Source organism: Lathyrus oleraceus, chromosome 6 (genome assembly GCF_024323335.1).
Source record: "Lathyrus oleraceus cultivar Zhongwan6 chromosome 6, CAAS_Psat_ZW6_1.0, whole genome shotgun sequence".
NCBI classification, from domain to species: Eukaryota; Viridiplantae; Streptophyta; class Magnoliopsida; order Fabales; family Fabaceae; genus Lathyrus; species Lathyrus oleraceus.
The window spans coordinates 322,680,448-322,824,626 of record NC_066584.1 but is presented as its reverse complement, the minus strand read 5'-3'; the positions used below and the strand labels follow the sequence as shown (position 1 = coordinate 322,824,626).

The 144,179-nt window shown below is 38.0% G+C and overlaps 1 protein-coding gene across 1 annotated transcript; it reads left to right on the top strand.

The window, feature by feature from the left end:
• Nucleotides 1-137,375: 137,375 nt before the first annotated feature.
• LOC127096734 (putative F-box protein At3g16210) lies at nucleotides 137,376-138,691 on the top strand. The gene has a single exon (XM_051035284.1). The coding sequence runs from the start codon at nucleotides 137,449-137,451 to the stop codon at nucleotides 138,667-138,669; it is 1,221 nt and encodes a 406-aa protein (XP_050891241.1). The 5' UTR covers nucleotides 137,376-137,448; the 3' UTR covers nucleotides 138,670-138,691.
• Nucleotides 138,692-144,179: the final 5,488 nt, after the last annotated feature.

The following is a 144,179-nucleotide window of genomic DNA, read 5'->3' as shown; positions in this document are numbered from 1 at the left end:
TAATGTTTTGCATTATCACATGTATTTAATTTAGGATTATGAAATTTTGTCCAACATAACATTTGAATCAGACATCTCAAGATTTCCAATTCCTTTGGTCGCACCTCAAAATCATAAAAATTAGGGAGGTTATGCCCTTGGCAAATTGACCCAAAATTAGGGTTTCAGTCAAAATGACCTATAATGTTTTGAAATGAATGATGACCTTCCAAGTTTCAAATGGATTTTTGATGAACATGAAAGTTGTTTATATGGTCCTTAGGAACATGTTTTAGTTTGGGGTCATCTTCATTTGACAAACACATCAAAAATTATTTCTTATTGAACCTCAACTTAGTCAGATGACTTGACTAGTCAACTTTTCAAAGTCAAACTTCCAATTTTGATGAATAAATGATTGAGGGGCCTCAAATAGGCTCATATATGCATAAAATGATAAATGAAATAACTTACCTTAATTAAATTTGATCATAGGTTGAGATTGCTTCATGGGCAAGGCATAGTCAAAGCACAGTGAAATTAGGGCTTCCTTGGGAAACAATCTTCAAGCCCTTTGGGTTATCTTGATCAAATTGGAAAATTGAGATATTTGGGAGACATATATGATGATTAGGAACCTTTTGGACCATTGTCATGCTTTTTCTCATCTTCATTTAGCCATTGCATTGGGCTTAGGAGCCTCCTAGGAGCATTATGGAGCACATGATCACTTAAGCTTCAAAACAAAAAGAGTTAGTGACATATTTTTGTGCTTTTGGTTAGTAATCAAAGAAGAAAAGCAATAACATGCAATACAAGCATGCTTGGTGATCTCAAAACACTTAAACAAGTCCCAACCCTAGGGTTAAGGAGCCCCACATGCTATGATCCTTGAGGCAATGCACTTGTGCAATAACATGATGCCATGAAGGATCTTAGGGTCAAAATTAGGGTCTTACAGATGCCCCTATTTAAGGTCATTCTATCCGGAGATATGAAGGTTAAAATCTTCGTCTCGACGAGATAGAATGGGCTTAAATAATAGCAAAGATACGAATTTTGGTCCCTAAGAGACCTCATGATGCAAATGTATGCATGCAAAATAAAATATTCATGGTGAATAATTGCCACAAAGGAAAAGAAATCGGGAGGAACTGAAGATCCATAGGAGTAACACACTCACTAGGGAGACAGAGACTCTGGGGGTAATAAGGTAAAAAAATGTGTGAGCAGGTCACGACTTGAAAACTTGCTGGGAGACACGAAGGGATTCCACGAACATAAATCGATGGAAAGACTCGAGATGACGCAAAGATGCATGTATTGGAGAATATGCCAATACTGCAAAACTATCCACAAAGGATACATCGGATAAAAAAATCCGGACTCAGACGGGGACGTCCATAAACGACTCAGCTGAGGAAGAAACAACGAGATATTACCGGTTACTGGGTAATAAACTCAAAGAGAGACATGTTATCAAAACACCGGTTACTGGGTGAGAGAACAACACTCTCAGGGAGAAAAAATATCCAAGACCGGTATAAGGGTGAAAGATATCAATCGTCTGAAACATCTGAGGAGGACCCAAAAGGCACATCTCAATTCAGGAAAATCTGACTCCACAGGGGACAAAAGGTCATAATAGGGAGCAGAAGGAAGGAACACCAGAGATACCGGTTACTGGGTATATAATAGGTGACCAACCAGGCGTTAATTGGGAACATATCCAAGACACTCATCATCCGAAAAGAGGGCTGAAAGAGAAAACTCAACTTACATGATGGACACTCGATTCCACAAGGAAACACGAATCTTACTCGACTGGGGAAGAAAAAGACTTCAAATGAAGAGGGCATGAGATATATCATCTACTACCATTATATGGGTAAAAACATAGATAACATACTCGTATGGAAGATTATCCACAACCGGTTACTGGGTTAATAAAGGATAAATCAACCGAAAAGAAAGGACATTGGGATACCGGTTACTGGGTATAAAATGATGACCAATCAGAAGGAGAAACAATCATCACCAAACAAGGGTAAATGAAAGATGACTCGCTAGGGATAAATTTCCTGACAAAAGCAATTATCCAAGAGATATATCACCGGTTACTGGGTGGTATACTCAAAAACGAAGGAATATCAATACCGAATACTGGGTAAAGATAACCAACAAAGAGGGGATTACATCTACCGGTTACTGGGTAGAAAACCACAGAAATAGGACTTACAACTACCGGTTACTGGGTAGAAGGCCACAAAATTCGCTGGGGAAAGGATGAACAATTACTGGTTAATGAGCAATTGAACAACTAAACCACAGGGAACTGCATGGAATACCAAGAAAGGAAATTAATCTAGGAACAAACTAGAAAGACACAATCAAACAAGACTTAACCCGATGAGGATATAACTCAGTGGGGAAGAAAGAAGAAAAGATAGACACTTTCTGCCTATGGGGCTGACTCTATATGGAGAGATCAGACACAAACATCTGCTTGGGGAAGAACCTTTCACCAATAGCAGGAGATAACAAGCAAAGATATATGGAAAAGAGTGCATCATGAATATCTGAATGCTATGATTATGCATGTATATGCATGATTTGTGTCTGATTAATGCTGACAAACAGACATATCTAACACAAACAAGTCCAAGAATCACGAACAGACACTCGGCAAACGTCTCGAAAAGAAGGGCGAAGCCTACTGGAGAACTCAAATTGGGAATAACCCGAGAAGGATGAAAATAAATCATCGGGGATATCAAACCCTATCCCAAAGCTGCAGTCGCTGAGGATACAAAGAAGATGTATTCAAGAGAAGCAAAAGAAGATGATCAAAACAGAAAGCTCAACTCTGATGGGGGATCATCTTTGGAATAAGAGTAAACAAGGGAAAACTTTAACCACAGCTGGGGATAGGTCGAGTCAAAGCTTCCAACTGTAGGAGGTAACACTCTGCACAGGAGAGGTCTTCCAGGAGCAAACAATCCTGACATAAGGAAGATGCATAAAATCTATCGGGGAGTTTCCATCAACTCTCTTGGGGACAGGGGCTTAAATAACAATAATATTCGCCGGAGAAGAAGCTCTATTGGGGAATCTTATTAAGGAATGATGTGGAACTCCATGGGGAACAATCACTAACCAGATGTACATCAATCAAAATACTCTCTTCTATCTGCTAGAGAGGAAACTCTGTAAAGGGTAATAATAGCATTTTGCTCCACTAGGGAAGGAAATAAACATTTTCACCACCAACTCTTAATGCTAGAAGAAGTCTTCATACTCGGAGGAGATACAGACATCAAACTCTGATCTGGAAACCCTACTGTGGACAAGCTACAAATGCTCTTGAGGAAACTACCCTGGCTGGAGAAGTTGGAAATGAATCCTTCATCAACAAGTGACATACTGGGGATACTCCTTTTCAAAATAAATGAAGAGGGAGGCAAGCCCCTCAACAATTGCACTAGGAAACTTCCTACTGAGGAAATAATTATCTAGAAAGATAGCTCTGCAGGGAACACATGCTTACTCCACTGGGGATTCTTACTCATGCTAGGGAAAACAACCTTCCTCGTGAGTAGAAAGTCAGGATAGTGAGGCAAGGAATATTCTCAACTTAAAGCATATCAACTTTTATCAATCTATAAGGGATTTTAGGTCAGTCCATACAAGGGATGACAACCCTACAAATGATAAAACACAAATGCCAGTGCCTGATAAAGAGGGGTACACATCTCTAAAATATCGAGGCAAAAATTGGAAAAGAAGGGATCATTCACATATCAACCATATACCAATCATGGATGGCTAAAACTCCGCGGGAGAAACAAGTATGTATACACAAACAAACTACCAGGGAATGTATTGGATGAACATCCAAAAATCCTGCTAGGGGAAGGCAATCCAATTAAGACAGATCAATCCACTACAATGAAGGAGAGCTTCTCATACCAAACTCTCTAAGAAGCTGATGAAGAGGATATAAGAATGCCAACAAATGTCTTACCCTTTGGTGATTGTACTATCCTTGGGAAAGCACTGAGGACATTCCACTTATCCTTTCAGTCATTGTGAATGTTCACTTTGTTTAAAACAGTTTATTCGTGAAAATTTTATTTGTTTAAAAAAATGATATTCATCAATTAAAACATGCAAACATTTGTCAAACAGAAACAAATAAGAGTGCAAAGAATTGGATAAAGGCTCAAATTTATTTAAGAGAATGGTAGTCCACAAATGGCGAGACTCCATGGATCTTTACAAATTTGAAATTGGTGATATATATGGAAAAGGGCTACATTGAACATAATGACCGTTTCTCCACCCACTCTGAATCCACTGTATTCGAAACTTCAGCTGATGACGACTGAGCGAGAATCTTTGACAAATGACAGTTGTAGAACAAAGTCTTGTCAGGATGCAGTTACTTGCCAAATCCCTAATTTTTTCCTAGATTGCCCCAGTGTGAGGTACTCAATCTAGAGGGATATATATATTCATTTTTTTTCATGTCTCTAACTTTTGCCTGGATCGCCCTTTCGGGTTTTCAATCCACCGAGACGCTCATTTTTGCCCAAGTCGCCCTTTCGGGTTTTCAACTTAGCGAGCTATTCTGTTTTTATTTTTAGGCGAAGTATTTCTTGACTGCATCTGAATTCATAGGACGAGTGAAATCCTCTCCATCCATAGTTGTGAGCAACAAAGCACCACCTGAAAAGGCTCTCTTAACAACGTATGGACCTTCATAGTTTGGAGTCCACTTGCCCCTAAAATCGGGCGCGAAAGACAAGACTTTCTTGAGCACGAGGTCACCTTATCGGAACACACGAGGCTTTAACTTCTTATCAAAAGCTTTCTTCATCCTTTGTTGATATAACTGACCATGGCACATGGCAATTAATCTCTTCTCTTCAATCAAATTCAGTTGGTCATAACGACTCTGAACCAATTCAGCCTCAGTCAACTTGGCTTCCATCAAGACTCTAATTGATGGGATCTCGACCTCTACGGGGAGCACACCATACCATATACAAGGGAGAAAGGGGTTGCCCTTGTTGAAGTACGGACAAATGTACGATAGCCATGCAAAGCAAATGGCATCATCTCATGCCAATCTTTGTACGTAACAACCATCTTCTGGATAATCTTCTTGATGTTCTTGTTAGCAGCTTCAACAGCCCCATTCATCTTGGGTCTAAAGGGAGAAGAATTATGATGTGCAATCTTGAACTCACTACACAGCTCTTTCATCATCTTATTGTTCAAGTTAGATCTATTATTAATAATGATCTTGTCTGCCATACCATATCGGCATATGAGTTGATTCTTGATAAACCTCATAACCATCTGCCTGGTCACATTTGCATATGATGCCGCTTCAACCCACTTGGTGAAGTAATCAATGGCTACGAGAATAAAACAGTGACCGTTTGACGCCTTAGGCTCAACCATGCCAATCATGTCAATTCCCCACATGGAAAAAGGCCATGGTGAGGAAATAACATTCAGAAGTGTCGGGGGAATATGAATCTTGTCCGCATAAATCTGACACTTGTGGCATTTCTTTACGTATTTGCAGCAGTCAGACTCCATTGTCAGCCAATAGTAGCCTGCTCTCAACATCTTTTTTGCCATGGAATGTCCATTGGAATGGGTACCAAATGAACCCTCATGGACTTCAGTAATCAACAGGTCTGCTTCGTGTCTATCCACGCATCTAAGCAGAACCATATAAAAATTTCCTCTTGTAAATCACATCACCATGAAGGTAGAAACTGCCAGATAATCTCCTCAAAGTCTTCTTATCTTTAACAGATGCCCCAGGCGGGTAAGTTTGACTTTGGAGAAAGCACTTGATATCATAATACCATGGCTTATCGTCTTTCAGCTCCTCAACTGCAAACACGTGAGCTGGTCTATCCAAGCGCATCACGGTAATATTTAGGACTTCATTCCAATAATTGATAGCAATCATTGAAGCAAGCGTAGCGAGAGCATCTGCCATCCGATTCTCATCTCGAGGAATATGATGGAAGTCAACTTTAGTAAAGAAAGTTGAAATCCTCCTCGCATAATCTCTATATGGGATGAGGCCAGGCTCATTCGTCTCCCATTCACCCTTAATCTGATTAATAACAAGGGCCGAATCGCCATAAACATCAAGATGTTTGATCCTAAGATCAACACATTCTTCCAAACCCATAATACATGCCTCATACTCCGCCATATTATTCGTGCATTTAAAAGTTAGCCTTGCTATAAAAGGAAAATGTGTGACTTGAGGAGTAATAATCACTGCCCCAATACCATTTCCATACTAATTGACAGCGCCATCGAACATCATACCCCATCGGGAACCAGGCTCTGGCCCTTCATCGAGCGTGGGCTCATCATAATCTTTCATTTTCAAATACAGAATCTCCTCATCAGGGAAGTCATATTGCACAGAATGATAATCTTCAATTGGTTGATTCGCCAAATGGTCAGCCAAGATACTACCTTTAATGGCTTTTTGAGCTCGATACTCAATATCATACTCAGATAGCAGCATCTGCCAATGGGCAATTCTCCCAGTTAAAGCAGGCTTCTCAAAGATTGAGTACCGAGCCAAAGCACAACATGTCTTCTCAAGCATTGAGTACCGAGACTCACAGTCGGTGAACTTCTTACTCAAGTAGTATATTGCATACTCTTTCTTTCCTGATTCATCTTGCTGACCAAGGACACAACCCATGGAATCATCAAGCACAGTCAAGTACATAATCAATGGTCTCCCTTCAACAGACGGAGACAGGATCGGATGTTCGAACAGATACTCTTTGATACTGTCAAAGGCCTTTTGGCAATCCTCGGTCCAATCATGACGCTGATCTTTCTGGAGGAGCTTGAATATAGGCGCACATGTGGTAGTCAGGTGGGATATAAATCTCGAAATGTAATTCAAGCGGCTAAGAAAACCTCGGACTTGCTTCTCAGTTTTGGGCGCAGACATCTCTTGTATTGCTTTGACCTTGGCAGGATCAACTTCAATACCTCTCTCACTGACAATAAATCCCAATAACTTGCCGGAACGGACTCCAAATGTACACTTGTTCGGATTCAAACGGAGTTTGTACTTCCTCAAACGTTGGAAAAACTTCAATAAGTGTTCTACATGTTCAACTTCCGTTTTCGAATTTGCAATCATATCTTCGACATACACCTCGATCTCCTTGTGCATCATGTCATGAAACAAGGTAGTCATATCACGTTGATACGTGGCTCCGGCGTTCTTCAAACCAAAGAGTATCACTCGATAACAAAATGGTCCCCAAGGTGTGATGAATGTTGTCTTCTCCATATCCTCGGGTGCCATTTTAATCTGATTATAACCGGAAAATCCATCCATAAATGAAAAGGCATTGAATTTAGCCGTATTGTCTACCAACATATCAATGTGTGGTAGAGGAAAATCATCTTTTGGGCTAGCCTTATTCAAGTCAAGGTAATCCACACACATTCAGACTTTTCCGTCTTTCTTAGGTACATGCACAATATTGGCCATCCATTGATGATATGTAGAACTCACCAGAAACCCCGCATCAAATTGCTTATGTACTTCTTCTTTAATCTTCACTGCCATATCAGGATGAGTTCTTCTGAGCTTTTGCTTCACATGCACACACTCAGGCTTCAACGGCAAGAAATGTTGCACGATATCAGTATCTAGACCAGGCATGTCTTCATACGACCAGGCAAAGACGTCGACATATTCTCGTAGCAACTCAATCAACCCCTTCTTAACGGACTCTTCAAGGAGTGCCCCAATCTTCACTTCACGAATGCAATCTTCAGACCGCAAGTTGACTGTTTCCAGATTCTTAAGATGCGGCTGAATGATCTTCTCCTTGTACTCAAGAAGATGGGTAATCTCATCAGGAATCTCTTCAACATCATCATCTTCTGCCTCAAATATAGGGAACTCAAAGTTGGGAGATGGTGTTGGATCATTATGTTCAATGGGTTTGGTCAACCTGCATAATGATTTTGAGTATAAAAGAGATTTCAGAATTCAAACAAGGCAAATCGTTATGCAGATGAAAAAAATTGATTTTATTCTCTTTATTAGGGTTTTATGGTGATCACCAATTTCATGCGAAAAGCAAAAAATGATTTTTTTTTGGAAAACAAACATTTAACATGCGATTATTGAATGAATATCATTGTACTAATCAATTATGCCAACAATGTCTTCACTTCTCCTTTTGGCATGGGAGAAGGGTTTTTAAACAAGAATGAACATATTACATTGACTTATGGATAACTGTTAACATCAACAACGACCCAATTATTGCAGATCCCGCCAGGTATGACAAAGTTGCTGAGGTCTTCCTCTTTATCTTCTTCAATGATGGCAGCAGCTTCTCAATCTTCATTGGTATGGATGAAACCTCCATTCTGAAACAGCCCAAGATCATTAGAAACACCGGAAGAATACCCTATACTAGCCCGAGATTTATTATCTTCCACCTTTATCATTTTCTCCAAACCATTAGTTGCGCCATGCTCGATGGCCAACTTCGCATCATTGTAGAAGACAAATGAAGGAAGTCCTTTCCTAGAAGGCTCAGCAATATATAAGGCTTGGAATGGCGTTCAAACCTCATCCTCAACATCAATATAGGAAAAGGAAGATAAATGGCTGACCAAGAGAGCCTTCTCCCCCTATCACCACCAACTTCTTGTTCTTGACGAACTTCAACTTTTGGTGTAAGGTGGATGTCATGGCGCCTGCCTCGTGAATCCATGGTCTACCAAGTAAACAGCTGTATGACGGATGTATGTCCATAACTTGGAAAGTGATATGGAAATCACTAGGTCCAATCATGATCGGGAGGTCTAATTCACCGATCACGGTCTTGCGCGATCCATCAAAAGCTTTTACTACCACTCCACTCTGCCTCATGGGAGGCCCCTGATATAAAAGTTTGGCAAGAGTGGACTTCGGCAATACATTAAGTGATGACCCTGTGTCCACCAACACATTGGACAGGGCATCGTCTTTACAGTTCATAGAGATATGTAAGGCCAAATTATGGTCTTTTCCCTCCTCAGGAAGATCATCGTCGCAGAAGCTCGAATTGTTGTAGGTAGTTATATTTGCAACAATGTTATCAAACTATTCAATCGTGACATCGTGATCCACATATGCCACGTCTAACACCCTTTGCAACGCTTCACGGTGTGGCTTTGAATTCATCAACAAAAATAGGACATATATCTTTGATGGAGTTTGAAGCAACTGCTCCACAACATTGTACTCGCTTCTCTTGATGAGCCTCAACATCTCATCACCATCCTCTCTCAATATGCCAGACTGGCCAACCAGGATAGGAGCTTTATCAGCTTTGACAACAATAGGGTCAACACCCTTCACAAAAGGAATAGAATGATTTGAAGAAGAAGTCCCCACGGGACAGGCAGGACTGACAACATCTCTTTTCACGACGTTTTCATGGGATTTCGGCTAAGCCGAGAAAACACGACCATTACGAGTCACTCCACTAACATCAGATATGCTTACAACAGAGGTTGAGGGAAACGGCACCTCCTTTCCATCTTCCAGCATAACAACATTATAACGGTATGGGACCGCTTTATCTGACACATACGGGATAGGGCCCGCTGGCTTTATCACAAGAGTTGGCACCACCTTCCTTTTGCTGCCATCATACTTAATGACAATAGGATCAGGAATATTGAACACAGGAGTGATAACATCAACTTCATCCTCATTACGATTTTGAAGTATCTCGATCATCCCTTGGTCTAGCATCTCTTGGATGTCCCTTCTTATCTTGCGGCATCCTCTTTCATTGACATTGCACACATGGCACCTATCGTGATCGTGCTCATAGTGAATGTGTTCACACAACAGCCCATGCCTTTCCACCAGGGACTGCCTTATATTATTCACACAAAGGACCTTATATTTGCCAGGGCAATCCTGGACCATGTTGATAGCCGCCTTCCCATGCTTGGGCAATTGGTTCTTCTTAACATTAGGGCCTACATCTTCAAAGAATAGTATCCCACTCTTCACAAGGTCTTGCACCTTGGTCTTCAAAGGAAAATAGTTCTCCACATCATGTCCGGGAGCACCGGAATGATACACACAATGAAGTTCAGGTTTGTACCACCATTGAGGATTGGCTAGCACAGCAGGAGGATCACGTGGAGTTATCCACTTCCTATCAATCAAGGAAGGATATCGTTCAGCATTGTAAGACCCTAATTTTGACCCTAAGATCCCTCATGGCATCATGTTATTGCACAAATGCATTGTCTCAAGGATCATAGCATGTTTAGACCTTAACCCTAGGGTTGGGACTTGTTTGAGTGTTTTGAGACCACCAAGCATGCTTGTATTGTATATTGTTGCTTTTCTTATTTGATTACTAACCAAAAGCACAAAAATATGTCACTAACTCTTGTTGGTTTGAAGCTCAAGTGATCATGTGCTCCACAATGCTCCTAGGAGGCTCATGAGCCCAATGAAATGGCTAGATGAAGATGAGAAAAAGCATGGCAATGGTACAAAAAGCTCCTAATCATCATATATGTCTCCCAAGTATCTCAATTTGCCAATTTGATCAAGATAACCCAAAGGGCTTGAGGATTGTTTCCCAAGGAAACCCTAATTTCATTATGCTTTGAATGTGCCTTGCCCATGAAGCAACCTCAACCTATGATCAAATTTAATCAAGGGAAGTTCTTTTGTTCATCATTTTATGCATATGTGAGCCTATTTGAGAATCCTCAATCATTTATTCATCAAGATTGGAAGTTTGGCCTTGAAAAGTTGACCAGTCAAGTCATCTGACTAAGCTGAGAATCCATGAAATATAACATTTGATGTGTTTGTAAAATGAAGATGACCCCAAGAGAAGAAATGTTCTTAAGAACCATATGAACCACTTTCATGTTCATCAAAAATCCATTTGAAACTTGGAAGGTCATCATTCATTTCAAAACATTATAGGTCATTTTGACTGAAACCCTAATTTTTGGTCAACTTACCAAGGGCATAACTTCTTTAATTTTTATGATTTTGAGGTGAGACCAAATGAATTGGAAATCTTGAGATGTCTAATTCAAATGTTATGTTGGAAAAAATTTCATAAACCTAAAAGAAATACATGTGATAATGCAAAACATTATAGATCATCTTGGACCTAATTCATTGAATTTGAAAAAGTACCAAACTTAAAATGCCCATAACTTTGTCATAGAAAATCCAAATGATGCAAACTTTGAGTCTAGATTGACTATCTTTAAAGGATATAAAACTTTTGTGTTGGAAGGTTTTCCATTTGAAGCTTGTATCATAAGGACAGAGGGGTTTGATTAAGGTTGTTTTTGGTGAAAATTTTCAAAGTGATTTGAACATGTTTTGTACTTGGATTTTCCAGGCCAGTTTTCATCAATTTTCAAATGCCAAATTATTTTTTGCCCAACTTGACTTTTGTTCCTTATTTCAAGGTCTTTCCAACCATTAATCATAGTAGTCCATGGCGTTTACCATTTATGACTTTCGAATTTATTTCCATTGAGGTGCATTTTGGATATTGTATGCTAAAACTTGATATGCAAGCTTTCTCCATTCAAAGTGCATGTCCAAATGACTTTCATGTGGTATCAACAAGTTGTTTCAGCCATCATTGGGCCTTTCACATGCTTGCACAGGCCCATGCAATTCAAATTCCATTTGCCATGCACATGAGTAAAGCATGATCAGCTGATGCATTCACCTATAAATAGAGGCGCCATGAGCTTCATTCATAAAATCTCTTGGAGATCCCAAGTGTTGCATAAGTGAAACTGAAATTCTGGTATCAGATATGAGATTTCGAAGGTAATGTCACGACACTAATATCTGAACAATACAAACAGGATAAAAGATAAAGAACAGTAATGCAAGAGACACAAGCAATTATTAACCCAGCTCCGTGCAAACTCACCTACGTCTGGGGGCTACCAAGCCAGGACGGAAATCCACTAAACAAAATCAGTTCAAAGACTCTCAGTAAACAACTTCAAGTTACAGTCATTTCACCTAATCTCTACCCGTGTGACTTCTACCTAAGAACTCTTAGATATGAGATCCTACCCACTCCCCCTCAATCACAGCAGTGATATAAAACAAGAATTACAATGAAAAGAAGACACTCTTCAAAGACACATACTAGATCTTACTTAAAAGCTTCAATCAAGTAAACACACACTCATGCTTCAAAGCTTAGAGTGGACAAATTACAACTCAATAATCAGTCCAATTCAATCATCTATGGATGAATGAATGGCTTACAATACACACGACCACACAAGACTCAAACCCTTATTCTCTCTCAATATTTCGTTCGTTATTTCTTGTGTATAAAACCAGGTTTTCCATGTCCTTTATATAGAAGCATTTGGCTGGGCTTGGACATCATAAAACCCTAAAACTATTTTCCATTCATATCTTCTCATGACAACTGATTATATCTCCTTGGAAAATAAGTCAATCTAGTTGTAATTACTGATTGATAATGCGTTCAATCATCTCATCAATCATACATAGATTAGCATTAAAAACACAATCACATAATACATAACATTCAGACTGAATGTTCTATATACAGATGTCATGACATCGAGTCTGACATCTCAGTAAAAACCCTGCATAATTACATTTTAAATATCCTGTAGGTACATGTTATCTTATGTCAAGACAACACTTGTGACAACTTATGAACATTCTAGGTTTTACCAAAATTGCTGCCAACACATAGAACCAACAAACTCTCCCTTTGGCAAATTTTGGCTAAAACATATATCAATCCATTTGTTCACAAGAGTAAAAAATATATTAGCAGTTAAGCAGCAGCAGAAGTAATAAACCACACATTTACTAGCTATAATAGCAACTAGTAAACACACATTAAACACATATGTGCTTCTTCTCCCCCTAAGTCTGTTCAACACATACATCTCCTTCAACAACACCTGTAACATCCATCACCCCATCTGACATCTCCTTCAACATCACATGTACTCCACAAAACATCATTCTGTTCAGCATCAACTGTCATCTGTTTATAGCCTAGCTACTTCATAGCACATATGAACTGTAGCTCTCCACATATTAACTACAATTCTCCTTTAGCTACTTCTCCCCGTTTTTAGTCAAAATAAACCAAAGAGACCAATGAGGCAAAATAAATGTCTATTAGTCCAACAGAGAATGTCACATAGAATGTTAAAATATATAGAATGTTAGAACATATTGTCAGGTGTTACAGAACCACACTTATACACAGCTATATAAGCTGAAATAAAAATAAATCCAGAGAAATCACAAAGAGAACCCAAAAATTACATCAAGGCATCAAAATAAGACTGCCAAAAAAACATCAAACATCAAACATCAAACAACAAGGCATCCAGAACAACACATCATTATAACAGGGGAACTGTAGCTGGGTATTCGTTACCTTTAGGTTTATTGACTAAACCAAAAGTAAACATATAATTCGAGTCGCCACCGCACTTTTATTTTTCCAAAGGAAAGGCTAAAAAGCGAATAAAAGCCAAGTAAGAAGTTTTATCAAATAAAAAACTAATAAAAATGTCAGAGATCTAGGTAAGGGAGTTGGTTATGAGATGGGAAGGTTTTACGCACCCAAAACATCCTTGGTACTCTAAGGGAACCTCTTTTTGCAAATATGTGTTGTAGGTTAGTATTTGTGAAAATATGTGCAAAAGATTGAGGGGATGAGAAGAGAATAGATTATATTTACAATTTTGTGGTTTGAATGGATGAACCCATTGCCTACGTACCATCACAAAGGTAGGATCAAAACCTCGTAGTTCAGGGTAAAAATCTCAAAGATTGGTGAATTGATTTGATCAAAAGCCTTAAGGTCTTTTGTTATCAAAGGGAGAAAACTCAACCTAAACCAACAATCCACCATGTGAGGAGAGCTTCAACATACTAGTGAGGGGTTAACCCTATAATAAGTATGGAAGACTTATAGTCCAATCACTAAGGATAAGGTGAGGTTTACATCAACCACTATGATAACTCAAACCTATGACTAATGTTTATGAAAAGGTTTTAACAAAGGTGGCCATTGGAACCACAAAATCAACTTGAAGTGAGTTGTATTTACAAGTTAGATTTATTTACAAAATGAAGTCAAAGTTGAATTAAGGTTCATTCACAATGAGTATTAATGAAAAGATTTTGAAAAGTCAAAGGCATAACGCCTAGGTTTCTAATTTGAAAACAAAGTCAAAGTTTGCACAAAAAGAGTTTGGTTTGGGTTAGAGTGAGGAGAAGAAGAGAAGGGCTAGTCCTAAAGCATACAAAGATAAGATAAGAGATAAAACCCTTGGAGTTCCTTTTCTTGAAATCATAGAGATGATTCAAGATGCTCCTTTCATTTGGACTTAGCAAACAACAAGCAATCACACAATTATAGATTCAAGCTCCTAAGATCTCCATTTGGCTTGTCTCTCTTAACTTGGCTACTCATGACAATGGTCCTTCTTACTATCTCAAGATGGAACCCCTATCACACAAGAACAAACATCAAAAAGTTCACAACACAATAAGGGAAATGGACAAAGAAAGAGTTTTGGAAAGGAAGTCCTTTGAAGTCAACTTTGAGATTTAGCATTCTAAAGGCATGAGGCCTAGTTGCTCTTCAATAAATTTAGCATTCTAAAGGCATGAGGCCTAGTTGATCTTGAACTCCTTTAAGCATAGGTAAGTCATAATTCTAAGTCCTTTCTCCTTTTTGCATTGGGTTCACACAAACAAAAACAAAACAAACACAAATCAAATATATATTTATATACAATAATAAGCTCAAATGAGCAAAAGGAAAATGACATAAACATAAAATATGTGCTCAAGTGAGCAAAGGGAAAAGCAATGTGAATAAATGAGCAAGAAAGTAAATTGCATTAAAGTAAATTGCAAGAAATTAAATGCTTGAATTTAAAGTTAGTAATTAGTGAAGTTATGTTAGTTTGTCATAAGACAATTTAGCGCTATGTTAAGCAATCGTAAATGGACTAATGTAGTAGTCACACCTATCTGAGGCCGGTCAATAAAACTATAGGCAAATAAACACAAGTTAGAGATCATGACTAGTAAGCCAAGCTCCAAAAACTTTTCATGCCAAAAGAAAAGAGGAAAGGCCTTGTATGGACTTTAGGTTTTTTGCTTGACCAAGAAGCAACCTATCTTGGACACAAAGTAACTCACTTGATCATGGATCAAGTTGAGTTTGATTTGGATCAAAGAAGGCTAAACCTCTCATATGTCAAGACCAACCATAAGACATTAACTCATTGGCAAAAAAAAAAGATGAAGATGAAATGAATGGAAAAAGAAATAAAGTGTCAAACACAATTGGTCAAAAGTGAATCAAATCATCATCAACCAATGCTAAACAGAAGAGAAATGAAGATTAGAAGTCAACAAGTCAAACATATTTTTTTGGTAGTTTTTTGAATTAAAAAAAATGTAAAATAAAATGGAAAAAATATGGTCAAACCTAAAATTCAATTAAAATCAACTTGAACAAGTCCAATTAAATTCTCATAGGTTCAACATGGTCAAACAAGCTTTGACAAATTTTTCCAATAATTTTTGAAATCAGAAACTATTTTAAAACAATTAAAAACAATGAAAAATAACACAAATAAATTAAAATCTCAAATAAATCTCAAATCAATTAAGAAATTGATGAGACTATTTTTCATTGACTTATCATGATCCATATGTGTTAAGAAAATATTTTGGGATTTCTCAAATATCAAAAAGTATTTAAAATGAATTAAAACTACTAAAAACCAAATAATTCACAAAAAATATTAAATGAAGTCACAAAATTAATTAAAAATCAAAATATGAAACTAGATTTTTAAAGAATTTTTTTGGCATTGGTCTCATATTTTTGTGACTTCAAATAAAATATTTATGGATTTTTGAAAATAAAAGGAAATAAATGAAATTAAAACAGAAAATAGAAAATAGGAAAAAACCAATGCGCTTGGATCATTCATTAAATGACATGGCCATGATCTGAGGGCTTAGAAGCGCTGATGCACGATACTCCTTGGTCAAGCGCGCAACATAAGGATTTAAAATAGGTCAACACAATCAATGGTCGGGATTATAACATTTCAACCAGATCTGATGGACCAGAAGCTCCCACGTGGGGATGGTGGTGGAAATCACCATCTTCTCCGGCACGACAACCAACTCCGGCCACCACGCGAAGGGATTTAAAACTTAATAAAAATAAACAAGCAAGGTATCAAAGTGAAGCTGGGGTGATGTACATCACCCCTGTAACCATGGATTCTCCTCAATTTCCTATTTAAAGAGAAACATGAGCTTGAAGATTATGATACACAAACTAAAATGGCACGATTCATGAAATTAAGACCACCACTGGCTTGCCTCATGCATGAGGACTTCAGAAAACAGTTCAACCCAAAGCAATTCACATTGTATAGCAAGATCCAGATCAAAGTAGTTTGGTGATATACCTGTGAAATGGAGCTTCAAACAACACGAATTGTCCAAGCTCTTGATCCAATTTTGATCTGGAAATGTAATGATGATGCAAGGCTAAGGAATTAAGACTTGAAGATCAACTAATAATGTTGAAATTCAAGCTTGAAATTGAAAATGAAAAACTGAAATTCCTTTGAGTGAGGGTTTGGTTTTGAATTCTGCAGTGTTTCAGATCTCCTTCAGGTTGTGGAATGAAGCTCAAGGCACTTCTATTTATAGCTGAACTTGATGCAATGTGGTGTAATGCTCGTGTGCATGAATTTTGGATCCTTCATGCATGGGCCTGTACAGGCGCATGTGAGGCCCAAAAGTGAATGGAAATGCATGCTGATATCAAGTATGAGTGAATTGGATGTGCACAAGGCCTGACATTTGCTTGCATATGAAGTTATGATGTGAATTGCAAAATTGAACATAAGCATTAAGCCCTTCAAAACTCCCACATGGAAAATCCAAAAATGGTAATGTGAGTAATGGTTGGAAAACTCTTGGAATAAGGAACAAAAGTTATGTTGGGAAAAAATTCATTTGGAGTTTGGAAATTTATGAAAACTAGCTGTGAAGTTTGGGGTACAAAACATGTCTAGGTTCCCTTTGAAAAGTTTTGCCAAAAGTAAGCAACTTCAAGCCCTTATGTTTCAATGATGCAAGGATCAAATGGAAAAACCTCCAACATCAAAGTTATATATCTTTTCAAGATGATCAATTTGGACTTAAATTTTGCATCATTTGGATTTTTAATGAGAAAGTTATGGGCACCTGAAGTTGGACATTTTTCAAATTCAATGGCTTTGGTCCAAAGTGACCTATAATGTTTTGTATTATCACATGTTTATGAAATTTTGTCCAACATAAAATTTTAAGTAGACATCTTAAGCTTTCAAATTCATTTGGTCTCACCTCAAAATCATAAAAAATAAGGAAGTTAGGTCCTTGGGAAGTTGACCCAAAATTAGGGTTTCAGTCAAAATAACCTATAATGTTTTGAAATGAATGATGACCTTCCAAGTATCAAATGGATTTTTGATGAACATGAAAGTTTTTAATATGGTTCTTAAGAACATTGTTTCTCTTGGGGTCATCTTCATTTGAAAAACACATCAAAAGTTATATCTCAGTGATCCTCAGTTTAGTTAGATGACTTAACTGGTCAACTTCTCAAGGCCAAACTTCAAATCTTGATGAATGAATGATTGAGGATACTCACATAGGCTTATATATGCATAAAATATTTAATGAAATAACTTCCCTTGATTGAATTTGATCATAGGTTGAGGTTGCTTCATGAGCAAGGCACAGTCAATGTACAATTGATTTAGGGTTTCCTTGGGAAACAATCCTCAAGCCCTTTGGGTTATCTTGATAAAATTGGAAAATTGAGATACTTGGGATACATATATGATGATTAGGAAGTTTGTGGACCATTGTCATGCCTTTTTCATCTTCACCTAGCCACTTCATTGAGCTTAGGAGCCTCCTAGGAGCATAGGAGCACACATGATCACTTGAGCTTCAAAACAAAAGAGTTAGTGACATATTTTTGTGCTTTTGGTTAGTAAACAAAATAAGAAAAGAAATAATATACAATACAAGCATTCTTTGTGGTCTCCAACCAACTCACACAAGTCCCACCCTAGGGTTAAGGAGCCAAACAAACTATGATCCTTGAGGCAATGCATTAAGCAATGATATGATGACATGAGGGATATTAGGGCCAAAATTAGGGTCTTACAGATGCCCCTATTTAAGGTCATTCTAGCCAGAGATATGAAGGTTAAATATTCGTCTCAGCGAGGTAGAATAGGCTTAAATAATAACAAAGAGACGAATTTTGGTCTCTACGAGACCTCATGATGCAAATGTATGCATGCAAAATAAAATCTTCATGGTGAATAATTGCCAGGATGGAAAAGAAAATCCGAAGAAACTGAAAAATCCATATGAGTAACACGCTCACTAGGGAGACAGAGACTCTGGGGAAAATAAGATGAAAATGCGTGAGCAAGTCACGACTTGAAAACTTCCTGGGAGACACAATGGGATTCCACGAAAATAAATCGATGGAAAGACACGTGCTGATGCAAAGATGCATGTATTGGGGAATATGCCAATACAACGAAGTTATCCACAAAGGATACATCGGATAAAAATCCGGAATCAGACGGGGATGTCCATAAAGGAACCAGCTGGGGTAGAAACAACGAGATATTACCAGTTATTGGGTAATAAACTCAAAGGGAGACATGTTATCGAAACACCGGTTACTGGGTGAGAAAATGACATGCTCAGGGAGAAAGAATATCTAAGACCGGTATAAGGGTGAGAGATATCAATCACCCGAAACATTTGAGGAGGACCCAAAAGGCACATCTCGACTCAGGAAAATCTGACTCCACAGGGGACAAAAAGTCATAATAGGGAGTAGAAGGAAGGAACACCAGGGGTACCAGTTACTGGGCATATAATAGGTGACCAACCAAGCGTGAATTGGGAACAAATCCAAAACACTCATCATCCGAAAGGAGGGCTGAAAAAGCAAACTCGACTTATAGGATGGGTATTCGATTCCATAGGGAAATACAAATCTTACTCAACTGGGGAAGAAAAAGACTTCGACTGAAGAGTGCAGGAGATATATTATCTATTACCGTCAGAACATAGATGACATACTCACATGGAAGACCATCCACAACCAGTTACTGGGTTAATAAAGGATAAATCGACCGAAAAGAAAGGACATTGGGATACCGGATACTGGGTATAAAATGATGACCAATCAAAAGGAGAAACAATCATTACCAAACAAGGGTAAATGAAAGATCACTCGCAAGGGGATAAATTGCTTGATAAGAGCATTTATCCAAGAGATATATCACCGGTTACTGGGTGGTATACTCAAAAACGAAGGAATATCAATACCGAATATTGGATAAAGATAACCAACAAAGAGGGGATTACATCTACCGGTTACTGGGCAGAAAACCACAGAAAAAGGACTTATAACTACTGGTTACTGGGTAGAAATCCACAAGGTCCATTAGGGAAAGGATGGACAATTACTGGTTACTGAGCAATTGAACAACGGATCCACAGGGAACTGCAGGGAAATAACAAGAAAGGAGTCAATCTAGGAACAAACTAGAAAGACACAATCAAACAAGACTCAATCCGACGAGGATATAACTCAGGGGAGTAATTCCATCCCGATACGAAACTAGGGAGGAAACTGAAACAAAATCATCCACGAGGACATAACTCAGTGGGGAATAAAGAAGGAAAGCTAGACACTTTCTGCTTATGAGGCTGACTCTAAATGGAGAGATTAGACACAAACATCTTCTCGGGGAAGAACATTTCACCCATAACAGGAGATAATAAGCAAAGATATATGGCAAAGAATGCATCATGAATATCTGAATGCTATAATTATGCATGCATATGCGTGATTTATGTATGATTAATGCTGACAAACAGGCATATCTAACACAAATAGGCTCAAGAGCCACGAACAGACATCCGGTATAACATCTCAAAAGAGAAAGGCCAGGCCCACATGAGCAAACTGTTATGATGGGGATGATCTAATATCAGGAGACATCAATCACCGCTGGTGATAGGCAAAGTCACAGCTTCCAACTGCCGGGGGTATTCCAACAATTCTAGGGAACAGGTGACGGGATATCAATAAGATCGGTCGTAGAAGAACTCTACTGGGGATCTTATCAAGGGATGATGTGGAATTCTATGGGGAACAACCACCAAACAGATACACATCAATCAAGCAACTTCCCTTCTAACTGCTGGAGAGACATGTTTACTAAGGGGAGAAAGAACAATTTTCTCTACTGAGGAAGGAAACGACACATCTTCCTCAACACCGTCCAATATTGGAAGAGATCTTCAATCACGGAGGGGATACAAATTGTCAAGCTCGGACTAGGCAGTTCCACCGGGGATGGACTGTAAGCGACCATACTGGGGATAAACTACCGACAACCCTACTAGGGATGACCTACAAGCATTCCCGGAGGAACTGTCCTGGCTGCGGGAATCGGAAAATAATCCTTAGTTAATACGTGCCATGCTGGGGATGAAAAGGGAAACAAGCCCTTCTCCAACTGCCCTAGGCAACTTCCTGCTGAGGAAACAACTTATCCGGAAAGGTAGCTATGTAGGGAACATATGCTTACTCTGTAGAGGACTTCTACTCATACTGGGGAAAGACAAAATTCGTCGTGAATAGATAGCATATCAACTTTTATCAATCTATAAGGGACTTTAGGTCAGTCCACACAAGGGACGACAACCATATAATTGATAAAACACAAATGCTAGTGCCTGATATAGAGGTATACACATCTCTAAAAGATCGAGGCAAAAACTCCATACTCTCTGGGGAGTTGATAATGCTTTGTTCATTCTGCGCTCGCTAGGGAGACAACCTGAAAGCTGATGAAGAGGATATATACATGTCAGAAGTATGAACAAATGTCTTACCTTTTGGAGATCGTACTATCCTTGGGAGAGCACTGAAGACGTTCCAACTATCTTTTCAGTCTTTATGAATGTTCACTTTGTTTAAAAACAGTTTTACAAAAACTTTATTTGTTTAAAACAATGATAGTTATCAATCCAAACATGCAAACATTTGTCAAACAAAAACAAATAAGAGTGCAAAGAATTGGGTAAAGGCTCAAATTTATTTGATAGAATGGTAGTCCGCAAATGGCGAGACTCCATGGATCTTTACAAAATTTGAAATTGGTGATATATATTGGAAAAAGGCTACATTGAACATAATGACCATTTCTCCACCAACTCTGAGTCTAATGTATCTGAAGCTTCAGTTGACGATGACTGAGCGAGAATCTTTGATAGAAGACAGTTGAAGAACAAAGTCTTGTCAGGATGCATTTACTTGCCAAATCCCTAATTTTTGCCTAGATTGCCCCAGGGTGAGGTACTCAATCTAGCGGGATATATATATTCATTTTTTTTTCTGCCTCTAACTTTTTCCTGGACCGCCCTTTCGGGTTTTCAATCCACCAAGACGCTCATTTTTGCCTAAGTCTCCCTTTCAGGTTTTTAACTTAGCGAGCTATTCTGTTTTTATTTTTAGGCGAAGTATTTCTTGACTGCATCTGAATTCACAGGACGAGTGAAATCCTCCCCATCCATAGTTGTAAGCATCAAAGCACCGCCTGAAAAGGCTCTCTTAACAACATATGGACCTTCATAGTTTGGAGTCCATTTGCCGCTGGAATCGGGTGCGAAAGACAAGACTTTCTTGAGCACGAGGTCACCTTCCCGGAACACACGAGGCTTAACCTTCTTATCAAAATCTTTCTTCATTCTTTGCTGATATAACTGACCATGACACATGGCAGTTAATCTCTTCTCTCCTATCAAGTTCAACTGGTCATAACGACTTTGAACCCATTCAGCCTTAGTCAACTTGGCTTCCATCAAGACTCTCATTGATGGGATCTCAACCTCCACGGGGAGAACAACTTCCATGCCATACACAAGAGAGAAAGGGGTTGCCCCTGTTGAAGTGCGGACAGATGTACGATAGCCATGCAAAGCAAATGGCAGCATCTCATGCCAATCTTTGTACGTAACAACCATCTTCTGAATAATCTTCTTAATGTTCTTGTTAGCAGCTTCAACAACCCCATTCATCTTGGGTCTGTAGGGAGAAGAATTATGATGTGCAATCTTGAACTCGCTACACAGCTCTTTCATCATCTTATTGTTCAAGTTAGATCCATCATCAGTAATGATCTTGTCTGGCACACCATATCGGCGTATGAGTTGATTCTTGATAAACTTCATGACCACCTGCCTGGTCACATTCGCATATGATGTCGCTTCAACCTACTTGGTGAAGTAATCAATAGCTACGAGAATAAAACGGTGACCGTTTGACGCCTTTGGCTCTATCATGCCAATCATGTCAATTCCCCACATGAAGAAAGGTCATGGTGAGGAAATAACATTCAGAAGTGTCGGGGGAATATGAATCTTGTCCGCATAAATCTGACACTTGTGGCATTTCTTCACATATTTGCAGCAGTCAGACTCCATTGTCAGCCAATAGTAGCCTGCTCTCAACATCTTCTTTTCCATATCATGTCCATTGGAATGAGTACCAAATGAACCTTCATGGACTTCAGTCATCAACAGGTCTGCTTCGTGTCTATCCACGCATCTGAGCAGAACCATGTCAAAATTCCTCTTGTAAAGCACATCACCATTGAGGTAGAAACTGCCAGATAATCTCCTCAAAGTCTTCTTATCTTTAACAAATGCCCCAGGCGGGTACGTCTGACTTTGGAGAAAGCACTTGATATCATAATACCATGGCTTATCATCTTTCACTTCTTCAACTGCAAACACATGAGCTAGTCTATCCAGGCGCATCACAGTAATATTGGGAACTTCATTCCAATATTTCACCACAATCATTGAAGCAAGCGTAGCAAGAGCACCTGCCATCTGATTCTCATCTCAAGGAATATGATGGAAGTCAACCTCAGTAAAGAAAGTTGAAATCCTCCTCGCATAATCTCTGTATGGGATGAGGCCAGGCTGATTCGTCTCCCATTCACCCTTAATCTGATTAACAACAAGGGCCAAATCCCCATAAACATCAAGATGTTTGATCCTAAGATCAATACACTCTTCCAATCCCATAATGCAGGCCTCATATTCTGCCATATTATTCTTGCATTTGAAAGTTAGCCTTGTTGTAAAAGGAAAATGTGTGCCTTGAGGAGTAATAATCACTTCCCTAATACCATTTCCATATTGATTAACAACACCATTGAACACCATGCTCCATCGGGAACCAGGCTTTGGCCCTTCATCAAGCGTAGGCTCATCACAGTCTTTCATCTTCAAATACAGAATCTCCTCATCAGGGAAGTCGTATTGAACATACTGATAATCCCCAATTGGTTGATGTGCCAAATGGTCAGCCAAGATACTACCTTTAATAGCTTTTTGAACTCGATACTCAATATCATACTCAGATAACAACATCTGCCAACGGGAAATCCTCCCAGTTAAAGTAGGTTTCTCAAAGATATACTTGATTGGATCCATTTTGGATATCAACCAAGTCGTATGATTTAACATATATTGGCGTAAACGCTTAGCGGCCCAAGCCAAAGCACATCATGTCTTCTCAAGCGTCGAGTACCGAGACTCACAGTCAATAAACTTCTTACTCAGGTAATATATCGCATATTCTTTCTTTCCTGATTCGTCTTGCTGACCAAGGACACAACCCATGGAATCATCAAGCACGATCAAATACATAATCAATGGTCTCCCTTCAACAGGTAGAGATAGAATCGAAGGCTCAGACAGATACTCCTTGATACTATCAAAAGCTTTCTGGAAATCCTCGGTCCAATCATGACGCTGATCTTTCCGGAGGAGCTTGAATATAGGCGCACATGTGGCAGTCATGTGGGATATAAATCTCGAAATGTAATTCAAGCGGCCAAGAAAACCTCGGACTTGCTTCTCAGTTTTGGGCGCATGCATCTCTTGTATTTCTTTGACCTTGGCAGGATCAACTTCAATACCTCTTTCACTGACAATAAAGCCCAATAACTTGCCGGATCGGACTCCAAATGTACACTTGCGCGGATTCAAGCGGAGTTTGTACTTCCTCAAACGCTGGAAAAGCTTCAACAGGTGTCCTACATGTTCAACTTCCATTTTTGACTTTGCAATCATATCATCAACATACACCTCAATCTCCTTGTGCATCATATCATGAAACAAGGTAGTCATAGCACGTTGATACGTGGCTCCGACGTTCTTCAAACCGAAGGGCATCACTCGATAACAGAATGTTCCCTAAGGTGTGATGAATGTTGTCTTCTCCATATCCTCGGGTGCCATTTTAATCTGGTTGTAACCGGAAAATCCGTCCATAAATGAGAAGACATTGAATTTAGCTGTATTGTCTACCAACATATCAATGTGTGGTAGAGGAAAATCATCTTTCGGACTAGCTTTATTCAAGTCACGGTAGTCCATGCACATTCGGACTTTTCCATCTTTCTTAGGCACAGGCACAATATTGGCCACCCATTGAGGATATGTAGAAGTCACCAGAAACCCCGCATCAATTTGCTTATGAACTTCTTCTTTAATCTTCACTGCCATATCAGGATGAGTTCTTCTGAGGTTCTGCTTCACAGGCACACACTCAGGCTTCAATGGCAAGAAATGTTGCACAATATCAGTATCTAGACCAGGCATGTCTTCATACGACCAGGAAAATACGTCGACATATTCTCATAGCAACTCAATCAACCCCTTCTTCACAGACTCTTCAAGGAGTGCCCCAATCTGCACTTCACGGGCGCAGTCTTCAGACCCCAAGTTGACTGTTTCCAGATTCTCAAGATGTGGCTGAATGATCTTCTCCTCGTGCTCAAGCAGACAGGTAATCTCATCAGGAATCTCTTCAACATCATCTTCTTCGGCCTCAATTACAAGGAACTCAAAGTTGGGAGATGGCGTTGGATCATTATGTTCAATGGGTTTGATTAACCTGCATAATGATTTTGAGTATAAAAGAGATTTCATAATCCAAGCAACGCAAATTATTATGCAGATGAAAATATTGATTTTAATCTCTTTTTAGGGTTTTATGGTGATCACCAATTTCATGCAAAAAGCAAAAAAGCAAAAATAATTTGGAAAAACAAACATTTAACGTGTGATTATTGAATGAATATCATTGTATTAATCAAAATGTGCCAACAATGTCATCACTTCTCCTTTTGGCATGAGAGAAGGGTTTTCAAACAAAATGAACATATTACGCTGACTTATGGATAACTGTTGGAACATCAACAGCGACCCAATTATTGTAGATTCCGCCAGGGATGACAAAGTTGCCAAGGTCTTCCTCTTCATCATCTTCCACAATGGCAGCAGCTTCCTGATCTTCAACAGTGTGGATGAAACCTCCACTCTGGAACAACCCAAGCTTATTGGAAACACCGGAAGAATACCCTATGCCAGCTCGGGATTTATTATCTTCTAATTTGATCATTTTCCCCAAACCAGTAGTTGCACCATGCTCAACGGCCAACTTTGCATCGTTGTAGGAGACAAATGAAGAAAGTCCTTTCCTTGAAGGCTCAACAATAGATAAGGCTTGGAACAGAGTCCCAACCTCATCCTCAACATCAATATAGGAGAAGGAAGATAAATGACTGACCAAGAGATCCTTATCTCCCCCTATCACCACCAACTTCTTGTTTTTCACAAACTTCAACTTTTGGTGTAAGGTGGATGTCACGGTGTCTGCCTCGTGAATCCATGGTCTGCCAAGCAAACAGCTGTAAGACGGATGAATGTCCATGACCTGGAAAGTGATATGGAAATCACTAGGTCCAATCTTGATCGGGAGATCTAATTCGCCGATCACGGTTTTACGCGATCCATCAAACGCCTTAACAACCACTCCACTCTGCCTCATGGGAGGCCCCTGGTAAGAAAGTTTAGCCAGAGTGGATTTTGGAAACACATTAAGCGATGATCCTGTGTCCACCAACACATTGGACAAGGCATCATCCTTACAGTTCATTGAAATGTGTAAGGCCAAATTGTGGTTTTTTCCCTCCTCGAGAAGATCAACATCACAGAAGCTCATATTGTTGCAAGCGGTTATATTTGCAACAATGCTATCAAACTGTTCTATAGTGACATCGTGGTCCACGTATGCCACGTCCAACACCCTCTGCAAAGCTTCGTAGTGTGACTCAAAATTCTTCAACAAATATAGCACATATATCTTTGATGGAGTTTGTAGCAGCTGATCAACAACATTATATTCACTCCTTTTGATGAGCCTCAACATCTCATCACCATCCTCTTTCAATATGCCAGACTGGCTAACCAGGATATGAGTACTAATATTCTTGACAACAACAGGGTTAACGCCCTTCACAACAGGATTATTTGAAGAAGAAGTCCCCACGAGACCGACAGGATTAGCAACTGTTCTCCTCACGACATCTTCATGGGGTTTCGGCTGTGCCGAGAAAACACGACCACTACGGGTCACACCACTGACGTCTGAGATGCTCACAACAGAGGTTGAGGGCAACAACACCTCCTTCCCATCTTCTAACATCACAACATTGTACCTGTAGGGAACAACCTTGTCAGATGAATACGGGACAGGGCTGTAGCGGGGTATTCGTTACCTTTAGATTTATTGACTAAATCAAAAGTAAATCATACAATTCGAGTCGCCACCACACTTCTATTTATCCAAAGGAAAGGTTAGAAAGCGAACAAAAACCGAGAAGTTTTATCAAATCAAAAACTAATAAAAATGTCAGAGATCCGGGTAAGGGGGTTGGTTATGCAATGGGAAGGTTTTAAGCACCCAAAACATCCTTAGTACTCTAAGGGAGCCCTTTTTACAAATATTGTAAGGTAGGTTGGTATTTGTGAAAATTATTTGTGCAAACATGATTGGGGAGATGAGAGAAGAATATACAAATTATTTACAATTTTTGTGTTTGAATGGATAAACCCATTGCCTACGTACCATCTTAAAAAAGATTAGGATCAAAACCTCGTAGTTCGGGGTAAAAATCTCAAAAGAAGTTGGTGAATTGATTGGTCAAAAGCCTTAAGGTTTTTTGTTATCAAAGGGAGAAAACTCAACCTAAAACCACAAATCCACCATGTGAGGAGAGCTTCAACATGCTAGTGAGGGGTTAACCCTATAATAAGCCTGGAAGACTTATAGTCCATCACTAAGGATATAGGTGAGTATTATATCAACCTCTAAGATAACTCGAACCTAAAAGCTAATGTTTATGAAAAGCTTTAACATAAATGGTCATTGGAACCACAAAAACAATTGAGTGAAGTTATATTTACAAATGAAGAGTATTCACAAAGTAAGGTCAAAGTTGACTTAAGGATTCAATTCAAAATAAGTGTTATGAAAAGAGTTTGAAAAATCCAAGGCATAGTGCCTAGGTTTCTAATTTTAAAACAATGTTAAATATTTGCACAAAAGTTTTGGCTTGGGTTAGAGTGGAGAGAAGAAGAGAATGGCTAGGTCCTAAACATGCAAAGATGAGGGAAGAGAAATAAAACCACATTGGAGTTCCCTTCTTGAGATCATAAAGATGATCCAAGTTGCTCCTATCCTTTGGAATTAGCAAGAAATAAGCAAATAACTCAAGCAATCAAGCAAACAATCACTCAAGCTCCTAGGAATCGTCCAATTGACTTTGTATCTCTTATCTTGAAATGTCTATGACAATGGTTCTTCTACTTGGCAAGTTTAGGATCCCTAGCGCACAAGAACACACAGATCAAAAAGTTCCACAATGCAATAGAAAGAAATGGCAAGAGTGAGTTTAGAATCAGGATCCTTTCAATGTCTTCTTCAAGATTAAGCATTCTAAAGGCCTGAGGTCTAGTTGCTCTTTGACAATTTATAGTATTCTAAAGGCATGAGGCCTAGTTGCTCTTCAAACTCCATTAGCATAGGTAAGGTCCTAAAATCTAAGTCCTTTGTCCATTTGCATTGGGTTCACACAAACAAAACAAACACAAAAGTATATACACAATAATGTGCTCAAGTGAGCAAAAGGAAAATTGCATTACCATAAACATGAGGTCAAGTGAGCAAAGGGCAAAGGCAAATGAATTAATGTGCAAGAAATTAAATTTCATAAAAGTAAATTGCAAAAATTAAATGCTTGAATTAAAAATTAGTGATTAGTAGTCAGTGTTAGTGTGCCATAAGGAAATTTAGCGTTATGTTAAGCAATCGTAAGTGGACTAATGTAGTAGTCACACCTATTGAGGTCGGTCAATAAAACTATAGGCAACAAACACAAGTTAGAGACCATGACTAGTAAGCCAAACTCCTACAACTTGCCATGCCAAAAGAAAAGAAGGATGATCTTGTATGGACTTAGGTTTTTTTGCTTGACCAAGAAGCAACCTATCTCTAATGCAAAGCAATTCAGTTGATCTTTGATCAAGATGAATTTGATTTGAATCAAAGAAGGTTAAGCCCCTCATATGTCAAGGCTAACCACCAATCATTAACTCATTGATCAAAAAGAAAAAAAAGAAGAAGAAGAAGAAATGGAATGTACATAAATGGAATTCAAATGACATAAGCAAAACACATTGACCAAATATGAAATGAATCAACATCAATCAATGGTAAACAGAAGTGAGATGAAGCTTAGAAGTCAAGAAACAATAAAAATATTTTTGGTATTTTTTTGGAATTAAAATAATACTTGAATTAAAATAAACAAATAAAGGTCAAACTTCAAATCCATTTCAAATCAACTTGGAAAAGTCCAAATGGATCATCCTAAGTTCAACATGGTCAAACAAGGTTTGACAAAATTTTCCATCATTTTTAGAAACCAGAAACTAATTTTAAACAATTAAAAATGAAGAAAATATAACATAATTGAACTAAAATCTCAAATAAATCTCAAATCAATTAAGAAATTGATGAGAATATTTTTTATAGATTCATCATCATTCAAAGATGTTAAGAATTTTTTTTTTGGCATTTTTGAATGTTGGAAACTATTTTAAATGAATTAAAAATAACCAGAAAAGAGAAAATTCACAAAAAATATTAAATAAACTCATAAAAAATATTAAAAATCATTTTCAGAAACTAGAATTAAAAAGGGAAATAATGCAATTGGTCCCATATTTTTTGGATAAAAAACGAAGAAGTTATGGATTTTTGAAATAAAATGAAATAAAAGAAAATAGAATGGAAAATCAGAAATTGAGAAAAATCAGGAGGCGTTGGATCACATTCATTAATTGACGTGGACAATCCTAAGGTTCTCAAGCGCGCGCTCATGGTGTGGATCCAGTCAAAGCGAAACACAAAGCATTTAATAAAGTCATAACATCCAAAGGCTGGGATTAAATTTGGAAATGAGATCCAATGGTCCAGAGCTCATCCACGTGGGGACGGTGGTGAAAACCACCGTTTTCTCCGGCGAGACTCACCGCTCTGGCCAAGATTTGCATGTTTTGAAAACTTAACCAAAATGCACGATCCTTATATCATTGGCAAGCTGGGGTGATGTACACCACTCCTGTGCCATTGGTTTCCACTCAAGATCACTATATGAAGAGAAATTTGAGATGGAAATTTATGGAGTTCAAACTAAACTTGATCAATTCATGAAATTAAATGCACATATCAATTACCTCTTACATGAGGACTTTAGAGGTACCAACAACCACAAGAAATAAGCAATATCCAAGCAGTTTCGAATCAAAAAAAGTTTGAACAACAACCTTTGAAGTGCAACTTTCAATGGCAAGATCCAATCCATTTCTTTGGTGCATTGTGTTCTTGAGATGGCAAAGTAGCTAGGCTAAGGAATTGAAGCTCAATGATCAACCAATGAAGTTGAAAATTGAACTTGAAAATTGAAAGAGAAAAGCAAAATTCCTTTGAGTGAAGGGTAGGGATTCAGTTTTGTAGCAATTCAGGCGCCTTGAGGTTGGTCTTTTATGAAGCCATGCATGTGTATTTATAGCAAGAGATGATGCAAGCAATGGAATTCTCATGTGTGCATGAGCTTGGGTCCTCCATGCATGGGCCTGTACAGGCGCATGGGAGGCCCAAACTTGATTGCAAATGCAAGCTGAAGTGTAATTGAAGTGTTTTGGACGTGCAGATTGGAATGAGTTGGCTTGTGCACAAAGTTTCAAGATGTTATGCATAAATGAACATAAATCTTCACCTCTTTGAAAATGCCCTTTGCCAAATTGAAACTGAAATTCTGGTATAGTCAGAGTTCAGATGTTCTACACGAAGTCATGACATCTGATCCAACACTGTTACTAATATAGTAAGACAGTTATAGCAATTAAAAACCAGTACTGATATGCACTCAGTCACAGATGTCTAGACATCTGATAATAAACCATCATGGAAATAAGAACATCCAGTTTTGTCCATCTAGTACACACACGCAGAAGAAATCAACCATAGCCCTTATGATTATTGATCCTGTCCAGTTCTAAGCAGGATGTCTCAACATTGTTTTGAACATCATCTGTCACAACATTACAGATGGATAAACTGTAACAGACTAACCAGTCTATCCGTAACAGCAGTCAATAATGAATGTCATAACATTCTGTTTTGCAATCAGACTGTAGGCTATGTGTCAAGTCTGTTCTTCCCTTCATAAACAGACTAGAAACATACTGAATAATAACAGATAAATTACAGAGTGTAGAAGGTAAAAACACCAGTAATTGTTAACCCAGTTCGGTACAACTTTACCTACTCTGGGGGCATACCAAGCCAGGAAGAAGATCCACTATTAGCAGTATTAATTCAGAGTTAAACTCCCCCGTTTACAACTCCTCACTTAATCCCTACCCAGTGCAATCTATACCTAGGCACTCCTAGATAGAAACCTCCAATTTCCATTCCTATCATTACAAGTCCCATGTAATGTTTAAACAACTTGAACTTGCTTCACAGCTTCGTTCAAGAACATAACCACTCTTGCCTACAGGCTTTGAGTTACAAATAATCTCATGCTTTCAAGCACTGAGAAAACACTTGGTAACCTTCCCACAGGTTGGGAGGTTTACCTCACAAATACCCCTAATTTTTACATTGTTTGAGGCTTACAAAACCTAGGTTACAATCTACTATTTATAACCTAGCCACCCAACTGGATTTGGGCCTTCAGAAATTGCAGTAAATCTTTCCTCTTTGCTGTTACAGAGCTGGCAGAATCCTTCTGCTACAATCATGGTCTTCAATCTTTTATTTCCTAAAAGATCTCCTAATTAATCACAAACCAAACCAGAATTAACTGATTCAGTTTGATACACATGTGAGATGTCACAGTCCCGATATAGTGACATCTTACATGACATGTTGGTCCAGATGTTGAACTTCTACAACCCAACATATTAAAACAACAGAGGTGATTACATTATTTGTTAGCTAAAATTAATTCCAATCCTAAGGTATTAACAATCTCCCCATTTGGCAAATTTTAGCTAAAACAAATAAGCCTCTGTCATTATCTCCACCACCACAAACACCAAAGTTGGTGTACATGAGGAAGTAGAGGTACAAGACGCAACTGCATCACAACCCTTCCCCTCAACAGGAGGGCTTCCTGAAGAATATGTAATGTTGAGTACATAGATAATGTAACTCAGATCACAAGACACAATTGTCTTCTTAACTCAGATCACAAGACACAACTGATATACCCAGTTAGTGACTTTTGTGTCTGAATCCATCTTCTCCTTGCTACCAGATATTGCTTGCTTCTGGTGCATCCTCAGGACAATGTTTCTCTCCCCCTTTTTAGCTAAACATTTAACAATGACACCTTCACAACACCAGATCCAGGAGCAGTATGCCCAGATCTTAACAAACCCCATTGTTTAGTGGGAAAGAAATGTAGCTCTTGTGAGAAGAAGAGTGCTGATACATCCTTTAAATAGGCCAGACCATGCTTAGGAATTAACGGTAGGAGTAAATGCTTGGTCAAGATTCATAAATATTTGCTGAGAAACAGTCAGAGAATCACCACCAATATCCCAGACAATCTTTGAACATCTTTTATAGCTCTTGACTGTTTCCAGAAACAACAGTTCCAAGAGTATTCCATAAATGTTGTCAGACACGTTACAAGCTATGTCTTAACATTTGATACTGCTTTTCTCTGCATTCTCCATATACTCTCCCAGTCACCATTCCCTAAGACCACTTTCTCACCTCCAGTGGTAGCTTGACACCTAGCACCACATATCCATATTTCCTTAAATAATTTCCAGCAGGATCATAAGATATCTTATGTTAAGACATCACATATGACATCTTGTGAACACTCTGTCCTTTTTGTTCACAAGGCAAACTATCAACAGTTAAACCACTTAACAGTAGTTTAATTAGCAGTAGAAGCAATACAACCGTTACTAGCTATGGCTACTAGTAATACACATATGCACAGGGGTACTTCTACTCCCCCTAAAACTGTGCAACAATCAACAGAATTACTAGTTATGGATGCAACTAGTAAGACACACAAATGCACAATGCACCAGGGTACTTCTTCTCCCCCTAAATCTGTGCATTCACCAAAATCACAGCTATTGTAACTCCAGCACCTGTACTAGCCAGAATGTCATACTGACATCTGCTTCCATATTTCCTTATGACTGTAAGTTTCAAAAGGAAATAACAGTTTTGTCCAAGGCAATGTCATGACATCCGGTCAGACATTCTTCTGCTCACTCAGCCTTGACACACACCACATCATCCCACTAACTGACAAGGTGCCATACCTTGTTATCTGAGAACACATAGACCACAAGCTTGATGATTACTTGCAGTGCAAAGACAAAACTCCCCCTGTCATGAGCAACCAACTCTCCTCTTGAAACTTGGAGAAGAACATATCCAACACCCCAAGGTTGGACCTTTACAAACTTCCTGATTCAAGGAGAACCCAGACCACTTAATGAATGGAAAACATAAGACGCATCTTCATGTCTTCAAGAGCACGCCCTCTGTTCAACCTTCTTGGATGAACACATCCACACTCTATGACAATCTCTCTTCTAACCAGAATAGAAAACAACATAACACCATCTGATATTCTTCAGATATTACTGAATCACAAGCTTGATCCACAAGAAACCAGACACAACCCTAGCTCTCTCTCTAAAATTCGCTCAGTCTTGGTTGTGCTTTCAAACAGATTTTCTAAGTCCCCTTTTATAGAGGCATTGGACATCTTGAAAACCCTCAATATATTTTCCAATTAAATCTTTTCATATCAGCTGTAAAGATCTCCTTGGAAAATAAACAAATCTGGTTGATATCCCTGATAGATTGCGCCAGTTAGCCATATCTTCAATCAACCAATGATTGCCACCAATTGTGCAATCACAAAACACCAGACATTCATACTGAATGTTCTGTGTACAGGATGTCATGACATCGGGTCTGACATCTGGAAAAATCCTGCATAATCCAGTTTCCTTTTATAGCAGGTACAACCATATCAGTTACCATGACAATGAATATGTCAACTGAAACAATCCTGCAGCATATGTCTTCCAATTTAGCTCCAGCAGGTACATCCAATATCAGAAGCCTTGTCTTTGTATGTGGCATTCTGAAACAATCTTGCTTGCATATCTTCTTTAACTCCAGCAACAAGCTCCAGGAGATGAAAAGGAAGCACCTCATTATGTCTTCAACTTACTACTTTACTGCTCAAAGTAGTTTGTCTCAGACCTTCCTCAATAATAATCAGCTGCCATAAGCTGATTGTCTTGATCCTACGAACTCACTTCTGAGATAGACCAATTGCCACTGGTTGATTACCTCATTCATGAATCCTCATATGGAAAAAGTCAAATTCCATTCTTTGACCTCTCCACGTTTATCAGACTTCTCCCAAAGATATTCTGACCTTCCAAGTGAGACTATACCTTCAAGCTTCTTGAAGTATCCCATCTACAACCCAGTAGATCCTTCTATCTCAAGTTGATGTGCCACTTCACCAACTAAGATTCTGATGTTGAACCAAATGTCATAACCTTGTGTTTTGACATCTAGCTGTTGAATTCAGCTCCTTCTTCTGCCACTTGAAAGAACTTCCTCCCTTCACAGAACAAGAGTTCAATGTTCTCATAGACTTGATTGTGGAACCAAGTTTGAGTAAACAATCTCCATCCTGCATGTTTGCAGTTAAGTTATCCAAGCTCACACCTTGATGAATCCCTGCTTCTTCTCCAAAGACCTCAGACACTCTGATGCATGAGTCTTCAGAAGGACCAGTTAGAAACTGTCCCTTCAGCTATACCAAGGATTCCACTTCCTAAGGCAAAGTTGTTTCCATGATGTCAAGAATGCTGCCACTTATTCTTAACTCCACAGTGTGCGTAAGCCAATGCACTTCCATACCTAGATCAGAAGTAAACTGATCCAAGTAACCACCCTCAGGATTATGATGTTTTCTTTTTCTTGTACACGTCAAGGCTGAACATGTTTCTTGCCAGGAAACCTTTTCAGAGATCATATGCTTTTGCTGCCACCAAAGTGATAGATCATAAAATGGTGTACTATCCTTCCTGTGATTCTGCACAGGATCTTGAAGATGAGATGTTCCAACATCTTTTAAAACATCAGTTATCTTGAGCTCCAAGGATAATCAATTAAATACTTGTACTTGACACAAGTAGACATTGATCTTAAATCCTTTCCCAATATTCCTTTCAGATACTTCTACCATGAGAATACTTTGAAAATACTCTTCTAGTGTCAACATCTTCTGCTTGCAAGTACCTCAACAGTTTTGACAATCTTCCCAGATTAAATTCACCCTTAGGAATGAGAGAGATGAATTCTTCCTTGCAGATGTGTCACACAACCACCAGAACCCTTGTGACACAGGTCAACAGCCAACCAGACCCTAGGCTGACCAATACGTGAGGAGGTTAACTAAAACCCCTTCAAATTAAAAATCATGGAAACTTCACACCAATATCCATGCATTGTACCCAACTGTCTCAACATGACATACATCACCCTTATTGGTGGCAACTAACTCTCTGAGTTGAACCTCTACATACTCCAATCACACCAATCAGACTCCAGTTGACCATAAGTACTGGTGAAGGACAACAATACTCGTCAATAGTAGATATGCATTTCCAGAGCATACTATATCAACCAATCTCTGAATCTTAATATTCTCACTCCTTGAAAGAACTGCCACTTCTGAGCGTGGTGTTTGAATTACAAGATTCATGGTCCTAATCCTCTTAAATGATATAGCAATCAGGTTGCCCCATCATTGACTTCTATCATCCAGGGGACATGTCTTCCAACACAACATGGTACTTCCAGGAGCAACTATCCAAGACAGACAACATAAGGTTGCATAATGTCACATTTCAACCAGCTCCACTTCTAGAGATCAAACTTCTAAAAGTGACCTTCTTGAGCATCCTCATAGTTGACCCTACCCTTGTCAACTTAGCTCCCACAGATGTCTCCTCTTCCAGGTCAGGAGTAGGTTCCAAACACAAGTATCCCTTTGTTTGACACCTAAAAACATCTGCTTTTCAACCAGTAGATGCATACTTGTTGAACAACATGTTCTAACATCGCATAGAACATTAGTTCCACCTCATTGGAACAAACCCTCCTTGAAAGTCTTCAAGGTCTTCATATACACTACCCAAGAGAGTAAAAGAATCAGTGATCAGGTGATTCTTACAATCCTGAAGTGAGAACGTCATCATGAGTGGACTTGAGGAAACTCAAGTATCTTTGACATCTTCAGTGGATTATGATGAAATCTTGAATACAACAGCCTTTCATCCACATGAGGGGAAACTACATCAGAGTTTGAGTTTTGCCAGGTATTATACAGCGAAAATCATAATACAACTCAACCTATGACCACACACTTCACCAGATCAGCCTCCAAGAACATACCAAGTTTGAATATGTTTCAATACTAGCACAACTGTTCCACATAAAGGCCAATTGCCAACATCCAGAGGCAGGTACACCTAGTTCCTGTCATGAATAGTCCAACCACCTACTTCAAGGGACCATTCATGGGAAACACAGAACTTTCCACAGGTTCTAACAACAGTACTTTCATAACTCCTTGCAAGATACCAGAAAGTATCACCCATGGATCTCATCCAGGAACAGAACAGGATGCCTGCTCTGATACCATTTGAAATTCTGGTATAGTCAGAGTTCAGATGTTCTACACGAAGTCATGACATCTGATCCAACACTGTTACTAATACAGCAAGACAGTTATAACAATTAAAAACCAGTACTGATATGCACTCAGTCACAGATGTCTAGACATCTGATAATAAACCATCATGGAAATAAGAACATCCAGTTTTGTCCATCTAGTGCACACACACAGAAGAAATCAACCATAGCCCTTATGATTATTGATCCTGTCCAGTTCTAAGCATGATGTCTCAACATTGTTTTGAACATCATCTGTCACAACATTACAGATGGATAAACTGTAACAGACTAACCAGTCTATCAGTAACAGCAGTCAATAATAAATGTCATAACATTCTGTTTTGCAATCAGACTGCAGACTATGTGTCAAGTCTGTTCTTCCCTTCATAAACAAACTAGAAACATACTGAATAATAACAGATAAATTACAGAGTACAGAAGGTAAAAACACCAGTAATTATTAACCCAGTTCGGTACAACTTTACCTACTCTGGGGGCATACCAAGCCAGGAAGAAGATCCACTATTAGCAGTATTAATTCAGAGTTAAACTCCCCCATTTACAACTCCTCACTTAATCCCTACCCAATGCAATCTATACCTAGGCACTCCTAGATAGAAACCTCCAGTTTCCATTCCTATCATTACAAGTCCCATGTAATGTTTAAACAACTTGAACTTGCTTCACAGCTTCGTTCAAGAACATAACCACTCTTGCCTACAAGCTTTGAGTTACAAATAATCTCATGCTTTCAAGCACTGAGAAAACACTTGGTAACCTTCCTACAGGTTGAGAGGTTTACCTCACAAATACCCCTAATTTTTACATTGTTTGAGGCTTATAAAACCTAGGTTACAATCTACTATTTATAACCTAGCCACCCAACTGGATTTGGGCCTTCAGAAATCGCAGCAAATCTTTCCTCTTTGCTGTTATAGAGCTGGCAGAATCCTTCTGCTACAATCATGGTCTTCAATCTTTTATTTCCTAAAAGATCTCCATATTTGGGAACTGTATCTTCACCAAATATATTCACCAAATCTTCTGATTCTGATTGTATCTTCAAGATCTTCATATAAGAGATAGGATATCCACCAGATCTCCTAATTAATCACAAACCAAACCAGAATTAACTGATTCAGTTTGATACACATGTGAGATGTCACAGTCCCGATGTCGTGACATCTTACATGACATGTTGGTCCAGATGTTGAACTTCTTCAACCCAACATATTAAAACAACAGAGGTGATTACATTATTTGTTAGCTAAAATTAATGCCAATCCTAAGGTATTAATAGAAACATGGTCATGTGGGTAATGGTTGGAAAGATCTTGACATGAGGAACAAATGTTATGTTGAACAAAAATCCATTTGGTGTTGGGAAATTAATGAAAACTGATCATGAAGTTCAAGGTGCAAAACATGTGTATGAGAATTTTGTCAAAATGGACCAACTTCAAGCCCTTCTGTTTCAATGATGCAAGTCTCAAATGACAAAACCTTAAACATAAAAGTTATATATCTTTTCCAGACAATCAATTTGGACTTAAATGTTGCATCATTTGGATTTTTGATGAGAAAGTTATGAGCACTTGAAGTTGGACTTTTTCACATTTCAATGACTTTGGTCCAAAGTGACCTACAATGTTTTGTATTATCACATGTGTTTCTTTTAGGATTATGAAATTTTGTCTAACATAACAAATGAATTAGACATCTTAAAATTTCCAATGCATTTGATTCCACCTCAAAATCATAAAAAATGAGTGAGTTAGGTCTTTGGGAAGTTGACCCAAAATTAGGGTTTCAGACAAAATGACGTATAATGTTTTGAAATGAATGATGACCTTCCAAGTTTCAAATTAAATTTTGATAAACATGAAAGTTGTTCATATGGTTCTTAATAACATTTTTCATCTTTGGGTCATCATCATTTGACAAACACATCAAACGTTAGGTCTTAGTGGATTTCAAAATAGTCAGATGAATTGACTGATCAACTTCTCAAGTCCAAACTTCAAATCTTAATGAATTAATGATTGAGAATACTCACATAAGCTCCAATATGCATAAAATTTTGGATGAAAGAACTTACCTTGGTTGTATTTGATCATGGGTTGAGGTTGCTTCATGAGCAAGGCACAGTCAATGCACAACTGAATTAGGGTTTCCTTGGGAAACAATCCTCAAGCCCTTTGGTTTATCTTGATCAAATTGACAAATTGAAACACTTGGGAGGCATATATGATGATTGAGAGCTTTGTGAACCATTGTCATGCTTGCTTTCAACTTCATCTGGCCATATCAATGAGCATAGGGGCCTCCTAGGAGCCTTGGATCACATGATTGCTCAAGCTACAAAACAAAAGATGTTAGTGACATATTTTTGTGCTTTTGGTTAGTAAACAAAATAATAAAAGCAATAATATACAATACAAGCATGCTTGGTGGTCTCAAACCAACTCAGACAAGTCCCAACCCTAGGGTTAAGGAGCCAAGATGCTATGATCCTTGAAGCAAATGCAATGTGCAATGATATGATGCCATGAGGGATCTTAGGGTCAAAATTAGGGTCTTACAAGGACCCGATGGCTTGATTACAAGAGATGGTGACACCTTCTTCTTGCTGCCATCATACTTGACGACAACAGGCTTAGGAAGTTTAAACACCGAGGTAATTACATCAACTTCATCCTCATTACGATTCTGAAGTATCTCGATCATTCCATGATCCAGCATCTCTTGGATGTCCTTTCTAACTTGTCGGCATCCTCTCTCACTAATAGTACACACCTGGCACCTATCATGGTCATGCTCATAGTGGATGTGTTCACACAACAACTTATGCATCTTGACCAAAGATTGCCTTATATCATTGACATACAGGACTTTATATTTGCCAGGGCATCCCTGGACCATGTTCACAACGGCTTTCCCATGCTCGGGCAATGGGTTCTTCTTAACATTAGAACCTACGTCCTCGAAAAACAATATACCGCTTCTCACAAGGTCTTACACCTTGGTCTTCAACGGGTAACAATTTTCCACATCATGTCCGGGAGCACCGGAATGATATACACAATGTAGTTCAGGCTTGTACGACCACTGAGGATTGGTTGGTACAGTAGGAGGGTCTCGTGGAGTGATCAATTTTCTATCGATCAGAGAAGGATATAGCTCAGCGTACGTCATCGGAATTGGATCAAAAGTGACCCTCTTCCCCTCGTAGCTGGTGCTGGTGTTATTGTTGTTTCGAGGTTTGTAGGCCTGTTGTTGTTGACGATGTTGCTGTTGTTGTTGTTGTTGTTGTTGTTGTTGTTATTGATGATGAACTTCTCGAAAAGCAGTTGCTATATGAGCCACCTGGTGTTGGTTAACGGCAGGACGCACGTTCTTCCTCTTCAAAGAGGGCCTTCTTTTATTGTGAGAGGACACATCATGTGTATCTCCCTCCTTCTTCTTAGAAAAGCCCCCATATCTCTTTGTTGAAGAGCTGTCTTCTCTAAACAAACGTCCTTCATGGACCCCTTCTTCCAGTCTCATTCCCATATTCACCATTTTGGGGAAGTCTGAGGGAGCACTGGCACTATCTGAGCTGCCAATTCTCGCCATCTCTGGGCGTACTCTTTGAAGGTCTCCTTGTCCTTCTGCGTCATCGCCCTCAACTGGTCCCTATCAGGAGCCATATCCATATTATATTTGTACTGCTTGACGAAGGCCTCGCCAATATCGTTGAAAGAGCGGATGCTAGCACTCTCCAGCCCCATATACCACCGGAGCACAACACCAGACAGGCTGTCCTGAAAGTAGTGGATAAGCAGCTGGTCATTATCTGTTTGTGTTGACATCTTACAAGCGTACATCACAAGATGGTTGAGCGGGCATGTGTTTCCCTTGTACTTCTCAAAGTCAGATACTTTGAACTTAACAAGGATCTTCACGTTGGGCACTAGGCATAACTCAACAGCACTCTTACCAAAGAGGTCCTTACCCCTTAGAGTCTTCAGTTCCTTGCGTAGCTCAAGGAATTGGTCTTTCATCTCGTCCATCTTTTCATAAACATCCGGACCCTCATACGACTCGGAATGATAGATGGTGTCTTCAACTCGAGGTAAGGTGTGCACAACGGGAGGTGGCACAGAAAGGACTGGGCTAGATGCCGGTAGAGAAGCGAGAGTAAGAGCAAAACCCTCGGGCACAAAATTAGCAGGCATTCCCCAGGGGAACCCGACTGGCATAGAAGGAGCAAAATGGGTTGTTGCAGCAGGCACAGTCGAGGTAGCAACCTCAGAAATGACAGTCCTCTAGGGAGGAGTTACGGGAGTCGGTAAAGCTTGGCTCTGAGCGGCAAGCACTGACTCCATTATGGCAGTCAGCCTAGCAATCTCTTCTTTCAGATCCCGGTTCTCTTGGTCTAAATGCTCCATTATCCTTGGATGATTGGCCCTTGTATTATACCGGTGCGTCAGCTTGTCTTCAAAATAAATGAAGAGCAAAGAGTTAGACCACTGATCAAGAGCTCGGAACAAAACCTGCTTATGCATATGATGCATGCAATGTTTTTGGCATATGGTTTATTTTTTAATTAGAGGAACTTTATAGAGATCTATTTGCAAATATTTGGAAATATTAATCTTTTAAGACATATATGGAATGCACATAGCAATAATATTAATCTTGAAAATCTTCTAAGATATATGGTTTGTTTCAATGATTCAAGCCTCAAATGGAAAAGTCTCCAACATTAAAGTTGTATATCTTTTCAAGATGATCAATTTCGAATTAAATTTTGCATCATTTGGATTTTTAATGAGAAAGTTATGGGCACTTGAAGTTGGACATTTTTCAAATTCAATGGCTTTAGTCCAAAGTGATCTATAATGTTTTGTATTATCACATGTGTTTATTTTAGTATTATGAAATTTTATCCAACATAAAATTTGAAGTACACATCTTAATATTTCCAATGCATTTGGTCTCACCTCAAAATCATAAAAAAGAAGGAAGTTAGGTCCTTGGGAAGTTGACCCAAAATTAGGGTTTCAGTTAAAATGACCTATAATGTTTTGAAATGAATGATGACCTTCCAATTTTCAAATGGATTTTTGATGAACATGAAAGTTGTCCATATGGTTCTTAAGAACATATTTTATATTGGGGTAATCTTCATTTGACAAACACATCAAAAGTTATATCTCAGTGATCCTCGGTTTAGTCAAATGACTTGAGTGGTCAACTTCTCAAGGCCAAACTTCAAATCTTGATGAATGAATGATTGAGGATACTTAAATAGGCTCATATATGCATAAAATAATGAATGAAAGAACTTCCCTTGATTTAATTTGATCATAGGTTGAGGTTTCTTCATGAGCAAGGCACAATCAATGTATAGTTGATTTAGGGTTTCCTTGGGAGACAATCCTCAAGCCCTTTGGGTTATCTTGATCAAATTGGCAAATTGAGATACTTGGGGGACATATATGATGATTAGGAACTTTTTGGACCATTGTCATGCTTTTTCATCTTCACCTAGCCACTTCATTGATCTTAGGAGCCTCCTAGGAGCATAGGAGCACACATGATCACTTGAGCTTCAAAACAAAAGAGTTAGTGACATATTTTTGTGCTTTTGGTTAGTAAACAAAATAAGAAAAGCAATAATATACAATACAAGCATGCTTGGTGGTCTCCAACCAACTCACACAAGTCCCACCCTAGGGTTCAGGAGCCAAACAAGCTATGATCCTTGAGGCAATGCATTGACCAATGATATGATGCCATGAGGGATCTTAGGGTAAAAATTAGGGTCTTACAGGAACCATCTTCACCACCACTCAATCAAAGGAGCTAGCATCTTCATCAGCTTCAGATCCAGAACTGCCACTTGATTTATCTTGAGATTCAGACGTCTCACTTGAGGTGTGGGCATCTGTGTCCTTGGCTTGACCAACATTATCCATATATCCTTGCTCCAAGCTATTAATCAGAACCTCTAGAGCTTCTTTCCTAGCTTTAGACACGCTTATCCCAGTCTCCAATTCCTTATAGGTCTCTTTCAGTTCAGCAATCAGGCCATCTTAAGAGGTTGGCTTCTTTACAACAGATGTCATGACAGTGTCATTGACATGACTGCCTTCAAATAATTTGTAATGAACTGACAATGGAGGTTTTCTTCTACTAGGGATATCACTTGTGCTCAGCATTCCAGGTTGCTGGCTTAGGATTATCCCACAAATTATTGAGGGAAAAGCAATGGGCAGCTTCACTGCATTTGTAGAAGCATGTTTGACAATTTGTTCAAACATGAATCTTCCATAATCAAAGTTAAGCTTGGTTCCAATAGAAAATATGAGCCTTCCAAGAGAATTTGAGATTCTAGAGATGTGATTTGTTGGTACCCAGTTTGCTGACCCTATCTTGTGCAAGATAGCATATTTCACAGTTAATTTTCCAACAGAGAGATGCTTTTTGCTTGGCCACTCCTTGACCTGTCCAACAGTTATTTTCGTACAGACTTCATTGTTTGTGGCCTCTAGTTCAACAACACCTTTTGTTCCTCTTCCTAGGAACTTATTGATAACAGTTGGAGAAAACTTTACACACTTTCCTCTAATAAACACCTTACAAAACTCTTTGTTGTTCTTGTCAGCAATGTCCTCAGGGATGTTCACCTCAAACTCTTTAACAAGACCTTCAAAACATTGAGATAACCCACTAACTGTTTTCATTAAACCAGCAGACTTAATCAGGTCCATGGCCTCCTCAACTTCCACAACATCCTTTCTCAGTTCTCTTTCCACAACCACTCTCCTTTGGATTACAAATTTCCACTTGGCTGCACCATCTTCAAGATGGAAGGAAATGTTATCCAGGTGCACAGCAACAACCTTTGTAGGAGATTTTCTAACGTTTGACCTTTTGACAGAAGAGATGTCTGGGACATCATCTTCAACATCTTCCTCTGAATCAGGAACTTTCTCTTACCTTTCTCTTCTTTACCTCCACTTTACTCCAAGACTTTGAAGGGCCTACAGTAGTAGCCTTCTTACCAGTTTTGGCTGTCATCATCTCAGCCGCATACCTCCCCTTTCTGGTCTTCATTCTCTTTGCAACACTTGGCTTCAAGTGATGAAGCAAGCTGTCATCTTCATCATCTGAGCTTTCTTCTTCCAAGTCAATCACCTTCTTACCAGAGTCATGCTTCTTAGACTGAGAAGCATCTACAGATTTCTTACTAGGCAAGGTTTGCCCTAAAGAACACAGTCCTTCTGCAGCAATATCTTTCTCAGACCTAGATGAATCATCATCTTTCTCATTGTGAGGTTCAACCTCGGGAGAAGGGTCCCTTCTAGACAGAGGAGTAGAAACTCCCTTAACAGAGTGTCCTTCATTTAGGATCCTCAGATTTCTAATGACACGATCAGTATGATGCATGTCATCTTTAGAGGTAGGGTTATCAGAATTGTTACCTTTAGTATGTCCAGCAGTGGAGGATGGACCAAAAGCGTCGCTTGGGATGACTGATAAGGGAATCACTTCCAAAATGTCCTCATTAAGAAAATCCATGGAGGGTGTTCTAGCTTTGTGCGCTGGTTTGGTGTTTTTAGAACCAGAAGATGAAGGATGTTGTGACATCTTGTTGAGCTTGTGAAAGAATTTTTTTTGCCCTAACAGAGAAGTTCGATGAAGTTTAAGGAAGGTGAAAATGGTTGAGTTGAGGTTGCGTGTGAATATGCTATAGATGGTAGTTCCAATACTAGATAATGATTTACCATAAGTGGGGCACTTTCTTTTAAGTGGGCAGACAATATTTTTATTACCTTTTCCACTCCAAATTAATTGCTATAAATTCTCATGGATACAAATCCCTAATTTCCCTCTTAAACATTCAAATTGATTAGCATCCAAAGCCTTTATATATATGTCAGGTAATTTCATTTCAGTAGTAACATGCTCCAGGGCTATGATTTTCTCTTCCACCAGTTCTCTAATAAAGTGATGACGAATATCAATGTGTTTTGTCCTGCTGTGCTGAATAGGATTCTTAGAAATATTTATAGCACTCAGGTTGTCACAGTACAATGTCATGACATCTTGCGTGGCATTGTATTCAGTCAACATCTGTTCCATCCAAACTAGTTGAGAACAACTACTTCCAGTTGCTATGTATTCAACTTCAGCAGTGGAAAGGGACACACAATTTTGTTTCTTACTAAACCATGATATTAAGTTGTTCCCCAAGAAGAAACAACCTCCTGATGTGCTTTTCCTATCATCAGCACTTCCAGCCTAATCAGCATTACAGTATCCAGTCAACATAGATCCAGAACCATGAGTATACAACATCCCATAGTCATTGGTGCCATTGACATATTTCAGTATCCTCTTCACTTGGTTTATGTGACTGACTTTTGGTTCAGCTTGATATCTAGCACAAACACCTACAGCAAAAGCAATGTCAGGTCTGCTTGCTGTGAGATATAGTAGACTTCCTATCATGCTTCTATATAGACTTTGATCTACACTAACACCATTTTCATCTTTGGAGACTTTCAGATGTGTAGGAGCAGGTGTCCTTTTATGACTTGCATTCTCCATGCCAAACTTCTTAACAATGTTTTTGGCATATTTGCTTTGAGATAGAAAGATAGAATCTTCCATCTGCTTGACTTATAGCCCAAGAAAATAGGTCAGCTCTCCAACAAGGCTCATCTCAAATTCAGACTGCATTTGTTTAAGAAAATGTTCGACCATCTGATATGACATCCCACCAAACACAATATCATCCACATATATTTGAGCCACCATGAGTTTTCCTTCTTCATTCTTACCAAATAGGGTCTTGTCAATACCTCCCTTGTTGATTTTGTCAGCTTCAGGTTCAGCTTGAGGAGGTTCACTCTCATTATTTTTGTCTGGGAAATCAGCTGGGGAATCATTTAGAGATGTCTCAACATCGTCTGTGACATTCGTCTGTTGATCATCAACCACAACATTAATAGATTCCATCATTACTTTTGTTCTGGAATTAAAGACTCTATATGCTTTGCTGTTTGTTGAATAGCCCAAAAATATTCCTTCATCACTCTTGGGATCCATCTTCCTTCTTTGTTCACGATCAGTCAAGATATAACATTTTCTACCAAACACATGGAAGTATTTGACTGTAGGTCTTCTTCCTTTCTAGACTTCATACAAAGTAGTAGGAGTCCCTTTCTTCAAGGTTACTCTGTTGTGAACATAGCAGGCTGTGTTCATAGCTTCAACCCATAAGTGGTAGGGCAATTTCTTAGCATGAATCATAGCTCTGGCTGATTCTTGGAGAGTTATATTTTTCCTTTCTACAACACCATTTTGATGAGGAGTAATGGGAGATGAGAACTCATGACTAATTCCTTCTGATGCACAGAATCCAGCAAATTTGCTGTTTTCAAATTCCATCCCATGATCACTTCTGATTTTGATGACCTGACTTTCTTTTTCTCTTTGAAGCCTTAGACAAAGATCTTTGAAGATTTCAAATACATCAGATTTTTCTCTTATAAAATTGACCCAAGTGTATTTGGAGAAGTCATCCACCACTATATAAGCATACTTCTTCCCACCAAGACTTTCCACCTGCATGGGACCCATCAAATCCATATGGAGAAGTTCCAGCACTCTGGAAGTGGTGTCATGTCTGAGCTTCTGATGTGACATCTTTGTCTGTTTTCCAATCTGACATTCCCCACAAACTCTTCCTTCATCAATCTTCAAGTTGGAAATTCCTCTAACAGCTTCAACAAATATAATCCTCTTCATTCCTTTAAGATGCAGATGGCCCAATCTTTGATGCCATATCTTCACTTCTTCTTCTTTGGCTAGAGTACACATTGATGAATAACCAGTTTCCTGAGAACTCCACATGTAGTAGTTGTCCTTAGACCCGACTCCTTTCATGATCACTTCATTTTCTTTATTAGTAATCAGACATTCAGTTTTTATGAAGTTTACAGTTAGACCTTGGTCACACAGTTGACTGATGCTTATTAGGTTTGCAGTCAGTCCCTTAACAAGTAGGACATTATCAAGGTTAGGGACTCCAGGGTAGTTAAGCTTACCAATCCCCTTGATTTCACCCTTTTCTCCATCACCAAAGGTTACATAGCTGGTGGCATGAGGATGAAGGCCAGTTAGCAGGTTTTTGTTTCCAATCATGTGTCTGGAGCACCCACTGTCAAAATATCAGTGTTCTTTGGCTGAAACTCTGAAGAAAGTGTGAGCTATCAGGTTTGTAACACCAGTCCTAGGAACCCATTGTTTTCTGTTGACAGGTATATGATGTTTGGGTCTAGTTTGATGATTAGAAGGACTAGGATAGCCATATAACTTATAGCAAAATGGTTTTATGTGGCCAAATTTTCCACAGTAATGACATCTCCATCTTTGATGTTTCCCTTTCTGCTGTCTTCCTTTATGATGTTGTGACATCTTTGGTTTGCTGCCAGTGTGACTGCACTCAGGTTTGGATTTTGGTTTGCTACCAGTGTGACTGCACTCAGGTTTGGATTCATTGAACCCAATGCCATACTTGTCTCCTGTCATTTGTCTAGTCTGGAGAATTTTGTCTAAGGTGTCAGATCCATTGTTTAGCATTCTGACATACTTTGTCATCTCATCCAGTTTGGAATTCAAGAACATTACTTCAGTCTTTAACTTAAAGATGGTTTCCAAGTGTTCTACCTTCTCATTCTCCAGTTGTGTTATCACTTTCTTCTGACTTTTAACTTGTTGACACACTTCTTCACTTCTGTGACACAACTTTCTGTAGGTAGTGGCTAACTCATCAAAGGTTACTTCATCATCACTTGAGTCTTCTTAAGAACCCCATCTTCCAATCAATGCAGTCACAAGATTTGCAGACTCTTCTGTCTCACTTTCATCAGACCAAGTAGCAGCAAGACTCTTCTTCTGTTTCTTGAGGTAGGTTCCACATTCAGCTCTAATGTGTCCATACCAATCACATTCATGGCACTAAACTCCTTTTCCTTCTTTGGTCTTTTCATCGGATCTTGTTCTCCTTCCAGCATTATTGGACTTACTGATGTCAGATGAGATGTTCTTGACATTAGACTTAGACCTTACATCCATATTTTTGAGAAGTCTGTTGAACTGTCTTCCTAATAATGCTACATCATTTTCCAGATCTTCATCAGTATCTTGATCACTTTCTTCCTCTTTCTCTTTAGTGTTTGACATGAAGGCTATGCTTTTGACTTTCTTTTCAGATCCATCACACATTCCTATCTCAAATATTTGGAGGGATCCAATTATCTCATCAACTCTCATATTGGAAATGTCTTGAGACTCTTATATGGTTGTCACTTTCATGGCAAATCTCTTAGGAAGTGACCTGAGTATTTTCCTCACTAGTTTTTCATCTGACATCTTCTCACCCAGGGCTCTTGAGGCATTAGCAATTTCAAGGATAATCATATGAAATTCATGAATATTTTCATCTTCTTTCATCCTTAAATTTTCAAACTTGGTAGTGAGCAGCTGCAGTCTAGACATCTTCACTCTAGAGGTGCCTTCATGAGTGGTTTTGAGAATGTTCCAAGCATCTTTAGCCACCTCACAGTTGTTTACCAATCTGAAGATATTCTTATCTACTCCATTGAATATAGCACTCAATGCTTTAGAATTCCCAAGGGCTAGATCCTCCTCCTCCTTGGTCCATTGTTCCTTAGCCTTCTTATCAGTTGTAGCTTCTCCATTCTTAGTAATAACTAGATGTTCCCAGCCTGTTAAAACAACCTTCCAAGCCTTATTATCCAAAGACTTTAGGAAGGCTACCATTCGAGGTTTCCAGTAGTCATAGTTGGATCCATCCAGAATAGGTGGTCTGTGAACAGATCCTCCGTCTCTATCCATAGTACCAGAAAGTAACATCCCTAGATCTCACCCAGAACTAGAGCAGGATGCCTTCTCTGATACCAATTGAAATTCTGGTATCAGATATGAGATGTCAAAGGTAATGTCACGACACTAATATCTGAACAATACAAACAGGATAAAAGATAAAGAACAGTAATGCAAGAGACACAAGTAATTGTTAACCCAGTTCGGTGCAAACTCACCTACGTCTGGGGGCTACCAAGCCAGGAAGGAAATCCACTAAACAGAATTAGTTCAAAGACTCTCATTAAACAACTTCAAGTTACAGTATTTTCACCTAATCTCTACCCGTGTGACTTCTACCTAAGAACTCTTAGATATGAGATCCTACTCACTCCCCCTCAATCACGACAGTGATATAAAACAAGAATTACAATGAAAAGAAGACACTCTTCAAAGATACATACTTGATCTTACTTAAAAGCTTCAATCAAGTAAACACACACTCATGCTTCAAAGCATAAATTGGACAAATTACAACTCAAAAATTAGTCCAATTCAATCATCTATGGATGAATGAATGGCTTACAATACACACGACCACACAAGAATCAAACCCTTATTCTCTCTCAATATTTTGTTTGTTATTTCTTGTGTATAAAACCAGGTTTTCCATGTCCTTTATATAGAAGCATTTGGCTGGGCTGGGACATAATAAAACCCTAAAACTATTTTCCATTCATATCTTCTCATGACAGCTGATTATATCTCCTTGGAAAATAAGTTAATCTAGTTGTAATTACTGATTGATAGCGCGTTCAATCATCTCATCAATCATACATAGATTAGCATTAAAAATGCAATCACATAATACATAACATTCAGAATGAATGTTCTGTATACATATGTCATGACATCGGGTCTGACATCTCAGTAAAAATCCTGCATAATTACATTTTAAACATCTTGTAGGTACATGTTATCTTATGTCAAGACAACACTTGTGACAAATTGTGAACATTCTAAGTTTTACCAAAATTGCTGCCAACACATAGAACCAACAGAAACCATAGCCATTACCAAAGGAATCACCCAAAAAATTTCATACTTTCGAGCTTGAAATTCAGCCATTAACTGAGTTTTAAAGCCTGATTCCTTAGCCAATCACTTCCATTACATTCATAGATCAAGAAGGAGCAATGATCTTGGAGAATTCATGGCCAGAAGTGCATCAATTCAAAGGTTTATTCTCAAACTTTTGTGGATCTGAATCTCTTAATTCAATGTAGCATTCTTGTGTTTCTGTGGTTTTCTGAAGTCCTCACACCTGAGGCAAGCTTGTAATGCATTTAATTCTTCATTTCATGAACATTTAGTATGAACACCAATGGTACAGTGATGATCTCCATCACACGAGCTTCATTTCCATGTCCTTGTTTTCCATTTTCATTAAAATTTATTTCTCTGCAACTGGTGGCCGGAAGTTGTTGTCTCGCTGGAGAAGATGGTGGTTTCCACCACCATCACCACATGTGTACTTCTGTGGCCCTTGGATTTGGTTTCCACAATCTAATCTCACACGTCCATTTTAATTACTTCATTTAATGCATGTTGTTGCGCGTTTGACTCAAGCCCAACGTGTGTCCTCAGATCTGGACCATCCATAAGCGCCACGTCAATTAATGAAATCCATCATGTGGTTGTCCATTTTTCGTTTATTCCATTTTCCATTTATTTTCTGTTAATTCCTTTTATTTTCAAAAATTCATAAAAAAATTCGTTTGAAGTCATAAAAATATGAGACCAACTCCAAAACATTTCTTGAAAAATATAGTTTCATATTATCATTTTTAATTATTTTTGTGACTTCATTTGATATTTTTTATGAATTACTTGTTTTTTAATGGTTTTAATTCATTTTTAAATACTTTCTGACTTAAAAAAAATCCAATCATATTTTCATAGTATCTATGGATCATGATAAGTCAATGAAAAATAGTCTCAACAATTTCTTAATTGTTTTGAGATTATTAGAGATTTTAATTCATATTATTCTATTTTTAATTGTTTTTAATTGTTTTTAAATACTTTCGGATTTCAAAAATTTGTGAGAAAATTAGTCAAAGCTTGTTTGACTATGTTGAACCCATGAAAATTTAATTGGACTCATTGAAGTTGCTTTGAATTGAATTTGATGTTCCTTTTGGTTTGTTTATCTTTTATTTGCATTTTATTTTAATTCAAAAAATACCAAAAAAAATTATTGACTTCTTGACTTGTTATCTTTATTTCTTTTCTGTTTGGTGTGGATTGAGGTTGATTTGGTTCAACTTTGATCAATTGGAATTGGTTGTTATTTTCTTTTCCCCTCCCTTTCTTCTTCATCCCTTTCTTTCCATCAATGGCCAATGAGTTAAAGTCTTGAGGTTGGTCTTGACAAATGAGAAGTTTAAACATCTTTGATCCAAACCAAACTCAACTTGATCCATGATCAAGTGAGTTGTTTTGTGTCCAAGATAGGTTGCTTCTTGGTCAAGCAAATAACCAAAAGTCAATACAAGGCCCTTCCCCTTTTGTTTGGCATGGCAAGTTTATGGAGCTTGGCTTACTAGTCATGATCTCTAACTTGTGTTCTTTGCCTATATTCTTATTGACCGGCCTCAGATAGGCGTGACTACTACATTAGTCCACTTACGATTTCTTAACATAGTGCTACATTGTCTTATGACAAGCTAACATAACTTTACTAATTACTAACTTTAATTTGAGCTTTTAATTTCTTGTCATTTACTTCTAATGTCATTTATTTCTTTCTCATTATTCATATTGATTTTCATTTTGCTCACTTGAGATCATATTTTATGTTTATGTCATTTTTCTTTTGCTCATTTGAGCCCATTATTGTATATAAATATGTTGCTATTTTGTGTTGTGACCAAAAATGAAAAAGTAGAAAGGACTTAGAATTAGGATTTACTCATGCTTAAAGGAGTTCAAGAGCAACTAGGCCTCATGCCTTTAGAATGCAAAATTTGTGGAAGAGCAACTAGGTCTCATGCCTTTAGAATGCTAAAACTCAAAGTTGATCTCAAAGGACTTTTCCTCCAAACTTATTCTTTGTCCCTTCCCTTTATTTTGTTGTGAACTTTTTGATGCTTTCTTTTGTGTGATAGGGATGCCATCTTAAGATTGTGAAAAGAGGACCATTGTCATGAATAGCCAAGTTAAGAGCCAAGCCAAATGGAGATCCTAGGAGCTTGAATTCAATTATTGATTGCTTATTTGTATGCTAAGTCCAAAGGAAAGGAGCATCTTGAGTCATCTCTATATGACTTCAAGAAAAGGAACTCCAAGGGTTTTTCTTTCCCCTCTTATTTTTGTTTGCTTTAGGAATAGCCCTTCTCTTCTTCTCCTCACTCTAACCAAGCCAAAAATCATTTTCAAAACTTTGACTTTGTTTCAAATTAGAAACCTAGGCCTTAAGCCTTTGACTTTTCAAAACTATTTTCTTAAATACTCATTGTAAATAAATTTTAATCCAACTTTGACTTCATTTTTGTAAACAAATCTAACTTGTAAATATAACCCATTTCAAGTTGTTTTGTGGTTCCAATGGCCACTTGTTAAAACCTTTTCAAAACATTAGTCATAGGTTTGAGTTATCATAGTGGTTGATGTAAATCTCACGTCATCCTTAGTGATTGGATTATAACTCTTCCATGCTTATTATAGGGTTAACCCCTCACTAGTATGTTGAAGCCTTCCTCACATGGTGGATTGTTGGTTTAGGTTGAGTTTGCTCCCTTTGATAACAAAAGACCTTAAGCCTTTTGATAAAATCAATTCACCAATCTTTGAGATTTTTACCCCGAACTACGAGGTTTTGATCCTCCTTTGTGATGGTACGTAGGCAATGGGTTCATCCATTCAAACAACAAAATTTGTAAATATAATTTATTCTCTTCTCATCCCTCCAATATTTTGCACAAACCTTTTCACAAATACCAACCTACAACACATATTTGTAAAAAGGGTTCCCTTAGAGTACTAAGGGTGTTTTGGGTGCGTAAAACCTTCCCATTTCATAACTAACCCCCTTACCCAGATCTCTGACATTTTTATTAGTTTTTGATTTGAAAAACTTCTTACTTGGCTTTTGTTTGCTTTTTAGCCTTTCCTTTGGACAAATAAAAGTGCGGTGGTGACTCGAATTGTATGTTGACTTTTGGTTTAGTCAATAAACCTAAAGATAACGAAAACCCCGCTACAGAAAAGTGGCGACTCTGCTGGGGAAACCTCTAGTTTCTTTAGTGGGTTTAGCCTACTTTTTGCTTGTATGTGTTGTATGTTTATATTTATTTGTGACATATTTTTTATGCAAATTTGGGATGAATGTATTGTTTATAGTGTATGAATTGCTTGATATATCAATTGCTTGTGTGCTTGGTGGATTCTTGTGAGATGAGTTCTATACCCGAACTCGAGTGCACTTATGATAGGAGAATGGCATAGTCTTGTTGACTTGTGTGGAGTTATTCCTTAATAAGTTAACTTGCAAGCCCATTCACTTGGTGGAGGTCTTATTGGGGTCAATAATGTCACACGAGTAGTCGTGGTTAGGCATTACTCTTTCCAATAGGAACCCTAGAAGCCAAGGACCTTAGATACCTAGCCCATATTGGCCTATTTTAGGACGTAGTGCGATGGTCGTTCAAGTGTAAGACTTGATACGATTGTTACACGATACTACACTCATAAGAGTCCCTCTTGAGAATATTTTTGGAGGACAAGTAGTCGTCTTATCCGATAATATCCAAAAGATGTGATGATGACTATGGGAACCTTTTAGAACATGATTGTCAGGTTTAACCATAGTACACTCCCATTGGGTGGTTCTTAACCAAGACTCCATGCTCGTGACTTACAACAAACCTGTGATTCGCGGTCGACCCGTTCTCGTATATCCTCAATATCAATGGAACTTGGGTGTTGATAAGGTGTAAACCATAATCCACCAAAATGGATGATTGATATTGACGATGACTTAAGCCATCCAGTGACCTTTGTATGGTGTGACTTGCTTGATCCTTGAGTGTGTTTGTTGCATCCAAGCATTCATGCATTCATTCGCATTCATGACATCCACAATAAAGATTTTACAAGGAAATTAAGAGGTCTATTTGCAAATTTTCAAACATGGATAAGCAAAGAAGAAATACGAAGAAGTACAGTTTCAGACAACCTGACTTGAAAGAGTTAAGGCGTCTGACATCTTATGTATTAGAGCCCTTGGAGTTCAAAGCTCGCCATGGGAAGCTTCTGTCTATTCTTTCTACCAAGGTGGATGAGGGTCTGATGAGTGTGTTGGTACAGTTCTACGATCCTCTGTATCGGTGCTTCACTTTTCCGGATTTCCAGCTTTTGCCTATATTGGAGGAGTACGCTTATCATGTGGGTATACCTATTCTTGACCAGTTGTCGTTCAGTGGATTGGAGAAGATTCTGTCTTCTCAAAAGATTGCTGACGTGCTTCATGTGGAGGTATTTGACATTGTTGCCAGTATGACTACCAAGGGTGGAATTCAAGGTCTCTCGTCTTATTTTCTGATCGCCAAAGCTACCTTGTTTGGGAAGGCCATGAGTAAGGAAGCTTTTCAAGCCATATTTGTACTCCTCATCTTTGGGCTAGTGTTATTTCCCAACATCGACAACTTCGTGAATGTGAACGCTATTAGGATTTTCTCTTCTCTTAATCTCGTTCTGACTCTATTGGGTGACACTTATTTCTCTTTGCATAAGAGGAATGCAAAGGGTGGTGGTTCCATTGTGTGTTGTCTGCCTCTGTTGTACAAGTGGTTTATTTCGCACTAGCCTCAGACGCTTGCCTTCAAGGAGAACAAGGGATGTCTACGGTGGTCCACGAGACTTATGTCTCTCACTAATGATGATATCTCTTGGTATAATCGTGTTTATAATGGCGTTCAGATTATTGACTCTTGTGGTGAGTTCTCCAATGTACCTCTTCTTGGTACATGTGGTGGAATTAACTACAACCCTGCTTTGGCTTGCCGTCAGCTTGGGTTCCCCTTAAAGGATAAACCTAACAACATTTCATTGGAAGGCTTATTCTTTCAAGAGGGTAAAGATCCCCAAAACTTGAAGGATAGGATGGTCCGCGCCTGGCGCAAAGTTCATAGGAAAGGGAGGAATAAGCTTGGTCTGAAGAACTGTGTTGCTTTGGAGCCTTACACTTCTTGGGTAAGGAAGAGAGCCCTCGAGTACCGCATACCGTATGAGTATCCGAGACCTACCCCTATGATTATGGTTGGGCCTTCAACCCTCCCTAATCAAGGAGTAGAGCAGTTGAGAGACAAAGACCGTTCGCGTGCTTGGGTTCGTGAGGGTGAGGAGCTTCTTCAGCGGCTCAAGGATAAGGATACAATGATAGAGTTTCTAGAGCATCAGGTCATTGATGAACCTGATGACATGGTTACTTCTCTCCTACCTCACTCATCTAGGTTTTGGAAGAAGAGATATGATCAACTCGCCTAGGAGAAGACCGACATGGAAGAAGCTTATGAGAGAGAGGTGAAGAGGCTTCGTGCGACGTATCTTCCGATCTCGGAGGCTTTGGACGACTGTTTGTAGGACTCCATAAGATGTTTATTCTCCTTTTCTCTTTTATTGTATTTGGTTACCGAAATTGTGCTACTTCTTTGGTGTAAAAAGTTTCCAAATATTATATTGCTATGAGTATTCCATATATGTCTTAAAAGTTCAATATTTTCAAAACATTTGCAAATAGATCTTTATAAAGTTCCTCTGATAAAAAACAAATCATATGCACGAGCATTGCATGCATCATATGCATAAGCAGGTTTTGATTCCGATCCCTTGATACAGTGGTCTAACTCTTTACTCTTCATTTATTTTGAAGACAAGTTGACGCATTGGTACAACACTCGATCAAATCATTCGAAGATCATGGAACACCTTGAGCAAGAGAACCGGGATCTGAAGGAGGAGATTGCATGATTGACTGCCATGATGGAGTCAGTTCTTGCTGCCCAAAGTCAAGCTTCTCCAACTCATGCAACTCCTCCCGCGAGGACAGTCATCTCTGAAGTGTTTACCTCAACAGTGCCTGCTGCCACCGCCCACTTCGCTCCTAATATGCCTGCTAGATTCCCTTGGGGAATGCCATCTAATTTCGTGCCAGAGGGTTTCACTCCCACTTTTACTTCTATGCTGGCATCTAGCCCTCTATCATTCCGAGCCATCTGAGGGCCCAGACGTTTATGAGAAGATGGATGAGATGAAGGACCAATTCCTTGAGTTACGCAAGGAACTGAAAACACTGAGAGGCAAAGATCTGTTTGGCAAGAGTGTTGTTGAACTGTGCTTGGTGCCCAACGTGAAAATCCCAGTTAAATTCAAAGTGCCTGACTTTGAGAAGTATAAGGGAAACACGTGTCCACTCAGTCATCTTGTTATGTATGCTCGCAAGATGTCGACCCAGACAGATAATGATCAACTGCTGATTCACTACTTTCAGGATAGCCTGATAGGTGTTGCGCTTCGTTGGTATATGGGGCTAGAGAGTGCAAGCATCCGCACTTTCAATGATCTTGAAGAGGCTTTCGTGAAACAATATAAATAGACCATGGACATGGCTCCAGACAGGGATCAGTTGAGGGAAATGTCCCAAAAAGACAAGGAGACCTTCAAGGAATACGCCCAAAGGTGGCGAGAATTGGCAGCTCAGATAGTGCCACCCTTGGAGGAGAAGGAGATGACAAATATCTTTCTGAAGACTTTGAGATCTTTCTACTATGAGAGCATGATTGCTAGTGCTCCCTCGAACTTTACCGAAATGGTAAATATAGGGATGAGGATAGAAGACGGAGTCCGTGAAGGACGTCTGTCCCGTGAGGATAATTCGGCAAAGAAATATGGAGGATTTTCCAAGAAGAAAGAAAGGGAGACTCATGTTATTTCTTCCCATATTAAGAGAAGACCCTCTGTGAGGAGGAAAGAAGTCCGACCAACTGTTAACCAACACCAGGTGGCTCATATAGCACATGCTTTTTGAGAAGCTCAACAACCACAACAACAACATCGTCAACAACAACAGGCTTACCAGCCTCACAACAATAACAACAACAGCACCAACAACTATGAGAGGAAGATGGTGACTTTTGACCCGATTCCTATGACCTATGCTGAATTGTATCCTTCCTTAATTGATAGGAAGTTGATAACCCCACGAGACCCTCCTGCTGTGCCAGCCAATCCTCAATGGTGGTACAAGCCCGAACATTACTGTGTGTATCATTCCGGTGCTCCCGGACATGACGTGGATAATTGTTTTCCGTTGAAGACCAAGGTGCAAGACCTTATGAGGAGTGGGATACTATTCTTTGAGGATGTAGGCCCGAATGTGAAGAAGAACCCATTGCCCGAGCATGGGAAGGCAGCTGTCAGTATGGTTCAGGGGTGCCCTGGTAAATACAAAGTCCTTTATGTGAATGACATAAGGCAGTCCTTGGTAGAGATGCATAGGTTGTTGTGTGAGCACAGTCATTATGAGCATGATCATGATAGGTGCCAGGTGTGCACTGTCAGTGAAAGAGGATGTCGCAAAGTAAGGAAGGACATCCAAGAGATGCTAGACCAAGGAATGATCGAGATACTTCAGAATTGTAATGAGGATGAAGTTGGTGTTATCACTCTAGTGTTCAAGATTCCTGATCCTGTTGTCGTCAAGTATGATGGAAGCAAGAAGAAGGTGTCGCCAACTCTTGTGATCAAGCCAGCGGGCCATGTCCCGTATGTGTCAGATAGAGCGATTCCGTACCGTTATAATGCTGTTATGCTGGAAGATGGGAAGGAGGTGTCGCTGCCCTTAACCTCTGTTGTAAGCATATCCGATGTTAGTGGAGTGACCCATAGTGGTCGTGTTTTCTCGGCTCAGCCGAAATCCCATGAAGACGTCATGAAGAAGGATGTTGTCAATGCTGCTGGTCTCGTGGGGACTTCTTCTTCAAATCATTTTACTCCTGTTGTGAAGGGTTTTGACCCTGTTGTTGTCAAATCTGTTAAAGCTCCTATCCTGGTTGGCCAGTCTGGCATTTTGAGAGAGGATGGTGATGAGATGCTGAGGCTCATCAAGAGGAGTGAGTACAATGTTGTGAAGCAGTTGCTTCAAACTCCATCAAAGATATTTGTCATGTCTTTGTTGATGAATTCAGAGCCACACCGTGAAGCGTTGCAAAGGGTGTTGGACATGGCATACGTGGATCAAGATGTCACAATTGAACAGTTTGATAGCATTGTTGCAAATATAACTGCCTGTAACAATTTGAGCTTCTGTGATGATGATCTTCCCGAAGAGGGAAAATACCACAATTTGGCCTTACATATCTCTGTGAACTGTAAAGATGATGCCCTGTCCAATGTGTTGGTGGACACAGGGTCATCACTTAATGTATTGCCAAAGTTCACTCTTGCCAAACTTTCATATCAGGGGCCTCCCATGAGGCAGAGTGGAGTGGTAGTGAAAACTTTTGATGGATCGCGTAAAACTGTGATCGGTGAATTAGACCTCCCGATCAAGATTGGACCTAGTGACTTCCAGATCATAATCCAAGTTATGAACATACATCCGTCATATAGTTGTTTGCTTGGTAGACCATGGATTAACGAGGCAGGCGCCGTGACATCCACCCTACACCAAAAGTTGAAGTTCGTCAAGAACAAGAAGTTGGTGGTGATAGGGGCAGAGAAGGCTCTCTTGGTTAGCCATTTATCTTCCTTTTCCTACATTGATGCTGAGGGTGAGGTTGGAAATCCGTTCCAAGCCTTGTCTATTGCTGAGCCTTCTAGGAAAGGACTTTCTTCATTTGTCTCCTATAATGACGCGAAGTTGGCCATCGAGCATGGTGCAACTACTGGAATGGGGAAAATGATAAAGATGGAAGATAATAGGTCCCGTGCTTGATTAGGGTATTCTTCTGGTGTTTCTAATGATCTTGGTTTGTTCCAGAGTGGAGGTTTCATCCACACTGTTGAAGATCACAAAGCTGTTTCCATCATTGAAGAAGATGAAGAGGAAGACCTTGGCAACTTTGTCATACCTGGAGGAATCTGCAATAATTGGGTCGATGTTGATGTTCCAACAGTTATCCATAAGTCAACGTAATGTGTTCATTTTGTTTAAAAACCCTTCTCCCATGCCAAAAGGAGAAGTGAAGACATTGTTGGCATAATTGATTAATACAATGATATTCATTCAATAATCGCATGTTAAATATTTGTTTTCTTAAATTATTTTTGCTTTTTTCTTTTTGCATGAAATTGGTGATCACTATAAAACCCTAAAAAGAGAATAAAATCAATCTTTTCATCTGCATAATGATTTGCCTTGTTTGAATTCTGAAATCTCTTTTATACTCAAAATCATTATGCAGGTTGATCAAACCCATTGGACATAATGATCCAACACCATCTCCCAACTTTGAGTTCCTTGTATTTGAGGCAGAAGAAGATGATGTTGAAGAGATTCCTGATGAGATTACCCGTCTGCTTGAGCACGAGGAGAAGATCATTCAGCCACATCTTGAGAATCTGGAAACAATCAACTTGGGGTCTGAAGACTGCATTCGTGAAGTGAAGATTGGGGCACTCCTTGAAGAGTCTGTTAAGAAGGGGTTGATTGAGTTTCTACGAGAATATGTTGACGTCTTTGCCTGGTCGTATGAAGACATGCCTGGTCTAGATACGGATATCGTGCAACATTTCTTGTCGTTGAAGCCTGAATGTGTGCATGTGAAGCAAAAGCTCAGAAGAACTCATCCTGATATGGCAGTGAAGATTAAAGAAGAAGTTCAAAAGAAAATTGATGCAGGGGTTTCTGGTGACTTCTACATATTCTCAATGGGTGGCCAATATTGTGCCGGTACCTAAGAAAGATGGAAAAGTCTGAATGTGTGTGGATTACCGTGACTTGAATAAAGCTAGTCCAAAAGATGATTTTCCTCTACCACACATTGATATGTTGGTAGACAATACAGCTAAATTCAATATCTTTTCACTTATGGATGGATTTTCTGGTTATAATCAGATTAAAATGGCACCCGAGGATATGGAGAAGACAACATTCATCACACCTTGGGGAACATTCTATTATCGAGTGATGCCCTTCGGTTTGAACAACGCCGGAGCCACGTATCAACATGCTATGACTACCTTGTTTCATGATATGATGCACAAGGAAATCGAGGTGTATGTCGATGATATGATTGCAAAGTCGAAAACGGAAGTTGAACATGTAGAACATTTGTTGAAGCTTTTCCAGCGTTTGAGGAAGTACAAGCTCCGCTTGAATCCGAACAAGTGTACATTTGGAGTCCGTTCTGGCAAGTTATTGGGCTTTATTGTCAGTGAGAGAGGTATTGAAGTTGATCCTCCCAAGGTCAAAGCAATACAAGAGATGCCTGCGCCCAAAACTGAGAAGCAAGTCCGAGGTTTTCTTGGCCGCTTGAATTACATTTCGAGATTTATATCCCACATGAACGCCACATGTGCACCTATATTCAAGCTCCTTCCAAAAGATCAGTGTCATGATTGGACCGAGGATTGCCAAAAGGCCTTTGACGGTATCAAAGAGTATTTGTCCGAGCCTCTGATTCTGTCTCCGCCTGTTGAAGGGAGACCGTTGATTATGTACTTGATTGTGCTTGATGATTCCATGGGATGTGTCCTTGGTCAACAAGATGAATCAGGAAAGAAAGAATATGCAATATATTACTTGAGTAAGAAGTTCATCGACTGTGAGTCTCAGTACTCAATGCTTGAGAAGGCATGATGTGCTTTGGCTTGGGTTGCTAAGCGTTTACGCCAGTATATGTTGAATCATACAACTTGGTTGATATCCAAAATGGATCCGATAAAGTATATCTTTGAGAAGCCTTCCTTAACAAGGAGAATTGCTCATTGGCAGATGTTGTTATCTGAGTATGATATTGAGTATCGAGCTCAAAAAGCTATTAAAGGTAGTATCTTGGCTGACCATTTGGCGCATCAACCAATTGAAGATTATCAGTCCGTGCAATACGACTTCCCTGATGAAGAGATTCTGTATTTGAAAATGAAAGATTGTGATGAGCCTACGCTCGATGAAGGGCTAGAGCCTGGTCCCCAATGGGGTATGGTGTTCGATGGTGCTGTCAATCAGTATGGGAATGGTATTGGGACAGTGATTATTACTCCTCAAGGCACACATTTTCCTTTTACATCAAGGCTATCTTTCAAATGCACGAATAATATGGCGGAGTATGAGGCCTGTATTATGGGTTTGGAAAAATGTATTGATCTTAGGATCAAACATCTTGATGTTTATGGCGATTCAGCCCTTGTTGTTAATCAGATTAAGGGTGAATGGGAGATTAATCAGCCTGGCCTCATTCCATATAGAGATTATGCGAGGAGGATTTCAACTTTCTTTACTAAAGTTGACTTTCATCATATTCCTCGAGATGAGAATCGGATGGCGGATGCTCTCGCTACGCTTGCTTCAATTATTGCTGTTAATTATTGGAATGAAGTCCCAAATATTACCGTGATGCGCTTGGATAGACCAACTCATGTGTTTGCAGTTGAGGAGGTGAAAGATGATAAGTCATGGTATTATGATATCAAGTGTTTTCTCCAAAGTCAGATTTACCCGCCTGGGGCCTCTGTTAAAGATAAGAAGACTTTGAGGAGATTATCTGGTAGTTTCTACCTTAATGGTGATGTGCTTTACAAGAGGAATTTTGACATGGTTCTGCTCAGATGCGTGGATAGACACGAAGCAGACCTGTTGATGACTGAAGTCCATGAGGGTTCATTTGGTACTCATTCCAATGGACATGTCATGGCAAAGAAGACGTTGAGAACACGCTACTATTGGCTGACAATGGAGTCTGACTGCTGCAAGTTTATGAAGAAATGCCACAAGTGTCAGATTTATGCGGATAAGATTCATGTTCCCCCGATACTTCTGAATGTTATTTCCTCACCAAGGCCTTTCTCCATGTGGGGAATGGACATGATTGGCATGGTTGAACCTAAGGTGTCGAACGGTCACCGTTTTATTCTCGTAGCCATTGATTACTTCACCAAGTGGGTTGAAGCGGCATCGTATGCAAATGTGACCAGGAAGGTGGTTGTGAGGTTTATTAGGAACCAACTCATATGCCGATATGGTGTGCCAGACAAGATCATTACTGATAATGGATCTAACTTGAACAATAAGATGATAGAAGAGTTATGTAGCAAATTCAAGATTGCACATCATAATTCCTTTCCCTATAGACCTAAGATGAATGGGGTTGTTGAAGCTGCTAACAAAAACATCAAGAATATTATTCAGAAGATGGTTGTTACATATAAAGATTGGCATGAGATGCTGCCATTTGCTTTGCGTGGCTATCGTACATCCGTCCGCACTTCAACAGGGGCAACCCCTTTCTCCCTTGTATATGGCATGGAGGTTGTGCTCCCCGTAGAGGTCGAGATCCCATCAATGAGAGTCTTGATGGAAGCCATGTTGACTGAGGCTGAATGGGTTCAGAGTCGTTATAACCAACTGAATTTGATTGAAGATAAGAGATTAACTGCCAGGTGCCATGGTCAGTTGTATCAACAAAGGATGAAGAAAGCTTTTGATAAGAAGGTCAAGCCTCGTGTGTTCCGAGAAGGTGACCTCGTGCTCAAGAAAGTCTTGTCTTTCGCGCCCGATTCCAGGGGCAAGTGGACTCTAAACTATGAAGGTCCATACGTTGTTAAGAGAGCCTTTTCAGGCGGTGCTTTGTTGCTCATAACTATGGATGGGGAGGATTTCACTCGTCCTGTGAATTCAGATGCAGTCAAGAAATACTTCGCCTAATAATAAAAACAGAATAGCTCGCTAAGTTGAAAACCCAAAAGGGCGGCTTAGGAAAAAATGAGCGTCTCGGTGGATTGAAAACCAGAAAGGGCGATCCAAGCAAAAGTTAGAGACACGAAAAAATGAGGAATCTATATATCCCGCTAGACTGAATACCTCACCCTGGGGAAATCTAGGCAAAAATTAGGGATTTGGCAAGTGATTGCATCCTGACAAGACTTTGTTCTACAGCTGTCATCTGTCAAAGATTCTCGCTCAGTCATCGTCAACTGAAGTTTCAAATACAGTGGATTCAGAGTTGGTGGAGAAACGGTCATTATGTTCAATGTAGCCCTTTTTCCATGTATATCACCAATTTCAAATTTGTAAAGATCCATGGAGTCTCGCCATTTGCGGACTACCATTCTCTTAAATAAATTTGAGTCGTTATCCAATTCTTTGCACTCTTATTTGTTTATGTTTAACAAACGTTTGCATGTTTTAATTGATGATTATCATTGTTTTAAAAAAAATAAAGTTTTCATGAATAAATTGTTTTTAAACAAAATGAACATTCACAATGACTGAAAAGATAAATGGAATGTCCTCAGTGCTTTCCCAAGGATAGTATGATCATTAAAGGGTAAGGCATTTGTTCATACTCTGGCATTCTTATATCCTCTTCATCAACTTTCAGTTGTATCCCCAGCGAGCGCAGAAAGGATGGTACATCATCAACTTCCCAGAGAATCTAGCGTTAGCATTTGTGTTTATCAATTATATGGTTGTCATCCATTGTGTGGACTGGCCTAAAATCCCTTATAGATTGATAAAAGTTGATATGCTTTGAGTGGAGAATATCCCTTGTCTCATTATCCTGATTATCTACTCATGAGGAAGTTTGTCTTTCCCCCAGCCTGAGTAAGAATCTCCAGAAGAGTAAGCATGTGATAATTGTTTCCCTAGCCAGGGTAGTTCCCTCGAGAGCATTTGCAGCTTGTCCCCAGTGGGGTTGCCAGATCAGAGTTTGATGCTTGTATCTCCTCCGAGTCTGAATATTTCTTCTAGCATAGAGAGTTGGTGGTGAAGATGTTTATTTCCTTCCCCAGTGGAGCAAAATGATATTTTTCCCCTTTTGCAGAGTTTCCTCTCCAGCAGATAGAAGGGACTGTTTTGATTGGTATACATCTGGTTGGCGGTTGTTCCCCACAAAGTTCCACAACATTCCTTGATAAGCTTCCCCAGTAGAGTTTCTTCTCCGGCGGATCTTATTGTGTTTTAACCACCTGTCCCCGAGAGAGTTGATGGAAACTCCCCGACAGTTTTTCTGCATCTTCCTTATGTCAGGATTGTTTGCTCCTGGAAGACTTCTCCGGTGCAAAGTGTTACCTCTTACAGTTAGAAGCTTCGACTTTGCCTATTCCCAATTGTGGCTAAAGTCTTCCCTTGTTCATTCTTATGCCAAAGATGATCCCCATCAGAGTTGAGTTCTCTGTTTGATCATCTTCTTTCGCTGCTCCTGAATACATCTTCTTTGTATCCTCAGTGGGTGTAGCTTTGGGATAACATTTGATATCCCCGATGATTTATTTTCATCCTTCTCGGGTTGTTCCCAAGCTGAGTGCTCCAGTAGGCTTCGCCCTTCTTGTCGAGACGTTTTCTGAGTGTCTGTTCGTGATTCTTGGACCTGTTTGTGTTAGATATGTCTGTTTGTCAGCATTAATCATGCACAAATCATGCATATACATGCATAATCATAGCATTCAGATATTCATGTTGCATTCTTTTCCATATATCTTTGTTTTTTATCTCCTGCTATTGGTGAAACGTTCTTCCCCAAGAAGATGTTTGTGTCTGATCTTTCCATATAGAGTCAACCCCTATAGGCAGAAGGTGTTTGTCTTTTCTTCTTTCTTCCCCACTGAGTTACGTCCTCGTGGATGATTGTTGTTCCAGTTTCCTCCCCAATTGTGTATCGGGATGGAATTACTCCCCTGAGTTATATCCTCATCGGGTTGAGTCTTGTTTGATTGTGTCTTTCTAGCTTGTTCCTAGATTGATTTTCCTTTCTTGTTATCCCTTGCAGTTCCCTGTTGGTTCATTTGTTCAATTGCTCAGTAACCAGTAATTGTTCATTCTTTCCCCAGCGGATTCTGTGGACTTCTACCCAGTAACCGGTAGTTGTAAGTCCTATTTCTGTGGTTTTCTACCCAGTAACCGGTGGATGTAATCCCCTCTTAGTTGGTTATCTTTACCCAGTAATCGGTATTGATATTCCTTCGTTTTGAGTATACCACCCAGTAACTGGTGATATATCTCTTGGATAACTGCTTTATCCGGAAATTTATCCCTAGCGAGTCGTCTTTCATTTACCCTTGTTTGGTAATGATTGCTTCTCTTTCTGATTTGTCATCATTTTATACCCAGTAACCGGTATCCTGATGTCCTTTCTTTTCGGTCGATTTATCTATTATTAACCTAGTAACCCGTTGTGGATAATCTTCCATGCGAGTATGTTATTTACGTTTTATCCATATAACGGTAGTAGATAATATATCTCATGCGCTCTTCAGTCGAAGTCTTTTCTTCTCAGTCGAGTAAGATTCGTATTTCCTTGTGGAATCGAATGTCCATCCTGTAAGTCGAGTTTTCTTTTTCAGCCCTCCTTTCGGATGATGAGTGTCTTGGATATGTTCCCAATTCACGCCTGGTTGGTCACCTATTATATACCCAGTAGCCGGTATCCTTGGTGTTCCTTCCTTCTGCTCCCTATTATGAATTTTTGTCCCCTGTGGAGTCAGATTTCCCTGAGTTGAGATGTGTCTTTTGGGTCCTCCTCAGATGTTTCGGATGATTGATATCTTTCACCCTTATACCGATTTTAGACATTCTTTCTTCATAAGCGTGTTGTTCTCTCACCCAGTAACCGGTGTTTTTATAACATGTCTCCCTTTGAGTTTATTACCCAATAACCGGTAATATCTCGTTGTTTCTTCCTCAGCTGAGTCCTTTGTGGACGTCCCCGTCTTAGTCTAGATTTTATTCGATGTGTCCTTTATGGAATGTTTTGTTGTATTGGCATATTCCCCAATACATGCGTCTTTGCGTCAGCTCGAGTCTTTCCATCGATTTAGTTTCGTGGAATCCCTTCGTGTCTCCCAGCAAGTTTTCAAGTCGTGACCTGCTCACGCATTTTTGCCTTATTTCCCCCAGAGTCTATGTCTCCCTAGTGAGTGTGTTACTCCTATGAATCTTCAGTTTCTCCTGATTTCTTTTCCTTTGTGGCAATTATTCACCATGAAGATTTTATTTTGCATGCATACATTTGCATCATGAGGTCTCTTAGGGACCAAAATTCGTCTCTTTATTATTATTTAAACTCATTCTATCTCGTCGAGATGAAGATTTTAACCTTCATATCTCCGGCTATAACGACCTTAAATAGGGGCATCTGTAAGACCTTAATTTTGACCCTAAGATCCCTCATGGCATCATGTTATTGCACAAGTGCATTATCTCAAGGATCATAGCATGTTTAGACCTTATCCCTAGGGTTAGGACTTGTTTGAGTGTTTTGAGACCACCAAGCATGCTTGTATTGTATATTGTTGCTTTTTTTATTTGATTACTAACCAAAAGCACAAAAATATGTCACCAACTCTTGTTGTTTTGAAGCTCAAGTGATCATGTGCTCCACAATGCTCCTAGGAGGCTCATAAGCCCAATGAAATGGCTAGATGAAGATGAGAAAAAGTATGGAAATGGTCCACAAAGCTCCTAATCATCATATATGTCTCCCAAGTATCTCAATTTTCAAATTTGATCAAGATAACCCAGAGGGCTTGAGGATTGTTTCCCAAGGAAACCCTAATTTCACTATGCTTTAACTGTGCCTTGCCCATGAAGCAACCTCAACCTATGATCAAATTTAATCAAGGGAAGTTCTTTCATTCATCATTTTAGGCATATGTGGTCCTATTTTATAATCCTCAATCATTTATTCATCAAGATTGGAAGTTTGGCCTTGAAAAGTTGACCAGTCAAGTCATCTCACTAAGCTGAGAATCCATGAAATATAACTTTTTATGTGTTTGTCAAATGAAGATGAACCCTATAGAAAAAATGTTATTAAGAACCATATGAACCACTTTCATGTTCATAAAAAATCCATTTGAAACTTGTAAGGTCATCATTCATTTCAAAACATTATAGGTCATTTTTACTGAAACCCTAATTTTGGGTCAAATTACCAAGGGCATAACTTCTTTAATTTTTATGATTTTTAGGTGAGACCAAATGCATTGGAAATATTGAGATGTATACTTAAAATTTTATGTTTTACAAAATTTCATAATCCTAAAATAAATACATGTGATAATGCAAAACATTATAGGTCATCTTGGACCTAATTCATTGAATTTGAAAAAGTACCCAAATTCAAATGCCCATAACTTTGTCATAGAAAATCCAAATGATGAAACTTTTGAGTCTAGATTGACTATAATGAAAGGATACACAACTTTGATGTTAGAAGTTTTTCCATTTGAAGCTTGTATCATAAGAACAAAGGGTTTTGATTAAGCTTGTTTTTGGTGAAATTTTTCAAAGTGATTTGAACATGTTTTGTACTTGGACTTTCCAGGCCGGTTTTCATCAATTTGAAAATGCCAAATTATTTTTTTCCCAACATGACTTTTGTTCCTTATTTCAAGGGCTTTCCAACCATTACTCACAATAGTCCATGGGGTTTACAATTTGTGAGTTTCGAATTTATTTCCAGGTAGGTGCATTTTGGATATTGTATGCTAAAACTTGATATGCAAGCTTTCTCCATTCAAAGTGAATGTCCAAATGACTTTCATGTGGTATGAACAAGTTGTTTCAGCCATCATTGGGCCTTCCACACGCTTGCACAGGCCCTTGCAATTCAAATTCCATTTGCCATGCACATGAGCAAAGCATGATCAGCTGATGCATTCACCTATAAATAGAGGCGCCATGAGCTTCATTCATAAAACCTTTTGGAGATCCCAAGTGCTGCAGAAGTGAAACCATAGCCATTAAAAAAGGAATCACCCAAAATTTTTCATACTTTCGAGCTTGAAATTTAGCACCATTAGCTGAGTTTTAAAGTCTGATTCCTTAGCCAATCACTTCCATTACATTCATAGATCAAGAAGGAGCAAGAATATTTGAGAATTTGTGGCCAGAAGTGCATCAATTCAAAGGTTTATTCTCAAACTTTTTGGATCAGAATCTCTTAATTCAATGTAGCATTCTTGTGTTTCTGTGGTTTTCTGAAGTCCTCACACTTGAGGCAAGCTTGTGATGCATTAAATTCTTCATTTCATGAACATTCAGTATGAACACCATGATTTTCTCCTTCACATTTCTCTCAATATAGGAAGAGTGAGGGAGATCCAATGGTATAGTGATGATCTCTATCACACGAGCTTCATTTCCATGTCCTTATTTTCCATTTTCATTAAAATTTATTTCTCTGCAACTGGTGGCCGGAAGTTGTTGTCTCGCCGGAGAAGATGGTGGTTTCCACCACCATCACCACGTGTGCACTTTTGTGGCCCTTGGATTTGGTTTCCACGATCTAATCTCACACGTCCATTTCAATTACTTCGTTTAATACATGTTGTTGCGTGTTTGACTCAAGCCCAGCGTGTGTCCTCAGATCTGGACCATCCATAAGCGCCACTTCAATTAATGAAATCCATCATGTGGCTGTGCCTTTTTCGTTTATTCCATTTTCCATTTATTTTCTGTTAATTCCTTTTATTTTCAAAAATTCATAAAAAATTCGTTTGAAGTCATAAAAATATGAGACCAACTCCAAAATTTTTCTTGAAAAGTCTAGTTTCATATTATGATTTTTAATTATTTTTGTGACTTCATTTGATATTTTTTATGAATTACTTGTTTTTTAATGGTTTTAATTCATTTTTAAATACTTTCTGAGTTTTAAAAAATCCAAAAATATTTTCATAGCATCTATGGATCATGATAAGTCAATGAAAAATAGTCTCAACAATTCCTTAATTTTTTTGAGATTATTTGAGATTTTAATTCATATTATGCTATTTTTAATTGTTTTTAATTGTTTTTAATTGTTTTTAAATACTTTCTGATTGCAAAAATTTGTGAGAAAATTAGTCAAAGCTTGTTTGACTATGTTGAACCTATGAGAATTTAATTGGATTCATTGAAGTTTCTTTGAATTGAATTTGAGGTTCCTTTTGGTTTGTTTATTTTTTATTTGCATTTTATTTTAATTCAAAAAATACCAAAAAAATATCATTGACTTCTTGACTTGTTATCTTCATTTATTTTCTGTTTGGTGTGGATTGAGATTGATTTGGTTCAACTTTAATCAATTGGAATTGGTTGTTATTTTCTTTTCCCCTCCCTTTCATCTTCATCCCTTTCTTTCCATCAATAGCCAATGAGTTAAATTCTTGAGGTTGGTCTTCACAAATGAGAAGTTTAACCTTCTTTCATCCAAACCAAACTCAACTTGATCCATGATCAAATGAGTTGTTTTGTGTCCAAGATAGGTTGCTTCTTGGTCAAGCAAATAACCAAAAGTCAATACAAGGCCCTTCCCCTTTTGTTTGGCATGGCAAGGTTATGGAGCTTGGCTTACTAGTCATGATCTCTAACTTGTGTTCTTTGCCTATTTTCTTATTGACCGGCCTCAGATAGGTGTGACTACTACATTAGTCCACATACGATTGCTTAACGTAGCGCTACATTGTCTTATGACAACCTAACATAACTTTACTAATTACTAACTTTATTTCTTTCTACAATGTCATTTATTTCTCATAGCGCTACAATGTCATTTATTTCTTGCTCATTATTCATATTGATTTTCATTTTGCTCACTTGAGCACATACTTTATGTTTATGTCATTTTTCTTTTGCTCATTTGAGCCCATTATTGTATATAAATATGTTGCTATTTTGTTTTGTGACCAAAAATGAAAAAGGAGAAAGGACTTAGAATTAGGATTTACCCATGCTTAAAGGAGTTCAAGAGCAACTAGGCCTCATGCCTTTAGAATGCAAAATTTGTTGAAGATCAACTAAGCCTCATATATGACTTCAATTATTGATTGCTTGTTTGTATGCTAAGTCCAAAGGAAAGGAGCATCCTGAGTCATCTCTATATGACTTCAAGAAAAGGAACTCCAAGGGTTTTTCTTTCCCCTCTTATTTTTGTTTGCTTTAGGAATAGCCCTTCTCTTCTTCTCCTCACTCTAACCAAGCCAAAAATCATTTTCAAAACTTTGAAATTGTTTCAAATTAGAAACCTAGGCCTTAAGCCTTTGACTTTTCAAAACTATTTTCTTAAATACTCATTGTAAATAAATTTTAATCCAACTTTGACTTCATTTTTGTAAACAAATCTAACTTGTAAATATAACCCATTTCAAGTTGTTTTGTGGTTCCAATGGCCACTTGTTAAAACCTTTTCAAAACATTAGTCATAGGTATGAGTTATCATAGTGGTTGATGTAAATCTCACCTTATCCTTAGTGATTGGATTATAACTCTTCCATGCTTATTATAGGGTTAACCCCTCACTAGTATGTTGAAGCCTTCCTCACATGGTGGATTGTTAGTTTAGGTTGAGTTTTCTCCCTTTGATAACAAAAGACCTTAAGGCTTTTGATAAAATCAATTCACCAATCTTTGAGATTTTTACCCCGAACTACGAGGTTTTGATCCTCCTTTGTGATGGTACGTAGGCAATGGGTTCATCCATTCAAACAACAAAATTTGTAAATATAATTTATTCTCTTCTCATCCCTTCAATCTTTTGCACAAACCTTTTCACAAATACCAACCTACAACACATATTTGCAAAAAGGGTTCCCTTAGAGTACTAAGGATGTTTTGGGTGCGTAAAACCTTCCCATTTCATAACCAACCCCCTTACCCAGATCTCTGACATTTTTATTAGTTTTTGATTTGAAAAACTTCTTACTTGGTTTTTGTTTGCTTTTTAGCCTTTCCTTTAGACAAATAAAAGTGCGGTGGCGACTCGAATTGTATGTTGACTTTTGGTTTAGTCAATAAACCTAAAGATAACGAAAACCCCGCTACAAGCATAGGTCATAGGAATCAGGTCAAAAGTCACCCTCTTCCTCTCATAATTATTGGTGTTGTTGTTGTTATTATTGTGAGGCTGGTAAGCCTGTTGTTGTTGACGAGATTGTTATTGTGGTTGTTGAGCTTCTCTGAAAGCAGGTGCTATATGAGCCACCTGGTGTTGGTTGACAATGGGTCACACTTCCTTCCTCCTCACAGAGGGCCTTCTCTTGCTATGGGAAGAAATAGCGTGAGCCTCCCCTTCCTTCTTCCTGGCAAATCCTCCATACTTCTTTGCCGAGGAATCATCACGGGACAGACGTCCTTCACGGGCTCCCTCTTCTAGCCTCATCCCCATATTTACCATTTCGGTAAAGTCCGAGGGAGCACTAGCGATCATGCGCTCATAATAGAAAGAGCTCAAAGTCTTCAAGAAGATCTTTGTCATCTCCTTCTCCTCCAATGGTGGCACTATCTGAGTTGTCGATTCCCTCCACCTCTGGGCATACTCCTTGAAGGTTTCTTTATCTTTTTGGGACATCTCCCTCAATTGATCTCTGTCCGACGCCATGTCCATGTTGTATTTGTACTGTTTCACAAAAGCCTCTCCTAGATCATTGAAAGTGAGGATGCTTGCAATATCTAGCCCCATATACCAATGGAGCGCAGCACTTGTCAGGCTATCCTAGAAATAGTGAATCAGTAGTTGATCATTATCTTTCTGGGTCGACATCTTGCGGGCATACATCACAAGATGAATGAGTGGACACGAGTTTCCCTTATACTTCTCAAAGTCAGGCACTTTGAGCTTGACTGGGATTTTCACATTGGTCATTAAGCACAGTTCAGCAACACTCTTCCCAAACAGATCTTTGCCTCTCAGCGTTTTCAGTTCCTTGCGCAGCTCAAGGAATTGGTCCTTCATCTCATCCATCTTCTCATAAATGTTCGAGCCTTCAGATGGCTCAGAGTGATAGATGGTGTCTTCTACACGCGGAAAAATGTGTACAACGGGAGGTGGCACAGACATGACTGGGCTAGATGTCGGCATAGAAGCAAAAGTGGGAGCGAAACCCTCTGGCACAAAATTGGGTGGCATTCCCTAAGGGAATCCAGCAGGCAGATTCGGAGCGAAGTGGGTGGTGACAGCAGGCACTATAGAGGTAACCACTTCAGAAATGACAGTCCTCGTGGGAGGAGTTGCAGGAGTTGGAGAAGCTTGGCTTTGAGCAGCAAGAACTGACTCCATCATGGAAGTCAGTCGGGCAATCTCATCTTTCAAATCTCGGTTCTCTTACTCAAGGTGTTCCATGATCTTCGAATGATTGGCTCGAGTGTTGTATCGGTGCGTCAGCTTGTCTTCAAAATAAATGAAGAGCAAAGAGTTAGACCATTGTATCAAGGGCTCGGAACCAAAACCTGCTTATGCATATGATGCATGCAATGCTCGTGCATATGACTTGTTTTTTATCGGAGGAACTTTATAAAGATCTATTTGCAAATGTTTTGAAAATACTGAACTTTTTGAGACATATGCAGAATACTCATAGCAATATAATATTTGGAAACTTTTTACACCAAAGAAGTAGTATAGTCTTGGTAACCAAATACAATACAAGAGAAAAGGAGAATAAACATCCTATGGAGCCCTAGAAGCAGTCGTCTAAAGCCTTCGAGATTGGAAGATACGTCGCACGAAGCCTCTTCACCTCTCTCTCATAAGCTGATTCAATGTCGGCCTTCTCCTTGGCGAGTTGATCATATCTCTTCTTCCAAAACCTAGATGATTGAGGTAAGAGAGAAGTAAACACATCATCGGGCTCATCAATAACCTGATGCTCTAGAAACTCGATCATTTCATCCTTATCCTTGAGCTGCTGAACAAGCTCCTCACGCTCATGAACCCAAGCACGCGAACGGTCCTCATCTCTCAACTCCACTACTCCTTGATTAGGGAGGGTTGAAGGCCCAACCATAACCATAGGGGTAGGTCTCAGATACTCATACGGCATGCGGTACTCGAGGGCTCTCTTCCTCACCCAAGAGGTGTAAAGCTCTAAAGAAACACAGTTCCTCGGACCAAACTCATTCCTCCCTTTCCTATGAACCTTGCGCCAGGCGCGGACCATCATATCCTTCAAGTTTTGGGGATCTTTACCCTCTTGAAAGAATAAGCCTTCCAACAAAATGTTATTAGGTTTATCTTTTAAGGGGAACCCAAGCTGACGGCGAGCCAAAACAGGGTTGTAGTTAATTCCACCACATGTACCAAGAAGAGGTACATTGGAGAACTCACCACAAGAATCAATAATCTTAACACCATCATAAACACGATTAAACCAAGAGATATCATCTTTGGTGAGAGACATATGTCTCGTGGACCACCGTAGACATCCCTTGTTTTCCTTGAAGGAAAGCGTCTGAGGCAAGTGTGAAATAAACCACTTGTACAACAGAGGCAGACAACTTACAATGGAACCACCACCCTTTGCATTCCTCATATGCAAAGAGAAATAAGTGTTACCCAACAGAGTCGGAACGAGATTAGGAGAAGAGAAAATCCTAATAGCGTTCACATCCACAAAGTTGTCGATGTTGGGAAATAACACTAGCCCATAGATGAGGAGTACAAATATGGATTCAAAAGCTTCCTTACTCATGGCCTTCCAAAACAAGGTAGCTTTGACAATCAGAAAATCAGATAGGAGACCTTGAATTCCACCTTTGGTAGTCATATTGGCAACAATGTCAGATACCTCCACGTGAAGCATGTCATCAATCTCTTGAGAAGACGGAATCTTCTCCAAACCACTGAACGGCAATCGGTCAAGAATAGGTATACCCACATGATGAGCTTACTCCTCCAGTGTAGGCAAAAGCTGGAAATCTGGAAAAGTGAAGCACCGATACAGAGGATCGTAGAACTGCACCAACACACTCAAAAGACCCTCATCCACTTTGGAAGAGAGAATAGCTAGAAGTTTCCCATGGCGAGCTTTGAACTCCAAGGGCTCTAATACATAAGATGTCAGACTCCTTAACTCTTTCAAGTCGGGTTGTCTGAAACTGTACTTCTTCGTATTCCTAAACCCTAAACCCTAAACCCTAAACCCTAAACCCTAAACCCTAAACCCTAAACCCTAAACCCTAAACCCTAAACCCTAAACCCTAAACCCTAAAAGTAATGCCTAACCACGACTACTTGTGTGACATTAGTGATCCCAATAAGACCTCCACCAAGTGAATGGACTTGCAAGTTAACTTGTTAAGGAATAACTCCACACAAGTCAACAAGACTATTCCATTCTCCTATCATAAGTGCACTCGAGTTCGGGTATAGAAATCATCTCACAAGAAACCACCAAGCATACAAGCAATTAAATATCAAGCAATTCATACATTACAAACAATACATTCATCCCAAATTTGCACAAAAATATGCCACAAATAAATATAAACATACAACACCTACAAGCAAAAAAGTAGGCTAAACCCACGGGGCTTGAAATACTTGTCCCCAACAGAGTCGCCACTTTTCTGTAGCGGGGTTTTCGTTACCTTTGGGTTTATTGACTAAACCAAAAGTCAACATACAATTCGAGTCGCCACCGCACTTTTATTTGTCCAAAGGAAAGGCTAAAAATCGAACAAAAGCCAAGTAAGAAGTTTTTCAAATAAAAAACTAATAAAAATGTCAGAGATCTAGGTAAGGGGGTTGGTTATGAAATGGGAAGGTTTTACGCACCCAAAACATCCTTAGTACTCTAAGGGAACCTCTTTTTGCAAATATGTGTTGTAGGTTGGTATTTGTGAAAAGATTTGTGCAAAAGATTGGAGGGATGAGAAGAGAATAGATTATATTTACAAATTTTGTTGTTTGAATGGATGAACCAATTGCCTACGTACCATCACAAAGGGAGGATCAAAACCTCATAGCTCGTGGTAAAAATTTCAAAGGTTGGTGAATTGATTTTAATCAAATTCCTTAAGGTCTTTTGTTATCAAAGGGAGAAAAATCAATCTAAGCCAACAATCCACCATGTGAGGAAGACTTCAACATGCTAGTGAGGGGTTAACCCTATAATAAGCATGGAAGACTTATAATCCAACACTAAGGATGAGGTGAGATTTATATCAACCACTATGATAACTCAAACCTATGACTGATGTTTTTGAAAAGGGTATAACAAGTGGCCATTGGAACCACAAAAACAACTTGAAATGGGTTATATTTTACAAGTTAAATTTATTTACAAAAATGAGATCAAAGTTGGATTAAAGTTTATTTACAATGAGTATTTATGAAAATGGTTTTGAAAATTCAAAGGCCTAAGGCCTAGGTTTCTAGTTTGAAATAAAGTCAAAGCTTTGAAAATGATTTTTGGCTTGGTTAGAGTGGGGAGAAGAGAGAAGGGCTATTCCTAAAGCATACAAAGATAAAAGGGGAAAGGTAGCCCTTGGAGTTCCTTTTCTTGGAGTCATAGAGATGACTTAAGAGGCTCATTTCCTTTGGATTTAGCATACAAAAGAAGCAATCAATAGTTTGAATTAAAGCTCCTAGGATCTCCATTTGGCTTGGCTCTTAACTTGGCTACTCATGACAATGATCCTCTTTTCACAATCTTAAGATAAGGTTCCTATCACACAAAAGCACACATCAAAAAGCTCACAACATAATAAAGGGAATGGACAAAGAATAAGTTTGAGGAGAAGTCCTTTAAGGTCAACTTTGAATTTTAGCATTCTAAAGGCATGAGGCCTAGTTGCTCTTCAACAAATTTTGCATTCTAAAGGCATGAGGCCTAGTTGCTCTTGAACTCCTTTAAGCATGGGTAAATCCTAATTCTAAGTCCTTTCTCCTTTTGCATTTTGTTTCATATCAAAACAAACACAAAACAACACAAAATAGCAATATATTTATATACAATAATAGGCTCAAATGAGCAAAAGGAAAATGACATAAACATAAAATATGTGCTCAAGTGAGCAAAGATGAAAATCAAGATGAATAATGAGCAAGAAATAAATGACATTAAAAGTAAATGACAAGAATTTAAAAGCTCAAATTAAAGTTAGTAGTTAGTAGGGTTATGTTAGCTTGTCATAAGACAGTGTAGCACTATGTTAAGCAATCGTAAGTGGACTAATCTAGTAGTCACGCCTATCTGAGGCCGGTCAATAAGAATATAGGCAAATAACACAAGTTAGAGGTCATGACTAGTAAACCAAACTCCATAAACTTGTCATGCCAAATAAAAGGGGGAGGGCCTTGTATTGACTTTTGGTTATTTGCTTGACCAAAAAGTAACCTATCTTTGACACAAAATAACTCACTTGATCATGGATCAAGTTAAGTTTGGTTTGGATCAAAGAAGATTAAACTTTTATTTGTCAAGACCAACCTTAAGACTTTAACTCATTGGACATTGAGGGAAAGAAAGGGATGAAGATGAAAGGGAGAGGGTAAGAAGTCAACAACCAATCCCAATTGATCAAGGGATAACTCATCCTTGATCAAATTCATTCATCTTTCTAGGTGATGATCCTTAAGGATTCTCAAACCACAAGATCCAATAAACTTGATCAAAGTTGAATCAATTCAACCTCAATCAACACCAAACAGAAGAGAATTGAAGATAACAAGTCAAGAAGTCCACAATATTTTGTTTGGTATTTTTTGAATTAAAAGAAAATATAAATAAAAAAAAACAAACAAAGTTGAACCTCAAATTCAATTCAAAGCAACTTCAATAAGTCCAATTAAATTCTCATAGGTTCAACATAGTCAAACAAACTTTGACTAATTTTCTCACAAATTTTAAAAGTCAGGAAGCAATTAAAATCAATTAAAAACAACCCAAAATAGCATAATATGAATTAAAATCTAAAATAATCTCAAAACAAACAAGAAATTGTTGAGACTATTTTTCATTGACTTATCATGATCCATAGATGCTATGAAAATATTTTTGTATTTTTTATAAGTCAGAAAGTATTTTAAAATGAATTAAAATCATTAAAAAAACAAATAATTCATGAAAAAAATCAAATGAAGTCACAAAAATAATTAAAAATCATAATATGAAACTAGATTTTTCAAGAAAATTTTTAGAGTTGGTCTCATATTTTTCTGACTTCAAATGAATTTTTAATGAATTTTTGAAAATGAAATGAATTAAGAAGAAAATAAAAGGAAAATGAAACAAGCGAAAAATGCATAGCCATTAGATCCACTTCATTAATTTACGTGGCATTAATGCATGGCCTGGATCTGAAGATACATGGTACAATAAGTCAACAGCAACACACAAAGAATTAAAAGAAGTAATTAAAACGGACGCACATGATTAGATCATGGAAGGGAGATCCAAGGGCCATAAGCATGCACACGTGGTGGTGGTGGTGGTGGAAATCACCGTCTTCTCCGGCCAAGCAACAGATTCCGGCCAAATTTGCAGAGAAATGAATCTCAACGAAAATGGAAAACAAGGACATGGAAATAAAGCTCTTGTGATGTAGATCATCACTGTACCATTGGATTTCCTTCATTCTTCCTATATTGAGAGAGAGATGAAGGAGAAAATCATGGTGTCCACACGGATTGTTCATGAAATGATAAATTGAATGCATCAAAAGCTTGCCTCAAGTATGAGGACTTCAGAGAACCACCAAAACACAAGAAAGCTACATTGAATTAGGAGTTTCAGATCCAAAAAGTTTGAGTTGATACCTTCAAAATGATGAATCTCTAGCCACGAATTCTTCAAGTTCTTTGCTCCTCTTTGATCTCTGAGTGTATGGAAGATGATTGGCTAAGGAATCTAGCTTTAGAACTCAGTTAATGTTACTGAATTTCAAGCTCGAAAATCTGAAAAATTATGAGTGATTCCTTTGGTGAGGGCTATGGTTTCAGTTCTATAGCATAAGGGATCTCCAAAAGGTTATGAAATGAAGCTCATGAAGCCTTTATTTATAGCTGAATGTAGCTGAGTTCACACTTTGCTCATGTGCATGGAATTTGAATTTTTGGATGCATGGGCTTTTATGGACGTATGAGAGGCCCATGGATGGCTGAAGAAGCTTGCGGAGATCATGTGAAAGGCATTTGGTCGTGCACATTGGATGGTAAATGTTTGCATTTCAAGTTTCAACATAAAATATCAAGAATGCACCTTAATGAAAATAAATTCGAATCTCCCAAATGGTAGAGCCCAAGGACTATTATGAGTAACGGTTGGAAATATCTTGAAATAAGGAACAAAATTCATGTTGGGAAAAAAATCATTTGGCATGTGAAAATTGATAAAAATTCGCTTGGAAAATTCAAGTGTAAAACATATTCAAATCATTTTGAAAAAGTAACCCAAAAGTAAGCTTGGTTAAACCCCTCTGTCTTCATGATACAAGCTTCAAATGAGAAAACATCCAACATCAAAGTTGTAGATATTTTCAAGGTTGTCAATTTAGTCTCAAAGTTTGTATCATTTGGACTTTATATGACAAATTTATGGGCATTTGAAGTTGAGTATGTTTTCAAATTCAATGAATTAGGTCTAAGATGACCTATAATGTTTTGCATTATCACATGTATTTCCTTTAGGATTATGAAATTTTGTCCAACATCTACATTTTAAGTAGACATCTCAAGCTTTCCAATGCCTTTGGTCTCACCTCAAACTCATAAAAGTTAAGGAAGTTATGCCCTTGGCAAATTGACCCAAAATTAGGGTTTCAGTCAAAATGACCTATAATGTTTTGAAATGAATGACGACATTCCAAGTTTAAAGTGGATTTTTGATAAACATGAAAGTTGTTCATATGGGAATTAGGAACATTTTGTATTTTGGGGTAATATTCATTTGACAAACACATCAAAAGTTATTTCTTATTGAACCTCAGCTTAGTCAGATGGCTTGACTGGTCAACTTTTCAAAGTCAAACTTCCAATTTTGATGAATAAATGATTGAGGGGCCTCAAATAGGCTCATATATGCATAAAATTATAAATGAAAGAACTTCCATTGATTAAATTTGATCATAGGTTGAGATTGCTTCATGGGCAAGGCATAGTTAAAGCACAGTTAAATTAAGGCTTCCTTGGGAAACAATCTTCAAGCCCTTTGGGTTATCTTGATCAAATTGGAAAATTGAGATATTTGAGAGACATATATGATGATTAGGAACCTTGTGGACCATTGTCATGATTTTTCTCATCTTCATTTAGCCATTGAATTGGGCTTAGGAGCCTCCTAGGAGCATTGTGGAGCACATGATCACTTGAGCTTCAAAACAAAAAGAGTTAGTGACATATTTTTGTGATTTTGGTTAGTAATCAAATAAGAAAAGCAATAACATGCAATACAAGCATGCTTGGTGATTTCAAAACACTCAAACAAGTCCCAACCATAGGGTTAAGGAGCCAAACATGCTATGATCCTTGAGGCAATGCACTTGTGCAATAACATGATGACATGCGGGATCTTAGGGTCAAAATTAGGGTCTTACAATCCCCAAGCAAGTTAATCCTTGAAATGTTCATCTTAATTGAAGACGGATTTTCTTTCCTCTGAGTCTATCCTTGATATGTTCACTTTAACCAGTGACGGCTATTCTCTCTCTTTGGTCTTCTGCCCAGTAATTGGTAGTTGTAAATCCTATTTTGGCTTTCCCCAACAGTTATTCTTACCGAGTAACCAGTAATAAGTACACCTCATGGCGGCCCTCAGCGAGTCATCCTTGATATGTTTGCCCTAACTGGTAACAAATATCCTCCCTGTCAGATTTTGTTATCCCCGTACCCAGTAACTGGTAGTGGATAATATATTTCTGCTCCTCCTGTGTTGAAGATCTTTTCTTCCCCAGTCGAGTTTGAGTATGAATTTCCTTAGTGTAATCGTTGTTCTTGCTTGGTTTGAGTATTTCAGTTTTGTTCTGATCTACCCGTTTCCCTTGCACACGTTCCTTTTATTCCCCAACTGAGTATTTCCATTGATTTATTTTCGTGGAATCCCTCGAGTCCCCCAGAAGTTTTTAAGTCGTAGCCTGGCCTACGCACAACCTTTTATCCCCTCAGAGTCTCTGTCTCCCCAGTGAGTTTTCCTTATGGAATGCATTATGACCCTGCGGACCTTCGGTCTCTCTGGATTCTTTTCCTTTGTGACAATATTTCCCCACAGAGAACTATTTTTAACATTCATATCATATGCATCATGAGGTCTCTTAGGGACCAAAATTTGCTTCTATGTTGTTATTTAAGCCCATTCTACTGAGTCGATGCGAAGATTTTAACCTTCATCTCCTCAGTTAGAACGTTCTTAAATAGGGGAAGCTGTAAGACCCCAACTTTGACCCTAAGATCCATCATGTTATCTCATCATATGCATTGGTATTGGGATCACACCTTGGCATCTTCCTTACCCCTCACCCATTGAGTTTGCATTGGGAGAGATCACCAAGCACAATTTGATTATATCATACTTTGTATTTTATCATCTTTACTAACCAAAATACCAAAAATATGTCTTTGCATTTGTCTAACTCTTTTGTAGGTAAGGCACATGCTCGCCTTTGATCTATCAAGCTCATATTTAGGGTTCAAGACCCTCATGGCAAGAAGCTCAACCAATAATTTGTCTACTATGGCTCTAAGTATCATATATGGATCCCCATGTTCTTCATATTTTATTTTGATCAAGAAATCATTAAGAGTTTGGAGTTGGTTTGCCTTGGAAACCCTAATTCATCTGGGTATCTTATGTAACTTCTTCACCAAGCTTCTTCAACAATTGATCTAATATTTCAAGGTATACTTAAAATTTCATCATATTATGCATATATGATCTCCCATGAGTCCCAAAAGTCAAGATAATTGCAAGCTAGCAAGTTGGTTGATGATGGTTGACTAGAGGAATTCATCTGATCAAAACTGGGGTCCCCTAGACCCTATCTCCTACAACTGTTATCATATGAAAATGATTCCAAGAGCAAAGTTACTCTAAATTACATTACAAACAACTTTAATTTTTAGGTCTAGAGCTAGTTGTTCTTGGAAAGTCATTTTTTATGGTGAAAGATTATAGGTCATTTTGTCTAAACCATAATTTGGAGGTCAACTTCCTAAGACCATAACTTGCTCATATTTTATGAGATGAAAGATTTCTAAGTTGAAAAATCAAATTCAAAGTGTCTACTTCAACTTTTATGTTTGGAGGAAGAGCTAATTAAACTTTTATGAGCATGTGATATGAGGATACATTATAGGCCACTTTGGACCAATACCATTGAACAAGTGATTTTCCTCAACTTCAAAAATGCATAACTCCTTCATATCAAATCTAAATAAGGTCAAATTTGTGACCATTTTGAAGAATTTTGAAATACATACAACTTTGATGAAGTAACCTTTCTCATTTGAAGCTCACATAAAAAGTTATCCAAGGTGGAACAAGTGAACATATGGCTTAACACTTAGAATTTTTTTTTGATATGTTTAAATTTCCAAACTTCCACCTCAAAATTCATCATGATAAAAGCTTCAAATGGAAAAGTGTTCAACATGAAAGTTGTTCTTCTTGATCTAACCTTTATAAAAAAGTCCAATTTCATCCATTTTGGACAAGATTTGAATGAGCTGCACATGGCTTGAACATTGCATCATCATTTGGGAAAGATCAAACTTCAAACATCCATGCACAATTTCCTAGCATTCCAATTTGAATTCAGACTTATTCACATACAATTATGGACCAAATGGAATGATCTCATGGGCTTGTACACGCCCATGCACCCATGCATCACTCATTGCCAAAATTGGAAACTCACTCCAAGGGTGTAAATATCAATTGATTCAGCTATAAATAGAGACCTTATGCATCAGAAATGGGGACTCCTTCGCGCCAGCTTTGATCCCAAACACCAAACGCTTTCATTTGAGAGGATAAACCTAAGGATTTCCTTTGGAAATTGAGTTGGAATCTCACTGTTTTGAGATTCAAAACTCCAGGGATCCAAAACCTTTTGTTCATTCTAATCTACTTCTACAAGCATCCTGAGCAAGATCAAGCACGAGCCAAAGCAAGAACAATTTAATCCAGATATGTATTGAAGGTATTTTTCAGAAAATTTCATCTCTTCGATTCTCACTCAATTCTCCATATTTCTCTTGGATCCTTGGTTGTCTGAAGTCTTACCAATGTAGGCAACAAGATTGAGTTGCTTTGAGGTCAAATCGAAGCAACTCAGATCATGCACCTCAAATTTCAACTCCTTGTATTTCTCAATATACTTGGAGTTAGGATGAATTAAGGCCATATTCGTGCTCAGTGCAATTTTTACTTTAAAATCACGTCCTTCTTTTTAATTTTAGTGATGGTTATGATTGGACCATTCCGGCGAGGCTCGCCTGAGAAGGAGACCAGGGCTTTGCTCCGGTGATGAGTTGGCAAGGTCCAGAGCCACATGATCTGTTTGAATTAATCTAATCACGAGTGTTGGTTTGAATGACCTTGTTTGTGGCGCACTGACTAGAGTCCATCATTAATTTCGCGTTTGTGGCCACTTGATCTGCCACCTCAATTAATAAGGGAGATCCAGTGGTCCATGTTTTTTCTGATTATTTAACTTTCATTTTATTTGTGTTATTTTCATTAATTCATATTAATTTTAGTATTGATCCAAAAAAATATGAGAGTTTCACCAATTTTTTTTAAATAAATTCTTTTTTCATTTTCTGAGTTAAAATTATTTTTTTGATCATTATTAATATTTTTCATGATTTAATTGATTTTGTGAATATTTTAATTGTTTAAAAATAGTTTTAAGTTTCAAAAAATAATAAAAAAAATTCTCCAAGGTCCTTTGACCTTGTCTGACCTATGATAAATCTCATGGCCATTTCTTTGGTGTTTTGATGAGGCTTTAGGAATTTGGCAAACCATAATTTAATTTAATGCATTTTTCAATTGTTTTTAATTGATTAAATGCTAAATAAATTGTGTTGAGCATCTATTATTGACTTGTTGAGTTTGACTTGTGTTGTTGGGCCTTGGTCAAGGTTGACTTTCTTTAGTTAAGATCATTGGACTTAGGGGATTGATGAAATGTACATTTCATCTCCTAAAATGACTGAATGATCTTAATTTGGTAAAAGTCCTCCTTTGACCAATTTGTGTTGATTCCATTACGCCTCCCTCTTCATCTCATTCCCCTTCTTTATTCATTCATGTCATGGGCCTATGATATCTCAATATCCTAAGGCTAGTTAATTGCAAAATCCACATGAGTATGGATGAGATTAGGTCCACCACTTTGCATATTCTTTTTGTGTGTGGTATGTTTTATGAGCATAGTCCATTATACTATGTCTCTAACATGCATTAACACCAAAATTCTATTGCCTGACCTCAAATAGTTATGACTTCTACATAAGTCCAATTACGATTGCTTAACAATGCTAAATTTGTGACACAAAAGGCATAGCATTCTAGTAAGTGAGATTGTAAGTCTCCCCTCTTTCATGGTATTGTATGGAAACTTGGCCTTTTTTCCTTCCTTTGGAAGATGTCTTGGTTCAAGAATCTATGCTTGTGACAAGTGGGTTGGGTGTTCTCCAAAGAATGACTTAAACAATACAAAAGCAAAAGCAATACTAACTTCTAATCGACTAACAACTAACATTTAATTTCAGGCCATTTACTTTTATGCACTTTAATTTCAAGCCTTTATTCATTTGCCATTATTTATAACATTCAATTTGTTTATCTTAATGTCATTTTCACTTTGCTCACTTGAGCCATACTTTGTGAATATATTGTGTTTGTATATACTTGTTTTGTGTTTGTGGTCTGTTGACCTTAATGTGCATAATAAGAACAAAAACCCTAAAAACATTTTTGTGTGGACTGTTGGATTTGATCTGAGACATTGGACTTAGAATTAGGCAACACTCCCTATGCAAAGGACTTGGCCAATGCCAACTTTCATGAAAACCAAGTTCTTGTGAAGTGAACATTCATCTAATACAATACTGAAGATCCATATGAGTTCATCTGCAACATGATCATATTGAAGCTGTTATTTTGAACCTGTGTCTAGTGCCTACCTTTGAAGTCATCTGATACATGGGAAATTTTGAAGAAGATCATGGAGTTGCTAAGCTTGGATGTGGCTATCTTTATTTGATGCCTTGTTCTTCATCTTTATATTTGTGTATTGATATTGCTTGATTCTAAAGTCCAAGGGAAATTTGGGTTTCTATATGACATTCTTGTCTATTGGATTGCAGCCCATTGGTCATATCTTTTCAACTCTCAACTTTTAAATTTATGCTTAGGATTAGTCTCTCCATCTCCTCCCCATTTCTTTAATTTCAAAATCTCTCCTTTTTTTATAAAATCTTCTTTGCTTGTGATTTCTAAACTTAGATTTATGGAAAATTAGAAACTTTGGCCTTATGCCATTGCATTTTTAACTCTCTTTCTTAAACAAACTTGTAAATAAAATTAACTATACTCGACTTAAGATTTCAAAAGCCAAAAAGAACTAACACTCATTCAAACCTTTTTAGGCCCTTTGTGCCTCTTTCAAACTTAAAATTTTGTTAAAAGTAACTCACACACTTTGAAATTGATACCACAAACTACGAGGTTTTGATCCCTTATTTTATGTTGGTACGTAGGCACAAGTCCGAAGCTCTTGTCAAACACAAAAATGAAATCAATGAATCATTTTATCATCCCTCCACTCTATTTATTACAAACATCGTCTTATACAAAAACACATATGCACACAAGAAAGGGCTTCCTAGGAGTACCTAGGACACTTTGGATGCTAACACCTTCCCTCTGTGTAACCAACCCCCTTACCTATAATCTCTGGCATTTTATTGGTTTTGATTTGAAAACTTCTTATTTTTGGATTTTGTTCGTACTTTTCCCTTTTCCCTTGGAAACAATAAAAGTGCGGTGGTGACTCTGGTTTTATTGATGTCTAGCTTATCCATAGCTTCATGATCATGAATTTATCGCTACACTATCAAGGCGCATAATCATGATATTGGGCATGTCATTCCAACTATTTACTTTATACATAGAAGACAGAGTAGCCAGAGCGTCTTCCATCTGATTCTCTTTGCTAGGTATATGATAAAACTCTATTTTATTAAAGAAAGTAGACAACCTCCTTCATAATCTTTGTAAGGAATCAAACCAGGATGACGAGTATCTCATTCTCCTTTAATCTGATTTATCACCAAGACTAAATCTCCATACACATCAAGGATTTTAATTCTCAAATCAATGGCCTCTTCAAGACCCATGATACAAGCTTCAGATTCTGCCATATTATTCGTAGTGTCAAACATCAATCTTGCAGTAAAAGGGATATGAGAACCCTTAGGAGTAATAATGATTTCCCTAATTCCATTACCGTAAGCATTAACAACTCCATCAAACACTAAACCCCAACGGGATCCAAGCTCTAGTCATTCTTCAGGAAATTTCTCATCACAATCTTTAGCTTTCAAGTACATAACATCTTTATCAGGGAAGTCAAACCTGATGGGTTGATAATCATTAATCGGCTGGTGAGCCAAATGATATGCGAGAATACTTCCTTTAATTGCTTTATGAGTATGGTACTTAATATCATATTCAGACAATATCATTTGCCAACGAGCTATTCTTCCAGTCAAAGAAGGATTTTCAAAAATATACTTGATTAGATCCATTTTGGATATCAACCAAGTGGTATGATTGATCATATACTGGCGTAAACGTTTGGCCGACTAGGTTAAAGCACAACAAGTCTTCTCAAGCATGGAATATCGAACCTTACAGTCTGTAAACTTCTTACTCAGATAGTAGATGACATGTTCCTTTCTACCAGATTCATCTTGGTGTCCAAGCACACAACCCATGGACTCTTCTAACATAATTAAATACATAATCAAGGTCTTCCTTCCACTTGAAGAGACACGATATGAGGTTCACGCAGATACTCCTTGATGTTGTCAAAATATTTCTAGCAGTCCTCTGTCTCAGTACAACCTAGATCTTTGCGGAGAAGCTTGAATATTGGCCCACACATGACGATCATGTGAAATATAAATCTGGATATGTAATTCAGACGCTCGAGGAACCCTTTGACTTGCTTCTCTGTCTCTGGTGTAGGCATCTCTTGAATAGCTCTGACTTTATTAGGATCTACTTCAATATCTTTCTGGTTGACAATGAAACCCAGCAGCTTTCCTGAACGAACACCAAAAGTACATTTATTAGGATTCAACAGGAGTTTAAACTTTCTAAACCGCTGAAACAACTTCAACAGATACTCAACGTGATCTTCTTCAGTCTTCGACTTAGCAATCATATCATTAACATATACTTTTATCTCTTTGTTTATCATGTCATGGAAAAGAGTAGTCATAGATCTTTGGTACGTTGCACCAGCATTCTTTAAACTGAAAGGCATCACTCTATAGCAGAATGTTCCCCAGGGTGTAATAAATGTTATATTTCCATGTCCTCGGGTGCCATCTTGATCTGATTATAGACGGAGAACCCATCCATAAAGTTGAAGACATTGAACTTAGTTGTATTATCTACCAACATGTCAATGTGTGGGAGAGGAAAATCATCTTTTAGACTAGCTTTGTTCAAGTATCTATGATTAACACACATCTGAATGTTACCATCTTTCTTTGGAACTGGTACAATGTTATCCACCCATTGAGGATACTCAGCAGTAACAAGGAACCCAACATCAATCTGCTTTTGCACCTCCTCTTTAATCCTGACAGCCATATCAGGGCGAGTTATTCTCAACTTTTGCTTAACCGACGGACATTCTGGCTTCAATGGTAATTTATGCTCCACAATATCAATATCAAGACCTGGCATATCTTGATAAGACCAAGCAAACACATCAACATATTCTCTAAGAAGCTCTACCATCATCTTCTTAACATCTGGATAAAGAAGTTCCCTAATCTTGACTTCTTTATTATTCCCTTTAGAACCCAAGTTAATCACTTCCAACGGCTCTTTATGAGGCTGAATGGTCTTCTCTTCGTGCTCAAGCAACTGAGAAATCTCATCAGGAATCTCTTCATCATCCTCTTCTTCCGTTTCGAACACAGGAAATTCAAAGTTGGGAGAGGGCATAAGGTCATTGTTTTCAATGGGTTTAACAATTAATCTGCACAATGATTTTATGTTTGATTTTAGAATATGAACAAATAAACACACGTTGTGATGCAGATATAAAAGTGATTATTATCTTTGTTTTTTATGTTACAATTTTTCCAGAAAAAGGAAAAAGGAAAAACATAATATAGATAAACTAAATAACATTTTATTAATGATAATGAAAAATCTGAAACAAAGCCCATATAGATCCACTTTCACCTTAGGCATAATGAAAAGATCTTGAAAATAACAAAAAAACATAGTACTTTGATAAGTGAATAACAAAAGGAACATCAACAACAATCCAATTTTGGCACATCGATCCACGTGTCATAAAGTTTGGCACTCCTTGCTCTTCATCTTCTTCTAAAATTACGGTAGCAGACTGATATTTGGAATGAATAAAGCCAGCACTATGAAACACTTCCTGGATTCTCTTCAAATCTCTTCGGGTTGCACCGGGTGAAAAATCCAAACTAGCTCGGTTCTTATTCTCGGCAAGCTCAAAAACTCGTCCCCATCTAGCAGATTGACCATTCTCCACCACAAATTAAGCATCCTTCAAGGATGACATGGATTCATCATTCTTCTTAACAACAATATTATCAACTAAAAGAGATTGAAACGATGTTTCCTTAGCTTCTTCGGCATCAATGTACGAAAATGAAGAGAGGTGACTCACCAACATGGTATGCTCGCCACCCACAATCACTAACTTTCCATTCTTCACAAACTTCAGCTTCTGATGGAGAGTCGACGTTACTTCCCCAACCTTATAAATCCATGGACGTCCTAAGACACAATTGTAGGAGGGATGAATATCCATCACTTGAAAAGTGATCTAAAATAAGAACATGCCTATCTTTATTGGGAGATCAACCTTCCCAATTACAGTCTTCTTTGAGCCATCGAAAGCCTTCATAACAACTCCACTGAACCTCATCGATGCACCTTGATAAGCAAGCTTAGACAACATGGACTTAGGCAGAACATTCAGAGAAGAACCGGTATCCACCAACACATTGAACATGGCATCTTCTTGACAATTCATAGAGATATGCAGAGCCAAATTATGGTTCCTCCCCTGCTCGGGTAACTCTTCATCATTGAAGCTCAGATTGTTACATGCGGTAATATTGGCCACAATGCCATCAAATTGATCGATCGTCTCGTCGTGGTCCACATAGGCTTGCTTCAAGACCTTCTACAAAGCCTCTCAATGAGCTTTTGAACTCATTAGTAAATATAATACGGATATCTTGGACAGAGTGTGCAACAATTGGTCTACCACATCAAAATCACTCTTCTTTATCAATTTTAGCCCTTCATCTTGATCAACATTTTGATTCACACTGCTAGATTGGCCGGTTTGCACGACATGACTTTTCTCTTGAGTTGATTTCTCTATCACAACATCTTTAGTTCTCTTAGGAGCTGCAATAACAAATACCCGACCATTTCAGGCCACACCACTTACATCAGTGATGTTTACAACAGACGAGAAAGCAGGAATAGCCACCTCTTTATCCTCTTCCACTATAGTAGCATTATACTTGTAAGCCACAACTTTACCAAACTCGTAAGGTGTAAGACCCGCAAAACAAATAACCAACGGAGAAACAACAGTCTTTTGGCCATCAAATGCAATCACATCTAGTTATGTGAGATTAAAACGGGGAACTATGACATTCACCTCATGCTTATCTTCATTTCTATCCCTTATAACTTGAATAAGATTTTGATCCAACATTTCTTGTAAGTCTCTTTTCACAATAGCACATCCTCGGGGATCTCTAGAAAAAACATGGCAAGAAGCATGGTCATGCTCATAATAGCTCAACTCACATAAAGTTGTGTGCATTTCAACCAAGGATCTTCTGATCAGATTGACGTTAAAAACTCGGTACTTTCCTGGACATCCTTCGACCATATTCACAGTTGCACTACCATGTTTGGGCAATGGATTAGCTTTTACATTGGGACTAGAGTCTTCAAAATACAAAATTCCACTTCTCATTAACCTTCTCACCTTATCTTTCAAAGTGAAACAATTCTCAATATCATGGTCGGGTGCTCCTTGCTGGAATGCACAAAGCTAATCAGATTTATACCACCGCAGAAGCTCTTTCGAAACAACTAGTGGAGTTCTTATTTGTACCAAATTCTTATGAATTAAAGCAGGAAATAAATCTGTATAGGTCATTGGAATTTGATCAAATTGTGCGGGCCTCTGGGCACAATTTTGTTGATTTTGTTGATTTGTTCGTTATTGAAAACGCGGTTGATAACTTGGTGCTACTTGAATGAGCGGAGAAGAGTTAATAACTAGAGTTATAGATGCCACATGCTGGTGACATTGACTGTTCCTCGGAAGGCTCCTACGTTTCTCTTGCAAGATAACATTAACATCATGTTCTTTCTTCTTGGATAATCCACTCTCATACTTTCTGAAACTCTCAGCCGAACCGCCTACTTTCAATCGTCCCTCACGGACACCTTATTCTAATATCAAAACCATATTTACCATTTCAGTAAATTCACTAGGCGCACTTGCAACCATCCTGTCATAATAGAACAAACTCAACATCTTCAAAAACAACTTTGTCATTTCCTTTTCTTCTAACGGAGGACTAAACTATGCAGAAATCTCGCGCCATCTTTTCGTGTACTCCCTGAAAGTTTTGTTATCCCTTCGGGACATAACACAAAGTTGATCCCTGTCCGGTGCCATGTCGATATTATACTTGTAGTGACGAACAAAAGCCTCACATAGGTTACTGAATTTTTGGATCTGAGTGCTATCGAGTCCCATATACCATTTCAGAGCGGCACCAGTCAAGTTGTCCTGAAATTAGTGGATCAACAATTGATGGTTGTCAGTCTTAGTCATTATCTTACGAGCGTACATCACCAGATGACTCAGAGGACAAGAGTTACCTTTATGCTTTTTGAAATTTGAAACCTTGAACTTGTGCAGAATCATCCCATTAGGAACTAAATACAGATCATGAGCATTCTTCCCAAACAAATCTTTTCCCCTCAAAGCTTGAATCTTTTTCTGCATAGCCTGAAACTAGTCTTGGAACTCGTCCATTCTATCATAAACGCCAATAGTTTTGCCCTAGTCAACATGAAAAATATGTTCTTCGACATAAGGAACAACATGAACCACAATAGGTGGTACTGACTTCACAGGTTGAGCCATAGGAACTTCAACAGCAGGTTGATACCCCTCATGCACGAATTTAAGAGGCATGCCCCAAGGGAAATCAGAAGGCATGTGGTGATGCAGAGCACTAACGAGAGCCACAGAGATGGGCGTAGAGACAATTTCGGAAATCACGATCCTCTGAAGTGGAGTCCAAGGAGGAGGAGGTGGCTGATTCTGAGCAGCCACCAAAGCTTACATCATAGCAGTAAGGCTCTCATAACTGTCCCTCAGGTTGTCACCTCTTCATGAAGTTCACGATTCTTTTGCTCAAGGCGGTCCATCTTCTTCAACTGATTACCTAAAGTATGATGCCAGTGAGATAATTTATCTGGATGGAGACAAAGAAAGAAATAAGACCCCTGGTGAACTTACTTAAAGCAAGACCATGATGCAACGTGATGCATGATATACAAATGCAAATGTGAATGTTATTATTATTATTTTCCAAGGAACTTTAAGACATAAATTGCAAACATCATAATGGGAATAACACATTTTGATGTACTAAAAATCTCATTTTATTAATAATGTAAAAGATTACAATAAGAAAATACAATTTCAATGATCATAAATGGAAAGAAACTAGATCTATAGAATCATGTCCGACGACGACCCAACTCCAAGTTGACACTTCTTGCTAAGCCTTTTGATCTCTCTTTCGTAGCTGCTTTTCATAGCATCCTTCTCTGTCACGAGCTGGTCTACAATTCCTTTCCAAACGCCGAAAGTAGGAAGATGAGTAGATGATAAACTGTTAGAGGAAAATAAATCCTCTTGGTCCCTTGATCTCTTCATGGCACATTGCTAAAGCATTTCTATCAAGTCATCCTTTTTCTTTAACTGCTCCTGCAACTCTACTTTCTTAAGGTGTGGGGTGTGAAATTTGTCTTCCCAATCATCCCTCTCTTGCTTCATCTTGTCAAAAGCCTCTTGCGACTCCTCTATGCCTTTAATAATGGGCGATTTGACCTTTACTAAGGACATATGTCTTTCATAAGCATATGGCATCTTGAATTATTTTGCTCTCTTCTTCACCCAACTAGTGTAAGGCTCCAAAGCTATACAATTATTCAATCCAAGCTTACTTCTTCCTTTCCTATGAACATTGTCCCAAGCACGTATCATCCTAGCTTTGAACCCTTGAGTGTCTTTCGCTTCCGGAAAAATAAACCTTCTAACAAAGTGTTATTAGGTTTGTCCTTCATGGCGAAGCCAAGTTGACGTCTTGCCAAAGCCGGATTGTAGTTAATTCCCCCTTGTGTACCAATGAGAGGCTCGTTAGAAAACTCCCCATAACTATCAATAATCTCAACGTCATCGTAAATAGAAGAATACCAAGATATGTCATCATTGGTGAGAGACATGACTCTTTGGGGCCACCTTAAATAATCCTTATTTTCTTTGAAGATGGGAGGCTGTGGACAGTTCAAAATAAGCCACTTACGCAGTAAAGGCGCACAACAGACAATAGTTCCACCTCATTTAGAGGACTTATGACGAATGGAGAAATGAGTGTCACCGGGAAAAGTTGTTACCAGATTCCTAATAAAGAAGATCTTCATAGCATTAGCATCAACAAAATTGTCAATATTGGGAAACAAGGCCAAACTATAGAGGAGTATGGCAAGAATAGTTTCAAATGCCACCATGCTACCAGCATTAGAAAAAGAAAAGGCTTTCTCAATCAAAAATTTTGAAACCAACCCTCTAATACCTCCTTTAACAGTGAGATTAACATCTATGTCAGACTTCCTCAGGTGAATGGCTTCAGCTATTACTCGAGACTCAATAATTCCTTCCACCCCACTAAAAGGAACTCCGTCAGAAATTGACATACCCAAAATATAAGCATACTTCTCCATGGTAGGCAACAACTGATAATCGGGGAAAGTGAAACACCGATAAATAGGATCACAGAACTGAACCAAAGTACAAAGAAGACCATCCTCAACCTCAGTAGATAGAACAAATAAAAGTCTTCCGAAATGGTCTCTGAAACCCTTAAGATCATCCATAAAAGATGCTAGCTTTCTTAATTCCATAAGATCTGGACATCTGAAACTGTATTTCCGAGTATTTCTCCTTCCAATGTCCATGATCAAAATATCTGCAATGTTTGCAACAAGAGTCTATAAGTTCCTTGAAAATTGAGAAAAATTATTATGAATGCAATGAGTGAATGATACAACAACCATAAATAAGATCGCACAAGGAAAACAAACAAGGTCCAAAGGTTTGAAGTCACGAGCATGGAGCCAAGGGTAAAAACCAACCCACAATTTATGTACTAAGGGTATAATCACCTGTAGAACAATTTCTAAAAAGTTCCCAGAGTAATAATTCCATCTTTTGGATATTACCGGCTTAAACTGTAGCGGTAAATTCATGACCATTAAGCTATGAATGAACTTAACGTCAATAAAACCAGAGTCGCCACCACACTTTTATTGTTTCCAAAGGAAAAAGGAAAAGTACGAATAAAACCCAAAGATAAGAAGTTTTCAAATCAAAACTAATAAAATGCCAGAGATTACAGGTAAGGGGGTTGGTTACACAGAGGGAACGTGTTAGCACCCAAAGTATCCTAGGTACTCCTAGGGAGCCCTTTTTATGGGTGTAAGTGTGTTTGGTATAAAAGATGTTTGAGAATAATAGAGTATGCGGATGAGAAAAGAATTCATTGATTATATTTTTGTGTTTGACAAGACCTTCGGTCTTGTGCCTACGTACCAACATAAAAATGAGGGATCAAAACCTCGTAGTTCGTGGTAACAATTTCAAAATGAGTGAATTGCTTTTTTAATCAAAAGTTAAGTGAAAAGGGGCATAAAGGGCCCAAAAGTTTGAATGAGTGTTAGTTCTTTTTGTCTTTTGAAATTTTAAGTCAACATGATTAGATTTATTTACAAATTTGATTTAAGAAAAAGATTGCAAATTCATTGGCATAAGGCCAAAGTTTCTAATTTGAAACATGTCTAAGTTTGAAATAACAAGCAATTTTTTTTTTTTAAAAAAAGGGGGGAGAGATTTTGAACTTTAAGAAGTGGGAGGAGATGAAGAGGTTATCCTAAGCATAAATTTAAGAGTTAAGGGTTGAAAAGGTCTGACCAATGGGATGCAATCCAATAGACAAGAATGTCATATAGAAAACCCACTTTCCCTTTGGACTTTGAATCAAGCAGTAATGAGCAAGCAATTAGCAATATCAAACATAATGAAGATCAAGGCATCAAATAAAGATAGCCACATCCAAGCAAGCAAATCTGTAGCTAGCAATCTTCTTTTGTCTTCTCATGTATCGGATGAAATACTCCTTGATTAACTTAGAATAAGACATTGGGCACAAGATCAGAATAACAATTGGCACCAAGACAATGTAGCATATGAACTCAAATAAATCCCAAGAATTGCATCAGATGAAGACTCAATTCACAATAACTTGGTCTCAAAATGTTGGCATTGGCCAAGTCCTTTTGCATAAGGAATGTTGCCTAATCCTAAGTCCAAAAGTTCAGATCAAACTCAACAGTCCACACAAACAATTTTTAGGGGTTTTTGTTGTTTATTAAGTATTTTAAGGTCCTAAGACCACAAACAAATATATACAATCACAATATATGGCTCAAATGAGAAAAGTGAAAATGGCATAAACATAAAATAGTTTAATGAAATGAAAATGGCAATGAATGATAAATGACTTGAAATTAAATTGCATAAAGTAAATGACTTGAAAGTAAAGCAATGTTAACAATAGTTAGTGTTAGTCAAAGTTAATTAGATGTTAGTTGGTTTTGCCTTTTTTTTAATTGATTAAGTCATTCTTTGGAGAACACTCAATCCTCTATTCACAAGCATGGATCCTTGACCCAAGACATCTTCCATAGGAAGGAAAAAAGGCTAAGTTTCCACACAATACCGTGAAAGAGGGGAGACTTACAATCCCACTTACTAGAATGATATGCCTTTAGGGTCAAAATTTATCTCTATGTTAAGCAATCTTAATTGGACTTATGTAGAAGTCACAACTATATGAGGTCGGGCAATAAAAATTTAGGTGTTAGTATATGTTAGAGATTTGGTATAATGAACCAAACTCCTAAAACATACCACACACTAAAAAAAGGACCAAAGGGTGGGACCTATCTCATCCATACTTGTATTGGCTCATCTAACACAAGGTTATTAATGAACCAATTAGCCTTAGGATCTTGAGATTTCACTATCAATGAAAGGGATTGAAGATGAAGAGGAAGGGGAGATGAGAGAAACACAAATTGGTCATGGGAGGAATTTTATCAAATTAAAATCATTCATTCATTTTGGGAGATGAAATGTACATTTCATCAATCCCCTAAATCCAATGATTTTAACTCAACAAAAGTCAAATCAACATTGACCAAGGACCAAACACATAGTCAAACATCACAAGTCAGTAAAAATAGCTCAACATAATTTGTACACAATTAATCAATTAAAAATGCATTTTAATTCAATTTAATTTTGTCAAAACCTAAAATCTCTTCAAAACACCAAATAAATGTACAAGAGATTTATCCTTGGTCAATAAAGGTCAAATGACCTTGGAATTTTTTTTCATGATTTTTGAAAATTCAGAAGTATTTTTAAACAATTAAAAATATGCATAAAAATAATTAATTCATGAAAAATATCAAAATTAATCCAAAAAATAATTTGATTTAGAAAATGAAAAAGGAAAATATTTAAAGATTTTTGGTAAAAGTCCGATATTTTTTGGATTAAAAATAAAATTAATATGAATTAAACAAAATAAGCTAATTAAAATATAAAATCAGAAATTAAATAAATTTAGAAAAAACAAGGGCCATCAGATCTCCCTCATTAATTGAGGTGGCAGATCTGATGGCCACCCGCGCGCGTTCCACCATGCACTCAAGTCAACTTAATGTACGCGTGGTAATGCAAAGCAATGATCCAGATTATAACATCCAAACATGATTAGATGGCCAGGAGGTGTTGTAGCGGGGTATTCGTTACCATTAGATATATTGACTAAATCCAAGGTAAACCATACAAGTCGAGTCGCCACCGCATTTCTATTTATCCAAAGGAATGGTTAGAAAGCGAACAAAAACCTAAAAGTTTTATCGAATCAAAAACTAGTAAAAATGTCAGAGATCAGGGTAAGGGGGTTGGTTATGCAATGGGAAGGTTTTAAGCACCCAAAACATCCTAGGTACTCCTAGGGAGCCCTTTTCATATTTGTTGTAAGGTTGGTATTTTGTGAAAAATTTGTTTGTGCAAACATGATTGAAGAGATGAGAAAAGAATGTACAAGTTTATTTATATTTTTGTGTTTGGATGGATAAACCCATTGCCTACGTACCATCTTAAAAAAAAGATTAGGATCAAAACCTCGTAGTTCGGGGTAAAAATCTCAAAATGAGTTGGTGAATTGATTAGTCCAAAAGCCTTAAGGTCTTTTGTTATCCAAGGGAGAAAACTCAACCTAAAACCACAAATCCACCATATGAGGGTAGCTTCAACATACTAGCGAGGGGTTAACCCTATAATAAGCATGGAAGACTCATTGTCCATCATTAAGGATATAGGTGAGTATTACATATACCTTAAGGATAACTCAAACCTAATAGCTAAAGGTTATAAAAATTTTGATTAAAAGAGTGGTCATTGAAACCACAAAAGTATTTGAATGAGTTATATTTACCAATGAAAAGTATGTAAAAAATACGGTCAAAGTGGATTAAAGATTCAATTCAAAATAAGTATTAAGAAGAGAAAGTTTGAAAATCAAAAGCATAAGGCTTAGGTTTCTAATGTTTGAAAACAAAGGTTAAATGTTTGCACAAAAGTTTTGGCTTGGGTTAAAGTGGAAAGAAGAAGAAGAATGGCTAAAGTCCTAAACATACAAGAGGTAAGGGATAAGAGAAGAAGACCACAAATGGAGTTCCTCTCTTGAGATAATATTGATGATCCAAGTAGCTCCCATCCTTTGGAATAAGCAATCACATAAGCATAAACTCAAGCAATCAACAATCAAATGAACTCTTGGAAAGCTCCTCAATGTATCTTGAATCCCTCTCTCTTAGAAGCTCATGGTAATGGTTCCTCAATTTGAATCAAGTTGGAATCCCTAGCACAAGAACACACACATTAAAAGGTTCTAACAAACAAATAAGGAATGGACAAGAAGAGTTTAGAAGTTGGTCCTTTCATGGTCATCTTTCAACATTAAGCATTCTAAAGGCCCAATGCCTAGTTGCTCTTTGACTCCAAATTTGCATAGGGGAAGTCCTAAAGTCTAAGTCCATTTGTCCATTTCTTTGTATTGTGGTTAAAAACAATCAAACAAAACACAAGCACAAATGATATATACACAATTATATGTGCTCAAGTTAGCAAAAGGCAAATTGCATTAACATAAACATGTTCTCAAGTGAGCAAAGGAAAAAGAAAATGAATAATATGTACAAGAATAGTAAATTTCATGAAAATAAAGTGCAAAAAGTAAATGTTAATGGTTAATGGTTAGTGTTAGTAGTTAGTGTGCCATAAGGCAAATTTAGCGCTATGTTAAGCAATCGTAATTGGACTTATGTAGAAGTCACAACTATCTGAGGCCGGTCAATAATAATGTAGGCAACAACACAAGTTAGAAGTCTTGATTAATGAACCAAGTTCCAACAACTTGCCATGCCAAAAAGAAGAAGAGAATTGATCTTGTATTGGTTTAAGCATTTTGTATGATTTAGCAAGCAATCTACCCTTAATACAAAGTCATTCACTAGATTATTTGATCAAGATGAATTAGATTTGGATTGAGGAAGATTAAACCTTCATAATCAATACTAACTTATCCACCTTTAACTCATTGATCAAAAGGAAAAGAAGAAGAAGAAGGAGATGAATAAAGGAAATGGAAATGAAAAGAATAAAGAGCATTAAATGAAATAGAATGTACCAATCAACAAGTGTTAACCAATGACATTGAGGATAATGGTCAAACAATCAAAAACAGAAATGAGATGAAGATTGGAAGTCAAGACATGAACAAAATATTTTTGGCATTTTTTAATATTAAAAATAAACTTGAATTAAAATATTAAAGAAAGGTCAAACTTCAAAATCACTTCAAATCAACTTTTGAAATTCCAAGTGATTTATGCCAAGTTCAAGAAGGTCAAACAAAGTTTGACAAAAAATTTCAGCATTTTTAAAAGTCAGAAACTATTTTTAATCAATTAAAAATGAATAAAAATAACCTAATTGAACTAAAATCTCAAATCAATTAAAAATTGATGAGAATATTTTTCATAGATCCATCATCATTCAAATAGGTTGATAAAATATTTTTGTATTTTTTGAATATCAAAAACTATTTAAAATGAATTAAAAATAACCAGAAAAGAGAAAATTCACAAAAAATAGCAACTGATGAAATAAAAAATATTAAAAATCGTTTTTAGAAACTAGAATTAAAAAGAGAAATAATGCAATTGGTCCCATATTTTTTGGAATTAAATTGAGAGAGTTATGAATTTTAGAAATAAAATGGAATTAAAGAAAATAAAATGGAAATTAAGAAAATCAGAAAAAGGAGAGGCGTTTGATCAAGCCTCATTAATTGACGTGGCTGATCAAACGATCCACATGCGCACGATCACCATAGGCCTTAGTCAATGAGACACACAAGGCATTAAAATAAGTCATAACAATTGATGGACATGATTAGATCTGGAAAACGCATCTGATGGCTCAGATTTGATCTGGCAAAGAGACGGTGGTGTACACCACCGTCTTCTCCGGCGAGCTTGCGTTTTCTGGTGACATTTGCAGGTTCAAAAATCTTAATAAAAATGGGCGATCCTCATATCATTGGAAAGCTAGGGTGATGTACATCACCCCTGTAACCTTGGATTGTACTCAAAGTTTATATGGAATGAGAAATCAGAGTTGGAAAATCCAGGTGCTTAAACTGAAGTTCATCAAAACATAAAATCAAAGCCACCACTAACTTGCCTCTTGCACGAGGACTTCAGAAAAACAAATGGACACAAACAAATCACATTGTACAAAGAAATATGGATCAAAACAGTTGAGATATAAACCTTTGAAGAGCAACTCTAATTCACACGATTCCTTCCAACTTTTGCTTGTAGCTTGAACTTGAAGTATGGTATGAGTGCAAGGTTAAGGAATAAGTATTAAAGATCAACTAATTTTGTTGAAATTCAAACTTGAAAATTAGAAGTAAAAAATGAGTATTCCTTTAGTGATGGCTAAGTTTTGATTTCTGCAGCATTTCAGATTGATTCAGGGTGTCCAAATGAATGGAGCAGTGCATCTATTTATAGCACAAGGTGATGCAAGGAGGTGGAAAACTCGTGTGTGCATGAGCTTGGGTCCTCCATGCATGGGCCTGTACAGGCGCATGTGAGGCCCAAACTCAATTGGTTTTGCATGCTGAACACAAATGGATGAGTTTTGGACGTGCAAATGGCAAGGCAAAGGCTTGTGCATGAAGTTTCATCATGAATTCCATAATTGTGCCTAAAACTTCAACTCTTCGAAAATGCCAATTAGGAAATCCAAATATAAGCATATGGGTAATGGTTGGAAAGGTCTTGACATAAGGAACAAGTTTTATGTTGAACAAAAACTCATTTGAAGTGTGTAAATTTATGAAAACAGGCCATGAAGTTCATAGTGTAAAACATGCCTTTGAGAATTTTGTCAAATTGGACCAACTTCAAGCCCTTCTGTTTTGCTGATGCAAGCCTCAAATGGAAACACCTCCAACATAAAAGTTGTAGATCTTTTCAAGACAATCAAGATGGACTTAAATTTTTCATCATTTGGATTTTCTATGAAGAAGTTATGGGCGTTTAAAGTTGGACTTTTTTGCCTTTCAATGCATTTGGTCCAAAGTGACCTATAATGTTTTGCATTATCAGATGTATTTCTTTTGAGATTTTTAACTTTTGTTCAACATAACATTTGAATTATACATCTTAAGATTTCCAATGCATTTGATCCCACCTCAAAATCATGAAAAATGAATGAGTTATGTTCTTGGGAAGTTGACCCAAAATTAGGGTTTCAAGCTCCAAATCAATTTTTGATAGACATGAAAGTTGTTCATATTGTCCTTATGAAAATTGTTTCTTTTGGGATCATCTCCATTTGACCAACACATAAAACGTTAGGTCTCAGTGCATTTCAAAATAGTCAGATGAATTGAGTGATCAACTTTCCAAGTCCACAACTCATATCTTGATGAATTGATGATTGAGGACACTCAAATAAGTTCAAATATGCATGAAATGATTAATTAAATAACTTCCCTTGATTGTATTTGACCTTGGGCTGAGGTTGCTTCATTAGCAAGTCATTGTGGGTGATTATATGAAATAGGGTTTCCTTGAGGAACAAACCTCAAACCCTTTGACTTGCTTTGATCAAAATGATGAATTGAGATGCTAGGGAGGCATATTTGATGGATGAGAGCTTTGGGAACCATTACCATGCTTGCTTTCATCTTCTCTTGGCCATATCATTGCACAAAAGATCACCTAGAAGCTTTTTGACCTTGTGATTGCTCAAGCTACAAACAAGAAATGTTAGTGACATATTTTTGTGCTTTTGGTTAGTAAATAAAATGAGAAAAGCAATGATACATAATTCAAGCATGCTTAGTGATCTCAAACCACTCACAAGAAGTCCCATCTAAAGGTAAAAGGAACCAAGATGCTTATGATCCTTGAGGCTTTGCAAATGCAATGTTATGATGCCATGAGGGATCTTAGGGTCAAAATTGGGGTCTTACAGATGCCCCTATTTAAGGTCATTCTAGCCGGAGAAGTGAAGGTTAAAATCTTCGTCTCGACGAGGTAGAATGGGCTTAAATAAAAACAAAGAGACGAATTTTGGTCCCTAAGAGACCTCATGATGCAGATGTATGTATGCAAAAGGTAACACTCTGTGGGGATAAGCGTCCACAAAGAAAGAAAATAGGAATAACTGAAAATCAACTGGAGTAACATGCTCACAAGTGGGACAGAGACTCTAGGGATTCTACTGGGGAGTAAAGGGATAAAAATGCGTGAGCAGGTCACGACTTGAAACTTGCTGAGATACACGGAGGAAATCCATGAAATAAATCAATGGAATAACTCGAGCTGACTCAAAGATGCATGTATTGGGGAATATGCCAATACAGCAAAAGACTTATCCGTAACGGATACTTAGGATAAAAAATCCGGACTCAGGCGGGGAGAAATTCACTAAGGGACTTCGCTGGGGAACGCCCAAACAAAACTCCTCTAGGGAGGCAACGGAATGAGGTATTACCGGTTACTGGGTAATAAGCTCAAAGAGACATGTGATCCGAACACCGGTATAAGGGTGGGAGAACAACATGCTCGGGAAGAATGAATATCTAAGACCGGTATAAAGGTGAGAGATATCAATCATCCGAAAATCAACTGAGGAAGACCTAAAAAGGTAAACTCCAGCTCAGGAAAATCTGACTCCGCAAGGGGACAAAAAGTCATAATAGGGAGCAGGGAGGAAGGAACACCAGGGATACCGGTTACTGGGCATATAATAGGTGACCAACCAAAGCGTGAATTGGGGAATATTACCAAGACACTCATCATCCAAAAGAGGGCTTAAAAGCAAACTCAATTATAGGATGGACATTCGATTCCAATAAAAAGGGATACGAATCTTACTCAACTGGGGAAGAACAAAAGGCTTCGACCAAAGAGTGCATGAGATATATTATCTATTACCGTCAGAACGTAGATAATATACTCGCATGGAAGATTATCCACAACCGGTTACTGGGTTAATAAAGGATAAATTGACCGAAGAGAGAAGTCATCGGGATACCGAGAACTAGGTACATAATGATGACCACTCTAGGGGAGAAACAAATCATTATCAACAAAGGGTAAATGAGAGATGACTCGCTGGGAATAAATTGATTTACCAGAGCAATTATCCAAGAGATATATCACCGGTTATTAAGAGATATGCTAAAAAAGGAAGGGGTGAAGGAATATCAATACCGAATATCGGATAAAGATAACCATCAAGGAGGGGATTACATCTACCGGATACTGGGTAGACAACCACGGAAAAGTAACCGTCGTCGATTAGGATGAGTAAAACGGTTAACTCTACAAGGGGATAAAAATAGGATTTACAACTACCAGTATAAGGGTAGAAGACCACAGACTCCACCGGGGAAAAGATGGATAATTACTGGCTACTGAGCAACTTATTCATCTATACCACAGGGGAGCGCAAGGAAAAACACCAAAAGCCAATCTAAGAAAAAACTAGAGAGGCACGATGAAACAAGACTCATCCCTATGAGGATATAGCTCAATGGGGAACTCCATCCCAATATATATGTTGGGAGGAAGCAGGAACAACCATCTTCCACGAGGACATATCTCGGTGGGGAATATGGGAGAAAGGATAAACACTTTCTGCTTATGGGGCTGACTCTACATGGAGAGATCAAACACAGACATCTGCTTGGGGAAACATATTACCCACTAGCAAGAGATAACAAACAAAGATATATGGCAAAGAATGCAACATGAATATCTGAATATTTTTAAAAAATGCACACATGTGTGGTTTATATATGATGAATGCTGACGAACAGACATTTCTTAACACAAACAGGTCCAACGAATAAGGACCAAACATCCGGTACTACATCTCAAGAGAGAAAGCCAGGCCCAGTGGAAAATGTCCATACTAATGAGGGCAAAAGATACCAGGAGACAAAGATCTCTGCAGGGGAATGAGCATCGTACATTCCAACTGGGGCAAAGTCGTTGCATAGATGAATTCTGACATAGAAGCAACTCTACCGGGAAAGTTATCAAAAAGGGAGGATGGATCTCTGAAAGGGAACAGCCATAAACCAAAAGCTTCCAAAGATCACCAGATACTGTCCTACCAATGAGATCATATCTGCTGAGGAGGGAGAGATGAATAATCTTACCCAACACTCTGCTTGAGAGAAAGAGCCACAAGAGGCTCCAGAGGAAGAGGTCATGAGCATGCCAGGAATATGAATAAACGCCTTACCCTGTCGAGAATCTTACCATCCTTGGGAGAGCACTGCAGGCATTCCCAATATCCCTATGCCATTGTGAATGTTCACTTTGTTTAAAAAAGAATTATGAAAGATTTGATTATTTAAAATAATGATATTTTTTCTCAATTAAAACATGCAAAACATTTGTTGAATAGAAACAAATAAGAGTGCAAATAATTGGATAAAGGCTCAAATTTATTCGACGGAATGGTAGTCTGCAAATGGCAAGACTCCATAGACCTTTACAAATTTAAAATTGGTGATATATATTGGAAAAGGGCTACATTGAACATAATGACCATTTCTCCACCAATTATGAATCCGATGTATTTGAAGCTTTGGTTGATGATGAATGAGCGAGAGTCTCTGACGGATGACAATTATAGAACACAGTCTTGTCAGGATGCAGTTACTTGCCAAATCCCTAATTTTTGCCTAGATTGCCCCAAGGTGAGGTACTCAATCTAGCGGGATACATACATTCATTTTTTTATATGTCTCTAACTTTTGCCTGGATCGCCCTTTCGGGTTTTCAATCCACCGAGACGCTCATTTTTGCCTAAGCCGTCCTTTCGGGTTTTCAACTTAGCGAGCTATTCTGTTTTTATTTTAGGCGAAGTATTTCTTGACTGCATCTGAGTTCACAAGACGAGTGAAGTCCTCCCCATCCATATTTGTAAGTATCAAAGCGCCGCCTGAGAAGGCTCTCTTAACAACATATGAACCTTCATAGTTTGGAGTCCGCTTGCCCCTGGAATCGGGCGCGAAAGACAAGACTTTCTTGAGCACAAGGTGACCCTCTCGGAACACACGAGGCTTGACCTTCTTATCAAAGGATTTTTTCATCCTTTGTTGATATAAATGACCATGGAACATGGCAGTCAATCTCTTTTCTTCTATCAAATTCAACTGGTCATAACGACTTTGAACCCATTCAGCATCAGTCAACTTGGCTTCCATCAAGACTCTCATTGATGGGATCTCCACCTCTACTGGGAGTACAACCTCCATGCCATAAACAAGAGAGAAAGGGGTTGCCCGTGTTGATGTGCGGACAGATGTACGATATCCATGTAGAGCAACTGGCAGCATCTCATGCAAATCTTTATACGTGACAACCATCTTCTGTATAATTTTCTTGATATTCTTATTGGAAGCTTCAACAACCCCATTCATCTTGGGTCTGTAAGGAGAAGAATTATGATGTGCAATCTTGAACTCGCTACACAGCTCTTTCATCATCTTGTTTTTCAAGTTAGTTCCATTATCAGTAATGATCTTATCTGGCACACCATATCGGCATATGAGTTGACTCTTGATAAACTTCACAACCACCTGCCTGGTCACATTTGCGTATGATGCCGCTTCAACCCATTTGATGAAGTAATCAATTGCTACAAGAATAAATCTATGTCCATTAGATGCTTTTGGCTCTATCATGCCAATCATGTCGATTCCCCACATGGAGAAAGGCCACGGTGATGAAATCACATTCAGAAGTGTCGGGGGAATATGAATCTTATCCGCATAGATCTGACACTTATGGCATTTCCTCACATATTTGCAGCAATCAGACTCTATTGCCAGCCAATAATAGCCTGCTCTCAACATCTTTCTAGCCATGGCATGTCATTAGAATGTGTACCAAATGAACCCTCATGGACCTTAGTCATTAACAGGTTTGCTTCGTGTCTATCCACGCATCTGAGCAGCACCATATCAAAATTCCTCTTGTAAAGCACATCGCCATTGAGGTAGAAACTTCCTAACAATCTCCTCAAAGTCTTCCTATCTTTCATAGATGCCCCAGGCGGGTAGATCTGATTCTGAAGAAAACACTTGATATCGTAATACCATGTCTTATCATCTTTCACTTCTTCAACTGCAAATACATGAGCTGGTCTATCCAAGCGCATCACAGTGATATTGGGGACTTCATTCCAAAGTCTTACCATAATCATTGAAGCAAGTGTAGCAAGAGCATCTGCCATCCGATTCTCATCTCGAGGAATATGATGGAAGTCAACCTCAGTAAAGAACATTGAAATCCTCCTCGCATAATCTCTATATGGAATGAGGCCAGGCTGATTCGTTTCCCATTCACCCTTAATCTGATTAACGACGAGGGCCGAATCACCATAAACATCAAGATGCTTAATCCTAAGATCAATGCACTCCTCCAATCCCATAATACAGGCCTCATACTCAGCCATATTATTCGTGCATTTGAAAGTTAGCCTTGCTGTAAAAGGAAAATGTGTGCCCTGAGGAGTAATAATCACTGCCCCAATACCATTTCCATATTGATTTACAGCGTCATCAAATACCATACTCCATCTGGAACCAGGTTCTGGCCTTTCATCGAGCGTGGGTTCATCACAATCTTTCATTTTCAAATACAAAATCTCCTCATCTGGGAAGTCATACTGAACTGACTGATAATCCTCAATCGGCTGATGTGCCAAGTGGTCAGCCAAAATACTACCTTTAATGGCCTTCTGTGCCCGATACTCAATATCATACTCAGATAACAACATCTGCCAACGGGCAATCCTCCCTGTTAAAGCAGGCTTCTCAAAGATATACTTGATCAGATCCATTTTGGATATCAACCAAGTCGTATGATTCAACATATACTGGCGTAAGCGCTTAGCAGCCCAAGTCAAAGCACGACATGTTTTCTCAAGCATTGAGTATCGAGACTCACAATCAGTAAACTTCTTACTCAAATAGTAAATGACATGCTCTTTCTTTCCTGATTCGTCCTGCTGACTAAGGACACAACCCATTGAGTCTTTAAGAACTGTAAGATACATAATCAATGGTCTTCCTTCCACAGGCGGAGACAGGATCGGAGGCTCAGACAAATACTCTTTAATACTGTCAAAAGCTTTTTGGCAATCCTCAGTCCATTCATGGGACTGATCTTTCCGGAGGAGCTTGAATATCGGCGCACATGTGGCAGTCATGTGGGATATGAATCTGGAAATATAATTCAAGCGGCCAAGAAAACCTCGGACTTGCTTCTCGGTTTTGGGTGCTGGCATCTCTTGTATTGCTTTGACCTTTGCAGGATCAACCTCAATACCTCTCTCACTGACAACGAAACCCAATAACTTGCCAGAACGGACTCCAAATGTACACTTGTTAGGATTCAGACGAAGCTTGTACTTCCTCAAACGCTGAAAAAGCTTCAACAGGTGCTCTACATGCTCAACTTCCGTTCTTGACTTCGTAATCATATCATCAACATATACCTCGATCTCCTTATGTATCATATCATGAAACAAGTTATTCATAGCTCGTTGATATGTGGCTTCGGCGTTCTTCAAACCGAAGGGCATCACTCGATAACAGAATGTTCCCCAATGTGTGATGAATGTTGTCTTCTCCATATCCTCGGGTGCCATTTTAATCTGATTATATCATGAAAATCCATCCATAAATGAAAAGACATTGAATTTATCTGTATTATCTACCAACATATCAATATGTGGTAGAGGGAAATCATCTTTCGGGCTAGCTTCATTCAAGTCTCTATAGTCCACACACATCCGGACTTTTCCATCTTTCTTAGGCACAGGCACAATATTGGCCACCCATTGAGGATACGTAGAAGTCACCAGAAACCCCGCATCAATTTGCTTCTGAACTTCCTCCTTGATTTTTACTGCCATATCGGGATGAGTTCTTCTGAGCTTTTGCTTCACAGGCACACACTCAGGCTTGAAAGGTAGGAAATGTTGCACGATATCAGTACTTAGACCAGGCATGTCTTCATATGACCAGGCAAAGACGTCGACGTATTCTCATAGCAACTCAATCAACCCCTTCTTAACAGACTCTTCCAGGAGTGCCCTAATCTTCACTTCTCGCACACAATCCTCAGACCCCAAGATGACTGTTTCCAGATTCTCAAGATGCGGCTGAATGATCTTCTCTTCATGCTCAAGTAGACGGGTAATCTCGTCAGGAATCTCTTCAACATCATCTTCTTCCGCCTCAAATACAGGGAATTCAAAGTTGGGAGATGGTGTTGGATCATTATGTTCAATGGGTTTGATCAACCTGCATAATGTTTTTGGATATAAAGAGCTTTTAGAATTCAAGCAAGGCAAATCATTATGCAGATGAAAAGATTGATTTTATTTTATCTTAAAGGGTTTTATGTGATCACCAATTTCATGCAAAAACGAAAAGGGAAAATAATTGGACAAACAAACATTTAACATGAATTTATTGAATGAAAATATCATTGTAGTTATGCGCCAATAATGTCATCACTTTCTCCTTTTGGCATGGGAGAAGGGTTTTTAAACACAATTGACTTATGGATAACTGTTGGAATATCCACAACGACCCAATTATTGCAGATCCCTCCAGGGATAATGAAATTGCCAGAATCCTCTTCGTTCTCTTCCAAAATGGCATCAGCCTCTTCGCCTTGACCAGTGTGGATGAATCCTCCACTCTTGAATAAACATTTCTTGTTGAAGACCCCAAAAGAATAGCCTATACCATCCCGGGACTTGTTGTCTTCCAACTTGATCATTTGCCCCAATCCAGCAGTTGCACCATGCTCAATGGCCAACTTCGCATTTTTGTAGGAAGCAAACGAAGGAGTTCTTTTCTGAACAGGTTCAGTAATGGATAAAGCTTGGAAAGGAGTTCCAACTTCATTCTCAGCACCTATATAAGAGAAGGAAGATAAATGGCTTACCAGGAGGGCCCTTTCTCCCCCTACCACCACCAGCTTCTTATTCTTTAAAAATTTCTGTTTCTGGTGTAGGGTGGATGTCACGGCGCCAGCCTCGTGAATCCATGGTCTGCCTAGGAGACAGCTATACGATGGGTGAATATCCATAACCTGGAAGGTTATCTGGAAATCACTTGGTACGATTTTGACCGGGAGATCAACCTCACCAATCACAGTTTTGCGAGACCCATCGAACGCCTTTACAACTACTCCACTCTGCCTCATGGGAGGCCCTTGATATGACAACTTCGCAAGAGTGGACTTTGGCAATACATTTAACGATGACCCAGTGTCGACCAACACATTGGACATGGCGTCATCCTTGCAGCTCATAGATATATGTAATGCCAAGGTGTGGCCTCTTCCCTCCTCGGGGAGATCAGCATCACAAAAACTCAAATTGTTACAAGCGGTGATGTTTGCAACAATGTTATCAAATTGTTCTATCGTGACGTCGTGATCCACATACGTCACATCCAACACCTTCTGCAGAGCTTCTCGGTGTGGTTCTGAATTCAATAGCAATGATAACACGAATATTTTGGATGGCGTTTGTAGAAGCTGGTCTACAACATTGTACTCGCTCCTTTTGATGAGCCTCATCATCTCATCACAATCTTCTCTCGTATTGCCACTCGGGCCAGTAGAAGTAGGAGTTCTCGACATAGAGGAGGGCTTAACAACAAGTGCCGGATTCGGAGTGCTCACAGCATTCCCAATCGGGCGTTCAACAAAACCATCATCAACACTTCCTCGAGCATCAGCTTGAGGCTTCAACGGAGCTGAAAATACACGACCGCTACGGGTCAAACCGCTGACGTCAACAATGTTAACGACAAATGAAGAGGGCAGGGACACCTCTTTCCCATTCTCCACTGCTACAATATTGTAGCGATAAGGGACTGCTTTCTCGGAGGAGTACGGTACAGGTCCGGCTGGCTTGATGACGAGAGTAGGAGAAGCCTTCTTCTTGCTACCATCATACTTGATGACAACAGGCTCAGGTATCCGGAATACTGGAGAGATCATGTTGACTTCGAGAGCATCTTCATCAACATTTCTATTCTGAAGGATCGCAATGACTCCTTCGTCCAACATCTCTTGAACATCTCTGCGCACCTGGCGACATCCTCTCTGATTAACAGAACAGACTATGCATCTATTGTGGTCATGCTCATAATGGCTATAATCACACAGCAAGCGATGCATCTCAACCAGCGATTGTCGGATATGACTGACGTATTTAACTTTGTATTTGCCAGGGCAGCCCTGGACCATATTAACAGATTTCCCATGCTCGGGCAATGGGTTCTTCTTCACGTTCGGACCCACGTCCTCGAAAAACAAAATCCCACTTCTCACAAGGTCTTGCACCTTGGTCTTCAAGGGATAACAGTTCTCCATGTCAGGTCCGGGAGCACCGGAATGATACACACAGTGAAGCTCAGGCTTGTACCACCACTGGGGGTTAGCAGGTACAGCGGGAGGGTCTCGCGGAGTGATTAACTTTCTATCGATCAAAGATGGATAGAGTTCAGCATAAGTCATCGAAATTGGATCGAAGGTGACCCTCTTCCTCTCATAGCCGGTGTTGGCATTGTTGTTGTTATTTCGAGGCTGGTAGGCCTGCTGTTGCGGACGCTGTTGTTGTTGCTGATATTGTTGAGTTTCCCTGAAAATAGGTGCTATATGAGCCACCTGATGCTGAGTATTGACTGGGCGAGCAATCTTCCTCTTCGCAGAGGGTCTTCTCTTGACATGGGAAGACACAGCATGTGCCTCTGCCTCCTTCTTCTTCGCAAAGCTTCCATATCTCTTTGCCAAAGAGCCTTCCTCTCGAGTCAAGCGTCCTTCACGGACCCCCTCTTCCAATCTCATCCCCATATTCACCATCTCGGTGAAGTCTGAGGGAGAACTGGCTATCATTCTCTCGTAGTAAAACGAGCTCAAGGTCTTCAAGAAGATCTTGGTCATCTCTTTCTCCTCTAGGGGTGGCACTATCTGAGCTGTCAACTCGCGCCACCTCTGGGCGTATTCTTTGAAGGTCTCTTTCTCTTTCTGGGACATCGCCCTCAGCTGGTCCCTATCAGGAGCCATATCCATATTGTATTTATATTGCTTGACGAAGGCCTCGCCAAGATCGTTGAAAGAGCGGATGTTCGAACTTTCCAAACCCATGTACCACCGGAGAGCGGCACCGGACAGACTGTCTTGAAAATAATGGATGAGCAGTTGATCATTATCAATTTGTGTTGACATCTTGCGAGCATACATCACAAGATGACTGAGAGGGCACGTGTTTCCCTTATACTTCTCAAAGTCAGGCACTTTGAATTTAATAGGGATCTTCATGTTGGGCACAAGGCACAACTCAGCAGCACTCTTACCAAAGAGGTCCTTCCCCCTCAAAGTCTTCAGTTCCTTGCGAAGCTCAAGGAATTGGTCTTTCATGTCATCCATCTTCTCATAAACGTCTGGGCCCTCAGATGGCTCAGAATGATATATGGTATCTTCAACCCTTGGTAAAGTGTGCACGAAGGGAGGTGGAACTGAAAGGACCGGGCTAGATGTCGGCAGAGAAGCAAGAGTTGGAGCAAAACCCTCTGGCATAAAGTTGGCGGGCATTCCCCAAGGGAACCCGACTGGCATAGATGGTGCAAAGTGAGCTGTTGCAGCAGGCACAGTAGAAGTTACGACCTCAGAAATGACCGTCCTCTAGGGAGGAGTTGCAGGTGTTGGAGAAGACTGGCTCTGAGCGGCCAAGAATGACTCCATCAGGGCAGTCAATCTGGCTACCTCCTCTTTCAGCTCACAGTTCTCTTGTTCCAAATGATCCATCAGTCTCGAAGAGTTGGCTCTGGTGTAGTACCGGTGAGTCAGCTTGTCTTCAAAATAAATGAAGAACACAGAGTTAGACCATAGGACAAGAAGCCTGGAGTAGAACCTGCTTATGCACATGATGCATGCAATGCTTGTGCATATGATTTTTTATTTCAGATGAACTTTAGAGTTCTATTTTCCAATTTTGGGAAATATTATGCTTTTATCTTATATGGAAACAATCTCATCAATAATATCTGGAAAATAAATTTTTCACCAAAGAAGTACAACATTGGTAACCAAATACAAGAGAAAAGGAAAATAATCATCTTATGGATCCCTAGAAACAATCATCTAAATCTCGGGACACTGGAAGATAAGATGCATGAAGCCTCTTCACCTCCTCCTCATAGGCTGCCTCCATATCTGCCTTCTCCTTGGCGAGTCGATCATACTTCCTCTTCCAGAACCTAGAAGACTGAGGAAGTAGAGAAGTACATGCATCATTAGGATCATCAATAACCTGATGCTCGAGAAACTCAATGAAAGAATCCTTCTCCTTAATCTGCTGAAGCAAATCTTCTCGTTCACGGATCCAAGCACGTGAACGGTCTTCGTCTCTCAACTCCTCTACTCCTTGGTCAGGGAGGGTTGATGGCCCAACCTCAACCAAAGGTGTAGGTCTCAGATACTCGTACGGCATGAGGTACTCAGAAGCTCTCTTCCTGACCCAAGCAGTGTAAGGCTCCAAAGCGACACAATTCTTCGGACCTAGCTCCTTCCTTCCTTTCCTATGAATCTTGCGCCAAGCGCGAACCATCCTGCCTTTCAAGCCTTGGGGATCTTTACCCTCCTGAAAGAACACACCCTCCAACAGAATGTTATTGGGTTTATCCTTTAGGGGGAACCCAAGCTGACGACGTGCCAAAACGGGGTTGTAACTAATCCCACCACATGTACCAAGAAGAGGTACATTGGAGAATTCACCACAAGAGTCGATAATCTGCACACCATCGTATACACGGTTGTACCAAGAGATATCATCATTAGTGAAAGACATAAGTCTCGTGGACCACCGTAGACATCCCTTGTTCTCCTTGAAGGCGACCGTCTGCGGTAAGTGAGAAATAAACCACTTATACAACAGAGGCAAACAGCACACAATGGCACCACCACCCTTTCCATTCCTCATATGCAAAGAAAAGTAAGTGTCACCCAACAGAGTCGGACCGAGATTAAGAGTAGAGAAAATCCTAATAGCGTTCACATCCACAAACTTGTCGATGTTGGGGAATAACACTAACCCATAGATGAGAAGTACAAATATGGCCTCAAAGGCGTCCTCACTCATGGCCTTCCCATACACAGTAGCTTGAGCAATGAGGAACTCAGAAGGGAGACCTTGAATTCCACCTTTGGTAGTCATATGAGCTCTAACCAGAGATTCATCTATATGCAACATGTCAGCTATCTCTCGAGAAGTAGGAATACTCTCCAAGCCACTGAACGGCAACTGGTCTAGGATAGGTATACCCACAAGATAGGCATACTCCTCAAGTGTGGGCAAAAGTTGAAAGTCCGGAAAAGTGAAGCAACGGTACAAGGGATCATAAAACTGCACCAATACACTCATCAATCCTTCATCCACCTAAGTAGTCAGAAGAGGAAGAAGCTTCCCAAAACGAGCTTTGAAACCCAAAAGATCTAATACATAGGATGTCAAATTCCTTAGTTCTTTCAAATCAGGTTGTCTGAAGCTGTACTTCTTTTTATTCCTTCTTTGTCTTTCCATGTCTGAAAATTTGCAAATAGACCTCTTAAGTTCCTTGAAAATTTCTTATTATTTTGATGATATGGATGCAAATGGGTGCATGAATGCATGAATGCAACAATCACACTCAAGGATCAAGCAAAGCACACTAAACAAAGGTCATGGGATGGATCATATCATCCTTAATATCAATCATCCATTTTGGTGGATTATGGTTTACACCTTATCAACACCCAAGTTCCATTGATATTAAGGATATATGAACGGATCAACCACGAATCAAGGGTTTGTTGCAAGTCACGAGCATGGAGTCTCGGTTAAGAACCACCCAAAGGGAGTGTACTAGGGTTTAAACCTGCCAAACATGTTCTACAAGAGGTTCCCATAGTCATCATCCTATCTTTCGGATATTATCGGAGAAACGACTACTCGTATTCCAAAAATATTCTCAAGAGAGACTCTTATGAGTGTAGTATCGCGTAACAATCGTATCAAATCTTGCACTTGAACAACTTTCGCACTACATCCTAAGAATAGGCCAAGATGGGCTTGGTAAACTAAGGTCCTTGGCTTCTAAGGTCTATATTGGAAAGAGTAATGTCTAACCACAACTACTTGTATGACATTATTGATCCCAACATGACCTCCACCAAGTGAATGGGCTTGCAAGTTAACTTGCTAAGGAATAACTCCACACAAGTCAACAAGACTATGCCATTCTCCTATCCTAAGTGCACTCGAGTTCGGGTATAGAACTCATCTCACAAAGATCACCAAGCATACAAGGAATTAATATTCAAGCAATTCAATCATTACATACAATACAGTAATCCCAAATTACACAAAAATATGTCACAAACAACATACAATACAATAAATATGAAAAGTAGGCAAAACCCACTAGGCAAATCTTATCCCTAGCAGAGTCGCCACTTTTCTGTAGCGTGGTATTCGTTACCATTAGATATATTGACTAAATCCAAGGTAAACCATACAAGTCGAGTCACCACCGCACTTCTATTTATCAAAAACTAGTAAAAATGTCAGAGATCTGGGTAAGGGGGTTGGTTATGCAATGGGAAGGTTAACATCAATAAAACCAGAGTCGCCACCACACTTTTATTGTTTCCAAAGGAAAAGGGAAAAGTACGAATAAAACCCAAAGATAAGAAGTTTTCAAATCAAAACTAATAAAAGGCCAGAGATTACAGATAAGGGGGTTGGTTACACAGAGGGAACGTGTTAGCACCCAAAGTATCCTAGGTACTCCTAGGGAGCCCTTTTTATGGGTGTAAGTGTGTTTGGTATAAAAGATATTTGAGAACAATAAAGTATGGGGATGAGAAAAGAATTCATTGATTATATTTTTGTGTTTGACAAGACCTTCGGTCTTGTGCCTACGTACCAACATAAAAATGAGGGATCAAAACCTCGTAGTTCGTGGTAACAATTTCAAAATGAGTGAATTGCTTTTTTAATAAAAAGTTAAGTCAAAAGGGGCACAAAGGGCCCAAAAGTTTGAATGAGTGTTAGTTCTTTTTGTCTTTTAAAATTTTAAGTCAACATGATTATATTTATTTACAAATTTGATTAAAGAAAAAGATTGTAAATTCATTGGCATAAGGCCAAAGTTTCTAATTTGAAACATGTCTAAGTTTGAAATAACAAGCAAATTTTTTTTTAAAAAAAAGGGGGGAGAGATTTTGAAATTTAAGAAGTGGGAGAAGATGAAGAGGTTATCCTAAGCATAAATTTAAGAGTTGAGGGTTGAAAAGGTCTGACCAATGGGATGCAATCCAATAGACAAGAATGTCATATATGAACTAAAATAAATCCCAAGAATTGCATCAGATGAAGGCTCAATTCACAATAACTTGGTCTCAAAATGTTGGCATTGGCCAAGTCCTTTTGCATAAGGAATGTTGCCTAATCCTAAGTCCAAAAGTTCAGATCAAACTCAACAGTCCACACAAACAATTTTTAGGGGTTTTTGTTGTTTATTAAGTATTTTAAGGTCCTAAGACCACAAACAAAAACAAGATATACAAACAAATATATGCCTTTAGGATCAAAATTTATCTTTATGATAAGCAATCTTAATTGGACTTATGTAGAAGTCACAACTATATGAGGCCGGGCAATAAAAATTTAGATGTTAATATATGTTAGAGATTTGGTATAATGAACCAAACTCCTAAAACATACCACACACTAAAAAAAGGACCAAAGGGGGGGACCTATCTCATCCATACTTGTATTGGCTTATCTAACACAAGGTTATTGATGAACCAATTAGCCTTAGGATCTTGAGATTTCACTGGTCAATGAAAGGGATTAAAGATGAAGAGGAAGGGGAGATGAGAGAAACACAAATTGGTCATGGGAGGAATTTTATCAAATTAAAATCACTCATTCATTTTGGGAGATGAAATGTACATTTCATCAATCCCCTAAATCCAATGATTTTAACTCAACAAAAGTCAAATCAACATTGACCAAGGACCAAACACATAGTCAAACATCACAAGTCAGTAAAAATGGCTCAACATAATTTTTACACAATTAATCAATTAAAAATGCATTTTAATTCAATTTAATTTTGTCAAAACCTAAAATCTCTTCAAAACACCAAATAAATGTACAAGAGATTTATCCTTGGTCAATAAAGGTCAAAGGACCTTGGAATTTTTTTTCATGATTTTTGAAAATTTAGAAGTATTTTTAAACAATTAAAAATATGCATAAAAACAATTAATTCATGAAAAATATCAAAATTAATCCAAAAAATAATTTGATTTAGAAAATGAAAAAGGAAAATATTTAAAGATTTTTGGTAAAAGTCCGATATTTTTTGGATTAAAAATGAAATTAATATGAATTAAACAAAATAAGCTAATTAAAATATAAAATCAGAAATTAAATAAATTTAGAAAAAACAAGGGCCATCAGATCTCCCTCATTAATTGAGGTGGCAGATCTGATAGCCACCCGCGCGCGTTCCACCATGCACTCAAGTCAACTTAATGTACGCGTGGTAATGCAAAGCAATGATCCAGATTATAACATCCAAACATGATTAGATGGTCAGGAGGTGTTGTAGCGGGGTATTCGTTACCATTAGATATATTGACTAAATCCAAGGTAAACCATACAAGTCGAGTCGCCACCGCACTTCTATTTATCCAAAGGAATGGTTAGAAATCGAACAAAAACCTAAAAGTTTTATCGAATCAAAAACTAGTAAAAATGTCAGAGATCTGGGTAAGGGGGTTGGTTATGCAATGGGAAGGTTTTAAGCACCCAAAACATCCTAGGTACTCCTAGGGAGCCCTTTTCATATTTGTTGTAAGGTTGGTATTTTGTGAAAAATTTGTTTGTGCAAACATGATTGAAGAGATGAAAAAAGAATGTACAAGTTTATTTACATTTTTGTGTTTGGATGGATAAACCCATTGCCTACGTACCATCTTAAAAAAAACATTAGGATCAAAACCTCGTAGTTCGGGGTAAAAATCTCAAAATGAGTTGGTGAATTGATTAGTCCAAAAGCCTTAAGGTCTTTTGTTATCCAAGGGAGAAAACTCAACCTAAAACCACAAATCCACCATGTGAGGATAGATTCAACATACTAGTGAGGGGTTAACCCTATAATAAGCATGGAAGACTCATTGTCCATCATTAAGGATATAGGTGAGTATTACATCTACCTCAAGGATAACTAAAACCTAACAGCTAAAGGTTATAAAAAATTTGATTAAAAGAATGGTCATTGAAACCACAAAAGTATTTGAATGAGTTATATTTACCAATGAAAAGTATGTACAAAATACGGTCAAAGTGGATTAAAGATTCAATTCAAAATAAGTATTAAGAAGAGAAAGTTTGAAAATCAAAAGCATAAGGCTTAGGTTTCTAATGTTTGAAAACAAAGGTTAAATGTTTGCACAAAAGTTTTGGCTTGGGTTAGAGTGGAGAGAAGAAGAAGAATGGCTAAAGTCCTAAACAAACAAGAGGTAAGGGATAAGAGAAGAAGACCACAAATGGAGTTCCTCTCTTGAGATCATATTGATGATCCAAGTAGCTCCCATCCTTTGGAATAAGCAATAACATAAGCATAAACTCAAGCAATCAACAATCAAATGAACTCTTGGAAAGCTCCTTAATGTATCCTGAATCCCTCTCTCTTAGAAGCCCATGGTAATGGTTCCTCAATTTGAATCAAGTTGGAATCCCTAGCACAAGAACACACACATTAAAAGGTTCTAGCAAACAAACAAGGAATGGACAAGAAGAGTTTTAAAGTTGGTCATTTCATGGTCATCTTTCAACATTAAGCATTCTAAAGGCCCAATGCCTAGTTGCTATTTGACTTTTATAGCACTCTAAAGGCCCAATGCCTAGCTGCTCTTTGACTCCAAATTTGCATAGGGGAAGTCCTAAAGTCTAAGTCCATTTGTCCATTTCTTTGTATTGTGATTAAAAACAATCAAACAAAACAAAAGCACAAATGATATATACACAATTATATGTGCTCAAGTGAGCAAAAGGCAAATTGCATTAACATAAATATGTGCTCAAGTGAGAAAAGGAAAAAGCAAATGAATAATATGTACAAGAATAGTAAATTTCATGAAAATAAAGTGCAAAAAGTAAATGTTAATGGTTAATGGTTAGTGTTAGTAGTTAGTGTGCCATAAGGCAAATTTAGCGCTATGTTAAGCAATCGTAATTGGACTTATGTAGAAGTCACAACTATCTGAGGCCGGTCAATAATAATGTAGGCAACAACATAAGTTAGAAGTCTTGATTAGTGAACCAAGTTCCAACAACTTGCCATGCCAAAAAGAAGAAGAGAATTGATCTTGTATTGGTTTAAGCCTTTTGTATGAGTTAGCAAGCAATCTATCCTTAATACAAAGCCATTCACTAGATCATTTGATCAAGATGAATTAGATTTGGATTGAGGAAGATTAAACCTTCATAATCAATACTAACTTATCAACCTTTAACACATTGATCAAAAGGAAAAGAAGAAGAAGAAGGAGATGAATAAAGGAAATGGAAATGAAAAGAATAAAGAGCATTAAATGAAATAGAATGTACCAATCAACAAGTGTTAACCAATGACATTGAGGATAATGGTTAAACAATCAAAAACAGAAATGAGATGAAGATTGGAAGTCAAGACATGAACAAAATATTTTTGGCATTTTTTAATATTAAAAATAAACTTGAATTAAAATATTAAAGAAAGGTCAAACTTCAAAATACTTCAAATCAACTTTTGAAAGTCCATGTGATTTATCCCAAGTTCAACAAGGTCAAACAAAGTTTGACAAAAAAATTCAGCATTTTTAAAAGTCAGAAACTATTTTTAATCAATTAAAAATGAATAAAAATAACCTAATTGAACTAAAATCTCAAATAAATCTCAAATAAATTAAAAAATTGATGAGAATATTTTTCATAGATCCATCATCATTGGAATAGGTTGAGAAAATATTTTTGTATTTTTTGAATATCAAAAACTATTTAAAATGAATTAAAAATAACCAGAAAAAAGAAAATTCACAAAAAATAGCAAATGATGAAATAAAAAATATTAAAAATCATTTTTATAAACTAGAATTAAAAAGAGAAATAATGCAATTGGTCCCATATTTTTTGGAATTAAAATGAGAGAGTTATGAATTTTAGAATAAAATGGAATTAAAGAAAATAAAATGGAAATTAAGAAAATCAGAAAAAGGAGAGGCGTCTGATCAAGCCTCATTAATTGACGTGGCTGATCAAACGCTCCACATGCGCGCTCTCACCATAGGCCTTAGTCAATGAGACACACAAGGCATTAAAATAAGTCATAACAATTGATGGCCACGATTAGATCTGGAAAACGCATCTGATGGCTCAGATTTGATCTGGCAAAGAGACGGTGGTGTACACCACCGTCTTCTCCGGCGAGCTTGCGTTTTCCGGTGACATTTGCAGGTTCAAAAATCTTAATAAAAATGGGCGATCCTCATATCATTGGAAAGCTGGGGGGATGTACATCACCCCTGTAACCTTGGATTGTACTCAAAGTTTCTATGGAATGAGAAATCAGAGTTGGAAAATCCAGGTGCTTAAACTGAAGTTCATCAAAACATAAAATCAAAGCCACCACTGGCTTGCCTCTTGCACGAGGACTTCAGAAAAACAAATGGACACAAAAAAATCACATAGTACAAAGAGATATGGATCAAAATAGTTGAGATATAAACCTTTGAAGAGCAGCTCTAATTCACACGATTCCTTCCAACTTTTGCTTGCAGCTTGAACTTGAAGTATGGTATGAGTGCAAGTTTAAGGAATAAGTATTAAAGATCAACTAATTTTGTTGAAATTCAAACTTGAAATCAGAAGTGAAAAATGAGTATTCCTTTAGTGATGGCTAGGTTTTGATTTCTGCAACATTTCAGATTGATTCAGGGTGTCCAAATGAATGGAGCAGTGCATCTATTTATAGCACAAGGTGATGCAAGGAGGTGGAAAACTCGTGTGTGCATGAGCTTGGATCCTCCATGCATGGGCCTATACAGGCGCATGTGAGGCCCAAACTCAATTGGTTTTGCATGCTGAACACAAATGGATGAGTTTTGGACGTGCAAATGGCAAGGCAAAGGCTTGTGCATGAAGTTTCATCATGAATTCCATAATTGTGCCTAAAACTTCAACTCTTCGAAAATGCTAATTAGGAAATCCAAACATAAGCATATGGGTAATGGTTGGAAAGGTCTTAACATAAGGAACAAGTGTTATATTGAACAAAAACTCATTTGAAGTGTGGAAATTTATGAAAACAGACCATGAAGTTCATAGTGTAAAATATGCCTTTGAGAATTTTGTCAAATTGGACCAACTTCAAGCCCTTCTGTTTCGGTGATGCAAGCCTCAAATGGAAAAACCTCCAACATCAAAGTTGTAGATCTTTTCAAGACAATCAAGATGGACTTAAATTTTGCATCATTTGGATTTGTTATGAAGAAGTTATGGGCGTTTGAAGTTGAAATTGTTTGCCTTTCAACATAACATTTGAAGTAGACATCTTAAGCTTTCCAATTCATTTGATCCCACCTCACAATCATGAAAAATGAATGAGTTATGTTCTTGGGAAGTTGATCCAAAATTAGGGTTTCAGTCAAAATGACCTATAATGTCTTTGAATGGGAGATGACCTTCCAAGCTCCAAAACAATTTTTGATAGACATGAAAGTTGTTCATATTGTCCTTATGAACATTTTTTCTTTTGGGATCATCTTCATTTGACCAACACATAAAAAGTTAGGTCTCAGTGCATTTCAAAATAGTCAGATGAATTGACTGATCAACTTTCCAAGTCCACAACTCATATCTTGATGAATTGATGATTGAGGACACTCAAATAAGTTCAAATATGCATGAAATGATGAATTAAAGAACTTCCCTTGATTGTATTTGATCTTGGGCTGAGGTTTCTTCATTAGCAACGCATTGTGGGTGATCAGATGAATTAGGGTTTCCTTGGGGATCAAACCTCAAACCCTTTGACTTGCTTTGATAAAAATGATAAATTGAGATGCTAGGGAGGAATATTTGATGGATGAGAGATTTGGGAACCATTATCATGCTTGCTTTCATCTTCTCTTGGCCATATCATTGCACAAAAGATCACCTAGAAGCTTTTTGACCTTGTGATTGCTCAAGCTACAAACAAGAACTGTTAGTGACATATTTTTATGCTTTTGGTTAGTAAATAAAATGAGAAAAGCAATGATACATAATTCAAGCATGCCTAGTGATCTCAAACCACTCACAAGAAGTCCCATCTAAAGGTAAAAGGAACCAAGATGCTTATGATCCTTGAGGCTTTGCAAATGCATTGTTATGATACCATGAGGGATCTTAGGGTCAAAATTGGGGTCTTACAGGTGTGCCAACACACCACCGGAGCTAGGGCTCCGATCATCTTCTCTGGTGACCTCCCCCGGACTGGTCCAACTTTATTTCAATGGAAAATGACAAACAAGGATAGTATTTCTAAGAGAAAATGCTCAGGATCACGAATCTGGCTCCAATTTTCTCCAATTCCAAGTATATAAAAAGATACAGGGATTTGAATTTTGAGGATCATGAACTGAGTTACTTCGATTTGACCTCAAAGCAACTCAATCTTCTTGCCTACATTGGTAGGACTTCAGCTAACCAAAAATCACAAAGAATGGTGAAGAATTGAGGAAGAATCGAATAGATGAAAATTCTGAAAAATTACCTTCGAGGGAGCTTCAACCTTGCTTGATCTTGATTCCAATTGTGCTTGGCTTTGTTTCAGAAGCTTGTAGGAAGTGATTAATATCAGAAAATGGCCTGCACTCTTGGAGTTTCAATCTCAAAATAAAATGATATTTGAAGCTCGATTTTCAAATGAAAACCTTCAAGGTTATCCTTAAATGGTGAGGGTTTGGATTGCAGGTTAAAAGCTTAGGCATGAGGTCCTCAATTCTGAGCATGAGGGGTTGTATTTATAGGCCATGAGATTCATTTCCACACACTTCCAAATTTTTCCAAATTTAGAAATTCACCTTGCATGCTTGCCTGCGCGTGTGATAGGCCCATCAAGTGATACTATCAGGTCCAAAAATGCTTGAGAATCATGCTGAAATCATGTCATGTGGCCATGCATTTGTGTTTGAATTGTGAAAGTCAAAAACATCCAATTGATCCTTTGAAAAGAACCCATGTGCAAGTCCTTCATTCTTTGGCCAAATGAGATGATCTTGAACTTTTCAGAAAGGTGAGATCAAGGGGAACAAATTTTATGTTGAACATGTTTTCATTTGAAGCTTAGATCGTGATGATTTTGGAGGTGGAAGATTGGAAAATCAAACATGTTTAAAAAATTTCTAAGTACCAAGTCAAATGTTCACTTCTTCCACCTTGAATAATGTTAATACCTTAGGATTGGCATTAATTTTGTAAAACAAATAATGTAATCATCTCTGTTGTTTTAATATGTTGGGTTGAAGAAGTTCAACATCTGGACCAACATGTCATGTACGATGTCACGACATCATGCCTGTGACATCGTACATGTGTAGAAAACTGAATTAATTAATTCAGTATATATTCTGGGATTAGTGAGGATATTTGGTGAATATTCTATCTCCCATGTGGAGGTCTTAAAGACTCAATCAGAATATATATAGGCTCCAAATATGGAGATATATATGGGGAGATTTTAGGATTGAAGACCTTATTCGTAGCAGAAATTTTCTGGTGTATTTGTAACAGCAAAGAAGAAGTTTGCTGCGATTTCTGAAGGCCCAAATCCAGTTGGGTGATTAGGTTATAAATAGCATATTGTAACCTAGTTTTTGTAAGCCTCTTAGAATGAAAAATTAGGGGTGTGTGTGAGGTAAACCTCCTAACCTGTGGGAAGGTTACCATGTGTTTCTCAGTGTTCAAAGCTGAGAGTATTTGTGACTCAAAGCCTGTAGGTAAGAGTTGTTTGTTCTTGAATGAAGCTGTGAAGCAAGTTCAAGTTGTTTAACATTACATTGTTTTTGTAGTGATAGGAATGGAAACTGGAGGTTTCTATCTAGGAGTTCATAGGTATAGATTGCATTGGGTAGGGATTAAGTGAAGAGTTGTAAACGGGGGAGTTTAGCTCTGAATTAATACTGCTGATAGTGGATCTTCTTCCTGGCTTGGTAGCCCCCAGACGTAGGTCATGTTGGACTGAACTGGGTTAACAATTTCCTGTGTTTGTTTACCTTCTGCATGTTATAATCCTGTCTGCCATAACTCAGGTTGTATTTCAGTCTGCTTATCAAGTTAATAACAGACCTGATACATAGCCTTCTGTTTGAATGTCAATCAGAATGTTTTGACATTCATCATTGACAGCATATACTGAATAATAGGCATGTTGATCTCAGTTCAGCATTTAGTTAAGTCTGGTCTTCAAGAAGATAACAGACCTGGCCAAAGGATCATAGTGAAACTGTCAAACTGGATGTCTTGACAGTTGTTCATGTAGGCTGATACTGAAGTAGAGACTGGTTAGTCTTTTACAGTACAGCAAAGTTAGCACAGGTTGTTTTCAGGAACATAACAGAATCAGCATGAGGCATATGTTCTAGATGTCAAACTGAATGTTGTAACATTCACACCTGACAGCTTGTGCTAAATTGTAGGATAATTAGTTTTTCTGTTTCAGCATTTTTCTCAGGCTATTTTTTAGGAATCCAACAGCTGAGCTAAAATCTAGGAAAATAACAACTAACCTACAATTAATGAACCTAACTAATAGCCTATTTGTTAGCTCCCTAATATGTGGAAATTAGGTTAACTTGCTTGACTTTTAGTTTAGGAAACACGAGTACTAGGCCAGCAAACTGGAATACAGTAACAGGTGATGTTCAAATTAATATTGATATATCATGCTGATAACTGTGCAAACACAACAGAAGTAAGTGTGGTGTTTGATCTCTGCGGTGTCTTTGTACCAGAAGGACAGAACTAGGTGTTCTTCCATTATAGGGTAATATAGTAACAGATGTCGTGACAACTGTGAAAGCGTGCTTTAGTACAGGGCTTTAATTTGTATAACTGTCTTGCTGTATTAGTTACAATGTTGGATCAGATGTCATGACTTGGAGTAGAACATCTGAATTCTGACTACGCCAGAATTTCAATTGGTATCAGAGCAGGCATCCTATTCAGCTTCTGGATGAGATCCATGGGTGATACTTTCTGGTATCTTGCAAGGAGTTATGTTAGTACTGATGTTGGAACATGTGGAAGGTTCTATGATGTACCTGAATGGTCCCTTGAAGTAGGTGGATGGACTATTCATGGTAGGAACTCTGTGTACCTGTCTCTGGAGATTGGCAATTGGCCTTTGTGTGGGACAGCTATGCTAGTATTGAATCATATTCAAACTTGGTATGTTCTGGGAGGCTGATCTGGTGAAGTGTGTGTTCATAGGTTGAGTTGTATTATGATTTCCGCTGCATAATACCTGGCAAAACTCAAACTCTGATGTAGTTTCCCCTCATGTGGATGAAAGGCTGTTGTATTCAAGATTTCATCAGAATCTACTGAAGATGTCAAAGATACTTGAGTCTCCTTAAGTCCACTCATCATGGTAAGAATCACCTGATCACTGATTCTTTTACTCTCTTGGGTAGTGCATATGAAGACCTTGAAGACTTTTAAGGAGGGTTTGTTCCAAGCAGGTGGAACTAATATTCTATGTGATGTTAGAACATGCTGTTTAATAAGTACGCACCTACTAGTTGAAGAGCAGATGTTTTTAGGCGTCAAACAAAGAGATACTTTTGTTTGGAACCTACTCCTGACCTGGAAGAGGAGACATCTGTGTGTGCTAAGTTGACAAGGGTAGGGTCAACTGTGTGTATGCTCAAGAAGGTCACTTTTAGAAGTCTGATCTCTAGAAGTGGAGCTAGTTGAGATGTGACATTGTGCAATCCATGCTGTGTGCCTTATTCTTGTAGATTGATCAGGGTTGGATAGTTGTTACCTGAAGTACTATGTTATGTTGGAAGACAAGTCCCCTGGATGTTAGAAGTCAATAATGGGGTAACCTGACTGCTATTTCATTTAAGAGGATTGGGACCATGAATCTTGTTATTCAAACACCACGCTCAGAAGTGGCTGTTCTTTCAAGGAGTGAGAATATGAAGATTCAGTGGTTGGTTGAGGTAGTATGCTCTGGAAATGCATATCTACTATTAACTGGTGTTGTTTTGTTGTCACTAGTACTTATGGTCAGCTGGAGTCTGATTGGTGTGATTGAAGTATGTATAGGTTTAACTCATAAAGTGAGTTGCCACTGGTAGGGATGGTGTATGTCATGTTGAGACATTTGTCTACAATGCATGGATATTGGTGTGGAGTTTCCATGATTGTTAATTTGAGGGGGAGTTTTGGTTAACCTCCTCACGTTTGGTCAGCCTAGGGTCTGGTTGGCTGTTGACCTGTGTCACATGGGTTCTGGTTGTTGTGTGACACATTTGCAAGGAAGGATTCATCCCTCTCATTCCTAAGGGTGAATCTAATCTGGAAAGATTCTCAAAACTATTGAGGTGCTTGCAAGCAGAAGATGTTGACACAAGAAGAGTATTTTCAAAGTATTCTTATGGTGGAAGTATCTGAAAGGATAATTGGGAAAGGATTTAAGATCAATGTCTACTTGTGCCAAGTATAAGTATTTAATTGATTATCCTTGGAGCTCCAGATGACTGATGTTCTTAAAGATGTTGGAACATCTCTTATTCAAGACCCTGTGCAGAATCACAGGAAGGATAGTACATTGGTTTATGATCTATCTCTTTGGTGGCAGCAAAAGCATATGATCTCTGAAAAGGTTTCCTGGCAAGAAACATGTTCAGCCTTGGTGTGTACAAGAAGAAGAAGACATCATAGTCTTGATGGTGGTTACTTGGATCAGTTTATTTCTGATCTAGGTAAGGAAGTGCGTTGGCTAATGCATACTGTGGAGTTAAGAACAAGTGGCAACATTCTTGACACCATGGAAACAGCCTTGCTTTAGGAAGTGAAATCCTTGGTATAGTTAAAGGGTTAGTCTCTAACTGGTCCTTCTGAAGACTCATGCATCAGAGTGTCTGATGTCTTTGGAGAAGAAGCAGGAATTCATCAAGGTGTGAGCTTGGATGACTTAACTGCAAACCTGCAGGATGGAGGTTGTTTACTCAAACTTGGTTCCACAATCAAGTCTATGAGAGCATTGAACTCTTGTTCTGTGTAGGGAGGAAGTTCTTTCAAGTGGCAGAAGAAGGAGCTGAATTCAACAACTAGATGTTAAAACACAATGTTGTGACATTTGGTTCAACATCAGAATCTTAGTTGGTGAAGTGGCACATCAACTTAAGATAGAAGGGTCTACAGAGTTGTAGATTGGGTACTTCAAAAAGATCGTTCTCATTGCAGTTCTTTGGAGTTGTTGGATGGAGAAGACGTTACATGTTCATGTCTTAGAGAATCTAAGTTTTGTTTAACATGTAGCTTGAAGTTCAAGTCTCACTTGGAAGGTCAGAATATCTTTGGGAGAAGTCTGATAAACTTGGAGAGGTCAAAAAGTGGCATTTGACGTTTTCATATGAGGATTCATAAAGGAGGTAATCAACCAGTGGCATTTGGTCTATCTCAGAAGTGAGTTCGAAGAATCAAGATAATCAACATATGGCAGCTGATTATTCTTGAGGAAAGTCTGTGACAAATTACTTTTGAGCAGAAAAGTAGTAAGTTGAAGACAAAAGGAGGTGTTTTCTATTCATCCCTTGGAGCTTGTGGTAGGAGTTCTAAGCTATCTATGGAAGATTATCTCTTGTAATGGGATGAGAATGTACATGTCCCAATTTGTGTCTGGTTTCTTTTGGATCAAGCTGGTGACTCAGTGATATCTGAAGAGTATCATATGGTGTTCTTTGTTATGTTGGGAGGATGTCCTAACTAATGTTAGAACATTTTGTGAAGTGGTTTTCTGTTCTGGTTAGAAGAGAGATTGACACAGAGTGTGGATGTGTTCAGCCAAGAGGGTTGAACAGGGGGTGTGCTCTTGAAGACATGAAGATGCGTCTTATGTTTTCCATTCATCAAGTGGTCTGGGTTCTCTTTGAATCAGGAAGTATGTGAAGGTCCAACTTTGGGGTGTTGGATATGCTCACGTGTGATCTCCAAGTTTCAAGAGGAGAGTTGGTTGTTCATGACAGAGGGAGTTCTGTCTTTGTGCCGCAAGTAATCATCAAGCTTGTGGTCTATGTGTTCTCAGATAACAAGGTATGGCACCTTGTTAGTTATTGGGATGATGTGGTATGTGTCAAGGCTGAGTGAGCAGAAGAATGTCTGACCGGATGTCATGACATTGCCTAGGACAATATTGTTATTTCCTTCTGAATCTTAAAGTCATGAGGAAATATAGATGTGGTGTGTCTAATTATGATAAATTAGAATAAGCCTGATTATTACAGTTGTGTGGTACAGGGGGAGTAACCATCTACTGGTGTTTGTGATTTTGGCTTTAGTGGTGCCAAATGTCAAGTTTCTACTGGAGGTACGAAAGTGGTCTTAGGAAATGTTGATAGGAAGAATACTTGAAGAATGCGGGAAAAAGCCACGTTGAGTGTTAAGACATCGCGTGCAACGTGTCTGACTGCATATAGGGAATAGTCTCCATGCACTGGAACTGTTGTTTTGGAAAAGAAATAGTCAAGAGCTATAAAAGGTATTCAAAGATAGTCTGAGATTTTGTTGGTGATTCTCTGACTGTTTCTCAGCAAATATTAATGAATCTTGACCAAGCATTTACTCCTACCGTTAATTCCTAAGCACGGGCTGGACTATTTAAAGGATGTAACAGCACTCCTCTTCTCACAACAGAAACATTCCATTCCCTCTAAACAATGGGGTATGTTAAGGTTTCGGCAAACTGCGCCTGGATCTGTTTTTGTGAGGGGTTCATTTACAAATGTTTAGCTAAAAAGGGGGAGAGAAATATAGTCCTAAGAATGTACCAGAAGCAAGTAAAATATGGTAGCAAGCAGAAGTTGGCTTCAGGCACAGAAGTCACTTACTGGGCATATCACTTGTGTCTTGTGATCTGAGTTAAGAGGACAGTTGTGTCTTGTGATCTGAGTTACATTATCTATGTACTCAGCATTACATATTCTTCTGGAAGCTCTACCATTGAGGGGAAGGGTTCTGATGCAACTGATTCTTTTACCTCTACTTCCTCATGTACACCAACTTTGGTGTTTATGGTGGTGGAGATAATGACAGAGGCTTATTTGTTTTAGCTAAAATTTTCCAAAGGGGGAGATTGTTAATACCTTAGGATTGGCATTAATTTTGTAAAACAAATAATGTAATCATCTCTGTTGTTTTAATATGTTGGGTTGAAGAAGTTCAACATCTGGACCAACATGTCATGTACGATGTCACGACATCATGCCTGTGACATCGTACATGTGTAGAAAACTGAATTAATTAATTCAGTATATATTCTGGGATTAGTGAGGATATTTGGTGAATATCCTAACTCCCATGTGGAGGTCTTAAAGACTCAATCAGAATATATATAGGCTCCAAATATGGAGATATATATGGAGAGATTTTAGGATTGAAGACCTTATTTGTAGCAGGAATTTTCTGGTGTATTTGTAACAGCAAAGAAGAAGTTTGCTGCGATTTCTGAAGGTCCAAATCCAGTTGGGTGATTAGGTTATAAATAGCATATTGTAACCTAATTTTTGTAAGCCTCTTAGAATGAAAAATTAGGGGTGTGTGTGAGGTAAACCTCCCAACCTATGGGAAGGTTACCATGTGTTTCTCAGTGTTCAAAGCTGAGAGTATTTGTGACTCAAAGCCTGTAGGTAAGAGTTGTTTGTTCTTGAACGAAGCTGTGAAGCAAGTTCAAGTTGTTTAACATTACATTGTTTTTGTAGTGATAGGAATGGAAACTGGAGGTTTCTATCTAGGAGTTCCTAGGTATAGATTGCATTGGGTAACGATTAAGTGAAGAGTTGTAAACGGGGGAGTTTAGCTCTGAATTAATACTACTGATAGTGGATCTTCTTCCTGGCTTGGTAGCCCCCAGACGTAGGTCATGTTGGACTGAACTGGGTTAACAATTTCCTGTGTTTGTTTACCTTCTGCATGTTATAATCCTGTCTGCCATAACTCAGGTTGTATTTCAGTCTGCTTATCAAGTTAATAACAGACCTGATACATAGCCTTCTGTTTGAATGTCAATCAGAATGTTTTGACATTCATCATTGACAGCATATACTGAATAATAGGCATGTTGATCTCAGTTCAGCATTTAGTTAAGTCTGGTCTTCAAGAGGATAACAGACCTGGCCAAAGGATCATAGTGAAACTGTCAAACTGGATGTCTTGACAGTTGTTCGTGTAGGCTGATACTGAAGTGGAGACTGGTTAGTCTTTTACAGTACAGCAAAGTTAGCACAGTCTGTTTTCAGGAACATAACAGAATCAGCATGAGGCATATGTTCTAGATGTCAAACTGAATGTTGTGACATTCACACCTGACAGCTTGTGCTAAATTGTAGGATAATTAGTTTTTCTATTTCAGCATTTTTCTCAGGCTATTTTTTAGGAATCCAACAGCTGAGCTAAAATCCAGGAAAATAACAACTAACCTACAATTAATGAACCTAACTAATAGCCTATTTGTTAGCTCCCTAATATGTGGAAATTAGGTTAACTTGCTTGACTTTTAGTTTAGGAAACACGAGTACTAGGCCAGCAAACTGGAATACAGTAACATGTGATGTTCAAATCAATATTGATATATCATGCTGATAACTGTGCAAACACAACAGAAGTAAGTGTGGTGTTTGATCTCTGCGGTGTCTTTGTACCAGAAGGACAAAACTAGGTGTTCTTCCATTCTAGGGTAATATAGTAGCAGATGTCGTGACAACTGTGAAAGCGTGCTTTAGTACAGGGTTTTAATTTGTATACTTGTCTTGCTGTATTAGTTACAATGTTGGATCAGATGTCATGACTTGGAGTAGAACATCTGAATTCTGACTACGCCAGAATTTCAATTGGTATCAGAGCAGGCATCCTGTTCAGCTTCTGGATGAGATCCATGGGTGATACTTTCTGGTATCTTGCAAGGAGTTATGTTAGTACTGATGTTGGAACATGTGGAAGGTTCTATGATGTACCTGAATGGTCCCTTGAAGTAGGTGGATGGACTATTCATGGCAGGAACTGTGTGTACCTGTCTCTGGAGATTGGCAATTAGCCTTTGTGTGGGACAGCTATGCTAGTATTGAATCATATTCAAACTTGGTATGTTCTGGGAGGCTGATCTGGTGAAGTGTGTGTTCATAGGTTGAGTTGTATTACGATTTCCGCTGCATAATACCTGGAAAAACTCAAACTCTGATGTAGTTTCCCCTCATGTGGATGAAAGGCTGTTGTATTCAAGATTTCATCAGAATCTACTGAAGATGTCAAAGATACTTGAGTCTCCTCAAGTCCACTCATCATGGTAAGAATCACCTGATCACTGATTCTTTTACTCTCTTGGGTAGTGCATATGAAGACCTTGAAGACTTTTAAGGAGGGTTTGTTCCAAGCAGGTGGAACTAATGTTCTATGTGATGTTAGAACATGTTGTTCAACAAGTATGCACCTACTGGTTGAAGAGCAGATGTTTTTAGGCGTCAAACAAAGAGATACTTTTGTTTGGAACCTACTCCTGACCTGGAAGAGGAGACATCTGTGTGTGCTAAGTTGACAAGGGTAGGGTCAACTGTGTGTATGCTCAAGAAGGTCACTTTTAGAAGTCTGATCTCTAGGGTTCAGACCAAATGACCTATAATCTTTCATCATAAAAATGCCTTTCCAAGAAAAACTAGATCTTGACTTAAACATGAAAGTTGTTTGGAATGTCGTTTTAAGTAACTTTTCTCTTGGAATAATTTTCATATGACAAAAATTCTAGGAGATAGGGTCTAGGGAGCCCCAGTTTTGACTAGTTAACTTTCTCTGGTCAACCACCATGAACCATCTTTCTAGATTGACATTCTCTTGATTTTTGGGGCTCATGGAGGATCATATATGCATAGGATGATGTAATATTAAGTATCCCTTGAAATATTTGATCACATGTTGAAGAAACTTGTTGGGGAAGTCACACAAGATACCAAGATGAATTAGGGTTTCTAAGGTAAACAAGCTTCAAACTCTTGATGAATTCTTGATCAAAATGATATGTGAAGACCATGGGGATCCATATATGATGTCTAGAGTCATTGTGAACCATTTATTGATTGGTTTCCTTGCATTGAGGGTCTTAAATCCTAGATGTGAGCTTGGTATAGCATAGGTGCGCACACACACTACCTACAAAAGAGTTAAACTATACATAGACATATTTTTGGAATTTTGGTTAGTAAATAATGAAAAGCAAAGTATGATACAATCAAAAGTGTACTTGGTGATCTCTCCCAATGCAAACCTAATGAATGAGGGGTAAGGAGGATGCCAAGGTGTGATCCCAAAACCAATGCATATGATGAGATAGCATGAGGGATCTTAGGTTCAAAATTGGGGTCTTACAGCTTCCCCTATTTAAGGAAATTCTAACTGAGGATGCGAAGGTTAAAATCTTCGTGTCAACTCAGTAGAATGGACTTAATGAACAACATATAGAAACGAACTTTGGTCCCTAAGAGACCTTATGATGCATATGATATAAATGTTTTAAATAATTTTTGTGGGGGGGGGGGGGGAATACTGCCACAAAGGAAAAGAATTCAGAGAGAATGAAAGTCCACAGGAGCATAATGCATTCCATAAGGAACACTCACTGGGGAAACATAGACTCTAGGGATAAACATCTGTGCGTAGGCCAGGCTATGACTCAAAACCGCTGAAGGCACGAGAGAAAATTCCATGAAAATAAATCAATGTAAAGACTCGGTTGGGGATAAAGCGATACTCTACAGGGGAAACAGGTAAATCAGAACAAAACTGAAATACTCGTACCAAATAGGGGATTGGTGACTTCACTGAGGAAATATGCACTCAAACTCAATTGGGGAAGAATAATCTTCAACACAGGAGTACCAAAAGTACATTATCTATTACCGGTTACTGGGTAGGAAGATAACATATTCTGACAGAGAGACATCCGTTACCAGTTAGGGTAAACATATCAGGGATGACTCGCTGAGGAAAAGGAGGTGTATTCATTACCAATTACTGGGTAAGAATAGCCTACTAGGGAAAATAGGATTTACAACTACCGGTTACTAGGCAGAAGATCAAAAAGAGAGAATACCCGTCACCGGTTAAAGTGAACATATCATGGATAGACTTAGAGGGAAGAATACCTGTCATCGTTTAGGATGAACATATCAAGGATAAACCACATGGGGAATTAGGAAGAATATTCGTTACCGGTTAGGGTAAACATATCAAGGATAAACTTCCTGAAAAAGTAGGAATTATATCTATCGGCTACTGGATAGAATACCAAAGAGAATATCCGTCACCGATTAGGATGAACATATCAAGGATAAACTCAGCAAGGGGAAACAGGATTTACAACTACCGGTTATTGGGCAGAAGACCAAAAAATGGAGAGAACTTGTCATCGGTTAGGATGAATATATCAAGGATTAACTATGAGGGGAGAAATATGGTTTATATCTACCAGTTACTGGGCAGAATACCAAGAAAGAAGAAAATCAGTCATCAGTTATGATGAACATATCAAGGATTAACTCTCTGGGGAAGTAAAATAGGGATTACAACTACCTTTTTACTGGGTAGAAAACCACAAAAGGAGAATATCTGTCATCGGTTAGGATGAACATATCAAGGATAGACTACCTGGGGACACGAGGAAACGAATCCACTAGGGATAACAAAAGAAGTAGGTTACTTTTACCGGGTATTGGGTAATAGTAAAATACTCGATAATTGAGAGGAATATTACGAGTTCCTGGGTAATAGACTCTCAAGGGACCAAAGATATCCATCTAGGTAATAGCTAGAAAGATACGGTCAAGCAAGGACTCGATCCAATGAGGATATAACTCAAGGGGAGTAGTTCCATCCAAATAATTAAACTGGGGAGGAAACTGAAACAATAAATCATCCACGAGGAAATAACTCAGTGGGGAAGTGAGAAAGGTTAAATTCTTTATGCCTAAGGGGATGACACTCTACAATTGAAAGAGGACAGATGCACCAAACCTGTATGGGGAAATAATGTCACCGTAACAGGGGATCAGAATAATGAAATTCCATAACAAATGCATAATGGATTATCTGATGTTGTAAGCTATGCATGAATATGTATATGTTTAATGATTATACTGATAAAACTATCACAAATGATACAAATGTTGCAGATTTGAATCATCGCTACAACACTCGGCCAATCACGACAAGATGGAAACACCAATTGGAGAAACGGGCTGGAGAAGATACAAATCATCTGGTGTTGAAGGCTTCAACCCTGGTTGGGGCAAGAGCAAGAAAATCTACCCGGGAGAACAGGATATAAGACTCTATACAGGGCCCAGGTAAAATGTCGAGGGTGTGAGTTCATAATTCAGCTGGGGAGGTGATTACGAACTCAGCTGGGGAAATAGACTTGTTGTTGGGAAGAGGTTATCAAATCAGCTGCTTAGGGAAGACCAACCATGCTTCGCACTTTAAGACTTACCTATTCTCAAATTGTTGTTGATATTCCTTACTGAATTTGATTGCCTTTTAAAGTGATTGCTTTCAAATTTTAAGAAAAATGATTTTTATTAATTTATTTCGAAATTATCATCATAAAATTCAATTCTATTTTAGTTGAAAAATAAATAAGAGTAGAATCAATTGGACAAAAGCGCAACTTTATTTAACAGAATGGTAGTCTGTAAATGACAAGACTCCATAGATCTTTACAAATAGTTGAAAATGGTAATTTACATGGAAAAGGGCAACATTGAATATAATGATCACTACTCTCCTCCTACCAACTTCAATATTTGTTGCGCTCTTGGCTTCAGTTGAGAATGATGAATCATAAATGACTGACTTGTTCAAAACTACTCCCATAACTAGGGAGTCAACCGACTGCAGTTACTTGCCATAATCCCTAATTTTTGCATAGATTTCCCCAGGATGGGGTATTTAACCTATTGGGATAAATTTTCTGTTTTATGTCTCTAACTTTTTTCTGGATCGCCCTTTCGGGTTTTCAATCCACCGAGATGCTCATATTTTCCTAAGCCACCCTTTCGGGTTTTCAACTTAGCAAGCTGTTCTTTTTTTAGGCGAAGTATTTCTTGACTGCATCGACATTCATAGAACGGATGAACTCTTCACCATCCATAGTTGTAAGAACCAAAGCACCGCCTGAAAAAGCTCTCTTAACAACATATAGGCCTTCATAATTAGGAGTCCATTTTCCCCTAGCATCTGGTTTGAAAGATAGAATCTTCTTGAGCACGAGATGACCTTCTCTGAACATACGAGGCCTGACCTTCTTATCAAATGCCTTATTCATTCTCTGCTGATATAGCTGACCATGACACATGGCGGTCAATCTCTTCTCTTCAATAAAGTTCAACTGGTCATATCTGGTTTGACACCATTCAGCTTTTGTCATCTTGGCTTCCATCAAGACACACAATGATGGGATCTCAACCTCCACGGGGAGCACCTCTTCCATACCATAAACAAGAGAGAAAGGGGTTGCCCTTGTTGAAGTGTGGGCAGATGCACGGTACCCAGGCAAAGAAAATGGGAGCATTTCATGCCAATCTTTATAGGTTACAACCATCTTCTGAATGATCTTCTTGATGTTCTTATTTGTAACTTCAACAACCCCATTCATCTTAGATCTGTAGGGAGAAGAATTATGGTGTGCTATCTTGAAGTCTTGGCAAAGAGCTTCCACTATATTATTGTTCAAGTTAGATCCATTATCAGTAATGATCTTACTTGGCACACCATAACGATATATAATCTGATTCTTGATAAACCTCACAATAACTTGCTTGGTCACATTCACATACGATGTCGTTTCAACCCACTTTGTGAAGTAGTCAATAGCCACCAAAATAAAGCGATGTCCGTTCGAAGCTTTAGGCTCAATCATGCCAATCATATCAATTCCCCACATGGAGAAGGACCATGGAGAGGAAATGACATTCAACAGTGTCGGAGGAACATGAATTTTATCTGCATAATTTGACACTTATGGCATTTCTTCACAAACTTGCAATAGTCAGATTCCATTTCAGCCAATAATAACCTGCTCTCATAATCTTCTTAGCCATAACATGTCCATTAGAATGAGTACCAAAGGAACCTTCATGTACTTCAGTCATCAACATGTCTGCTTCGTATCTATCCACACATCTGAGCAAGACCATATCGAAGTTTCTCTTGTAAAGCACGTCACCATTCAGGTAGAAGTTGCCAGCTAATCTCCTTAAAGTCTTTTTATCTTTCAAAGATGCCCCAGGCGGGTAAATCTGACTTTAGAGGAATCTCTTGATATGAAAATACCATGGTTTTTCATCTTTGACCTCTTCAACAACAAACACATGAGCTAGCCTATCGAGGCCCATCACCTTCAAATTGGGATCCTCGTTCCAAAAGTTCACTACAATCATTGAAGCCAACGTTGCAAGAGTATCTGCCATCCGGTTTTCATCTCGAGGGATATGATGAAACTCAACCTTTGTAAAGAAAGTTGAAATTCTCCTCGCATAGTCTCTATATGGTATCAAACCGTGTTGATTCGACTTCCATTCACCTTTGATCTGATTCACAGTCAAAGCTGAATCTCCATAAATGTCCAGATGCTTGATTCTGAGATCAATGGCTTCTTCAAGCCCCATAATGCAGGCTTCATACTCAGCCATGTTTTTTGTACACTTGAAAGTCAATCTAGCTCTAAATGGGAAATGAGTGCCTTGAGGAGTAATAATCACTGCACCAATGCCATTACCATACTGATTAACAACTCAATTAAATACCATGCCCCATCGGGAACCAGGTTCTGGCCCTTCTTGAAGCAATAGTTCATCACAATCTTTCATTTTTAAGTACAAAATCTCTTCATCAGGAAAATCATACTGCACTCACTGGTAATCTTAAATTGGTTGGTGAGCCAGATGGTCAACCAAGACACTACCTTTAATTGCTTTTTGAGATCGATATTCAATATCATACTCTGATAACAACATCTGCCAACTAGAAATCCTCCTAGTTAAAGCAGGCTTCTCAAAGATGAACTTGATTGGATCCATTTTGGATATCAACCAAGTAGTATGATTCAACATATATTAGCGCAGACGCTTAGCAGCCCAAGCCAATGTACAATAAGTTTTTTCAAGCATAGAATACTGAGTCTCACAATCGGTGAATTTTTTACTAAGGTAGTAAATAACATATTCGTTCTTTCCAGATTCATCTTGCTGACCAAGAACACAACCCATACTCTTATCAAGCACAGTCAGATACATGATCAATGGTCTTCCTTCAACAGGTGGAGACAGAATTGGAGGCTCAAGCAAATACTCTTTGATACTATCAAAAGCTTTCTAGAAATCTTCGGTCCAATCAAAAGACTGGTCTTTTCAAAGAAGCTTGAAAATAGGCGCACACGTGGCAGTCATATGCGATATGAATCTTGAAATATAGTTCAAGCGGTCGAGAAAACCTATGACTTGCTTCTCAGTTTTTGGGCGTATGCATTTCTTGTATTACTTTGACCTTGGTAGGATCAACTTCAATGCCCTTCTCACTAACAATAAAGCCCAACAATTTACCAGAACGAACACCAAATGTACACTTATTGGGATTCAAGCAGAGTTTGTATTTCCTCAAACGCTGGAATAACTTCAACAAATTCTCTACATGTTCTTCTTCATCACTTGACTTGGCAATCATATCATCGACGTAAGCCTCAATCTCTTTGTGCATCATATCATGAAAAAGAGTGGTCATAGCTCTCTAGTAAGTTGCACCAGCATTCTTTAAAATGAAAGGCATCACTCTATAACAGAATGTCCCCAGGGTGTAATGAACATGGTCTTCTCCATATCTTCAGGTGCCATCTTGATCTGATTGAACCGAAAAATCCGTCCATAAATGAAAAGATTTTGAATTTAGCTGTATTGTCTACCAACATATCAATGTGTGGCAGAGGGAAATCATATTTTGGACTAACTTTGTTCAAATCTCTATAATCAACACATATGTAGACTTTTCCATCTTTCTTCCGAACAGGCACAACATTGGCCATCCACTGCGGATATTCGGAGGTAACAAGAAAACCAGCATTGATCTGTTTCTGCACTTCTTCTTTGATCCTAACTGCCATGTCAAGATGAATCCTTCTCAACTTCTGCTTGACCGACGAGCATTCTGGCTTTAACGACAATCTATGCTCCACAATCTCAGAATCCAACCCAGTCATGTCTTGATAGGACCAAACAAACACATCTGAATATTCTCGTAGAAGATCAATCAACCCCTTCTTTGCCTCTGGACATAGTTGAGACCCAATTTTGACTTCCTTTACATCATCTTCGGAACCCAAGTTGACTAGTTTAGTCTGCTCTTCGAACGACTGAATGGCTTTTTCCTCATGCTCAAGTAAACGATAAAATTCATCAGATACTTCATCATCTGTCTCTTCCTCGGCCTCAAACACATGAAACTCAAAGTTTAGAGAGGCAGTAGGATCATTGTATTCGATCGGTTTGGGCATCAACCTGCATAATGATTTGATATTTTGATTTTAGAGAATTGAATTGTGACAAAATATTATGGAGATGGGAAATTATTTTTTATTTATGTTTTTTGTGATTACCATTTTAAGAAAAGCAAAAAAGTAAAAATAAAACATCATAGATGTGGATGAATAAAATTGCATTTTATTGATGATAATTGAAGTGCCAAACAATGTTAACTTCTCCCTTAGGCATAAGAGAAGTATTTTTCTTAAAATGAAAGACAAATTACTTAGAGCGATGAATAATAGTAGGCACATCGACAACAATCCAATTATTGCAAGTCTGGCCATGCGTAGCAAAGTTGGCGCAAGCTCTGTCTTTATTGTCCTCATCCTCGATCACATCAGCAGAGTGTTGATCATTCCCATGAATGAACCCTTCACTGCGGAAAATCGGTTGAACATCTTCAGGTTTGACATTGAACGACCCTATTTGAGATCCCAATTCGGCCCTGTTCTTGTTTTCGGCAATCTTTATTACACGACCCTACTGATCGGTGCTGCCAATCTCAATAGCCTTATGAGCATCCTTCAAAGAAGACATGGGTGCCCCAGTTTTATTTTCTTCAGCAATAGATAAGGCTTGGAACGACCTTTCAACCTCATCCTCAGCTTCAACATACGAAAAGGATGACAGATGGCTCACCAACAGTGCCTTCTCTACACCCACAACGACAAACTTGCCGTTCTTCATAAATTTGAGCTTTTGGTGTATAGTCGATGTCACGGCTCCTGATTCATGAATCCATGGCCTCCCTAATAAATAACAATAGGTCGGGTGGATATTGTAGCGGTAAGTTTGTGATCATCAAGCTATGGATAAGCTAGACATCAATTAAACCAGAGTCGCCACCGTGCTTTTATTGTTTCCAAGGGAAAAGGGAAAAGTACGAACAAAACTCAAAAGATAAGAAGTTTTCAAGTCAAAACTAATAAAATGCCAGAGATTACAGATAAGGGAGTTGGTTACACAGAGTTCTAGATTTCTATATCAATAGAAATCATAAGGTTATGAGAAAATGTAATTTAAGTGGAACTTGTATAAAATTCTAGTGTTTCTCTATATCCATTATCTCTTTAAATTATTGTCTTTCCTTTGGTTTTCTGTTGTTTATTTAATCGTTTGTTTTAAAATATTTCCAAAATATGATTTTCAAAATAATTTTATTTTAAATCAAATTTTTTCAAATCTCCAAAATTTACCCCTCCCCTCTTGTATATGGAGTCATATGTCAAATAATAATTAATGATATTTTCTATATAATTAAAGTCACCTTTAATAGCTAATTAATTTTTGTACTATTATAGTAAATTTTGATAAACATTTTTAATTATGGTCATATATATTGTAAAAAGTACATTAATATATAATATTATATAAAATTAGATTACTTAAAAAATTCATATATATATATATATATATATATATATATATATATATATATATATATTGTAATTTACTTAAAAAATAATTTAATATATATATATATATATATATATATATATATATATATATATATATATATATATAATGAGGATCAACTTACTCCAAGAGTAAGTTTTTTTACCTTACTCCAAATCATAGTCTTTGAATTGAATCTAATATAATGGTTAATTAAGTAAAAAATCTAATTTAACCATTAAATTAGATTCAATTCAAAGGTTATGATTTAGAGTAAGTTAAAAAAACTTATTCTTGGAATAAGCTGATCCCCAATATATATATATATATATATATATATATATATATATATATATATATATATATATATAATGACATGACCAATTTGTTCACTCTTGAAATCGAAAAAACAACCATGAGCAAGCTCTATTAGTCTTATTTTCACTATTTGGCAACAATTGAAATCGAAACCCTAAAGTTTGTGAAGATGGAGAAATATGCGGCTGCAAGAAATGAAAAGGTTAGAAATTTTATACCCGATGATCTTGCCTTCTCTATTCTATCAAATTTATCTCTAAAACCTTTGAAACGCTTTGAGTGTGTATGCAAATCATGGAACCTTTTGTTCGAAAACCCTTATTTCATAAGTTTGTATCAGAAAAAATTCTTATCCAATAATCAATTGTACTATGATGATAAGTCTCTCCTCATACATCAGACTATGTATGACGATGATGGTAAATTTATATTGCGTTCTCTTTCTGGTGAGAGATTTGAGAAAATGGATAAACTAAATTGGCCAAATCCATTTAAAGAGGACGACCCTGGATTTGAAATTTGTGGATCTAGTAGTATTAATGGGATTTTTTGCTTAATTTGTTACTCCCAACCCAATATAAGAGTTGTATTGTGGAATCCTGCTACAGGAGAATTCAAAGTTGTTCCTAACAGCCCTATTGAGATTGTACCATATATGAATATTGATATTATTGGGCATGGTTTTGGTTATGATTGTGTTGGAGATGATTATAAGGTGATTCGAAGGGTATTGTGCTCTCCAAAAATAGACGATTATATAATGTCATCAAAAGATATATCTTACGATCCATTTTGGGAGACATATAACCTAAAAAGTAACACATGGAAGAAACTTGAATTTAATTACCCTGTAAATTATGAAAAAGATGGAGTTTTCTTAGCTGGAGTGTTTCACTGGTGGGGGGAGAACATATTTTTTAATATCAATGATGATGAAGAAGAAGAAGAAGCAGCATATCTTTTGTCATTTAACCTAAACACTGAGGTGTTCACTATGACAGGTTTGCCTTTAGAAGATAATACTTCTGATTTTGAGTATATGTGCAGAGACTTGATGGTGTTAAATGGATCCATTGCTTTGTTATCAAATTATTCTAATGTGGAAACTTACCCAAGTAATGATAATTTCTATATATATATTTTGGGTGAACTTGGTGTGAAAGACTCGTGGTTTAAACTCTTTACTATTCAACCTTTACCTTGTATTGATTTTCCTATTGGAGCTGGAAAGAAAGGAGATATACTATTTATAAAAGAAGATGGAAAACTAGCCTATTTTGATTTAACTACAGAGATGATCGAGGAACTCGGTTTTGTAGGAGATACATTTAGGGGCAAGACTATAATTTATAAAGAAGATCTTCTTCCAATTGGAGAAATAAATAAGTAGCTCTTTTCTTATTTCCATCCAAGAGTTATATTATTGTGGTTGTTATGAACTTACCTTGTATTCGAATAGACTTTTAAGTTGTCCATGCCATAATTGTTATTGTGGTGTAAAATAAATAAAGAAACCATTTGATGTAATGGATATTGCTTATCTATTTTATTTTGATATTAGAATGTATTCATATATGAAATGTTTGAGAGTGTTTTTGTTAGTGTGATCTTCTTTAAATTTAGAAAATCACAACAAATATTCTTCAATGAACTTTGAAAATTGTGTTAAAAATTGTTACAAAAATACAAATTGAATTCAAAATTGCCCCATTGAAAACTACATTCTTCCTAACTTTCTAAACATCCCAAAAGGTGATGTTGAATATCTATATCAGAAGAGGAAAAATAACAAGGAACTTTTTCTTTCAAGATGTTTCATCATTACAAAGTGGAATGTAATACCAAATATGGATATCATAAATTATCATCAAACAATCTCCAAAAATAGTGAAATGTAGTACCAAGAAAATACATCATCAAACTCAGACTACGTTATCTCTAGAATGAGCAACTCGTGATAATCGGTGGAATCAGAAATAACTAATTTTGAATGTCTTACTTGAACAACCTCATTCAAAGGTTTTGTTGTGGAACCAAATATATGTTTTATTTTTTTCAAATCTCTTTTCAAATTAAGTATCTATTATTAATGATTTGATATCTTAACTAATGTTAGATATTAATTTTGATACAGTGTTAGTGTAAAATCTTTTACATTATCAATCAATTAGAAACCATATTTTCCAAAAGAGCTTGAATCTTTTTCTTCTTTTGTCATTCTATTTCCTCTTTTCCTTTTCCCCTTTAATATCAATATCATTCCCTACAACATATTCACACTTACTTCCATAACATTTGCACTTTGTTTGGATTCATAATATGTTTTATGGATTGGAATAATTTTATTGGGCTCAGGAAAGGATAACGCCAAGATGAATCGATCCAACCCAAATATAGTTGGTAGCCCAAATTAGGCATGGCATCCCAAATTCATATTCATAACCCCTTTAATTTAATATATGTGGCTGGTGAAGTGTCCAAGAAGTAAATGTTTGGAAATATCAATTGAGCCTCACTGTTTAGAAAATGATCAATCCTTAATTCCACAAAATTAGTATACAAAGTCTCTTGCAACCTACGTAATCATACTCCTTCCATCTTTATTGTACTTTTAGAGAGTACAATTGATGTCTAACATAGGGCTCGAACCCACAACCATAAGGTTAATTTGTGTTCAATCTGCCATTTCTAATGGTATGACAATGACGATAAGGAAGACTCCAAGAAGAGATCATGCTCAGATGAAATTAAGATAATAGATAAGAAAATTGGGGGACAATGATCTCCCTCCGGTGAGAATGAAATATTGTTGTTCAATAGACCATTCCTCTCATTGAAATCTCACGCAGATTTTCTAATCGCCGCCAAGAGCAAAATAAACAAAGTCATGTCTGATGATTTGTTAATGTGTTCGATAATCGAGTTTGAGATCACAATTTTTTAGCATTATTTTTATAACACTGTTACAAGTAAGAAATGTATAAGAGGGGTAACTCATAACCAAAGTTGAGATTTAAATCACTCCGGGGTACCAAAGAATTGTTCTTACACTGTTGAGAGAGAGAGAGAGTAATTTGAGGGAGAGCGATGTCGGTTGACAATGCCGACTATTGTTTCAACTACTCATATTGGGACGATGGAGCTACACTAAAGTTACAGACCAAGTTATATTATCCATTGAGATTGCTATTGTTGTTTGTAGGGTACAAGATTCATTAGAGAGATCTACACATGATTGCATTGGCAATGAAGAATCAAAAGTTTCTGATTGCAAGAGTATCAGTTTCGGAGGCCAGTTTTCACAATGGCGTGTGTAGTTCAAAATGTGGCATCAAACAAGGGTGGCGCAGTGGTGAATTAAACCAGGAATTTTTAGACTAGAGGATCGAAGCCGCTTGGAGCTTAACGAAGGAAAAATTCTCTTATAAAGAGAAGTTTGTTGTTAAGAGATATGAAGATGGAATCAATAAGACTTGTACTATTGAAACTATAGTTAATCTCTTGCAAGTTTTTAATTTTGATTATGAATTTGTTAATTTTGTTTCTTCATCTGATTTTTCATATAATTGGAATGAGTGGCAAATAATAACAATAAATGAGTACACTAGAGTTTTAATATTTTTATATATGAGATCAAGAACAACCAATAAAGTTTTTGCTTTTTAGCTTGATATATGATTCATTTTTAATAGTACTAAGTGAATACAAACAAAATGAGTTTTTCTTCTGCAAAGTCAAATGAAATGGCAAGCCTTGTAGGTACTTCACATAAGTACAAGGCATGTGAGAAGAAAATATAATAGGTAAAGGATCCTTGCCACTCTACGAGGCAATTCTACATTGGACCTTTAATAAAAGATTTGTATCTTCATATGAGTCAATTATTGTGGAATCTTGTTTTGCAGATTATTAATCAAGGAAGTTCCATTGAAGATCAACATGATTTTGATGATGACAAATATTAAATATGAATATGATTTTGATGATAACAACTATTAAAGATGAACATATCCTTGATAATGACAACAAGTCTTTGATAGCCAAAAAGCGATTAAAGATGAAACTAGGTCAATAAGGATGAAAAAACTTGATTCTCTAATAATGGAAACAAAATGGAATATAACTCAAACCTCGTCTTAAGCTTAGGAAAATGTCACAAGAATGAAGTATATGACAACTTCTTAAGTATATTAAAGCCTACCTCGATACATTTGAGTAAATTATTATAAAAGCCTAAGGACTTACTCGTAAAGTGCATAGCTAAAAACATACACATAAACAAGTTTTCAAACTTATTTTTCTCATAAACACTTTCGAACATTCCTTGAAGTCATGCCATACAAGTTAGGAATTGTCATAATAGCTCTGAGCAAATTTTTGTTCTTTCCAATTGATTGGCACCTTTTGGAAATTGATTGGACCGATTCAAAAATGTTCCCTAATCAATTAGGATTGTGCCTTAATGAATGGTAACAACTAAATATGTTTTCTTACCTTTTTTAACTTATTAATAGATTAGTTTAGGCCTACCAATCAATTGGTGCAAGATGCCCATTGATTGGCGCATCAATTATGGCCATAAAACTTTTCCTTTTTTGTGCCAACCTGTATCCTATAAATAGAGGTCCCTTCCCATATATTTTTACATCCAAAAACATGAGCCCTCGTTCTTCACCTCTCTCTCTCTCTCTAAAAATTATTTTTGTTTACTTTCTCTCACAAAATTTTAGTCGTAGCGCTTTCAAGAAAGTCATTTTGCGAGTGAGGGAAAGGTCATTCTAGATGGGTAGGTTATTAAGTTCACCAAAGAACCTTTGTTTTTACCTTGGATCAATGATTTATCCATTTATGGATTATTTGTTTGGGTTTAAAGCTAAACCCAGGAAAAGCTTCTATGCGGGGATTATGTGATCAACCCTCTATTTAGGTTCGAAATCATCCCTCTTTTAAAATCTCATTAGTTCTTCATTAGCCTAATATAAAACTAAGAATCGGTTCAAGATCAACTCGGTGTTAAAAGTTCGTTTCAGTTCAAGATTATCTTTATGGTAAAATATCATTCGATCTTGGTTAGCCCGGTGTAGCGGTAAATTCATGATCATCAAGATATGGGTAAGCTAGAGATCAAATAACAAGAGTCTCCACCGCGCTTTTATTGTTTCCAAGGGAAAAGGGAAAAAGTACGAACAAAATCCAAAAGTAAGAAGTTTTCAAATCAAAACTAATAAAATGTCAGAGATTACAAGTAAGGGGGTTGGTTACACAAAGGGAAGGTGTTAGCACCCAAAGTGTCCTAGGTACTCCTAGGGAGCCCTTTTTGTGTGCATATGTATTTTGTACAAATTGATGTTTACAAACAAATAGAATGAGGGGATGAGAAAAGAATTCATTAATTATATTTTTGTGTATGACAAGCTCTTCGGAATTGCGCCTACGTACCAACATAAAAATGAGGGATCAAAACCTTGTAGTTCGTGATACAAATTTCAAAGTGGATGCATTTCTTTTAATAAAAATTAAGTTTGAGAGGCACAAAGGCCTAAAAATTATTTGAATGAGTTAGTTATTTTTGGCTTTTTTGAAAGTTTAATTCAAGTATAGTTAAGTTTATTTACAAATTTTATTTAAGAAAAAGAAGTTTGAAAATGCAATGGCATAAGGCCAAAGTTTCTATCTTTTTGCAAAATGGTCAAAATTTAGAACAAAATAAGTTCAAACAAAGAAGATTTTGAAAAGGGAGGGAAAGATTTTGAAATTAAATAAATGGGGAGAATATGAAGGGACTAATCCTATGCACAAAATTAAAAGTTAAGAGTTGAAAAGATTTGACCAAATGGGTAGCAATCCAATAGACAAGAATGTCAATAGAAACCCAGAATTCCCTTGGATACTTAGAAACAAGCAACACACAAATGCACAATTATAATATCCTGAAGAGAAAAGGCATCAAATAAAGATAACCATATCCAAGCTTTAGCCATTCCATGATCTTCTTCAAATTAGCCCATGTAGAAGATGAATTCCACAAATCACAGGTTTAAAATAACAGTTTCACAATGATCATGTTGTAGATGAACTCAGAGGGATCTTGAATGTGTATCAGATGAAGTTTCAAATTGCAAGCACTTGGTTTCTCAATAAGTTGGCATTGGCCAAGTCCTTTAGCATAGTAATGTTGCCTAAGTTCTAAGTCCATTTGTCCAAGATCAAGCCAATAGTCCACACAAAAGTTTTTTAGGGTTTTTTGTTGTTATTATGTTCATTAATGGTCAAAGACCACACAAACAAGCAAAATATATACAAACAAGAAATATCACACAATATGGTACAAGTGGACAAAGTGAAAATTGCATTATCATAAACAATTAGAATGATATGAATAATGGCAAATAAATAAAGGCTAGAATTAAATGACATTGAAGTAAATGGTTTGAAATTAAAAGTTAGTTGCTAATGAGTTAGAAGTTAGTATTGTTTTGCTTTTGCTTTTCATTTTTTAGACATTCTTTGGAGAACACTCAACCCACTTATCACAAGCATGAATCCTTGAGCCAAGACATCTTCCAAAGGAAGGAAAAAAGGCCAAGTTTCCACACAATACCATGAAAGAGGGGAGACTTACAATCTCACTAACTAGAATGTTATGCTTTTTATGTCACAAATTTAGCAATATGTTAAGCAATCGTAATTGGACTTATCTAGAAGTCACAACTATTTGAGGTCGGGCAATAGAATATTGGTGTTAATGCATGTTAGAGATAAAGTATAATGGACTATGCTCATGAAACATACCACACAAAAAAAGAGTATGCAAAAGAGGTGGCCTAATCTCATCCATACTCATGTTAATTTTTCAATCAACTAGCTTTAGGACCTTGAGATATCATAGGCCAAATGAGA

Excerpts from the sequence above, each read along its gene's own strand:
- LOC127096734 (XM_051035284.1), top strand. The coding sequence starts at position 137,449 with ATGGAGAAATATGCGGCTGCAAGAAATGAAAAGGTTAGAAATTTTATA.